At 33.2% G+C, this 144,179-nt stretch overlaps 2 protein-coding genes across 2 annotated transcripts; both read right to left on the bottom strand.

Annotated features, from left to right (window-relative positions):
• Window positions 1-56,283: 56,283 nt before the first annotated feature.
• On the bottom strand, window positions 56,284-84,328 carry LOC137405992 (sodium-coupled monocarboxylate transporter 2-like). The gene is made up of 15 exons (XM_068092488.1): window positions 84,195-84,328; window positions 83,719-83,824; window positions 82,006-82,165; window positions 78,259-78,324; window positions 77,405-77,524; window positions 76,466-76,617; window positions 75,385-75,537; window positions 72,946-73,075; window positions 72,400-72,488; window positions 67,834-68,017; window positions 65,505-65,622; window positions 64,805-64,973; window positions 59,601-59,707; window positions 58,748-58,872; window positions 56,284-56,973 (listed from the first exon to the last, which is right to left on the bottom strand). Exons 1-15 carry the CDS (start codon window positions 84,286-84,288, stop codon window positions 56,884-56,886), a joined length of 1,863 nt encoding a protein of 620 aa, XP_067948589.1. The 5' UTR covers window positions 84,289-84,328; the 3' UTR covers window positions 56,284-56,883.
• A 3,629-nt stretch (window positions 84,329-87,957) lies between these two features.
• Window positions 87,958-143,659, bottom strand: LOC137405936 (sodium-coupled monocarboxylate transporter 1-like). Its single transcript, XM_068092411.1, has 15 exons — window positions 143,525-143,659; window positions 129,319-129,424; window positions 128,270-128,429; window positions 126,174-126,239; window positions 124,243-124,362; window positions 119,026-119,174; window positions 99,812-99,952; window positions 98,330-98,459; window positions 96,341-96,429; window positions 94,104-94,290; window positions 92,232-92,349; window positions 90,765-90,924; window positions 89,697-89,800; window positions 88,646-88,791; window positions 87,958-88,149 (listed from the first exon to the last, which is right to left on the bottom strand). Exons 1-15 carry the CDS (start codon window positions 143,637-143,639, stop codon window positions 88,111-88,113), a joined length of 1,830 nt encoding a protein of 609 aa, XP_067948512.1. The 5' UTR covers window positions 143,640-143,659; the 3' UTR covers window positions 87,958-88,110.
• Window positions 143,660-144,179: the final 520 nt, after the last annotated feature.

The following is a 144,179-nucleotide window of genomic DNA, read 5'->3' as shown; positions in this document are numbered from 1 at the left end:
TCAATTGTTCTTTGTTGTATCCAAAATAACTCTGCTTGAAATGATTCAATTGTTCTGTTTGTTAAGATTTCCACTTTTCCAATCACCCATCCATTACTGTTTTGAATATCAGTTGAAAACCTTTGGTTCTCAGTACATAGCGCTAAAAACACAATTAATTAGCAAACTAAAAGTCTCAACTAATGATTAAAAATAAACAAAACAGAACTATGCAAAAAACAAAATATTAGTGTTAAATAACCATCACTAAAAGTGTGATTAATGCAATGGTTTATGTGAAACACTTCCGCATGAAGTAAATAAATGTTCTAACAAACAATATGTTCTGATATTCATTACTTAGCCATTTGTGAATTGTTAATTACAGTAAATACAATTTTTTGTTTTAGCTTTTTCTTTTATATTAACTAAACTAGTTGATATTAATATTTACTATTTTCCTGCATCTCAGATTACCCAGCATAGTTTTTATCTGAAATTATCATAGGCTGGGTGCCCAATAAAACTAGCACCCACCACATCCTTTTTTCTGTATGTTGATGTTTTGCTAACTATCAAAAATTATTTATTGAATATTCAGCTGAATAGTTTAAATACTTCAAGTTTGTAGAAATCTTGGTTTTTTGTTAAGATTTTTTAATTCAAAGATACGCTTTAAAGGTGTTTGTTGATTACAAATAAACTGATCTCAAGTAGAACTACTTATGACATTTTATGCTTGTTTGAAATAAAGTTTTATTTGGCAAGCAAATGACTAATATTAATTATATGCTTTGTACAATTATTTTATGAAATTTTTGTATTGCACAATAATTTTAATTTGTTTATCTGGTAGCCTTTTATGGCCTCCAAGTGCATAATTTGATAATTTGCAACCTCAAGGACAGCAAATAATATGATAAAAAAATTACAAATGAACTAGCAGACTAAGTAGGGCCTACTTATTGGAAAAAACTAAAAACTAAACTAAAAAAACTATAGTGACTTTACTTGAAAATACAGATTTTTTGAGACATTGCGAACTGTTAAACAATAATGTAATTAGCTGCATAATGCTTCGTTTGAATGAATTCAAATGAAGAAAAAAAATTTACAGTAAAGTTAGTACATAAATGTGCTTGCAACAGTAAAGATGTATTAGTATGCCGTATTAAAGTTTCTCATATAAAGACTAGAAATTCCCTAAAGTGATATTGGAAAAGAAGATTACTGATGGTTGAGAAATGCAATATTAGCAGTCAAATGGCACTGCAGTGCAAACGGATAACTGCCATGGTAGCTGTAATGTACTGGGTGTTATTATGTACAACAAACAGCTACATGTATAATGAAAGAAAAAGACTATATGTTTATATATCTCCCTGCAATAGGAGAACTGCAATATTAGAAGTAAATTGCATTTATACTATTAGAATAACCAAGATTATTAATATAGTAATAATTGAAAATCAATGCACAGGTTTCTTTACATTTCAAAACGTGATAGCTAACAATATCAATAAATTGTGATATTTATATAGATTTTTAGAAAATCTATTTAACAAAAATATTTAGAAAAAATAATGACAGTAAGATATTGCCCAACATCGGTCACTATATACTTTGATCTTGTAAATTTGACTGCTCGTTCTAATAAGGAAATCATAAAATTGAATAATTATTCTTATAATTAAGTCTGACAAAATCAAATAGTTCTTTTTATAATTGAATATTGTAATAATCTCATAAGAATCGTTAAGAAAAATATCATTTTTTTAAATGTAATTTCCATTACTTTCACTGCTTCGGACATCAGTTAGAATACCAATATACTCATAAGTGTTCAAAATGTCAGTTACTTTGAAATCGGCAAAAAAGAAACAAACTTTTCAGTACTCCTACGTTAAGTACAGAAACATTCGTCTATTGGACCATGCTATAGACCGATGAAATGTGCACGTTTTTTCCTGAAATGCGCATGACTTAATGGTTCTATTCTTTGTCGCTCGACGTTTCGTTCGGCGGTCTTAATTTTGATAAATATAAGGCTTGTCAAGTTTTAACAACAATTTTTGGCCAAATTAATCTGTCTATTTATGTATAATCCAATCAGATGGGTAAGTTTTAGGAAATTTTCTACAAATAATAAAGACTTGGAAACATATTCAAATAAGTTTATATGTGTTTTGTATTGTCATTATATTTAAACGACTCCATTGAAAAAATAGTTAAATTTGTTGATGGGATTTTGGTACAAGGGTTTGCGACGGCTGTTGAGGAACAATTTTCGTGAGTTGTGTAAACATATGCATTCATCATAAATCTCCCAAACAATCGCTTTGCTCACGTTTGGTTGTTGGAAAATAAGAAAGACAATATCAATTTATTCTTACATACCGAAAGCCTGATTCAAAGTGAAAATACTGTTACCCATCATTAATTTTCTTAATGGCTGACTTGCAACAAAATTCACATTACAGTTACAGTGTATTTGATATCAAAAGATTCACAATGTCTTACTATGTTGTGTTGTAGGTGAAAAATATGTGGGAATGTGATTACAAGCTCTGAAAAGCTAAAAAAACGAACAGTTAATTGCAGCCACACGAGACCGCTGTAGTTAGGATTCTCTTTCCAAACCAGCTCAATCTCAATTGTGACGTAGTTGTGGGAGATGCTTTCTGTTAACACTTTCATGCAACCTTATTCGTCAAAATATTTTTACAAATATGTTTCACGCATTCAATAAAACCATTTTATCGCCAGTGTAATGTTGTCACTTTTAGCAGTGATAGCTTATAACTTACCATAAAAAATTATTTAATTTTTTAACTTTACCTCGAGGGAGTACATATCATTGTGTGATAATCAAGACAAGTCTGTTGGTCATTTGTGATAATCGAAAAGTGCTGCTAAAATTATTTGCGAAGTATTGGGTCACATGATCAGATTACGACTTGACGATTTGATCAAGCCGAAACAAAACTGTATACTAGCGAGCATCTATATTTGATAAGAGGTCTTCGGTAAAACCGAAGTGTTTGTCATAAACTAGTGCTATGATAAGTTTTATATTGAGCTTTTTACTGGCCTTTCAATTTGCGAGAGAACATCACATGACCAGACAATCACCAAACTGTCATGACTATGTCAGAAAAATAATAAGATTCCTATCTACGGCGGCTTTTCATTTTTGAGCTTTTAAGGGCTTGTAATCACATTTCCACATATTTTACACCTACAAGACAGCAGAGTAAGACATGGTGAATCTTTTGATACCAAATAACTGTAATGTAAATTTTGTTGCAAGTCAACCTTTAAGCTTGAATAGCCCAGAGCCCACCAATGTCTCTTTTATTATTTAGCCCGACTATCCATGTGAACGCAAAATCTGTGACTGAGGAACCATTAATGTGCTTTTTAGTGTTTCAATAATTGCTTCTTGCCGGGTTGGCTTGGTTTGTTTTTATTTGCCCATTTTTAAGTTGCTTTGGCTTGGCTCAAGCTTTACAAACAGGTTCAATGATGTTTTAGCTTGCATTTACATTGAATGAAGGTTTGACCCTGTCTTTCTACATAATCTGTTTTGTTATAGCATGTCTTTGAAATCTGGCATGATCCTAAATTTCAGCTAGAAACTTGTTTTACAGCTTTTTCTGCGCCATTCATTTGACCACCACGGACTGTAATTTTGTGTACACCAGGTTATCTTTTTATATTCTATTTGCTGAATGTTTGTTTGCATGTTTGGATAATTGGATGGAGTGTAGTTGAACTGTCAGCTTTTTTAGATCAATATATTATCTTTTTGCAACGTTTTTCTAACCGTGTAACCGTCTAACAGTGTAATTAATTTCACTGATTTGCTTACTACTTCCGTACGTTACCAACTCTATTCCAGTCTTTTATATCATTTATGAAAGCCAATTCAGTTCCATAGCTGCATTGCTAATGTAACAACCCATTGAATATAAAAGGTTGTATAATTACAAAAGTTGTGAGACACTTAGACACATAAAAAATCAAACTGGTGCTATTGGCTAACCAGAATTTCCATGTCAAGATAACAGACACAATTCAAACAATGTAGAAACAAAAATTTTGCTGGCCGATTCAGGAGGCTCATAAACGATTTGCCTCATTATGATTATTGTTAAAATGGCAAAAACATGTTCATTGCGTCGATTAAGTATTCACAGTCGAACAATATTTTTCTATTGTGTCAATCAAGTATTTCAAGTGGTGATTTTAAAGTTCTATATACACAGTAAAAGTGTCACAAGACGGCAAAACAAACAGATACAAGATTTTATTCATACTTTATTATATGCTTGCTCCAGTAAGAAGTATTTAGTGGAAAATCACATGAGTTCAGATATCTATATTAGTGTTTAAGTTAATGTTCACTTACATGTCACTTACTTGATGTCACTGTGTCACATGTCACACTTAATGTCACTTACTTACTCTTTGTAGTAAAGAAATGAATTGGGTAGCGGATATGAACTTGTCCTTTGGTGATATTTGACAACACTATGTTGCAACCTGTTTGGCCTGCAGTGTATCTGCACTTTATTCTTGTGTGGGTCACTTCATGCAATGTCCAAATTTGCATATAGATATAATTATGCATTCTACTGTAAAAAATTGCTTTTATTACTATCAGAATGGCATTATGTTTATAGCTGAGAGCCTCCATATTCTAAATTCTAAATAATAAAGAAGTGTAAGCTGATACAACTAGAAAAATAATCACACATAAAATGAAAAGAAAACGAAAGATATTTAAAGAGAAAACTAAAAATCTCCGGCCTGTAGTACTGATCAGATTGCCAACTAATTACAAAGAGTTACAAGACTGAGATTCAAAACCGAAACTAGTCTCTTCTTGCTAACATCAACTTTCTTTATGAAAAAAAAAGTTTGGAAAACCATGCAAATTATGTGAGCTGAATTAACTGCTGTACATGTGCAAGTAGTAAAAATTTACTGGTATCTAGCCATGGAAGTCGTTTTCTTGTTTATAATGGAGCATTTCAAGGCGAAATATCAAAGAAGGATAATATGTAGAAAAGTTATTTTTAATTGGAAGATTTATTGATCAAGGGCTTTTTCATATGGCTCAGGCACATGACATTCTTGGGATTCCGTGGCATGACATTCAGATTTATTGTGCATCTGTTGCAGTAGGTACCTTAAAACAAGGGGTTTTGCACATACGACAGGGTGAGGTAAATTCCTACCAATATTGGCTCATGTCAGTCAACAGGATTCAAATATAGGAACAACCAGAAACTTTGATGTAATGGGTAGGCTAGTATGTTTTATAACTTATTACTAAATATCAATAGATAATCAGTAATATTTTTGTGACCATGTCACCTACTGCAAAAGCCTGTACGCAAATCAATTTACCCTGTGATTGGTATAAGTTGTACCACTGTGCAGGTTAAATCGAACATGGTTGTGCAACTTACCCTTTCTGCTGAAATACAATAACATTGTGGATCATTGTATATTTTGTTCAAGGTTTAAAGTTTATTTGATTACTACTACTACTGATTATTAGTACTTCTAAAGCTGATTTTAGTATTGATTGTTGAATTTGATGAAAACAAAGTAAGGATAAGCCTTGGTCCATAGCAGTTTTAGCAAATGTCCATCCTTGAGTCTACACCAAAAGCATAGCCCCCAGACCAGTTAGTGTAGACTCTAAAGGTTAAGAATCATAATCTTACTAACACGATCAATTTATATTGTATTTTGCTCTTTGAAATCTGGCTTCCTGAACTGGTTGGTAATTCCAACTTTTCTTAGACAGTCGATTTTTAACTCATTCCCTAATATGCCTTAAAGCTGCGCTATAAACTAGCACTTTGATTTGTGTTGGATTTTCTACAACTACGAACATTCGAACTCTAAGCATTTGTTTTGTGACTGATGATGCTTCCTCTTCTAGCCCTTCTTCCTCGTCAATATCGTCATTTGAATGATGGGACCTGATAGGATCAGACCCTAAACCATTGTCAAACGTTGATAAAGCCCTAACTTTTATGTGACTCAGACTCTTTGATTTTGGGTTAATTTTCTGTTTTCTGGTCGGTTTTGCTGATTTTGCATCGTCTTTTTTCTAGAATGGCAGTAACTTTAGCCAACTTACTTTTTTTCGTTCTTTATTGGTTTGCTTTCTAACGAATGGCGGTAGTGGCAAGAGGTCACGTGGGGAAACAAATCTAAAAGTATTATGCCCACCGGGAATAGGAAAGCGAGTTGAGTTCTCTTCTAATTAGTGGTCGTTCTAAAACATCAGCATCAGTGAGTTCGCAATCTTGAAATATATCCCGCTTGCATGGATAAATTCTTATCGAATCAATTCCTGATACAATATTTCTAATAGTCATGGAATCTTTTGTATGTCGGTTCAGCAATCGCCGGGATGTTATATATGCTGACACTCTTACCTACATTTAATTTTATGAATGCGTAGATTTAGTAGTAGTACGTTTTCAGTAGATGACAAATGCTTCTGTCCAGCAGCTGCAATGTAGGGGCAGTGTTAGCATATGAATTTTATTTGCTTTAGTAAAATTTATTGACTCAATGTTTATGTGGGATTCATGGTTGTCTAGGATGAAAAATACTGGTCGGTTAGTAGAACATTTAGTGTGTTTTATTAAGTGTGGTAAATATACTCTGTTAAACAAGGCACTTTTCCTCTATCCTATGTCTGACCTTCCGGCAAAACCAGGTGAACCAGTGGGCACTCCAGCAATGAAATAATCGAGATGTTTAGCTATCGGGAATATGAACAATGGTAAAATTGATACTTCTAATGCGCTGATGGATTCTACAAATGTTACAAGCTCGCCACGTTTTTGGTATATAATGGATTCAATTTGCTTGCCCTTGTAGCTGCAGTCACCCCTTTAGGATCTTGTGCAGTTGTTAATTTTGATCATTTATATTATAAATGTCTTTCAGGCCCAAAATTTAATATGAAATTATGGTAAAGTATGCTTAAAAACCAGTTTAAGCAATAGCAAAATAGAAAAAAATTTGCAATCATAGCAATCTATTTTCTATTGGCTTTGTAGTTACTTGTTCATAATCTCAGCTAATTTCGTGAAATACGATTCGACAGCTGGTAAGTTAGAGCTAGTTGCTCGAGTTATGGATGTCATTTCAAGTGACCTGATTGACAATCGGTAGCGGAATCCTTAAAACCAGTCATTACCTGTAAGGAAAGATGACTTGCAATTGTATTATTCTCTTAAATTAACCAGGTATGAAACAAAGATAGTAAATGAATTATAGATATATTACCTTACCATGTGTGTTTGTTACGGATCCAAGACGGTGGGACTAGGAGCCCTATTGGCTGTCATACTCATTTGCTAAATCAAACGTTTTATTCTTGAAAAGGCCATGAAATGAATCAGCTAGTGCAGTTATGTGAATAGCCAACTCCTTCTCCATGGCGACTGTAAAACCATCTTAGCCAGTTTGGTCCCCGAATAGATTCCTCTTGATTCTTCGCTTTTATAGGCTTCATCTTTTCTACCTTTATGTACCGTTAATGTTATACGGTCAACACCATTTGTTTTGGCAGCTTGTCTCTTTGAAGCGCCTATTCTGACATTTTCTAAAGCACAATCTAAGAAGCACTTAGTTTTATAACACTGTGTCTTCTACATGTATTTATGAGACATTAAGAAAAATAAAAAATTCATTGGAAAATGTTACTAAATATAAAAACCTTGATGCGTGGTAAATTGTGTCAAATTTACCTCAATGAAGGCGGTTCAATTTACTCTCCCCAAATTATTTTGCAATGTCAACTATGTTCTGCCAAGAACAATGACTGAAGAGTCAAAATGGAACCCATCTACCAATACTGACATATTAACCATCAATATACCACAATATTACAATCTATAAGCTGATACCATAAATTTTACACAAATATATCATTAATAAACCAATGTTTTGTTTTCGAGTGAAAAATAAGAAATTTCAATCAGCAACTCACCATGTGTCTTTCTTTTCAAAATGTCCTTTAAGAAGTGATGTTTGTTTGTTTATTTCATCAATAAGAAAGGAGAACAAAAATAGAAATAATAAACACAGCACATGGTTGTCAACATAAAAGTGTAAAATTAGTTTCTAAGAGTGGACAATAAATACAACACCACAAAGGAGGTGATGATGAGGCCTATGGTGTAATACATGCTTTGAGTTAAATGTAAGAGTAGATAATTCTAACTATGACAGTTAGGAAGATAATTGAGGTGGTTCAACTTGTACCAATGGCCAACTTACCTCACTCTTCTCTACAATAGAGTTCCTGATAAAAATATAACTTTTAATGTCACCAGCCATGCAGTTAAAGAGTTTAATTATTTGTTTTTCTATTTTTGTTAAGTTTGTTTAAGCAAAATAAATAATTAAAATGATGAAATATCTCAAAATCAAAATCTCAAAATTTTTCCTAGCATCAGTAACTTATCCCTTAACCTATTTCAGTAAACCTATATCATCTAATATTGCCAGCACCTTATACGTTTGTTTGCGTTTACTTCAGGGTTTTATGAATTATTGCTTCAATAAAAAATTTATCGGTTATGGTTACATTTGATGAATTGAACATTTAAAATTAAAACTATACAATCGTTGACGTCAATAATAGTTTTCCCTTGTCAGCTTACAGATTTTCTCGCAAAAAGAACTCAAGTTTTTTGACAATACTGAAGGCTAAACTAGTAAATAGTTTTTTTCATTATCAAAAAAAGCACACAACTTCAATTTAAATTGTTATCATTATGCGTAGATCCTAACTTTACATGCTGGCCAAAATAATAAGTGCCAACTAGAGAATTTGTGGCCATGGAAATGCTCCAATATATTTAAATCTTTACTTTTCTCCTTCAAGCTACAAGGCAAGGAATTAGTATAGTACACCCTAATTGACCAGTGTTACAACTAATGTTCTTCATTCTAGTTGATGTGCATAATATTTAGTGCAGAAAATATGGTAGTAGTTGCGCACTGACTACTATAATTCAAAGCAATATAATGAGGTTACCTTCAATACTGCTACTAGTACTATTGCTATAACTATACTCACTTACTACCAAAGCAAAATGGTATTTCACAATGATACACAATTATGCAAAAAATAAATCTAATCCAGCACGATAGTTAGACGTGTAGGCTTCCAGCTGAGCAATTTTAAAATGCTATGGGTATGAAACTGCATGATCATAGACTGCCTTAGTTTGTCGATACAAAATGATTTCAAATTTATTCAGTTCATATGGAAATAGCAATCGTTGTCGAAAGAAAAGCAGAGTTGATGTGACAAACTTGTTAGATGTTTTGACTGGCAATAAAAGTAATGTGGGAGAGGGTGCAGATAGAGATGAGGAGGATGATTAAGAGCATACAGAAACTATGGCTCAAGTACATTTAGTTTATGTTTCATACTTTTTATTTCATCATATCTTTGATACTGGTGTATATGCACTAAACATTGCATTGAGCAATGCAATGTTTAGTGCAATCATGCTTTCTGGTCTTTTGCTAAACATTCCATTTGATTTCTTGATATCTGACAGCATTGAAAGCAGGGATGAGGATATTCTACCGGTTAAGATAGTACAGCCATCAACAGCAAATTGACAATAAAAAGTTTATAGGCGGAGACAAAAAGGATTCACTCCAAAGGACAACACCTATCTTGGCTGAGACATACGACCTTTCACAGATATGGCATTGGAGTTTCCCTCCAGTATTTTACAGCATTTGTTACAGACAGCATGGTAAATGACTATGTTCATGAAGCAGACCTTTACAACACTCATAAAATCAAAAGATCGGCAGTAAGAAATGTAAAACAAGTTTGGCAGATTATATGGATTTACTTTCGCATGGGCCTTGTGAATTTGAGTGTTATTCACCAATATTAAGAGAGAGGTAAATATTACTCACCAGTATTTACTGCGTTGAGCAAAAAACCGTTTCAAAATCAATGTGTTGATACACTGAAGAAGCCAAACCTTCCCAGAAAAACGTAAAGAGTAAGCCACATCCATAGGGATCGGAGATATGAGATCAAACAGGAGTCAGTAACATTATGCATGACTTTTGAAGTATACCAGGATGGTGATGGTAAGTTGACAGAGTTGGGTCAAGAAGCTGATGTTGTATTCAAGCTAACATCTATTCCACGAGAGAACTGGAAGTACCACATTTTTTTTTGGCAACTTGTTTACCGGACTTACCCTTATCTCTGAGCTGAATAAAACGGTAATGTTTTATACAGGTCCTGTTCAAACCAACAGGGTTTCAGAAAGCAAACTCAAAGGTGGAAATATTAAGGCAGAGGGTCTTATGACAGCTATGTGGAGAAGGTCAACAATGTGACTGTGATCAGATAGAACGACAACAAAACTGTCACCTTCCTTCCTTTATTGAATGGCGTACAGCCCTTTGAACAAGCCAAACGGTGGGACAAGCCATCAAAAGAGCATAGTTTTCACAACAGGTCAGCTATAAAAAAATCATATAACAAAAAGATGGAAAGCATTGATTTGTTATATTCATTTTTTTAAAGTATCGTTTTGCTGTAAAGAACCGATGGTATCTTTACCTGTATTGACATTTTTTGATGGTAGCAGTGATCAATGCTTAGAATATTTATATGCATGATAGTCGCCTTCTCAAGCTACCCAAAAGTGAAGTAATAAATAGAAGAAAACTCCAAGCTGAATTTGCCGACAGTCTCATCAACGTAAATGCTGGTACCAAACAAAAATGACTATCTGTAGCTTGTAATGCTAGTCCGTGCCCTACACCTGCTAGAAAAACTTGAAGAGGCCCAGGCGATGTCATTCGCTATGAAAGTTTTCCTCATTGGCCAATAAAGCTTCCAAAGCGAGTCCAAGGAAAAAATAAGTCTCTGCGTTCGTGATGAACAAATATAATACCAAATGCCGCATGATTGAAACCCCATGCTGGGAAGTTCCGGAGTTCATTATTATTGTAAAAAAGTTCTCAAATTATTTCGAATTCGTTAGAGCACATAATCATTTAAGACCAATACTTATCAAACCAGGAATTTATTGGTTTAGAGTTTTTGGTTTGCTCTTTTACATTGATGAGTAGTTAGACCTTCTATTGTTTACATTACAACTTATTAGAATTAATAAAAAAACTAAATGGAAGATAGATTGTGTTCTGTGTTAGAAAGAACCACTGTTTAAATTTTTAAGTGTTATCAGCATCTAAATAGCTCAAAAATACGTTTTTGCTAGCCACATGATATTGCCACCAAATTGAACCTTTTTTAATAAAAAACATTTATGGTCGCACCGAAAAAGTTTATGTTTGAAAATTGTGTTGTAGTGGATTAGGCCTTGAAATAAAAACAAAGTCTTATCAAAAAATTGAGCTCAATGACTAATAGATCATTAGATGGCTTTGAACAAACTGTAAATCTTGGACAAATACATTGGCAACCTTTCTCAAATTTTGAATCGACTCATGTTAAAAAGGCCAATAAGACAACTTAGACTATTGATTGGAAATTATTGTCTATACCGAACAATTGTACTGAATTTCATTAACATGGCAAAATTAGGAAGGTTTTTTTAGTTTTTAATGTAGTTTTTGATCATACAGTGTAATAATTGAACTAAATATAACAATCTTAAGTGAGCATTTTGTTAGTACTAAATTTCATAAAATCAAAAAAGTGACCATGAAATAGATAATAACATTTCAATATTGTCCACCCCATTTTATTAATTTGGCAATCATTTACTTTTTTAGGAAAGCTTTAAAAAACAAAGCGTGACATGCTGATACCATGGAAAATCACTTTTGCAAGTCAACGCATAACAAACATAGATCAGTGAGGCATGTAACCAAAGATAGATTAAAATCAAATTGTGCAAAGTAAACTGTATGAGATCTCACTGCCGTACTTGATAAACAAAAAGTTAATAGTTGTTTGGCATGTCCAAAGATGTTTGTTGAGATTTAAATTAGAATAGTTTATTGTCTCCTCATATTAAAATCCAAGCAACAAATTATGTAAAGTTGTATTGTTAGGTCATGAAAAGTTGCTACCAAAATAAAGTTATATTTGTTCACAAAATAAATGGTTTGCAAACTTCTTTACAATAACCACTGACAACTCCAGCTAATCTCTCTTAATTTGGAGTTCTTAGTATTTAAGAACTGTTCTAACTTTAGACTATGTTGCTATAATAAGGTGCACTTTTCAATCTAACCAAACGTCAGTCAGCCTTTATCTCTATGTGCACATATGAAAGCCTTTAAAAAAGATTAAGTAAAAACTCTATATCAATTGAAACTAAAGTTAAGACTTCAAAAAGTAACTTGACTATTTTTTGATGAGTAAAATGACTTTATGTGGTGTATTTGAATGTTACAAGTAAAATTTAAACCGCTAAAAACATAAGTCTCATAGCATTTAAGAACAACTAAAATATGCTTAAAAAGCAAAATGTATCTTATCGTTTAAGAATATTTGAAATAAATTGAAGTACAGTGTTTCAATAGACATTAGTGTAACTATAAAACTTGTAAAGTGTTTTTTAATCCTGGAACTATGCAATATTTTATGTACCGTCTAACATCACAAAATTTCTAATCCACAAGCAAAAATCCTTTTAAACAGGCTAATTTCAGGATGAAGCCGTGTATTGTTAAACCACTGATGTAGACGGAGAAATCCTGTCATACCGACGAACACGGTTTGGCTTTTGAAAATCTGGTAGTTTTGGAGCTTCAGCGGGTGAAGTACCTTGAACTGCCACTGTTCTAACTTTGTAATATCGCTTGCATCTAAAACAAATAATGACAATGTATTCCATGTATTCCTTAGAGTAATCCATGCATTCGAAAATTGACGTAGCAAATCTTTTCAACAAGAGACTTTGACCAGAGTTTGCATAGTTTCAAGTGTTCTCATTTTATTCTTTTAGTAAATTTGTTTCAAATGACATGAAGATTTTGTTTACACTTTTACATGGATAAACCAATGATACAATACTTTCACATGGATAAACCAATGATACAATACTTTCACATGGATAAACCAATGATACTACAATACTTTCACATGGATAAACCAATGATACAATACTTTCACATGGATAAACCAATGACTGTAAATGCAAAAAGAACGACAATCATCATGATTTATACAAATTTAGTTTTCTATTATTTTATGCGAGCCATATAATCAATTAAGTTTTTCCTTTTTTTAGTAAATGTTTGCACATAAGGACATAAAACAAAAATGAACTTTGATGACACACATTTAGTTAGTGCTGAGCTTACAAATGTCATTTACTATTAGCTAAAAAAAATTGTTATACCAAATGTGTAGTTTGCAAACCTTGTGTGTATTACATTTTTTATATCACCAGTCTCAAGTTGATTTTGTTTTACGATGCATTGTACGTCATTTAGACCTTAAACATGTTACAGTAATTTTATTTGCTAGTCTTACTGTAAAATACATTCGTACATTCGTAAAAATGTCATTAGGCAAACTTAAAAGTTAGTCTATATTCAATTGATAGTTTTACCATTACATGATTTATAGTTTTACTATAGTTTTACAATAGTTATAGCCGTAACGTGTTACACGTCATGGCTATAATAGATTAACTAGACTGATTAAAAGTACATATATGCAATTCTCAATGTTCTCTAAGAACTAGTTTTATGTAATTTTATCAGAAATCTATATTTTGCAAAGAGTTTAGTCATTTTTTAAGCTTTTCTGCCAACAATCTCAGCAAGGTTCTTGTGTGCAACAAAATAGTTTTTACGTATGCAAGTTTTTTTAATCAGTTCTTCCATTGATACAAACTAAAACATTTTATTCTCTATCAAAATAGTTTTTGTATTAGATTACTTTTAATTATTTATCCTAAATTTCATAAATACACCAATAAATGAAAAAGGTTATTTCTACTGCTATACAAGTTGGTCAATATGTTGTATTTAGCTCTCAGCATCTTATAGGACAAAGTCATTTAGGGCTTTTACTGTGGCGACATGACATTATTCAGAAATTGAAAAATGATTAGTGACTAGAACTAAAGTTTTTGCAAAATCCTAACAAGCAAAGTGTATAATTTTTTATATATTATGTTATTGTATGCTATGTTTGTATTATTACGTTTGTATGTTAGCATTTTATTAACACAAACATGCAATCGTTTTGCAGTTGGGAGTATTTAGCTGTTAACTATTAACCATTAACCCATTTATTGTCACTTACTCAAGCACAACTCTTCATGTAGGTTCAAATCGAATGATAGCCTCACAGTTTCTAATGGAATAAACTGGTTTAAGTTGATACTAAAGAAATCATTGAATCAACCTCATTTAAGTTATGCTGTGAGAGTCTAAAAAAGTTACAGAGCTGTAATTCTTTTAAATAATTATTTAAAAACAATTCTCAAGTTATGTGCAATAGGAATTTTTTTTCAGCTTCAATTATTTTGACGTAACGTTTTTGAAAAGTTGCGAGTGAAATCTGAAAATCTGAACAGTGAATTTAAATTAAGGAGACACTCATTTGCTGCAACCCTGGAGACTTTACATGAACTGTAAGTTTTCAGTTACATAGATTTGAAGGCATGAATAAGTTTGAATCAAAGTAAGGAAGCAGAACTTCAAGATTTTTGTGTAAAATGAAAAAATTGGAATAATGGGTTAGCTAGCCAGTTATTTTCAATAGGTTTATTGAGATTTTACTTATACTGCATCTGAGAACAGCTAGATTTTAGTAAAAAGCTGAATTTCGTGTAAAAAGAATAAAGCTAATTGCCATAACAAACACTGTTTACAGTCCAATTTAAAAAGAAGAAACTATGTAAAATTTTAGGTGTACGCCCTTTGAGGCAAAATAAAATTATATATTTTCAGTTGTGGAAAATCATTTTTAAAATATTTAGAACATGTACTTACAGGAGCTAGATTTTAATACATTTGAGGTTTATGTGTTATAGTACTTTAGAACAGTGCTGAAATGTGTCATAGCATTAATTATGTTTAATTATGATGAAATCATTCCTGTTCATTACTACATTGTTTTTCACCTTTTTTCTATTCGGTGTAAAAACACTCATTAACAACTCATACTAATTAGTACTCACAGGAAGTTAACTGTAAGTAATGTCAGAGCGGTGATGACAATTACCATCAAAATTATTGGTGCCAGGAAATAGAACCACGTTGAACTCGCCAAGGTGTTCTCTGCTGCTAAACATATTTCATGTATAGTTATAAATATACAGACACACATGAATAAATATATGATTGTTGAAAACTAAATACATAATTAAAGCAGTCATTAAAAGGCAACTTGCTTACTTTTTATTATGACAAACAATATAGATCTGTTTTTACAATCTACGTGCAGAAACCGACATAAAATCTATATTTACCACTTTAGTGTAAACAAATCTCAATGTCTATGAATACTGTCATGTCACGGACTGTCAATTTTTCTTTTAGAAAAATTGTCTGCAACCAATACCTTATTTTCAAATTAAGTCTATGATTTCATTATCTCTAGACTTTGTCTCTATACTTTTTATTACTATATTAAACCATCAACTTAGCTTCTAATTCAGCTCAAAAGATAGATGTACAAAAGGCAAATCACTCTTTCGCTAGAATCGTATATGGCTCATTTCAGCCTACACTGCTCTGAGCCGGTATTCCTTTGTATCAAAAACTAATGGAAAAAAGCATAGAATTCTTGCAAAATAAATGATTTAGATTTATACTACCTGATATGTATATATGTATTTATTTTCATTATTTTAATATACAACATTTAAAATATAAGAAATTTGTAGAAAATGAGGATCCATATGCGCAATAGCAGAGCTAATCGTGGCGCCGAACCCAAGTCAGCAGACAAAGCAGCTAAAAGTCAATAGACCTAAGCTATCCAGTAATCCAAGCGGATGTTGTTTCAAAGTCACTTTAAATTTGTTAGCATTGGCAATCAAGCGTAGACTGCCAGGCAACAGGTTCCAAGCCTGTGCCATCTGATAGGAGACCTGTCTATGTCTACACGTAGTAGAAGAAGACAAGAGTGGAAGAGATAGTAATGAATGTCTAGTAGGGTAAGCTGGATGTGATGTAGGACAGTTGTAAAATTTATTATGTGCTAGAATACAAATGCGTAAAGTATAAAGTTGATGAATAGGTAAAATGTTACTAAGTTTAAACAGTGAAGCAGAAGAATATGTGGGAGGTTTATGATAAATGATTCCAAGTAATATTTTCTGTATGGTAAGTATTTTATTTAGGTATGTAACAGGTGCATTACCCCGTGCCTCAATACATATATAAACAGTATATTATTTTACTGTTTATCAAGCTGTTGTATAGTAATATGAGGGTAGTAGTTGGAAGATAGCTAGAAGCTAGGTAAATTAACTCTAAGTTTTTGTGAAGTTGTTGTCTTAAATTAGCTATATGAGCGGTCCAATTTTGTGTTTGATCTATAGTTATACCGAGGGACTTTATGTTGTTTGTCTCAGAAATAGATAAATGATTCATTTTTAAATTTCCAGCTAGCAAAAATTTGTTACAGACCGTAGTGACCAGCTTCTGTGTGCCCGTAGTACTGAGGAGCTAACTGTGTTTTTAGTTAATAATCTGCTTGACCATGCGTTTTATTTCTGCTTTTTAAAAAAACAACATCTTATTCTTGACACCAGTACTTTGCCATTTCTCAATATAGGATAGTGCTATACACAAAAAGCTTTTTCTGGCAATAGCAATTATTTACATTTACTTTACTATTTTCTGTTTTTGTTTAATTTGTTTTGTCTCATGGTCTGATTTGTATGAAATTACATCGATCAGTGCTAGTAATGTTCAAAGTTATCTATTTATCTTTCTTTTCTAAATAAATGTATTTCTGCAGAAAGTCCTTAGTTCAAGCTTAAAGTTTAAGTTAGACTTCCGAAAATGTTGCTTTTGTGTAGAATACAAACAAATTCATATTTAAATTAAGTATTGAATGGTCTGCTACATGTAAGTGTTGCTTACTTTTGCTATAAGATACAATTAAGAACATTTAAGTAAGTTAGTATTGCAAAATATTAAGGTAATTATGGATTTTAGATAAATCAATTGAAAAATATTGGTATACAGTTTATCTACAAATACATTTTTGATTTTTAAAAACACAAAAAAATTGACAAGCTACGGTAAACTAACACCCAACAAATGAAATATTACAGTCTTTTTACATGCAACAAAAAACAATTATTAAATAAAAAATAATTATGCGTTATTCTTTACTCATCAAATCTTTCCCATGCAAGAAGTGACTCTTTGGTATTTTGTGCGATAGTTAAAGCCAAAATATTAAATGTTTTTATTCAAAATTAAAAGTTTTCTTATTTTGGTTTTTTGAAATCAGCTTTACTCAGGCTATTTGGCAAAATCACAAATAATTTCTTATTAATAAGAGTAAAGATACTTATTTAGTAGTACAAAGTGCTCACCTGCGCAATATCTTCCTTCTTTCCAATTTCCGCCATCACAATACCATAGCTCATTTGAAGAACTTGAGGTCACTAAATTATTTCCAGTTTTACAAACTAGCATGTAGGAACTGTTTGATTTGTAATAAACCAACTCAAGTTCCGGCTGGTCAATGCTCACAAGTTTACCTATTAAACCAGCTGGTGCCACACATGAATCGTCTGCAATAGACATAGCTAGATTGTTGCTGAAGTCACTCAGCTTATAATACTAAATGGTACAAGTCGGTGTGCTATGTGAGATTTTAATTGATGGTTAGTGAATTTTCAATTTACTTCCAACAAAGATTATCAAGGTACCAAAGCAAATTAAAATTTATTCTGATTAAAAATGCTTTCGCATTACGCTGATGAATGAATTTAGTCTCCTTTTTAGAAAAAGCTCAATCTGAGAGACAACAATGATAAATGCTGAGAGTGCTTTTTAATAAATGAGAGCTAAGACTTTATCAATGAAAATTATAGTAAAGAAAAGCTGTTTTCAATTAAAGTGAAGCTGAAGTTAAACATTTGACCTTGTCATAGGTATTTTGAGCTTGAAACATTTGAAAAACCTTAATTAAAATCTGAAAATATAAAATAAAGAATATTTATATATATATATATATTAGTATCTACTAGGTATAAAAAAAACTTGACACATGGCTGTATAGCCAGAGTGTAATTCAAATAAAAAAATGTACAAAGCCACCTGCATAGATTAACTGCCATTCAATATGGTAATTCATTATACTCTATGCCTTCAATTTTATCTGCTAATTTTATCAGTTTAAAGTTTTAAAAGGCTTCAGTTTAAACTATATCAATTAAAACTTTTGCTGATCTCTACGAAAAGGCTTCTAAAGAAATCTGTAACAGTTTGTTATTTTATCAATCGTGCGGTATAATAAGAGCACAAAGCAAAATAGCATTCTTTATCACATTGCTTATGTCTTAAGTGTTATTCAACTCAAACACTACATTTGGTTGGTTTGAGCTGGTCAGGATTTGGCTTGAGCTATACTCTAATTATCACAGTATCAGCATTATTCGTAACAACTAACCAATTTCAAGTGGAAGAGCAGCACAAGGGCTTTCTACATCCTTTGATTTAGTCGTTACACAAATCCTGTAAAAGCCTTTAGCTGGCAGCTCAGATGTTTGCCAGCGAGTTTCTGTTGGTTTCAAGTTTCTAATGACTGGACATTTTGCTGGGAACTTAGCCTCACAAATTTTCACTTTTATAATTTCAATATAGCCTCTCTCATCAAGAGACCATACCAAAGTAATCTCTGGAGAAAGGGGAATGCTTGTCATTCTTAAGTTAGCAACAGGAAATGGAGCTGAAATAGTAATCATACAAGAATGCAAGTATGCAAGTATGAACAACCTTAAATTCACCCAAGACTCTGACTAATTGAAAATATTAAGAAGAATACATCAGACTGATCTATCAACAAATAAAAAGATTTATGAATGTGTGAGCTCTGTGCAACATTATCTAATGGATTTGTCACTAAAAACCTTATATGTTCAGAATATCTAGAAACAAGTTTAGTTATAATTAGATTACTTGAAAACAGTATGTACTGTAAATAATATTCACATTCTGAGACAATGTGGTTATCTAAAAGAAGGTTTCATTTTATTACCAAAAAGGAAACTTTGAAGGTTTTTTAATAATAACTAATGTAAACTGCTTCAAACATTTAAAGTTGAAAGAGTTCTGAGTTGTTGGATGTTGTTAAGAGCATTTATTAAGTTCAAAACTGATGAAAAAGTAATAATACTGATTTATCTGATAGCAAAAGCTTGCTTGAAAGTATTTATAACAATTGCGGCTTTATAAATTTAAGCTTAGTAATTCTTTAAGAAATAAAAACTATTTTTATATACATGTAAGTTAAATTCTAGAATATAATTATTGCCTCTTTTAAAAGAGCATATTGAAATTATAATAACTGTTCAGTCGTATGTTATCTGAAATGATAGTCTTTCTGTTTAAATTTGCTCAGATGTAAATTATGCCGAAGCAGAAACTCTAATAATCAATTATTAAGTCACTTAATTTGGTATATATGTAGTTTCATGCAATTGCGCATTTGAGCTTTTAATTATACATACAAAATGTAATGATACTGATTTATACAATAGCAATGATTTGTTTGAAATCATTTATGACCATAACAGCTTCAAAAATTTAAGCTCAGTAATGTCTTAGTAAGCACATTCGTGAGTTCTAAATTTTTTGCTCAAAATTGTACATTGGTTAAATTCTCGCATATATTGCCTCATTAACAGAGCTTATTAGATTTGAAATCATTGTTTAGTTGCATGATTGTGTGTTACCTAAAATTTTAAGGTTTTTGTATTTCATTTTTCCGAGATGTAATTTTTGTCAAATCAAACAACCTAACAATAGATTTTTAGTTCTTTCAATACAGCATACAACTTGTGTGTATTTTCACACACTTATTCATTTGAACTTTAATCCCTGCATAACTTACACATTGTTGCCTTTGTTTCCAGCAGAACGCCATCAGTTATGCCAATTACTTGAGTCTGAAGTGAATAACTAAGACCAGGAATAGGGTGATGATTGGCTAATGGAAAATCATCAGAGGTAATGTTTACATGAATTCTTCTTGAAATAACTCTTGAAGAGTTTTGGGTTGACAAAAGCATCTCAAAATCTTCACCTCAAAAAATACAGCCACTGTTACTTTTTGGAAGGAAATTTGGTTGCATTATAAATTGATGGAGTATATTGTGAACAATTTACAAGTATTCTTTCATTGGGTATAAGATTTTATAACCGAGTATAATTGGTAACATTTCCTAAAGATATTTTATTAAAAGGTAACTTGACCAGATCCTATCAATTTTCAAACTACATTAAGTTAATTGCTTAAGTTTAAATAGGGTAGGGGTATCAATGGTTTTAAAAATTTATGTGTTTACAGGAAGTTTATAAAACAGCTTTTAAATTTAGTATATGTAAAAGCAAACTCAACTACAAGGAATAATAATTTTATTTTAGAAAATTGCAATAAAAATGTAGATGCTAGCCAAACGCGGTGAAACATAAATTGTTGCGCAGAATCTCAAATATGTTAAACAGAAGTATTATTATCATAATCGGCAGTCTTGTGCACAATGAGAGGTTCTCATAAGTAAGGTTTATGTGCATGAAATTAAATTGCAAGATGATAAACGGGTGCTAGTATAGTGGTTAGCACATGAATTTGTAAAATGAATTGTCCAACTCAAATTCCTGAGTGAGGCGAAGCTTTTCACTAATACAGCATGGCCTTGGAAATATGATCCGACCGACCTGCTTCTGTTATAAAATAAAATAAAATGCGGCAGCTGCGGTACTTTAAACTATTTCTGGTTTGGGCAACAAATTAGCATAATCTTAGTATATGTTTACAGCAAACAGTGCAAAATTAATTTTTCTTGTAAAAGCCAATTTGAAGATTTTGTGCAAGTGGCATGAATGGGCCTCAGAAAAATTTTATTACTGTATTATTATTATTTACTAATTTTACTAATTACTTATTATTAATTACTAATTTACTATTTACTATTTACTTTTTTACTGTAAAACTTTTATCACTGTATACAACGAGCATAAAGAGCCTGAATATAATAAATCAGTCCAATTGTAAAACATCAACTGAAATACTACATGTTGATAGTTTTAGGCATATACATTGGATTTTGTAATTTTTTATTGAGTATATTTTGAGACCGAACTGCCACCAAAGTTTTATTTTAGAAATATTCTTTGGTTAACAAAACAAGTCAAATAAGTTTATCATTGTAAATTAATTTTAGCAATAGTTTGTATTTAGGGTTGGATAATTTTTATTTTTTTTTCAACTGGAGTCATTTTATCAAAAGCTTGATAAGTTTGTTTCAAATCAAAAAGCTACTGTTTCTTTTCTCCATGACTTCTATTTCAGTTAGGAAGCACACATTTTTAGACTCAACTTGAATGTCTTCTAAATAATTTTCAAAGTACTCTACACATGTGTCGAAACACTGAATCAACAACACCGGAAAACCATAGCTAAATAGTTACTGAATATCATAACAGTTATATACCAGATTATAAACTAAAGTAATATTTACATGAATAGCTGTGCTAATTCGTATTATCAAGAGCAACGGTGCGAACCTGGTTAATATTCTACTGGTAGTTATGGTATAGCAAATAAAAACCTACTTCGGTAAGAGGTTTTAGCCAATTGTTCTTTTGAACCATCCCTTACACTGATGTAGTAAATCCAAACATAAACACTGTTGAACTCTGCTTTAGCTTTTTCTTCTGTTTGCAAACTTATGATAAAACTAGAATCAGGCAGTTCAGGTGTTTCATAATCTTGACTGAAGGTTAAGTTCTGGTTCAAGAGATTGGAGACAGCTAAAAATGCAACAGTTTGCTCGAGCCATAAATGCCAGACAATAAGCGTTTGCATCGGGTACGATGTAAGTTTTCGGTCAACTTCAAATTGAATTCAGTTTCTATTGCTTTGTTTTTTTCAAACAAAATTTGTAAAAACAGCTAACATTATATTTCTGTTTAGTAAAACTCAGTTTCTTACATACTTTAAACAAGTTTACTCCTCTTTTTCACAACTAACAAAATTAAGTACTTCTTCTTCAGTTGTAAGGCTAATTTAAAACATATGATTGCACTTGTAGCTTCACTTTATCGTGATAGTTAGTTACACAGCACATCTTTTTGAAATAGTGGTAAGTCTGAAGAGATAAGTTCAACATCAGGCTTGTTATTTTAGGAAAGAAATCTATGCAGGAATACAATTAGTTACTATATAATTCATGTCAATTTTTGGTTGTTGTCTTTTCAGTAGAAGCTGAATCTTGAATTTAAATATCAAAGAATAGACTTTCTTTCAGTAACTCACTTTTTTGCCTTCAGTGTGCCATAAAAGAGCTTGGTTATTAAAGTATTAAAACAAGTTGCTCCAAAATATTTACATGTAATCAACTAAATGACATTTAATAGCGGTGGTTACACTTTTTTGTATTACTGCAGGTTAGGCAGTAAAATCGTAAATGAGTATTACCAATTGTTGGATGTGTTAGCTCTTTAGTATTTTGTAAATGTATACTGGTTAAATTTAAGGTTTGGTAGAACTTGCAAGCTTACATCTGCTGTGCCAACAAACTCATATTATGACAATTTTAAGTACACATGTGCAAAAAATGATTTAATGCAGAAAATAAAACCTTGTCCAATGAATAACTAAATTGCAATATTTGTCAACAACGGTTTCACTTTTATTTATTACAAAATTTCAAATTTTACCCTTTCGCAAACATAACGCGTATTAAAAGCATTATAACTTGCTTTAAAAGTTTAGCCCAACCGCCCACAAACCTAACACCTCTCCTATTTTATAACTTACAGGCATTGTGTAATAAGTGTGCACATAGCCATTGGCAGCACTATACCATAGAAAAGTGAGTCGTAACAAATTTTAAAATTGAAAAGGGAAAATTATTTGGTAATTTTTCCTGACACAAGACAATCCATTGTTACATGAGATATTTTAAGAGGGGGGTTTAGGATTAAATAAGATATAAGGTATATCAAAGGTTGGTTGTCTGTGTGTATAAAGTTCAGTTTGTCCAGCTATAGCAATTACATTATTGAGATTAATAATTTGTATCCCATGAGATGTGTTCTTGGAGCATTCCTTTTACCAGGCAAATACCTTCACCATTTAATTATGCTAGATAAATGGAAAAATCAGGTAATATATGTGGGTAGAAATGTGCTACCGTATTCTATTTTAGTGCAACAAAGTTGTATGCTTGCTTTTATAGCTTTTATTAGTAAGCTTACTTAAATTATCATTTCACAATGTGCCAGGCTAATAGCAAATGGCAGGCAACTACATTACCTTTCATTGTTTAAAAGCTGATTTTAGTACCCTTGTAACATAGGAAATTTTGATAATTTTATTATAATTACTTGAAGATGGATCAACCATTGTTGCGAAAGTTGTACAAACTAGTTTGGGCACATTATCCCATCACATATGGTTCTTTGTTATTTTTTCAATAATAACAAATTCCTAAGTAGGGCCTATATACAAAATTAAACACTTTTAAAAATAAAAAAAACTTTTAGAGAGGTTAAACTTTATTAAGTTTTCCAGTTTTATTACAACCTTAACAAATAAGTGATTGGTTAATTTCATAATCTAAATGCTTTTATGGCTTTTGCTTGTCTTACTTACGTATAGTGATGGATAGATTTGAGGTCTCTGATACAAGATCAGCACTCCATATAGTATAGTTGCTCCAGACGGTATAAAGCTTGCATTGAACAACTGTGCCAGTCTTTGTTTCAAATTCACTGGATGTTTTACTATCAACGTAAGTCTACAGACAGTTGAAATAAAAACTACCCCATGCAAATTGAATAGATAAAAAAATAAAACAATTCTAAAGAGGATTAAAATTGCATTAAATTATCAAGAACCAACTGAATACTTACAAAATTTTTAATGGTGTAGTTTAAACTGTCAGCACTGCAATCAACAATTAGGTAGTCATATTCAATCAACGGCAAGTCCCATGAAATGTGCAGAAGTCTTCCGAGTTCGTAGGTTAAGTTAGTGGGAGGTCGTGGACCTAAAAGTAAATGCATCACATATTGAAACTCCTATACATACTATTCCTCATGAAAAAACTTTCATATAAAAAATACAAATTCATGAACTTGTTTTTTTTAAACAACTGCAAAGCTTTATGCTGCTATCAAAAAAGGACTTGCATAAAGTTACAATATTTTTATGAAAACAAAATAAATGTTGTTCAAATCCAATTGACAAAAATAAAAATTGTTACCTAATATAAATGCTACCTTATTATTAATTATATTTGTCACTAGCAGATTCACTATATTGACTAATTGCTATGCTAACAAACTGTAAGTACATGTATAAGTCCACTTTGTTAGAGAAAAGTAAAAAGACTCATGTTACGCATTCAGTACTTGCTTTAATTATCACGGGCCAAAAAAAGTATAATATTAATAGTAGTAGTTGCTTGATAAAACGGCTTGATTTCACCCAGTGATTTGAGTTATTGATTTAATTCAGAATGTTGATAATTTCTGGGTTTTTAGTCACACATCATCAGAAAAAAAAACTTAAAAATAATACATGCATTTTACAAACAAAGTTTAATAGAAGCTGAAGAGAACCTAAAGGAACTATAAATCTTATCGGAATAAAAATAATTGTTTTAAATATCATTACATATATTTCAAATTTTACAAAATAAGTACTGTGCTCATAGAAACAACTACGTTAATCTGCTTTTTTGCATTTGACTATGTAAGTTATCGTTTTAAAATGTTCACAATTTTATAATGAGCTGGTCTTTAAAGTGTGACTCTTATTAGAGACATGAGTTACCAAGTCGTGTCCAAATATTGTTAGTGCATTCCTAAACAGGATGCATCCTAAAAAACTATGGTAAAATTTTGTAAATTTGAATTTAATTCAAATAAAAATTAAATTTCAAATTAGAATTAAAATCCTCAGCACTTACTGAAAATCTTGTTTTAAGAAAAGGCAATGAGTGTAGACCGAGACATAGACAGACTAGCTGACGCTATAGAACCCAAAATTGACCCCCCCAGTTTTAAATGCCCAAGTATAATGGCATCAGGGACCCCAATACTTGATTATCCAGCTTAGAAAATTTACAGTTGCACATAGGTGGGATTAGGAGGCCAAGACACTGCATTTTAGAGGGCATTAAAAGAAAAGGCAAAGCCCTGCCAAAAAGTGGACGCAATGGTAGCAATCTTTGAAGCCATCAAAGCTTAATTTGGGTTATCGCCCTAACAGGTCTAAGCTAAACTGAGCAGTGTAATGAAAGGGAACTAGACCTCCCAGCAAGAACACGCAGCTGGGATCACACCATCCAAGTAGCATACGCGGAGCTGCCCAAACATTTTCAGAGCAGCAGAATCATGGAGTATTTCTCAAACTCACTGAACTACCCTTTACTACAGAACAATCTTCTAACAGTGCTCACGGTAACTATCGTAGTTGCAGTACAGGCCGAAAGAGCACTTCTATAGATCAAACCCAGCACGAAACAGAATCTGGGCATGTCTGACCAAGCAATGATAAAAATGGCAGTAGACTTAACTAAATAAAACACATAACACAATGGTCAAACAAAATACTCAGAGCCAAACAGAGTACTCGAGATCAAACAAAATACCCTGAAGCTATTCTTATTCCCTATAAACTGGCTGGCATATCAAGTCAAACTGTTGTCAAAAAAGCTAAATGAGACTTGAGAAAATAAGCCTACAATCTGCTGTGAGTGTGGAGTGTGCCTAAATTAGAAAAAAAGGGATCCGAAAGCGGAAGAAAGCTGCAGCAGAAGCACTGGCTACTAGGCTACTACTGCAATAAGGCTTATGTAGTAATCAGAAAAAAAAAACAGAATCCAGATTCCCTTTTACCTAAGGCCTCATGAATATTAGTCTTTCTGAGGCAATCATGTCAAATAAAACTCCCACCTCAAACAGCCCCCACAACTACTCAAAGTGCATTCCATCCTTTACACATAAAATAATCATGTGTTTATCACTTGGAAACAAGTGCTATGGCTTCCTATCAGGGAACTCAGAGCACCAATTTGCAGAAGACAGTCTCCTGTTCACTACCTAATTAAACAAACTCGGGCAAGTTCTTTCCCTGCTCAAACGGACTGGCCTCCCCCCCATTGAACACAAGCAACCTCTGAAAGAACACCTGCAATGACACTCCCACTCCATCAGTTACTTCCTGCCGAGCAAAAATGATGGTTGGACAGTGCAATTCCTGTTGTTCACCGGAGGCACAACCAATCTGCTAGAAAAACAGGCGTTTGATCAATTTCCTCAGGTGTTAGTTGACTATTTGGAGGGAAGCAACACCCATGGACTGCTTGCTGACAAAACTAGATTGCGCTTTTATGAGATAATCCGGCTCCCGGTAAGACTCCGCAAAATGAAGATTGAAGAAGTCTTCACAGTCAGCAACATTAGCCCAAAGGCTTTTTTGGGCATACCCATATTTATGGCACACCTACATGTATGCTTGATAAAGTTTGAACAAACCATTGGGAAGATAGATGGGAGGCCGTTGGCCGGTACCAACTGAATGAAGAAACCTTTCCAGAATAAAGAATATGTGATTAGAAACCTGCTGGTGCCATTGAGGACAAAAGTTGCAATTTTTTACACAGAATTTCTGTTAACTCGGAAAAATGGAAGGGTACCCTGATGGTCTGCCTCTAGCCACAAGCCTGAATGAGCTCAGAGCAAAAGGAAAGGAGATGGTTAGGTGCTTCTACCCCAAACTACAGCCTCTTGATCTCTATTCCGGATTTAGAATTAGCACATACATGAGTGCGGAAGTGTCTTCTCTCATTGCCGGCTTTCGTGTTATCAAAAAACCCTGCCAAGCTGATCACTTGAGTAGAGGTTGCCCCACAAATCCTCCAGCATCTCCAGGAGCTGTATGATTTTGCAAAAACGTCATGCCAGCACACAAAGCAAAAGAACAAGCAGGAACACTGGTTACCCTGTTGACTAAATATGGATCGGCGTTTAGCATTGGAGACAGCAATATTGATCTAATATATAGAGCTAATTGAGCAACCAAAAAATGCATGAAGCTCACTTATTGTTTTGGTACAGAACAAAGATAGAAAATGGCAGTTTCTTGTAGATAATGCCAGGATCGACCCAGTAAGGGAAAAAAGAGCTTACTATCTTCCTAGAATAGACCAAAACCTGGATGGTCTAGATGTAAGCTCATGTTTTAGCATCTTCTATTTCATCAATGGATACTTGCAGGTTTGGCAAGACAAAGATGCAAGAGAAAAATCGATATTCATCACTTGCTCAGAATTTTGGAAGGGGAGAGTCATTTTCTTTAGACTGGCATCCGCTTCAACCACCATGCATCAGCTGATCGAAAGAGTGTTACATGGGCTTCATCTAAGACTTTGCTATTATATCTAGATCTATCTACATGTAGGTATCTAGGTATATAGGTAATTTTCAAGCCCCCTGACTTTAAGACTCATGTCTAGCAACTATAGAAACTGTGCAAGCAGCTACATCAAGCCTGGTTCAAACTCAATTGTAAACTGCTTCAGAGTCAGGCGCGGTACCTGGGCGGCATATCGAATAGTGGAGGTGTCGCCAAATTGAAAGTGGTTGAGCGGAAGTCTACTCCGTGTAGAGTCCAGAAACTGTGAGGGTTCTTGGGTACTGCCAGATACCGTTTGCAGTATATCCCAAGGTTTGGCATCATTGTATGGCACCTGCATTTGCTGGTGAAAAAGAAAAAAACCTTGGCAATTCATGAGCAACTAGCAGTCAGAATTTGACACACTTTGCCATAGCCGCCCTACAGCTCTCTTGCTATATTATCTTTGTCTGAAAAGCATGTACAAGTATCTTTCAGACATGGGTGCCAGTGAGTGTTGCATAGGATATAGCATGTCACAACAGCAAAATAACAAAGGACGAGTATTTGCTAATTGCAAAGAAACACTGACCCCCTCGGAGCTCAATTACTGCGAGACACGCCAAAAGCTGTTGACAGTGGTTGAAGTGGGAAAAAATTTTTGTCCTATTTTATATAGACCGGAATTCTGACTTTGCACAAACCAGGGCTTTCTGCGATGACTCTGTTGCAGGAACGACCTCTCTCACCAAAGGGGCGTTGACTAGTTGGGCAAATTCAGATTTTTTGCTGGCAACGCGGATGATTCCAGTCAAATAGTCTGCAAAGACTGTCAGCGGTGTGCTCAAACAGTGGTGTGCTCATCTGGACTTGGACCAAGAGGACCAGTAGGAGACTGGAGTGGTAGGGAGAAACTGTGCTCTGTGGGTGAATGCTTAACCCGAACACGAACCAACGATATATATACATATACATGTATATATATATATATATATATATAAATTGGAAAGTCAAATAGTTTACTTATCTTTCAGCTACTGTCAGTTTACTGCTGGCACATTCTTCAGGTTGAAGCTTACAGCCTGAAGAATGCGCCAGCAGGAAACTGACAGTAGCTGAAAGATAAGTAAACTATTTGACTTTCCAATTTATATATATATATATATATATACATGTATATCTATACTACTTGTACTACTTGGCATTGCCAGGGTATTGAAAAAGTCTGCACTGAAACTTGATTTGCATCTAACACATAACCACAATTGCAAATTCAATTTTCAAACTACATATTATGAGAAAAGTCTTTTTTGTAGATGAAATAATGAAGAAAAAAATAAAAACAATTGTCGAAGTTTTTAAATTTTGTCAAACAGCTGTAACTTTCAAACTTTATATCACAAAGAAATTATTTTGGGCTGGCCAAATAAATTAACAAAAATAAAACAACTATAAAAAGCTTCAGATATAAACGTGAAATAATTAGTGAGTAGTGACTAAATTAGGTTGGGTTAACTACGATTACAATAAAAGATGATTAGGTAATGATAAAATAAGTACAAAGTGAAAAAAAAATAAAAGCCTCAAATGTGTTGAATTAATAATGACAATTTTTGCATAGAAGTGTGTTCATAAGGTCACTGTTTCACCAGAAGCTATCCATCAAAACAGTGAATACAGCAATACTAGTACCTTTCCATAGTGGTACCTCTTGATATGGGTACCTCTCAATACTGGTACAAATGAAACAATAAAAAACCGTGCTGTTTTTGTCGGCCTAAACAGAGAAAGAATCTCGAGGCCCTTTTCATGGAGATAATATAACTGTCTGCATGAGAAGAATTGACTTTGACAAATATTTCCTAACATGGGCATCGTAACGCTTGGGCATAATGCTAAAAGAACTAACATGTACATCTGATATACAGTATATGAAGACTTTTTAAATCATTATGCCTTGTCTGGCTCAGTTGGGAGTGCTCGAATATTAAATTTGTGGTAGCAATTAAATATTCAAGTGAGTTAAAATTAGTCAAAATGTGGAAACTCAGTTTCAAGATTTTATTAGCTATGGCTGAATATGAATATACACATACATACAACCAACTTTGAGAAATGTATGTACATTTTTGTGTTGGTGTGTATGTAGGCGTATATACATAGGTATCTATGCATATATGTATATCTGCACTTGTTTTTAGGTATTGGTAGGAATAGCAATAAAGTGGAGCCAGCCAATACTAAAACTTCGTCAATAAAAGCTTATGCGCTGCCAATACTCCATCAGGCTAACAATTATAAGTTGAGCTAACAAAAGGTGAGAAATAAATAGAAAGTAATGGCAGTAAATGATATTTACCAGTGCTGAAGTCAATTATCTGTGGTTGGAGGCTGAGAACATTCTGTGATGAAGAGTAGATATAGAGGGTTTGACTCATGTTTATGTTTGGATACTCTAATTTATCGTAGTTGCCAATTGGAATACTTTGAGTGTGGTTCTCTCCTGCTTCATTCTGGTAGTAGATCAGGACTTCATCAAACTGATTTGAGTCTGATATGTTGTTTCTCACATCTTTCAGAACCAAATACTTGTTTCGCTCCAGAGTAAATAGAACGCTTGTTAGAGGAGCTGTAAATTTTAGAGAAACTTGTATAACAAGCTGGTATGGTATGAACACAATCAAATAACTTGGTAATGAAAGAACATTCGTTTAACTAACAAAAAGTGAGCAAGCGACATAACATGATTTTAGGTGTGACCGAAAAAATTAGTAAATATAGCAAATGAATTACAAAAAACTTTTTATTTATTGCATTCTTTAGAAGTACCTGATAGTTTAAATAGTTTAAATATAATCAAGAAATCTAGCAACGATACCTAACATAATGTATCTACCATATTGTGTCTGAACCCGCAACGACATCGCCAATTTGCAAATGTGCATACCTAAATTTAGGGCTAAGTTGTTTTTATTAGCATCATCTATTTTGTCCATGATGTTTTGGTTGGAATTTGAAGTAGCAAGCTAAATCGGTGTGTACCTTTTAAAATTAACTGTACAGTTATATTAATACCTATTTCAAACTTTGTTATCCTGTTCTTATGTCGATATTTAAAATGTGTGGTTCATAAATTTTAATATTTCTATGCTGACTGGCTTTAATTTCCAGGTCTTCCCTAAGGCTATCGCTAAATACTGTGTAAATAAAATAGTTTTATATTTGTTTGGTGGTGTTATTTCGAGGAATAACTGTCTTGAGATTATATTTTCATTTACTCAGGTAAAGGTACTTTGCGCCATTTATCACTATATGCTTACAACAGTACCATTACACACCAGTATTGCTCATCAAAACTTTAAATACTGCTGCAGTTTGAATACTTGCAAACTTTGAAGCAGCTGCTACGGTGAATTTGTTTAAACACTTTTATAGACCAATTGTTACATGTGACCTTTGCTATACAATCTTAATTTGTTTCAGTGTTGCTATCGTGATGTCAAAATTTTGTGTAAAACCTTATAATAGTCCATAGTGAATATCTAATGCAAACAATTCCTAGAAACAAATCAACAAAATTTTGTATACATATTAAGACTTACATGTAGTAATAAAATAGTATATTAACCTTAGAAACTATAATCCCACGACCAAACGAGTGGAGCGAATTTCGAGAGTTTTTATGATAAATGCATGTGCACACAACTTACGGAAATTATTCATCAACAACGTCGCAATCCCTTGTTTCAAACTCTCATCAACAAATTTAACCATCGTTTTGTTTTGTAGAGTTGCTAAAGTATAATAACGATACAAAACACATATAAAAGTATTTAAATATCTTACCACGTCTTTGTAAATTGTCGACAGTCTTTTAAAACTTACCCATCTGATCGGACTATACACAATTAGACAGATTAATTTGGTCAAAAATCGTCACAAAACGCTTGAAAAGCTTAGTTTAATAAATGTTAAGACCGGCAAACGAAATGCCGATCTACAAAGAATAGAACCATTAAGTCATGCGCATTTCACGAAAAATTAACGTGCACATTTTACCAGTCTACAGCATTGTCAAATTGCCAAAGGTTTCTGTAACTAACGTAGAAGTACAGCAATCGTTTCTTTTTTGCCTATTTCAAAGTAGCTGACATTTTGAAAACATTTGAGTACTTTGGTATTCTAACTGATGTCCAAAGCAGTGAAAGTAAAGGAAATGACGATGATATTTTTTTTTAACGATTCTTATGAGATTATTACAATATTTAATTATAAGTTTGGATGACTATTGGCGTGTAATAGTCACACTAACAACATTGATGATGGGCAGTATGTTACTGTTATTATTTTTTGTAAATAGTTTTGTTAAATAAATTTTCTAAAAATCTATATACATATAAATATCACAACTTTTTGATATTGTTAGCTTTGACGTTTGGAAATGTAAACAAAATTGTGCATTGGTTTTTTATTATTACTATATTAATAATGTTGGTTATTCTAATAATATCAATGCATTTTACTTCTAATATTGGTAAACATTGCATTTCTCCTATTGCAGGTGGAAAATATAAACATAAAATATTTTCCTTTCATTATTGCTATTTGTTGTATATAATAACACCCACACCCAGTACATTACAGCTACCATTGCAGTTATCCTATTGCGCTGCAGTGCCATTTGACTGCTAATTTTGCATTTCTCAACCATCAGTACCCTTTCTTTTTTCCAATATCACTTTGGTCGTGGTCTTTATGACAGCAGAATTTGTTTTAATCATTTTGTTAATAATTTTAATGAATTTTGTTTAATAAACCCCTACTTGAAGCTAAGGTTTGGTGCAGATTTTCTTACTGAGTTTCAATTGGTTCATCGCTAAAAAATCCTATCACTTATTTGTTTCCGGTTTCGTTTTGACAATGGCTAGCAACAAAAACCGTAAAATCGAGATTGAGTACGATTAAGAATTGCATATCTTATACTCGTTGTTAAAAAGAAATCTTCGACTTGCTTATTGGCATTTTTATCTGGCATTCTGGCATTCCTATCAGCACACTGACTGCCAAATTTGAATTTTAAAAGAAATAATGGTTGATAACCTACGAGGAAAAATATTTCATTATATTCACCACTCTATCATTAGCATGATCTTTTTAACCCAATAGAAACAGCATTACTCAATCAATATATACATGATTTTTGTTCGGTTTTTTTAATTTAATCATCACAAACAAACATACTATCTATCTATCTATCTATCCATCCATCTATCTATCTATAGTCGTTACTTTCTAATTGGCTCACATTTAAACACATACCCAGTTGGTTTATTTTTCTCACAAGTTATTTGAGCTGAACAAAACACTTTTTTTATCACTTTTTTAATGTTGTACTCTTTTGAATCGTAGCCATCCTTGTCAATGAGTGTCGGTACTCTTAGCGGTTTGCTCAGCAATCAGAATTTTTCAATCTTTTATTAAATAAATCAAAATACTCCTGTTATGCAAAAATATATTTAGCAAAACACTAGAAAACAAAGTTCGGAAACACTCGCACAAAAACCTTTTCTTCCTGTTCTAAGGGCAAAAACAATAAAAGTTCAAATGCAATAAATAGCTTGTTAATATCTTTACAATAGCATCATATTGAGCAAACCTTAATCATTGTAATATGGCTCAACATAAACTAGAAAATTATAGTTAGTATCATTTAATTCTTTATTCGCATTATATTCATCTATTACCTACCAACAAGTGAGTCGTTACAGGTTCTTTGTAATAATGTTTCAATGAAAAAATTTTATTATAACAAAATGAGTAAATAAAGATATTTTAGAACAGGTAAAAATAGACGTACAATTTTTGATCTAACGCAATATACGAAAGTTCATTTGATTGGTTAATGTTGTTACCTAAAAGTAGCAAACATAAACAGAGTCATGTAAATGCTAGTAATCTAGCTGTCAGGGTCATAGAGTTATCTCCCCCTAGAGTGATAACTGTGCATTCAACAACACGAGCGTTTCCGGTGCCAACAAGGAGCATTTAGGCCACGCTCCTTTTTTGTGCTAGTCAATCGTAGTGATCGACAGAACAATAACGTCAGCCATGAGCATAATCATGAATTTCCAGTTAAGAGAGTAATTATTGCTCATATTAAAGAAATGATGATTATAGTTTATTACTCTAATATATGCTTATTATTTAAAGCAATTCAATACCTACATGCATTGAAAAGGCACTGAATAGATGGTGTTAAGTAAGTGAGTTAATGCAATCAGTTACTCCAATGATATACAGCCCCCAAACATGAGGGGCTGTATATCATTGGTTATTCATAGATAAGATAGATAGTCATACTGGGGTTGTATTACATTGGTGTGATGGGAAGCTAATCGACTGCCATCAACTGAAAGTATTGACATTGTATGGTGATAGAGTGATTCATTGTCACCTCATTTCACAAACAGCCCTTGCATGTAATCTTAGATTTCAATACATATCAATCAAATACATAGACTAGCTTGAAGCAAAGATGTCCACTAGTTAGTGGACATCTTTGCTTGATGTAAGCAAGCAAAAAGTTTGAAAGTTAGAGTGGCAAATGTTGTTATATGTTAGATAAAAATAAATTATACTTAATTACACTAAATTATAATTATTTAAAAATAAAATAGACTTTTTATTACTTTATTTATTAAATAAAGTAATAAAAATTAGCTATGATTACAATAATTTTTTATTGTAATCATAGCTAAACAGATTATAATTAGCATTACTTGCTAATTAATTTACATTTAAACACATTTGCAGTTTCATTTTTCTTCCTAATTCATTTCCACAAAAAACTTCTTTCATGATATTAAATTTAAAAGTGGTAGTTGTTTGAATAAGCTTGAAAACATTTACAGTTGTTTTTATTTTCTCTCTTCTCTTCATTTATTTCAATTACACAAAACATTTTTCATAATATGTTGTTTGAAAGTTAAAGTGGCAAATGTTGTTATATATTAAATAAAAATAAATTATACTTAATTCTACTAACTATAATTATATAAAAATAGAATATACTTTTTTATTACCTTATTTATTAAATAATTTTTCATTGTAATCATAGCTAAACAGATTATATTTAGCCATTACTTGCTAATTATTTTACATTTAAACACATTTAGTTTTATTTTTTTTCCTAATTTATTTCAACAAAACACTTCTTTCATGATATGAAATTTAAAAGTTGTAGTTGTTTGAAAAAGCTTGCAAACCTTTAGAGTTGTTTTCTTTTTCCTCTTAATTCTTTTAAATTGCTTAAAAATATTTTCTTATGATATGAAGTTTAAAAGTTAGAATAGTAAATGTTATATAAAATTAAATTTTCTGTCCAAATACTTGTTTATTACTTGGGCAACACCGGGTAGTACAGCTCATAGTTGATGGCAGTTGATTATCTTCCCATCACACCAATGTAATACAACCCCAATATGACTATGTATGTTATCTATGAGTAACTGCTTGCATTACCTTCACTTTCACTCACTATCTATTCAGTGCCTTGGCAAGTCATGCAGGTATCAGGGATTACGTGTATGTCACAATTTCCATTTCCATAATTCATTTCCATATTATTTCCATTTCCATATTACTTCCATTTCCATAATTCATTTCCATATTAATTCCATTTCCATAACTCATTTCCATATTATTTCCATTTCCATATTATTTCCATTTCCATAATTCATTTCCATATTAATTCCATTTCCATAATTCATTTCCATATTATTTCCATTTCCATAGCATTTCCATAATTCATTTCCATATTATTTCCATTTTCATACCATTTCCATACTTGTAAAATAAAATTTCCATATCCATTTCCCTAAAATTATGGAAATACTTATGTTTATGGAAATGAAAAAGCAAACATTTCCATAATATGTTTAGCGATCCCTGGTAGGTATTGAATTGCTTTAAATAATAAGCATATATTAGAGTAATAAACTATAATCATCATTTCTTTAATATGAGCATTAATTACTATCTCAACTGGAATTCATGCTCCTTGTTTAACCCTTCTCATGGCTGATGTTATTGATATAGTCAATCACTACGACTGACTAGCACAAAAAAGAGGCGTGGCCTAAACGCTCCTTGTTGGCACCGGAAACGCTCGTGTAGTTATCACTCTAGGGGGAGATAACTCTATGGTCAGGGTTTTAGACACACCCTATGCAATTCCATAGTACTGGCCGCAGGGTACAAACAGTTTAATTTTAAATCAGTATCTGTGCTATATTCTGAATAAAAGTAAGTTTTCTCAGCAAATACTTGTTATCCCCTTTCTTTAATTCCACTCAGTCATCTGCTTTTTAATGCCTGAGGTGTTTAGTGCTGGCTACGAGAATGTTTTGTTTACCCCATACATTCAAGTAGCATATACATCAACAGTTTTTGTTTGTCGTTACGATGTCAAGTTGTAGCCATAAAATATAATTACCACAATTTAAAGGTTTCAGCCATAAAAACCACGCAAGCTGATGTTTTTAGAATGAATCCCATGAAAGTTTTTTTTATCAATAAATCTCTGAACTATTAGCCTTGGTTAGAATTTGAACAATCGGTTGTCTTGACTACCTAAATTCTGATAACATAAATAACAAAATTGTAGCGTTGTTGATTCCTAATTTTTACAAGGCTACATTCTCTTCGGTAAGTTACATTAGTAGAAATTGAGCCGCTAATCAAGATTATAAGTTTTGTAAAAAGTTATTTTTGAATTTTTGAATTTTAAATTTCTATTTTTATCAAGCGCATATTCTACTATATGATCCTCAACACATAATAAAATGAGTTAACGAAATAAGATGGGTACTCAAAAAGGATTTTATAGGTTTTCCTGTATTTATAAAAGGCTTGCTTTAGAGGATACTCACGATGGACATAATGGTTGTCTGAATCAATCCAAAAGTCTTTTGCGCCATTCTGGGAACATTTGAAATCAATGAAAGTGCCAAAAAGGTATTGAAAACCGCCAAGTAAAGTCTGGGATTTCAAAGCAAGTTCATAATTGAATATAAACGAGGCAGGTATTGGAGTCACCTCGACAGCAGAATAATCTGTCAAGTTACAAACAGAGAAACTTTAGAAACAGAGAGAATAACCATGATTTGGATTATTACTAGTTAAAAGCTGAAAATTAATAAATAACACAACTTTCTGAATTTTGATATGGAACAGAGTATGTTTATCTGATTAAAATAACTTAAACTTTCAAACTGTGTTATTTTCCTGTGACAAAAAAACGTTTTTTTTCCTCATTTTATAACTATTCAGTAGAACTGCACGTGCTATAAATTTTATTAAATCAATATGGATTTAGAAAATACTGTCGTGACACTCTGCCAGACACCAACACCAAGCAGTTTGACGTGAACATCAAGAAGTACTGGAATGTATTATGAGCCAAACAACTGTGCAATAGCTAGCTCTGCTAACAGAATCAAGCTGGCTTGGCTACAGGACTGTCTTAGTTGTAAACAGAGTGAGTATGCTCAGTTACTTAGGCTAAACTGACCTAATTGGCTCTATTTGAATTTACCTGTAAGAGATTTAAATGCGTTATATTGCAACGGAAGATGGCAGGAAGCGATAGGCTGGAGCCGGAACCTACCATAAAATGAAGTATATATAAAAAAGCCTGTATAGATCATTGTAGCAAAACAGAGCAGATTATCTGCATGGTTGTAAATTTTTGCACACACATTTGATTTTAGGTATTTATGACTACTTGGGCTGAAATATATAATGTACTAAATATTACACTGTCATACAGCCCACGACCAGAGTGGTAATGGAAAAAAGAAAGGGTACTGTTGGTTGTTGAAAAAGTAGTTCTCAGCAGGAATTGACAGAGTATAGTGTAAATGAGACTTGTTTGAAATAGAAATATAATTGTTCTAGAAATAGCTTAAAAAGCTTGACTTAATACAATAATAAATCACACAAAAGATCACACATAATCTACTACTATATCAAACCTGTTTTACAACGATAAAAAATATTAATTTAAGCTATAGGCCTAATCTACTGTAATGTATGTAATTCAACAACAATAAGGAAATATGTTTATTATTACTCTGAAATACAAAATTAGAAGTAAAATGGCAAGCTACTGTGTACTATACACAGTTTGAAAGTTGGTTGCGTTGATTGTAGAATGGTTTTGATAGCGATCTTTAACAGAAAGCAAGTATGAGCATTCACGTGTCTGAAAGTTTTCTGCAAACTGCAACAAAATAAAAAATGTTCTCATCATAAAGGGGCGTTGTAGTTCGGCCCTAGCTTGTACATAAGTTGTAAAGAATTTTGGCTAACTTTTTAAATAATGAAACCTTCAGTGATTGGACAAAAAGCATAGGCTGATAAACTGTGTACCACAATTTCGTACCTGTAATTCGGTCTACACCTCAAACAGTCTACGTTTATTACAGAAACCTTTGAATAAATTCGATTGCAAGTAAACAATGCCATAGACTGGTGAAATACACACGGTTTTCTGGTGAAATGCACACTGATAAATAGTTCTACTATCTGTCGCACGGCTTTATTGGTGTATTGTAGGCCGGTCTTAACTTTTATTAAACCAAGCTTTTCAAGCGTTTTGTGGCGATTGTGGTCCAAATTAATCTGTCTATTTGTGCATAATCCGATCAGATGGGTAAGTTTTAAGATAATGCCAACTGTTTACAAAGACTTGGTAACGTATTTAAATAGGCTTAAATGTGTTTTGTATCATTATTATACTTTAACGACTCTACAAAACGATGGTTAAATTTGTTGATGAGATTTCAAAACAAGGGTTCGTCTCATTGTTGATGAATAATTTTCGTAAGTTGTGTGCACATGCATTTATCATAAAAACTCTCAATCTTCGCTTTGCCGTGGGATTATTTAACGACTAAAGAGCAAGTTTATACGAATTTTTTGACTGTCTGGTAGAGACTAAAAGGACGGCAGTTTCTTTTAGACTTGTAGAAGTGAGAAGAACGAGGATTTCGGCTCTACAAAAGCAAATCTGAAATCAGTACCATCCCTGACCCTTGGTGGGCTGTGTGCTTGAAATAGCAGTGAGGTATCTTGGCAACTGACAAGTATTTGTTCATGTGAGTTGTGAGAAAAGCCCAAGGCTTTCCCAAAGCTTGCAAAGCCATGTAGCGTGAGCAGCATTGCCTCGAGGCTGGGCAAGCATTTTCTTGTTAAACCATGATTGGCGGATGCTCAAATTGCGCAGACTGAGTTATGGGCTGGTTGGCTAAATTCTTTGAACAGCTTGGAATGGTACCTCAGGCTCCAAGTTCGGTTGATCAGTTCTAGGCATCTTAATATTTTGGATTAAAAAATCTAGAATTTATATCGATCGATTTCGACAAATAGCCAGAGCAAATGTGTGGACAGAGGAGGCCAGCCTGCTGCAACTCCAGGAGGCCCTGAAAGAAAAGGTCCATGAATGTAGACAAATCAATCTAGTAGGAGTCATATTTTAATCAACTCGAGCGCTATTCAGTTTTTTGCTCAAACCAGCTTGCAACAAGCTGAGCATCATGAAACTGGCCCTATCAATCTGTTTTGAAGAGGACACCTGCATAATAGAGAAACTATTTCAGTAGGCTTATAGAGACTAGTAGGGCCTTTACAGGTTTGACATAATAACAGCCAGATAACAGTTCTGTAGCTAAATAAACCATGCCGGCCAGCAAATACCTTTTCTGCCTATGCCTAAAGTTATTTTGGCAGAGGATGTGCTTACTTTGATGTACATATTTCTGCAGATCAAATCCGGTGGCCAATAAACTACCGATATTTGGGTTTTGAAACAGGCTCCTGACAAGTGGGCCGCTGTGATTTAAGATCATCTAATTAGATAGCTGGCCCGACTCATACATTAGTTGACACAGCAGGTGCAGCAGCTGCATTAAGAAAATTGTGGGCATCAACCAAACAAGGTACAAAAGTTGGAGCCCTTTGCAGTATTGGGGCCGTTGGGCTGACAGACATGCACACTGGCATTGCCAAAAGAAGCCGCTACACCTAGAAAACGACCAAGAGCAATTGCAGTAGTGTTGACTACTAGCCGCACTAGAGACACAACCCAATATTCTACTGACAAAAAGAAACCAGTCAGCACTGAGTAAGAGGCCTGTCATAATGACCTGCCTGACCAGGCCCTAACCACAAGGCTTGGGAAGGAAGGACTTTGGCCTTGAAGCACTGGAGCTAAAATGGATAACCGGGGTAGAGGAGGTCTACTTTTGCTATGTGGCAGTAGATAGACCTCGGACATAACTTAACTGAACCCCTACAAGGTCGTGTTAAATCTGGAGCGTGGACTACCAGACGACGGACTAGGCATGTCTTTGTATGCGAGACAAGCTGCACCAGGCTGCCACGCCATGAGCATGCTCATGAATTCGTTAAAGAGAAATCGTTCGATGCAATGTTAGAAACCTGCTTTTACAGCCAAACTGACATGTCTTCTGCCGCTTACCTCAACTAATTTAACACTTTGAGAGCAAGAGCCAAAAGTGTGGACACTCATACCATTTCCTAAGAAAAGAAGAAAAAAGGAAAGCAGGTATACCGTCGAAAGCTTTCCTTGAAAGCAGTAGGACCGACTTGCAGTATGCATGCTGTTTGGATTCCGAAGGCACCCAAAAATTCTGCCTTGTCAGTCTCAGGAGTGTCTCATGTGGAATAACCTACTCAGCTCAGCAAAGTTAATACTGAGCCAGTACAGGGCAGACACTAAGATGGGCCCCAAATCAGCAGCTACTTCCTGGATAGAAGTTGAAAAGGCAGCCAGTAAAACTCTCGCTTGACAACAGGTGTAGTACAACTTGCTGACAAAACCAGTGTTTGACATGCTTCTATAGGCCATGAGGTATTCATTAGAAGAAGATGACAGCCAATGACAAAATGCCAATGAAACCAGGCAGTCGTTCTACTGGGCCATACAACTACCAGTATGGCTAGAGATGCAAAGGCCGAGCAGGTTTTTTTGTTTAGCCAGGTCAGCAGAGACCCTAACTTGAGAATGACATTTTGGCCTCCCAGTGTGCCATGGGGTTACAGCAGCTGGAGGCCTCTTTGAACGACCATCTAATGACATTTTTGGACAGATACAGTTCATTCCTGCTAAGTAGTCCTGCTAAGGCCAGGTGGCGAATGACATGTCGATGCTAGCCAGGGCTGAGACGGTCTTTTCGTGCAGAGTGACGACGAGGTGTTACTGCCCGCTGGTAGTGATCAGTGACAGTTCAGATGAGCCACTACTGGTTATGACCTTGAACTAGCTTTGACTGAAAGAATGGCCGTAGAGTGGCTCCTCAACTACACAAATCTATTATCTCAACTCCAAAACATTGGTACAGTTAACATGTTCACAGGGTTAAGGAAGCACTAGGTAACTATCTAACCCGAGTTTGGAGCAGCGCCCTGAAAACAAATTGGCTGGAAGCAATGGTGCCAAATTACATCTATGTGGCAACCCAGCGTAACTGCACACAGTCAAGACTGACTGAGTAATCGGAACAATTTCTAATGCTCCACCAAACCACGCTCAGCACAGGAAATGGAAATATAGGCTAGACTTCCAAGTTGGAATGTTTGATGCAACACAAAAAAGGAACCCATTCTATCCATGAGCACCCTGACTGCAACTTATTTTAGTTATTTAGTGAGTGTGCAAAAAGTAGCTACTGACCCTTACAAATACAAGCAGTTCATCTTTGGACTATCCGCAGGGAACACCAAAAACTACAAGGCTTCCTGGAAACAGTTGGCAATATGAGCAGCACATTCACAATTTTTGCTACCATAGCCCAGCAGCTAAATCAACTCACGAACAAAGAGTAAAAAGAACATGGCCAAGGAAGAACAGGCAGCCTTTGACAAGCTGAATGAGCAACTCTGTTTGGATTCTGTGCTTGATACCCAAATCCAAGCCGCTTGTATATCTTTAATATGAATACCGGCAGCTGCGGAGTGGTTGGGGCATTCTCCCAAGTACGTAAAATGAGCTGAGAATATTTTTTTCATTTAGACACTAACCTCTGCTGAGAAAAGCTACTGAACAATTCAGAGGGAACTGATTGCCGTGGTAAAAGCCGTAAAACATATCTGTCTATACTTTTTTTTGGCAAATGGCTCCTACAATGTCTAGATCCCACGTTTTTGCAGTGTCTTTTTTCACCCAAGAAACCCATCAATGAAATGGCCAATTGATTGAAAATCCTGGCCGAAGTTCAGTTTACACTAGAACACAGAGCCGGTTTCTTTCAAAAAAATGCTGATAAAGTTAGTTGACAGACCTATGATAACTGTCGGCAATGCGAGCTCATTGAGCTAAAAAATAAACGACCAACTGGCAAAATCCTTGCTCTAGAGATTGCGCCATGGGAATAATTTGAGAAAATCTGGTTCACCAGCTCTGGGCTCACCAAGACCCCGCGTGAGACTCAGTTATATGAGCCCATTTGCTGCGAAAGCAGCCCAGAGAGCCAGTCGGGACTGGCTGATGCCTCATTTGGATTCTGCAGCATAGAAGAGACAGTGAGCAGTAGTAGAGACAGTAAAACAGAGATCTATGCAGTAGACAGAGAAAAGGTTGAGACAGTAAGAAGCATGAGGCTCAGATGCAAACCACTAGCTAGAAACCTGTGGCCAACATGCACCATGCTGTTGAAAGAGCTGAGCAGTTGACTCAAGATTATTTGAAGCTTCGAGGCCAAGAACTCTGCCAATTGCATATAATTAGTCTGTTCTTTTGGCTACACTCCAGCAGGTTGCTGGAAACCCCGAAATTTTTTTATTGGTTAGCCTCAATAGTGTTCGGTATGCCCGCCAGCCATCGAAACAACGATCATCTGGCAGACTCACCCCTTTGCTTCTTCTGAGGCCGGTAAAATTATCAGCCAGCTGCAACTGATTTGGTGCTGGTAAGGGATGACAGGCCAGAGGCTGCGTACTAAAAAAAAGAGGCCACGGACCCAGTGTGACCAATGTCAGAGATTTCTGAAAAGAATTATTGGATCCTGGTACTCTCAAACCAAATGATGAGGCGCCAGGATGGCCTACCCTTCCTGGAAACAACGACTCTAGTGATGGCAAGTGAATTAGATGAACCGTTGTTTGGGTACATAGGTTTATTAGAGCAAACCAACAACGGCCAGGCAGCGCAGTTCAAGATTAAACTGATGACCGAGCTGTGTCTACTTTGGCAGGTGGAAAAGACTCACAGTACACCTTATTACTCCCAAGCCAACAGTTTTGTTTAGTGCAACAATACACACCTTAGCGTCTCTCCCCTAGCACTGCTACTGACCTAGAGTCAAGAGGAGTTGGACAGACTTTCCCTCACTAAAAAAACAGCAAGCTCACAACTGTTTGGACAAGAGTTGTGGCTTCTTGACCATGAGAACATGGTGGAGATGTTGTAAAAGCTAGAAGTGCTCACTACTTTCAAAAAGGAGCAGGTAGCAAACTAACAGAAATACCAAGAACAGCATCAATTGTAGACCCTGGAAGTCCGGTGCAGGGAAGAAAACGAAGAAACAACCCTAAGCTACATGGTGCGTAGAACCTATTTAATTTATAAAGATCTAGTGCAGCCATTCTTGCCTGATAGAGCAACAGCTAGTTTTCAGCGTCAGGTGAGACCGACTTAAGCATTTCTAGGCTTGCCCAGAAAGGTTCAGGCTAGTACAAGTCAGCTAACAACTCCAAAGAGAGTTCAACATAAAGGAGCAAGAGCCAATTATCAGGAGAAACAGATCAAATTGGAGTTGGACAAAATTGGAGCTGGAAGGCAGAGGCTTACACTTGCGAAGAACAGCGACCAAAACTCTGAAGGAGGCAGGAGCAGAGAGGCAGCAGGAGCAGCAAGAACATAAGATTCCAGGATAGTTAGCTCAACTGGTGAGTCCTTTGCTGGTGTGAGTTTTGGTGTTACTCATTAAAACCACATAAAAGCTTGAAACACTTTGTCACTTGACCCATTAAGGAAATGAATGCGCATGTTGGCCCTGACACCCAATGACGAGTATGAAAAACGTTTTAGCCAGGTTTCCTCCATGATCAACTGTGTTTTTCATGACACAGGAGCCTATGTTGAGTCACTCCTGGTCGATGGTTTTCCTCCATCGATCGATCAGGAATAAACAAAAACGCAAGAAGTCTGAAGTACAAGGATGGCAACTCAGCTCTATGACAGGCAGTCTACTCCACTGATTAGTAATGTTTCTAATGGAGGAGTATGTAGTAGCAGCCAGCCAGGTCCTAGCACTGAATGGTTTGCCTAAAAGTTAAAGCTGTGATAGCATGTATTATAGGCCAAACAATTGTCCAATAGCCAGTTCAACTAACAGAATCAAGTTGTAACGGCAACAGGAGTGTCCCCTTTGTTATAGAAAATTTAGCAAGCTCAGCCATTTAAGTTATTGTTGATTTGGTTTAACTGACACTATTATGATTTAGATGCAAAAGTTAAGTCGCATGCAGGAGTTACATCACAAAAAATGATGACGGGAGGTGAAAAACAGAAGGCTGAGCCTGCCATGAAAGAAAGCATATAAAAAACCTGTATATAGCATTCTAGCAGAGTAGTGCTGGCATTCTATATGACTAGCTGCATTACCCGTGTTCGGGAACAGATTTACGTAAAGCAATAGTTTCATTGAGAGTCGTCCTACATACTGTAAAACGACTCCAAATATGCAATCTACTGAAATTTTTGTGCTGATCAGACTGCATACACATATGCAGTCGCACATGTTCATGATGTTGGAGAGAACAATGAAAATATGCAATGTGTTTACAGCTAGTTTACAATGCATCAGTCTCAAATCACTCAAATCGGAGTTGTCCTAATTTTGTACCTAGAACTGATAATGAAATTGACATTGCTAGGCAAACTGAAGTTCTTCACACTGGCAGTATTGAGAAGTTTTACATATTTTAAGAAATTCTAGAAAATATTCTGCTATTGCACTGCTAAGCTATCGCCAGCATTTATTGAATTGAGACTTCTACATGCTTAAAACACTAATCATTAATCACCAGTTCTTTGTCTATAGCTTGTGTTAAGACATGGTATATACAAACTGTGCAGCAGTAATGTGGTTGTGTTGATAAAATTTATTATCAATAAAATCTACTATATCAACTACATATATGGCCTCCCGCCTTGCCTACATAAGGCATTAAATCTGGAGCATTTACCCATACACGGCCATACACATTAGCCCATACACGGCGCCTGGCAGCAGCTGCTGTAGTTAGTGCATCTTGCTGTTGTCGGCGTTTCATCTGCTCTGAAAATTCAGCTCGCAGAGCAACTGTTGTAGTTAGTGCATCATACTCTTGTCACAGCTGCATCTGCTCAGAGGTTTCTGCACGGCTGGCTGCTGTAATGGCTGCTCCGAGCCGTTTGAGTCGCTGTTGGGTCAGCTCAGCAGTCTCTGCACCTCTAGCAGCTGCAGCATCAATTCTGGTCTGCTCTCGATGTACCTGTGTTTGTTCAGTGGTTTCTGCTCTTTTAGCAGCTGCTATTCTGTTTTGTTGTGGGTGTAGCTGTGTTTGCTTTTCAGTTTCTGCACCTTTAGCAGCTGCAGTAGCAGTTCCGTTTTTTTGTGGGTCTAGGTGTGTTTACTCTGCAGTTTCTGCTCGTCTAGCTGCTGCTTTGCGAATTCGGTCTCTTTCTCTGCCGGCATGAATCTGCTCTTGCGTTTGGGCAGTAGGCTTTTTAGGAAGCATTGTACTGCATCAAGCGTTTCAAAAAGTGAATGAAATGGTGTGCTATTTTGTAATACACGCTGCTTGCTTTCTTCTCATCGTCGCCTATCGCAATGCTCGGAGTGCTTGTGCAAGTTCTGTAGTAGCTGTAGTTCTGTAATAGTCGTAGCTGGAAAAAGTAAAATTAACTCAGCTTCAGAAGGAGATAAAAATGTTTACTATCACAAACAGCAACAAATCTAATGTTTTCAACCATTTCACTGAAGTACAGTAGATTCATTTATGTGTTTTCTATGGTCGACCGCTGTAGACATATTTTTGCAACTTTCCCAGAAATTGCTAGTAACTGAATTTTATTATCTGTTGATATCATAACTAATGATCTTTAAGACCTTTATGGTAGTGACAGTGTTGTCCAAAGATTACTCTCTAAAATTAGCCTAAAATTTAATCTTAAATCTTTGTTTGAGAATTTCCAACTTAAAAAAAACTAAAATTGGTGTGTACATGTAAGTTTTGAAAACGCCACCGAGTTAGAAAACAAATAATTACTTATGTTGATGACATTATAGCCAACTCAAATTTCTGTGATGGCACAGATAATTAAAATAGCAGCACTGACTCTGATGGTGGTGAAAGTAATGGTTTTGTAAAATTAAGGAACATTGTAGAGGATCGTTTTAGCTTTGTAGCTTCACATCGCTTTATCAATGCACAAAGTATGGATACAATAAAATTTTTTGCATAGTGGTATTTATTAACATGTTGGCAAAAGCTACGATATAACCAAAACAACCGTTCTAGATGGAGTTTCAAATTGAAAAAAAATATCATGAAGCAATATCGGCAAAATGGCTGGCAGTAGGCTGATAGCTAAATTTGAACATGGGCGCAATTGCAAAGGTTATGTATTGGAAGTGTGGCAATTCATAGACAATACCACATTGAATAAGAAGCACTTACCTTTTTGATGTGCAAATTTAGTAGGTGAGGACAGCGTTTTTTCCGGTGACCGCAAACAACAAACATTTAAGTGACGTTTTCGGTACAGGCAGTAAATATTAATTGCATGTAAATTACTACTCGTTAATTTATTTTATTTAATGAGTAGCACATTTGTATAGCTGTATGGGCACCTTTGTATAGGCCGCAGAACTCAGGATGGTGCTTTTTAATACGACAGCTACTTTGATGTTTAAAACGGAACAGTGCTGTTGGGCACTTTAAAGGGGCAGGCTAACCGAATATGATGTGATTTTTGTGTAAAAGCGATGAATAGGTTATGCATAGAGGCGTGTACTAACCGGAGATTCCCGTTAATGCCCCCTAGATACCTAGTACCGGCTCATATTCCGAAAAGTACGGTACTCTATAAGAGGGACACTCAATCAAACAGACAACGATTGCCGTTTATATAGTAGATTGTCAATTGTTGCCAACACATTTGATTTTATGTATTAATAAATATTTGGGCTAAAATCTATATTCTCTACTGACTAAATATTTAGTGTGTTTGATCGCAGTGCTTGACTGTCTTTCGGAGAATAAAGAAATAGACGATTTCTTTTACACTACGTTTCAATCTACATGTATATATATATATATATATATATATATATAATCTACATGTATATATGTACTGTATATAAATCTACAAGTTTGTGTTTCGTTATGTTCTTTGGTGTTTGGCTATAGCTTTTAAAATTCTAAAATTACATTTTGCTCCCATTTTGCTGGATTTAAACTGATAAAAATTGCAACTGCATGTTTCGAACTTAGTATTTGCCACCAAACATCTTTTTACAATTTTATTGCTTATGCCTCACACTGTATACTATATTCTTGATTGCCCACTCTATGTGACATATTATTTGAATTTCTACGAACTCTGTTTTATATTCTCGCTGTTTTAGGGTCAACATGATTCCTGCCAAACGATATCAGCAAACACTTCTCTCGAAAATAAAATTTAACAATTGTACCTTAGTCCAGGGTGATTTGTTACGGTAAATAGTATGTGAAATTGGTAAAACCAGTTTCGCAAGAAAATAAGTGATAAAATTCTAATAAAAATTTACTTAAATGCATACTAAAACTTCTTTCAAGTACGTTTTTAGTAAATTAAACTCATAAATTACTAAATTCATCCAAGTTAGATTTACCGTTAGTGTTACATGTCTGTCTTGAAGGTAAAAACTCTGCAGGTAGTACATTGTAATGTTACATTTTTTACAGATCACAACCACAAAATGCACTAAAGTTACTGTAGCTAAATATAGTTACTATGGTATAAAATTTGTTCTGTTACTATTGTTTAATGATGACAACTTTGATGATTTTTACCGGGCAGTGATGGCATCAGATTGTTACTATTGGTTTCTATACAACATTATGCATGCATACAATATTTTTGCCTCACTGATGCTGACACTGAAACAAACTTAAATCATATAACTATATAACAGATAATTTTTCATCATAGTCATAGTAAAGCAGACTATCTTTAACCATTACTTGCTAAATATTTGACATTCACAATTAAACACATTTACAGTTATTCTTTTTCTCCTAAATTATTTTAAATAAACACTTATTTCACGATATAAAATAGTAACTTTCTTTTTTCCCCTAATTTGTTTGCGTTGCACAAAAAAAATTTTTTCCATAGTATAAAGTTTAAAAGTTAAATGATAATTGTTTTCTTTGTTGAATAAAAAAAATTTTGATCAAAGACTTTTTTATTACCCGGACAATGCGTAGCATTCACTTAGTAACTTTAGGTTTTACCATTTTTAGTCTTTACTCTCTTAAAGGTATCTCCACTTCTTCTTCTTTTTGCCCAAAATAATTGTGCATGAAATGTCTCAATGGGTGTGTTTATCAAAACATTCACTTCTCCAATCAACCATCCATCACCGTTTCGAGTATCAATTGTAATGTTTTGGTTCTCAGTGCATAACGCTGCAAAAATTATTTTTAATCATCAAAGTTTAATTTTAAACTATTAAATACAAACTAAAGGAAACAAGACTATGCAAGGAACTAAATATTACGGTGAAAAAACCAACAATTATAATAGTGTGGTTATTGCAATGATTTATGTGATACATCGTTGCTTGATGTAACCAGATTTTCAAACAAAGAATATGCTCCAATATTCTTTTTGTCCTTTGTGAATCATTACTCGCAGTAAATGACATTGTTTGTTGTAACTTTTTCATTTTATGTGAGCTTAATGGGTAAATATTAAAATTTAATGTTTTACTGCAGTTCAGACTACCCAACAAAGTTTTTACCTGAAATTACTATAGACTGGGTGCCTAATAGAACTAGCTCCAACAGCATTCTTCTGCTCACCACTTACAACTTTCATAAAATATTCAGCTGAATAGTTTAAATTTTTTCAAATTTGTAAGAATTTATGATTTTTTTTTAATCAATACTCTATTGGTTTAAAAATACAATTATAGTAAAATTAATTGGTTTCCTACATTTCAGGTTATTAGTTATAAACAAAAAAAAATGTAAGTTAAACTCAAATAGGCAATTCATGGCAATTTACTTTTGTTTAAAACAAAGTTTTAGTTAAACAAAAAAACTCTAATATTAATTATGTGCTATGTACATTTATTTTATCCACAAATTTTTTTAATATCCATTAACTTCCATTTATCCACTTGTTACCCTTTTAATTAATAATTTTAGTATGTAGCAGATTATGGCCTCAAAATTCATAATTTGATAATTTGCAACCTCACAAATTTGCAATCTCACCAAGAGTAACACATTCGTGAAGTACCATTATTTACCTCACAAGTAGTTCAGTAAATAATTAAAATTTAAAGTACCTATATAAAAAAGTTCTTCTTAGAAAAACTATTTTACTTTACATTGTAGTTGAGAAAAACAGGTTTTTAACTAGGGTCGCTCATATTTTAATCAGTTATTATCTTGCAAGATATATCTAACATGAATGTATTTATTGTCGATTACTTTTTTACTACTTGCTTACTACTGATTTTCAGATAGTATTTTGTGCCATTCATGAAATACCATTTAAGCCCATATTCGCGTTGCCAATGTAACAACCAATTGAATAGAGAAATGGACAGGATTACAAAGGTTACGAGACACACAGACAGTAAAAAAACCAAACAGGTGATGTTGGCAAACCAGAATTCTGCGTCAGGATCAAAAATTCAATTCTAAAAACTTGGAAACTAAAATATCTTTGACTTCTTCAGAAAACATCATAAACATTATGCCTGGTTGTGATTACTGCTCGACTGGCAAAATGATTTTCCTTGTATCCATTTGATATTCACAAAGTAACCACATATCTCTAATTTGGTATTCACGATGTAACCACATATCTGTAATTAGGTATTCACAATGTAACCATATATCTCTAATTTGGTATTCACGATGTAACCATATATATCTAATTAGGTATTCACGATGTAACTACATATCTCTAATTAGGTATTCACAATGTAACCATATATCTCTAATTTGGTATTCACGATGTAACCATATATATCTAATTAGGTATTCACGATGTAACCATATATCTCTAATTAGGTATTCACAATGTAACCACATATCTCTAATTAGGTATTCACGATGTAACCACATATCTCTAATTAGGTATTCATGATGTAACCATATATCTCTAATTTGGTATTCATGATGTAACCATATATCTCTAATTTGGTATTCATGATGTAACCATATATCTCTAATTAGGTATTCACAATATGGTAAAAAAATTCTAACTTAGCTAAAAGTTAGTAATTGGCTGTTTACACTTGGCTGTTTACTCCCATGATCTTTTAGCATGTCTTATTGCGACGCTAAATCAGCATAATTTACATTATATTGCAAAAAGAAACTATTGGTTCACTCTACTCGCCGCAATAACTAAACACCCCGAGTGCAAAAGCAATAGATTAGATATACATTTTGGATAAATAAATATAAAAACATGTATTCAATGTGTGTGCGTTACAAAGAATAGCACACAAGAGACTTCCAGTGATCTCTGACTTTCTTGGGACATCTGACCTCTCTATATATGCTTCTTCTCTTGCTTGGCTTCTCTCTCTCTTTACGATAGGTTAATTCTGTCTATGTGATTTGGTTCCAGTATATAAGCTATAATTTGACCGGTTTAGCAAAGCCGAGTATAGCCAATATAGCAAAGCAGTTTTCTTTTTACTAAAATGCTAGGAAGGCCCTTGCCGTGCCGAGTTGGCCCTGTTAACTAACTAATTACAATGCATGCCACTAACTAGTGACCTTTCATCTGAAAAGCTCGGCACCAGTGTCTCGCTGGCTACTTCTACAACACTAAAAACCTCCCCCTCCGTGTTTCAAAAAAATGAAAGTGTAAGTCTAACCATATATATTCTAATTAAAATCTAATATTGATACTTAGCAACTATGCTTGTCTAGGTGTAATAATCTTTAAAAATATATGATGCACAGCATTCTAGTCTTAAAATGTTTTTTTCCCTATTTACTCGACTGAATAAGTTTACATACATGTAGATAGAGGCCTTATGAGATATTTATGTATATATAACCGGCAAATTGTGCAAAGAAATATTGCATGATGAACTCAAAGTCTAGGCTGATTGATAGCAGTTCCTTTTTAATCTGTTTTGTTTGTTCTAAAATGAAAGTTCATAACTGTTAAATTAATTATTTTAGTGCAAAATTTCGAAAGCTATTCTAAAGGTTTTCCTTCTCAAATAGCAATTTCATATTTAAAGAATGCGCAAGAGATGTTTCGAAAAATTCCGGAAACGGTTTCATTGTAACGCTGTCACAAGACTAGTTGTAGTCATTTTTTTAAAGATCAGTGGCATTGTGGAAAACAAATTGTTGGAAAATATTTCTAGCAAAGTTGTGAAAAATATGTTGCTAAAACGCTTAGTAAGTGATCTCACACAAAATTCTCACAATATTGGAAGACCACTACGTAATATTTCACAAGCATTACTTCTATGATGTTGTCTCAAAGATACCAGCTAGCATCCCATGAATGCTACGCGCAACAATATATGGGATGCAAATGTGTAGACATTTTTAAACATTCTGATAACAATTCGCAGAATGTTCCTCTAACATTGCAATTGATCACTTTCTCACAACATTTCTTCTTTGAGATATAAAGAATCTTCAAGGTACATTGGTAAATATATGGTTTATTTGTCTTGACATAAATCAGTTAAAATTAATGCAGCTCGTACTATTTTGCCTGGCGTGTCTCCATATTTGTTATAAAAGTCTATGAAAATTTCAATTTGCTTCATTTCAAATAAATTTTTATTATCAAGGGTGACAGTTTAAAAAAACAAACTTCGCATTCCTGTAACATTCCAGCTAAAAGTTTACACAAATAAACTTTGCTCACATTATCACAACTTTGAGTCTCAGCAGTTTTCCAGAAATGCTACTTTGGAATGTTGAAGTGTAAACATCCATATAACTTGACTTTTCATGTAACTAGAACATTTTTGCGCAACATAATATTTACTTTTAACTTAATGTCCCAGTATTGTTATAAAAAAGTTTTTCAAGGTTTGACAATAGTCAATGTTATAAAGATGTTTTCATTCAAACATTCTAAAATAACATTTTTGAAACATTGCAGTAACATTCAAAAGTAAAATAGATGTCACACCATAATGTTCCAACTACAATGCATGCCAATGTTATATAGATGTCTACACTTTAAAGTTCCAAAGCAACACTCCTGGAAAATTTCTGCCACATTGATACAACGGTAAAAATGTTGTTACACCATAATGTTTTATTCACATTGCCAGCTAACTTTAAATGGCTGCTTCCACCCAAACTTTTCAAATTAACATTCCTGAAACATTGCCGGGTCATTCAATAACAGTGTTATCTGACAAGGTTGTGATAACGTTGGCATAGTTCATTCACATAACATTCCACAAAAGGTTACTATAATATTTATGCGCACTATTCTACAAAATACTCCTTTAATATTGTTGAAACATAATACAACAATGATCATCAGTTCATGTTTGTAAAAATGTTTGCTTGAAACTTTATCTTACGTGTAGCATTCCAGAACATCCAAGGAATGTCACTTTTAGTTGGGCTGTCATCAATTATGCGTTGCGGCAATTACTTACAAACAGGTTAGCACGATGACTCTTTTCATCAAATGGTTTGTTTCAGTGTTATATATTTACCATTTAAAACATGCGAGTGTCAACTTCCAACTCTTTATATGTTGTTTTCATTCACATATAAACTAAGTTTTTTGAGGTGACTATTCTTTGAAAAAGTTTGCGTGTACCACCAGTCGGAATATCAAACTTCTCATTATATGACTTTTTGTGGAATGTTCTGATGATAACAGTCATCAGATAATTTGCACCATTGTTTTAGAAACTGAAATAAGCTAATCATAAAAAACTATATTAGATTTGTTTTCTCAGCCTGCTTATCACTTCGACCAAATGAACTGCTGTATGCAGTTTCAATAATCTCTTGATTCGGTCCACAATAATTATTGTTGTCCTTTAAGGTTTTTTCTTTGCCGAGTGTGGTAGTTGTAGATGAAGAACTGAAGAACGATGCAGAAGTAAAAATGAGTACACCATCTCTTTCTATAGCTACTCTGGCATTCTTAGGTAAACCTTCAAATACCTAAGACTTACCTAAAACTGCTATACACATTTCCTTCTATGAGTGATGAGCGGCTACCTAAAAATCTATCCTCACAAAAGTTTCTTACCCAACTGACTGGAGCAGGGTGCTGCAAAATTGCCTGTTCAAAAGTAGCAGATAGCCTCGCAATCAAGCCAGCCAGGACTTGCTGGATATCGGTCATGAGGATATATCCTGCCCAGAATAGAGTACTGAGCAAAAAAACTGTTTAACCCAAACCTCAGCTTACTTGGCTAGAAAACTGATCTACTTTATCCAGGAACCAGCCAGCATCACCAAGGAGACTGAGATTAACCAAGAGCCATGTATTTCTGCCCCGGTAGCTAAAGCCATTCTCATTAAATGGTTAGAGTTCAGAGCTTCGGTCATATTGGTTGATGCTAACCCGCAAAAGATCAAATCTAGAACACGGACAACAGAAAAAGAGTCAGATAGCTGTTTCAGGATGCCAGTAACTGAAAGGAAGCAAACCAAGTTGTGCCCCACTACCTGCTATCTGCTACCCAAGATTATCTTGACGTTGCCAAAAGAAAACGAGTGCAGCAGAGAGTTTGTTGTCTCAAATAAGGAGTCTAGCACCCCAAGATCTGGGCTCTGCTGTTTTCCCTATCAGGTTTCTGATTTAAAAATGGTGCTCCCAATAGAAGAAAATGTGGTGGAAGCTGAGTGGCCTGTGAGCTGAGACCTTTTACAAGCTAACTCTTAGTCTGAACAAGCTGATTCTTGGCCCTCTTTTGAACCACCTCTTGACTTCACCCTTCTACCAGTGACAGTTGGCTCTTGCAAGCTGACTTTTGACTGGTAAAAGGGCAAACTTGTGCTAGTAAACAAGGTAACCTGTAAGAGCTAAGAGCAAGGCTCTTTGCTATATATATTGGTGACTGTGATATACTTTTTTATGCAAAAACACCTATATGTATCTTGAACACTAGTTTGATGTTGATCGACACGCGGTGAGGTGCATCATGAAAAAAAAATTCCAATTCCTTCACAGTGTACATATGTATTTATAACTTTGGTTTCTAAACAAGTAATAAGAAAGTATCACTACACTTTTTTTTAAAACAGCTTATTTGAAATGTTTATTAGTACAAAAGCAGTGTATTTCGGTGTGTCACACTATATACATCCATATGTCAAAAGGCAGGGTTAGTAGCGTGAATCGTGGTTGCTTCATACAGGACTCTAACAAATGATGCTCAGTTTGGTAAACTGGCACTCTAACACTATCCTAAGTTACCACCTTAAATTTGAGAATAATTATGCCAAAACTTATCACATGTCACTGTGCTTTACAAGAAAATAGTAGTAGCAACCAAGGCACTAAAGGTGGAGGGGGCTTTATGAACCACCTAGTGTTTATAGGAAAATTATTGAATTAGAGTTTTGTTCTTTCTTTATGAACAGGATATGATGCGATGATTAAGCCATATCTTGCAACCATCTAATAAATTACTATGGTGATACTGGAATACTATTGTATATTATTTAGTTTTTTTTGTTTCTTATTGGAAAGTTTTTGTATGGGCTTATTTATGCATTTCTCTACACTGTTGTCTAGCGTGTAATAATTATATTTTGCAACTACTGGTTTTATTTCATTACTTTTATTTAATTGAATTGAATTTACCATTAATTATTTTTTAATAAATAAATTAATTTAAAAACCACTTGTAAACTGTAATTAACCTGTTTATGAGATTTTGTTGTTTTGATTGTTTTTGGCTTATCAGACTCAATCTCTGTAAAAAAAACTTACCTTTTTTTTCCTTAACCTGGGAATTATTCATCTTACCTGGCCAGTCAGTTAGAAATTTTATTGCTTGAAATGGTTACAAATAGGCTCACCTAATTGACCTCCAACTGGGCTTGGGTTTTGGAATCTACTAAACCTCCCCTGGGTTTAATAGATCTAGAACCATTTTGAACCAACTGTACAGTTGGTTCAAAATAGTTTTGTTGAGCGGTTGCTGTGAATGTACATCGATTCTCGGTTGCTATTTTTCAAATCGGTAATTACATTTTATATCCATCACAGTCTTATTAACAGGCTTGCTCATAGGGAGATACTTATTCTATTGTGTTCTAAGGCAGCTGAAGCGTATTGCGCTGTGTCTAGACAAGGTCAAAAAGTAAGTCTAATATCAAAAGCTTCAGTGCACTTGCGTCAAACTAAAAGGAGGAAGTAAGGGCCAAATTTGACCGGCGGTGTAACCGTTATTGCACCCACCCCCTCCTCCAAACCTCCCCTCTCCCTTTTGGTTGATTTAAGGTTGGCTGTCGAGCCAGTCTTACTATCAATGGGAGGCCAAGCCTCATTCAGGAGCTATATGCAATGCCACCGAAGTGACAAAAGTTAGAGTACTTAGAAATCTCTAAACTGATTATGTAGGTAGAGGAACTCGGCCAATGCCTTTAGAAACATGCGCATAAAAATAGCTTTAAATATTGTGTAGAAAAATTTACATCAGTGTTCACTTCTTTGAAATAAATTCAGCTTTCTTTGGCAAAAACAACCATATTAGTCTACCGGCGGGGCCTTGAATGATTTAATTTTCAAGTTATTGAAGATTTTTCTGAAGCCAAATCTTCTGTCGTGTCTGATAATAATTAATAATAAAAAAATTTAATATCAAGTTACTTATTTGATCAGTTTAGAATGTATTTGTTAGTTGTTTAGTAGATTCAATTAGGTTCATTTGGTTTCATGCATTCCTTTTTAATTAACACTCGAATGACCTGACAGTCAGATAATGACTAGATTAATTATTTGGCCTTTTATGAATTAGATTTTGACATAACTGTTTTGTGCTTTGGCACCGCTAATCTACTAAACTTTGTTTGTCTATACATATGTGTATATGTGTGACTTTTGCTTCAACAGTTTAACCGTTTGTTTTTATATCTATATTTGCGTTGTACTCTTTCGGTAGTGATCAAGTTTGTCAAACATATAGTTTTATTACCAAGCATTCAGATCTGTGACACTGGAATAAACGAGCAGTTAGGTAGCGTCTGACAAGTAGAAGTAGTTTAGATGGTGCTACCGTCAACTTGGAAGAAATTACAGTATAAAAACGAACAATTAGCTGGAATTATTGTTCTTTTAAATTAATAGTTCCCTTCAAAATGTTCAACTCAAAAACTTGCAATTTAGATACACATAATAAAGACTTGGAACTTATCAGCAATGTAATCTTTAAATTTTAAAAATCATTTTCAAAGTTTCAAACTTTTTTTAAGATAACATACGCTATTCTGTTTTTACTAATTTACTCTTTTTTCATTAAAATTGACTGTTTTACTTTTAAAACTTATGATTTGTTTAGCATTGTTACAATTCTTTCCAAGATAGTTTTTGGCTGACTGAGTTTTATTGTGGTGTTCTTTCAATGTGCTTCCAGAATTGAAATGATTATATATTTTAAGCTTAGTTAATATAGCATTAAAACTCGTACTAGTTTTAAATTTATAAAGATTTGATATAACCTTTTGCTAGCTGAATAAAATAGCTTTAATGGTGCATATTAAGAACAAAGATTTTAAATAGATTTTGGTTTGTTTGGTTTGAGAAGGGAATCAGCAAGATAAGATAACAAAATATTAGTTGAATGCCAAAAAAGTTAATACATCTTATAAAGTAATAAAAAGCTGACAAACTCTGAAACACAGCTTTGTAAAAGTTCTTTCAAGATGTTGATTAATGCATCTACGATATTATTAGGTGTAAATTTCAGCAAAACCAAGGTATTTGCAGTGTGCAGACATTTTGAAGCATTTCTATGGAAATTTTATTCAGTGTCATCAGCTTCAAACTTGGATTCTTTTTCTTCTGTCAGATCTCTAGCTGATCTCAGCACCACTCCTTGAGAGCTTTTCTCCTAAAGTACAGTATGTAAAATGTATGCATGTATTTGTGTATGATGAAGAAAAGTTTTGATTGGCTCTAGTTGGAGGCTACAAAAGTTCATAGAAATAAACAGCTTATTAATATAATATTTAGTGCTGCATTGCTCAGTGCTGCATCAACCAAAAACAAGACCAAAAATTATCAATCAAAATCAACGACTTCATAAAATTCAGATTTTTCTCATGAAACTCTTTTTGATGTACAGTGAGTGCTTCCTCAGGATATGATTATCATGATATATGACTTTGTCACCTTATAAAGTGGAACATGTTTTTCTCACCTCACTATACGAGTTTTATTTCACCATACGAATTCAACGAAATTTTTGACGTAGTTCAAGTTTGGCAGCCGGTGTGCTTATTACATATGTCAAAATAACAAAGACACTGAAATGCTGTTTACTGAAAATATTTTCATAACTCTTAGTTCGGCAAATATCATGTGTGAAACGATAATAGCTAGGTTGGAGTGATGATTCCTTCAAGCAGGAGGTCAGCGGTCAGACAACTTCTCTTAAACTGCTAACAAAAATCCACTTCATTATGAAAGCAGCATATTTGGGCTTGCTTGCCAGATTAGGTTGATAAATGCTTTAATTAAAGCGGCTAAAATTATATTGAAACAAAGCCTGAAACTAATATTTGGTAAAATTTTAGTGATAAAAAGTTTAAATTCAAAATAACTGTAAAAAATACATATTAACCCTTAGCTTTAAGTGTGTGTCTATTATGTCAAACTTATTTAAAGTGAGTTTGAAGTTTATGTTATACGTACATATGTCCAAGGTGAGAACTCTCTATGGTATGTACTGCACATAGCCACATTCCATTTTAATGCAGGTCATAACAAATAAATGCACTAAACACAATATAATTACTTTAGGTAACTATAGTTACTAAGGTTACCATACTATTTTATTACTACTTTTTAATATGTACAGTAGTTATATAAAATTTTGATGATTTCTACTAGGCGATCCATGCATGTTATAATTACTATGGTTTCTATACCCTTTCATATAATGTTGTACCATGTTATATTAACCCTGGAATGGATTAAAGTTGTATCTTGACGGTGCCTAGTACTTTAATTGCAAAAGTTTAAAAACCAGAATATACCTAAAATATTTTTTCCTATTATCCACTGATTTAAAAAAAACTACATAGTTCATTTAGCAAATTAAAACTTGCTCATGGTACATTTCCATAGAATATCAATTGCTAAAATGAATTATTATTCATTAAACGAGTCTTCAACTAAAGTCTTTGGTTACTGGTTGCTAGAGACTAAGTTAGTTCAATCCCGGATATTTTATGTACCTGCCATGGTACCTGCTACGGACCTTTCTAGTCAAGTTAGCAAAATCTCCTTTGCATAAAACTATACAAGTGTGTCAGCACAAAATTTATATTTTAAGTTGTTAGCTGGAACACTGTTAGTTATTAGTTGAAACATTTATATAATTTTATTTTTGTGTTCTAAACAGGTTCGTAAACATTTTTGGTTCAAAACAAGTGACTAAGCTCTGCATATGCTTTTTTACTGTGCTAATTTTTATTTTACCTATTTTCCTCTGAACTAGATTTTAGATTATTCTGTTACCTATACGATTAGAAAATGCTCAAGGATCAACCAGTATATCGGTTTATTATAGAAAGTGGTGATTTTTTCACAAGTGCTAATAAAGCACCAGAATTACACAAATTTAGACTCAAGTTAGAATGTATATGATGAAATTGTATTACCATTCGTATTTCTATTGTGTCAAAATCGGAAGTTTCATCCAAGTACTTTTTGGAGAGGCCACAACAAATTCGACGGATTGGTGGAGATATGAGCATTGGGTCAGCTCCTTCTATTCCACATCCACCTGCAATATATTTTAGATTTGTTTTAACATGACAAAAAAATTGTGGTACTACTCGCTTACAAATTGGACCTTCAGTTCTGCAAACTAAGCAAATAGCCAGAACATAATTTAAAAGCCACAAAATTGCTAAAAAAAATTGTGAGAACAGTTAGCAGTCTTTTAAATGCAATCGACCTAATTGAAAGTAGTCAGACATTTTACTATATTTGGTTCAGACGCAGAGGTCTAATCATTAGACACAAACTTATTGTTTATCTCAAATGCCTCAAACTCAATCTCAATAACTCAAACAGAATACTGTACATTTAAGGCATTCAAAAATATTTAACAAACTACGTGTTTCAAGAAGTTCCCTAAATTACCCGAATCTTTGATCAGGAAGATATGCTTTTGTACAGTATCAGTTATTAGGTCTAGTCTTACAGACCAAAAAGCTTGTTGGTTTCAATGAAGCTTGCAAAACAAGCCAAAAAATCAAATGTGAAGTAAAAGTGGGTTCAAAAGTTGACTTGCTCAGCAAGTTATAAACATCTACACTTGCATGTCATATATATTGTATTGATGCTAAAAATAGTTCAATGTTCAACTTCATGCAATCGCGCTGCCTATAAAATAAGCACAATTTAATTATGTTAATTAGTGCGCTGTGAGTAAACGGTTCATTGAGGTTGAAGTTTCAATAACTACCAAGAGAAGAGAAAATCAAGATATTTGGTAAGTATACTCACCGGTAAGCAAACTAACAGGTAGACCAAACATAGTGCACACAACACAAGCTAGGGGCATTAGATAATGGTAAGATATGCTGTACATGTAGTTGTTTGTGCTGTTCCATCTGTAAAACATAAAAGATAATTATAACCTAAAGCTCCACATTTGCAAGTAATACCATCAGGATGTAAAACAATTCAGATATTTTGTACACACAGATTTTTAAAATAAATATTGTCATGTAGTTTAACTGAATTAAGAAGCAGTTGCTTAACTAACCAGTTACTAGTGGAAAATCTAGTTTTACACCTTGAAATGTTTTATTCAGCAACTAGATAATGCTGATGCACATGTGCTAGGCATATTTCACATAAGTTTACATAATGCACTGTCTTTGTTATCTTGTATGTTTTGTTATATTAACACTTACCTTTATTGGCTTATTATGTATCAGCTATTGGCTTATCATATTGCATAGCAGTGCTTGTGAAGAGTTGTTTACCAAACAATTAAAACCAGCTAAACTAGAGTTTTTATTTAAACATTTTTTGATCAATTGGTTTTTATGATCACAAAACTATTCAGCCCTATTGTAATAGTGTTGACTTTATTTTACTTATAATACTTCTTTATAAGCAGTAACTGAGAAGACTTTAGCTACTGATTAAAAAAGTCTTAGCTCTTCCAAAACTTGATACTAAATGGTTAATTAAAATAACTATGTACCATTATTACCATCAGACGCTGCCTTTGCTGTCTACAAGCAACTGCACTATTGACAGACTTTAGAAAGAATCATATTGATTAGTTGAGTAGTCAGAGTAAGTAAACATTTTGAAAATAAACAGTTAGTTTACATTCATTTATCAAATTTACTGAAACCTGTGAGTATTATATATCAACCTTATTTAAAATCGCTTATGAAGTTTTGGTTCACAGCAGGTTTACAAGTATAAATGGCAACTCAACTATAAAATGTTTTTAATAGTAATAGATCCAGTTTCGCTGAAACTATTAAGGTAAGCAAAAAATGACTTGTCAGTCTGGTAATGAGCATTAACCACCTGTGCAGCAGAGTAAGGCAATAAAACATTAAACTGTGACAGCCACTCAAGACAGCACTTCCATACACGTTCATAATTTAAAATAAACAAACAGACAGATAGACTGAAGATGTTTGCTGATTCAACTGGCAGACGTCGACTAAAGTAGGCACAATTGTCCACAACGTCATACAAATGTTCAATGAAATATGGCAAATGTAAGTTCTCACTGCCAATGGAAAATGGAACACAGTTAATGGCAAGAAGGTGAGAGTTTAGGCATATACAGAGTGTGAGTAGTAAATACTTCTCACTAGTTTAAACAAAAGACTATAATTGTTCCTGTGAGTTCTCAAGTATATGGTCATGATCCTACACTGCCATACAACAACGCATAATGACAAAACTGTCGCTGCTGTAAAAATTGGTGAGAGTATGGAAATTAGGCTATAAGTTAGGATCACATCAAAATGATTCTGAATGATAATGATAATTATAAGTAGCTTGTTGTTCATTAGTGGAAAGCAGAGAATCATGCTTCAAAAACAAGTATGCAACATTTAGCATAGTTGTTGGCTTGTAAGGTGACAAAGGCAGGATATTGATAATAAATGATCAGCTACAATTTCTTAATAGAACATATCATAGCAAATTTAATCAATATAGCCAACGATAGTTTATTAAAAATAATCAAGCTGAGATCAAAGATAATTTTTAGCAAAAACCAAACACATAGAGATATGCTGCAATTACTCAGACTCAGATACAACAGTATGACTACACAAGTTACCAGAGTTACAATAAAACTATTATTTATTAAAAAGGCATATTTATTAGTCTTTGTTGATGTTTACATGCAACAATTTCAAGGAGTAAAATTTTGAAAAAAGTTACATTGCAAGGTTATTAGGCCTTAGGTTAGCACTTACGATTATAATCAAAATACTGTCAAAAGTTTGTGCTGGATGGCATAAGACTCGTGTCTTCAACCATTAAATATATTATTAATATTTGAAAATTTTGTTGGTCAACCAAATAGGCTGGTCACTTGGCTAATGAGCAAAATAAAACTGTGTATTATTTTGCAATAGGCCCTTTAAGAGTATTTATGGAGCAGAGTCTATCGGTTCAACTGTCATCTGACACATCTAGTTTGTTTAAGATTATACCATTAAATTCATTGTTAATTAACTGAAACATTTACTATTTAAACATTTATTTATGTCCATCAATGATATATTGAATTGCGAAGTGCATTCATTGAACGAACAAATAAATATCATCACAATCTGTCAATAAAATATTTGATATGATAACTTAGGAAACAACAAAATATTATAATATGTTATTTTATTAAAAATATCTAGACTTTACAACTGCCCCAAAGAAACACAGGCATAGTGCTGTAAAAATCTATACACAATGATTGAGATCATTCATGTTAAGTCTGTGAATTTGAAATGTATGTCAGCCATAGTAACAGGGGTTAGTGATGGACCCAGTAAAAAAGTTGATGAGACCGGTAAGTGCACTAGGTACATAGCCAGCATGTACCATAATATGTAGTTGATAGCATTTCACAGCAATAGAATGATTATGGTGTGGAAGTAGATTCTGGTGTTAATTATAAGTGTGATGAAGTGTGACAAAGAGTGACGAAGAGTGACGAAGAGGGACGAAGAGTGACGAAGAGTGACGAAGAGTGACGAAGAGTGACGAAGAGTGACGAAGAGTGACGAAGAGTGACGAAGAGTGACGAAGAGTGACGAAGAGTGACGAAGATTGACGAAGAGTGACGAAGAGTGACGAAGAGTGACGAAGAGTGACGAAGAGTGACGAAGAGTGACGAAGAGTGACGAAGAGTGACGAAGAGTGACGAAGAGTGACGAAGAGTGACGAAGAGTGACGAAGAGTGACGAAGAGTGACGAAGAGTGACGAAGAGTGACGAAGAGTGACGAAGAGTGACGAAGAGTGACGAAGAGTGACGAAGAGTGACGAAGAGTGACGAAGAGTGACGAAGAGTGACGAAGAGTGACGAAGAGTGACGAAGAGTGACGAAGAGTGACGAAGAGTGACGAAGAGTGACGAAGAGTGACGAAGAGTGACGAAGAGTGACGAAGAGTGACGAAGAGTGACGAAGAGTGACGAAGAGTGACGAAGAGTGACGAAGAGTGACGAAGAGTGACGAAGAGTTATAATTGTGAATCAAATGTGCTGTCGAAAATGTTTTCATGAGTTTGCATGACTGATATGGAGAATATTTGGTGTATTAGTGTTTTCTGATGCCTACATGTAGCAATATTTATTTCTTGTGTTTGTTGTAGTTTTTATTTTACGCATTAAGGTGGTAACATTTATACTAAAAGTGTTGAAAGCATTGCACTGTTTTGTAATGCATATGTTTTTTGTGTGTGGCCAGTGCTTATATCACCCTTTAACTAGTTTACTCTAATATAATACTGATCAAATCCACGTTTGATAAACTAGCTGGTTAGCCTTTCAAAAAGCAAGTAGCAATTTTTACAAACTTATAAAGGCCTAGTTTTTGTTGTTTTGGATGTTGTTTCTAATTAAAAAAAATTAATTGTATAAGCTTGTAAGTAGATTACTACAATGTAAGCTTTTTTATTTGCAAGCTGTCTTGAAGTTTAAAAGTTTTCACTGAACAACAAATGCTTTTTTACATATTTTCAATTTTTGAGTGCATTTTTCCATTGAGAAACTCTCATGCTTAAAAAGTATTTGAAGCGGATTAGCAGAATTTGTTTTGAAATTTTTTTACTCTTTGCATCTATGGCATTTTTCTTGATTATCAATTCATCAAAAAAGCTAGGTAGAATTTATCAGCAGCAATCAGCAGCAGCAATGGCTTAACAGGTAAAAAAACTAACAAAGCATAGAAACTGATGATTCATTTTGCATCACAAAACAAATGCTACAAAATTTCAACAATATTAAAAAATGAGTTATGTCTTTTTAAATTGAAGTGGCAGTTAAACAGGTTTGCAACTAAAATTAATTTTTCTTTAAAAGGCTGCACAGTAAAGTTCTATGTTATGTCTGTTTGCAGAATAATTTGAAACCTTCAAAATTTGAAAATTTTGATGAAGAAAAATTGATGTTAAAAAATTAAAGTTCAATAAAATTGAAAAAATCATATTAACCTAAATTAAATTTAATGACGAAACATTTTAATCAGCTAGTTTGCACTGTGCATATTATGAATAGCGACTTGATCATGAAATGTTAATGTATCTAAACTTACTGAGTTGTATTTGCACACGTATAATGTTTAGCAACATCTTAGACCATTTTTATAACAAATTGTTCAACTGTTACCTCTCTGCATTCTTGTCTTCTTAACTCATGATGCTTTTTAAATCAGCTATTTATTGTCAAAATTAGAACTGTAGTTTTACGAATTTGAGTGTTTTTTTGTATTTGTACCTGTATTGTTGAAAAATCACAATATGATTTTTAAAAATAGCATTTTGTTCAGCCCATTGTTACAACAATTGACGTTTTAGCTTATTTTGTTTTAGCCTGGCACATTTTATAGAAGGCCTACTTCACTAATAAGCCCGCTGCACTCCTGTTACTATTATTACTCATAAAGATTGCTGGGTTCCTCGTATTATAACATGTGGTGTAAGCTACCTAGCAACATTGCTCATAGAAACTTCTGGTTTTGTCATAATTTACATCAAGTTGTGTGACAGAATGCTTTGAGTATATACTGGCAGGTTATCATTCTTTAATTGAACTAAATGGAAGGTATGATTTTTAATGAAATTGCATGTATCTTACCAATAAAATAGAAATCTAACCATACATAGGTTAATAGACACCTTAATGTTGCAATTGATGCGCTCACCAATTCAATTTTTTTATATTTGTTGACTTCTATTTGATTTATGTTTGCTGATTAGTTTATATTGTCAGCCTAATGCTGACAACAAAATCATTAGTAATGCAGTCTATTTGAAAAGCAGAAACAGGGCTGTTCATTACGGTTTTTGTTGTTGAATAGGTTGAAATTCGGGACTTTAAACTTAAATGAGTGTAAATTGTTGCACCTTGCAAAAATACAAGTAATTAGATTACCTAGCTTGAATGTAATAACAAGAGTTGGTAATATTAAAATGTTTGAATAGGTTTAAAAGAATTGAAAGCTTACCCAAGATTGCTATTAATATGTGGTTCTATGGTGGTGGTGTTATAAATTATTTCTGTATTGTTGTATAGAAATGATGAGTTCCTCCAATTGCATCCCTCAGTAGATGTTGGATATTTATATTCATGTTGTTTGTTAAATTGAGCTCCAAATCCAAACCATGCAGTTATAACTGAAACAATAAACAGGTCAAGAAATGTTGAAAATAAAATTCAAAGTTAACACAAGTCACTCAAACAGTCTTAGTTTTAGCCATTTTAATCTACAATATCAGCTCGTACTCTGTGTTAACTTCTGTAACTCATGATGTTTGCATAAGAAATCATGAGAAATCATAAAAAAGAATCGTTAGTAATTTTACCATTGTAAACTTCTGTTTTATACTCTGCTATATATTGATATATTTAAAGGAAATAAAAAGCAGTATTGGTAACTTTGCTTTAAACAGAATAAAAAGTTTGGGTGTAATTTGATCTGAAGTCGTGAGAACTAACCAGCCGTAGTTCCATTACTCATAATAGAAGCACAGCTAACTCATTACTGTAATTCAATTGTTGTAAAGTCAATCATTAACAAAACTGTTAGTTTGGTTAGTTAACAAAACAATGTAGCTCGTCTCTTACATCATTCAGTCAGTTTATAACACAATCTTCTATTTGACATACTTTTAAAAAAAAAAAGACTCTTTCAGGATGTTACTTACTCAAGCTCATTAGCAACCCACAGATTGCACCTTTTCCATTCGCCTGGGGAAAGAACATTCCTAGGGAAAAAACTCCGAGAATTGGTCCTCCACAAACACTCAATATGGTGAACGCAATCTGCAAAGGTTCATGTTGACAGTTATCGTAGTTTCAGTTGTATGATTCACAGTGGCAATGACTTTCAATAGTATAAAACAGCTAAATAATTGAGCTTTTCTAATGAGGGTTTTTGATGAATGAGAACTTGTGGCACAGGGGAATTTTAGTGGGCAACTGTTTTAAATTAATTTGTTACTTATGTGCAAGTAACAACTATTTGTGATATTATTAGTAACATATTAGACTTTGGACGCAAAACTAAAATTCCTTACAACATTTAAAATTATTAAAAAAATGTTGGACATGTACTTATTGACAACATAAGTTTACAAAATATATTTCATAATTTCTAGAGAATAGGCTATACAAACAAATAATGTTTGGTAGTAAGTAAAAATTAACTTTATAAAGCTGTTTAAATGATTCAATATGATAAAAAAAACTTTTAAATTTCAACTAAAGTTTCACAAAGTAATTAATTTTGCATAAATTTTTGCAAAATCTGAAAATAATATTTCATCTTGAAGAATGTTGTTGGTCATTTTGGCTAAATTTTGTCTTTTCTTTAATAGTTTCACTGTTTATGATATAACATGTTTTGATTTCGTGGAGTAGCGTAAAATATCAAAAAAAGTAAATTACTTTGAAATTTGTAAAAATTGATGTTAGTTAATTGAAAGAAAAATATTTTGCACCAAATTTTTAAGCTTGTGTCATTTAACTTTGCATTCTTAGTCATAAACTGTTTTAATATTTGATTTATTTACAAATCAAATATTAAAACTATATTAGAACTATTAACTATATTAAAAATATCGACAATGCAACTTAATCTCTTGCTGCTATTTGTTTCTTGGACTATCAATGACGTCTAGGTCTTTGCCGCCATGACTGATGTGGCACCAATATTAGATCTCAAGTATTTATGGCACGCGGTGGCCATGGCTCAAGGTTAATTGTTGTTTTTTTTGTTGGTAATAAAATTCATCGCTACAATGATTATTATTCAATTTTATGACTTTTCCTACCAGACTTTCATCCTCATCAGTTACAAATTCATTGACTAAACTAATACCATCATCTTACTCATTTGTCTTAGCTTTTCCAGTTTTCCAAAATAACTTGTTATCTCTATTTGCTTTGCCATGCTGCTCAGTCGGCGTATTAGTTATGAGTTTAGCAGAAATTGCCCAATGAGCCCAACTACACACAAAGGTTACCTGCATTTCTGATGTGACGATTTTATTGTAGATATCAGTGAACAAAGCTATTTAATTTCGCGTTTTCGCTCGTTCGTTATGGTAGTTTAGTTTCGCTCATGAAATCTTCGCGAGAGGATGACTCCGCGAAAATGTTAGATGACGCGAATATATAGGTGTCCCAGGGTAAGTACTAACTCATTGCATTTTGTTTGTTATTGATTAACATTTAAATTTAAAACTTGAACATTTACACCGCGATGTGACTAAAAACACTTATTTATATTGGTTAATGACAGATAACATACTATATTACAAATCTTTGATCAAGTAACATTTCTTTAAATTAACAATGAAAGTCTTTGTAAAAGTTTGCTTTGCGCTGGTTTCAAACCCATGACATTCTCTTGAAAAGATCAACACTCCATCATATGCCACAATTTCATTATAAGTTTACACAATCATCTTGAGTATAATAAGATGTTCCGTAACGTTAACAAATTCTTTCGTAAAAAAAACAATTATGAGTGCAGACTCACTATGGTTTATTTAATATGCAAAGCCAGGCCCATGTCAACCAATGACAGACTCAATTGGCAATCTTTGAATTTCCGATTACAGTATAGACGCCATGTGATCATCCAATTAGAAACTTAAGGAACTATCTTTGCATGCTTCAAGGTCAATTTTCCTCAATTAACATTTTATGAACTTTCTTATTTCCTGAAAGAAATTGCAATAAAAAACAAAAAAAAACCTAAACTTTGCCAGGCTCAATTTTGATAACATATAATGCCTGAGTACAACCACTTTAAATAGATACTAGTCTCCTCTATTAACAATTTGTGTTTGATCTACAAAAAGAAAATTTGGGAGCCGGTTGAGTAGATTATTTAAAATCAGATCTCTGATGTAGGTAAGCCAATGTCAACTTTAAGTATGATGGTGAAACAGATTGACTGGTTCTAGCAAATTTAGGTTGTGAAATTTAGCTCTACTTGAGAAATTATTTAGCATTAAAAGCGCATACCTGAAGTACACCATCCACTTCTGCCACCATGATGGTAAGAAGTACTGCCACCAGACCCGATGACACTGCTATCACTTTAGATATGACAGTGGCATGGTCGTCTCTTAGGGGTTGTTTTCTGAATGGCTGGATAAGGTCGACTAAAACTACCGCTGATAGGGAGTTCAGACCAGTGCTGATTGTGCTGAAAATCAATAGTGGGATATTTTAACAGCGGCTAATATTAATGATATAATCAATATTGTTATGGCATTCAATATTTGATTGTTCTGCTAACATGTTTAATGTTAAGTTTTGATTATTTTGTAGTTTAATATTTTTGATACTGTTATGAATTACAAGCTTGTTCACAGCAGGTAGAATATGTATGTGGGAATTTGAGCAGAGTCTTTGTCTATAGCTAAAGTGGTAACTTTATCTCTTGTTTACTTAACCAGTCTTTTGGTAGACCTAATTCAGCCTTGCCAGAGTTTTGCCTACAAGCAAGTGGCTAGATTCTGCCCACAAAACTCGTTACCAGAGGAGCTACGCCAGCCATGGTCTAGCACTAAGTGCTATAGCAAATGGGCCTCTCCAGCTACGGTTTGCCAACTATTGAGTAGGGTATGCTTGCCTACGGCTCAATAAAACTAGCGTTGAAGATGAGGGGGACAATCCATCCACTGCTCATCGGGTTATTCCTACTACAAGAGTACTTTTCCTAACCTAATCTTATAATAATTTAGAGTCTACACCATGTGCATAGAGCAGTGCAAAGCCAATTCAATATAACCTACTAAGTAAGGAGAGAATTGGAAATTGCATGGCGTTCATGCATATTCTGATTCTATTTTACCAGAGCAGCTCATTATAATTATATACATGTACATTTTATTTTACTCTCATTGGCTGGCCTAAATCATCAAATGATAGCCAATGAGAAAACAAGAAAACAGATGCAGTATTGACTAATCAGAATCTAGTATTTCTATAAACAACCAATTAGGAGAATGCTCAAAACAAGATACAGCTAATACTTAAACAGGAAATATACGTGGCGCTTTTGGTTTGTAACGAGTACACAATGCGGCTGGCTACCCATGAGTTACTAGTATATAGAGTTGAGAAGTAAAGAAGAAATAAAATACAACATAAAATGTGAGAATAGTACTACTGAAAATAATAATAAAATATATATATATACAAAGTACCAAACGGTAGACTCTCCCCTTTTAAAGGAGTTTACAGATTATTCTGAGAGTTCTCTCTTACAAGTATGTACTCTTTGGTAAAATAGGCGATATGATTATTATGTTTATTTTTCGATACCCGTAGAAGTGTCTGGCTAGTACTAAGAGGTTGCTAAGAAGCAATTAATTGTATTTCAGTGAATGGAATTTTATTCATGGACATCTCTAGCGTTTTATTGGTTAACATTTGTTCAATCACATAGTCTTGTAGCCTAGGGTGCATCCTAGGGGATTGTTTTGGCCGTGAATTCTCCGCCCTTTCTGTAGTCCTAGCTTCTTCAACAGTGTCACTAGAAATAGGGTTTCACTATTGCATTTATCAAGATGTTTAGGAAGTTGTCTTTCCTGAGGAGGCAACTCTTTTACTTTTTCTGTTTTTTATAACCAGTTCTAGAGGGCTGCGCCATTGGTTGTAATATGTTTCGGGTTATACACCAATTACTTGAGCTACTTATATGTCTTTTCAGCTTTGTTTCATGTTCTCTAATAAGTTTGTCACAATTCCTGCCATAAATATGGTTGTTATATGCATTTTCAATTTTCTACGGTCCTACAAATTTACTTTGCAGCTTCTGTGTAGTACCTTTCTTGTACCTTTTTTACTTTACCCAGACCCTTTCACCGCCAGACAAAAACAAAGAGATACCGAGGCAGGCAGTTTCGGTCTTGGGTTGACTTGACCCGGGCAGAAATACAGTCAGTCAGCTGTTGGCCAGGAAACACAACCAGGCCAACCACCGAGGCACCAAGTTAAGATATTGACCTGCTACCAAGTCGGCGTTTCCAGAAAATAGGTATAGCTTTCCGGCACAACGATACATACTTGGCCTTTCAAACAAAGAATAGCAGAGCACAGAGAAGGCTCAATTCATGTAGTTTTTGTTAGGTGTACATACACTGTAACTATTTATATATTCACACTTAAAAATGTACATAGTGCATTATATATTCTAAGTGAATTGGTTTGTTGCAGAGCAGTAAGGAGTCGCAACTGTTTTTTTACATCGGTAGCAAAGAGGAATCTCTAAAATCCTTGGCTCTAGAAGAACCGGCAGAGTTCTGGTTAAACTGCTAAAAACTCCCCTTGTGGTGAAAAAAGAGCTCTAGGAAGCATGAGCATTTTGAAGCAAAATACCCTAAACATTAGAGAGCGTCTATCAACCGTAATAATGGCAGCTCAACTTTGTAGCTCCAAGTGGTCTCTTGTGAGAGAGAATGTGGGAGTTGCCACCAGCCATGAAAAAAGCGTGGACCAAGATATCTGCTGAATAGATTGTTGGTGATACCCTGAGTCTCAGCCTCACCTCGCCAGTTTAATTAAGTCATCTCAAATCACTAGCTCAAGTCCAAGTAGGATGGCCTTTTTAAGAGAGCCCAGAAAAATAAAACCTAAGAAAAAAAGATCTGCATTTGGGGACAGTTACCTAAGGCTCCAAAGTCAAGACATACTGGTTCTTGTGGTTGCTCGGCACAACTGTTGACTGACCCAGACAACCAGAAAGCTAGACGCGTATGGGAAGCAGACTTGTCTTAATATGCCGCCAGACCAGTTTTTATAATTCCAGCAGAGTAATACCAAGACAAAAAAGGTGGTGAGCTCCAAAGTTAACCGTGGATTGGTTAATCATAGTCTGGACTGTTAACAAGCAACTTCAGTTTTCAACCTTTTCAATATTATTTTACGGAGCACATCACAGCCATTTGAACCTGTCACTATGGAGTCTCAGAGAAATGAGTTTAATACTTTTATCTAAACAATACTCAACTAACTAAGTCCCTTGAGTGTAAGTGAAGAAAAGGAGCTAAAATGCTAACTAGCCTTGAGTGAGGAGTCAGCGACTAAGTTCTAGAGCTCGTCAAACCAGAATCGGACAAGGCAGTTACATCTAGCATCAAGATTAAGCAAGTAGATGTGGAATGTCGTGATCGGAGTGCATTCATGAGCAGCACACTTCTCAAGGCAAGGGTGTTCAACGGCAAATGCCGAAGCCGTAAGATAAAAGACAAAAAAAGCAGTCCACTTATCGGGAAGCCAGAAGCCACACCATCCCCAAGAGACACTTTCTGATCAACTCGGCAGCTCAGAGAGAATACAGATACCCTTAAACCAGTCACCTCAATTAGCCTGCTACCAATTTTGAGTTATTTTCAAGACCAAATCGCCCAGCTTTAAGGGTGCTGGTCGGTTGTTGCATGACTGGAAAAAACGGAAGGTCATTTGCTAGAGTAAAACTGGCGCTAAGGTGAACGGGCTAAGGTTACAGCTAAGCTGGTCTGGACTAAAAGGCTCAACCCAAAAAATATACAAGTGGCAGAGCAAACGATCTGCCTGCAGGAGTAAGAGGCTGACAACACCAGTTCTAGGTCCCGTGGATTGTTCTTTTCAGATGCGTGTTAGAGAGGCTATGACTTCTTATGGCAAGAGAAAGAGAAAGAGAGAGAAAGAGAGAAAGAAAAGAAGAAAAGAAGAGAGAAAGAGAGAGAAAAAGAGAAAGAGAGAAAAAGAGAAAGAGAGAAAGAGAGAAAGAGAGAAAGAGAGAAAAAGAGAGAGAGAAAGAGAGAGAAAGAGAAAGAGACAAAAAAGAGAGTGAGAGTGAGAGTGAGAGTGAGAGTGAGAGTGAGAGTGAGAGTGAGAGTGAGAGTGAGAGTGAGAGTGAGAGTGAGAGAGAGTGAAAGAGAGAGCAGGCAATAGCAGGGCTTAGAATCAAAGAGGGCCATCACAACCAATCAGCTGTACCAACGACAAAAAGATGGTTCAGCCTCTCAAAGCTACTAAAAACTCAAAAAACCTTACTGGCCTGAGACAAGGAGACACCAAGTTCGACTCTTGAACCAGTCAGAATTAAAGCTGTCCAGTAAACCACTGAGCCGGCAAGATAAAAAACCAACCTGTTACTACACAAGCAGACAAATACTGATCTATCATTAGGTTGGTATTATCAAAAAAAATGTGAAGTCTGCCAATAGACACAATATATAAAATGCTCATCAAGCAAAGGTTGGCACTTCACAAAAAGCTTTGTTTTATGCACTTGTTTTTCATGCATACATACAATGTAATCATTTTTACACTGTATATATTCTTATATATACTCCGAACAGTTTGATTTTTTTGTAGAACAGTAAAAGGTCACAGCAAACAATTTACAATATTTATGCTAGTAATAAAAAAATTACATAAGAACCTTTTGTTTTGAACTGCTATACAACTTAGTTTAAGTAATGAAGATTATCCAACTACCTCCACTATTACTAACCAAAAACTTTAACCTATTCTCTTATTCTTAAAAGTTGAGCTAAAACTTTATAGCAATATGTTAGAATGTGTTTTACCTACCTGAGAGAGCCAGACAAAACAGCTGCCACTATCAGACCAGCAAATCCAGGTATATGGCCAAGAACCTCCATAACAAACAAAGGATACAGCTAAAACCAATTAATAATAATGGTAATGGGTACTTATTATCAGCAATCAAACAAAAATTAATACCCAACACACAAACTTCAATTAAGTTGCAACATTGGTAACATCTAAAAGCTTTAATAAAAATTTGGTAAAGGGTCTATAGTTTATTGTTAAGGATGTTTTCCATTCAACTTCTAGCTGCATTATAGCTTTAAATACATCTGAATGTCTCAATTTTGTTTTCAAAGATCTGTTTTAAAGTGGACGATAAGCAGCTGTACAAATGCACATCTAGCAGGGGCTGAGTATACCAAACCGCTAAAAAGAGATCCCACAAAAAGCTATTGATTAATTGAACTGTGCATTAAAATGTAAAAATTCAATAATTTCAAAGCTTGTAAAATATACATGCAATGATTAGTTTAACATTTACACATTGTGCTATTATACAACTCGCATTCCTGTAATTCTTTGTACCTGATCAACTGCAGTTATGGCACCAGAGGTCAAAGGGTCGCAGTCTCGGAAGTATGAGTAGATGATGATGCCAGCAATACTAGCTAAGCTGATGTTTGTCATAAGTAGAGGTAGGTTTATCCATAAAGCTCTAAAACAACATTTTCCTTCAGTACGCAGCCTGTTAAATATCTCATTCTTCAGACAACAATATAAATTTTTTTGTTTTTTGGTGAAAAGTTTTCCTTCATGCTTTTTTGCCTTTGTTTCATCTTCTCCATCCTATGCTAAACTTCTTTAAAAAAGATTTATATTCTATATTATGAGGACAATCTTATAATGTTCCTAGTTGCCTTATTTTCATATAATGATAGTAACAAATTAAAACTAAACTGATTTGAAGATATCTTGAGGAAGCTGTTACAAATCTTCATGCATATAATAATTTTATAATTTTAATTTAATTGCTTTGATAAACAAAGTACATGTAATGCCAAAGTGTGCTATAACTACTTAGAAAAAAATAAAAAGACACTCAATAACATATAAGTTGCATCTTCAGTTAAGAATGCCAATTAAGGTGTTGAATGTGTTGCGGCATCACTTGGAAATTACTGCTTTATTCACAAGCCAAAAGTGCCTAATGTCAAACTTTTATAAATTAAAACATTTCACTTCCTAAAATAACTTAAATCATGTATTGTAGCAAGTTTCAGTTTTAATTTAATGTTATAAAGGTAACTTGTTCTTCCAGCAAGTTTCAACTTAACAGTTATTTATTGCTACAAACTTACAGCCACTTTTAACTGCTCAAACATACCATTAAGATTACTACTACCATTAAGATCATACTACGCATTGATAAAACTTGATTGTTTGTATTGTGGTAGCATGGTAACTTAACTGATTAAAGTGGTGTATATGCCTGTTGATTATGTAACATGTTTAATTTTACTTTTAGAATGAATTTCAAAAAACTTTTATTTTTGGCAAACTAAAAATGTTTTAAAAGTTGGTCGAGTTGCAGTTTGACCGTGTTCAATTTTGATCACTTGTTTGCAGCTACCAAGTAGAGCAGATTGAGTGCAGTTTTAAATTATTTTATAAAAGAAGCTAGCATTATTTAACAACTCATAAGTATGGAAAACAATTTTGTTCAAGAATAATATCAATGTGTGGCATGCATGGTTCAATGCAATCATGTCAGTCTCGAATAGTTTGCGCCAAAAATCTTTGAGAGCTAACAAAAGGTTATCAGCTAGGCTGCAGACAGCATTGGTTATTTTTACTGTATATAACCGAAACTTATCTCAGACTCATCAGAATTACTACAAGTAGCAGACAATCTTTTGTCAGTTCTGGGTTTTTAAAAGTTTGGCTAGTTAAATATTTTATTTTGTTTGAACTATAGAAACCTTTTGATGATTAAAAAGAACCTTCATTTTTAGATTTTCATTGAATTATGTAAAAATATTGCTAAACATTTGTGTGAGTTAGTTGTGATGATTGATTTAACAATGCTATAGAAGACAAAGGAACATTGCTTAAGAATTATACAGTCAGTTGACCATGGCATGCATGAACTGTAAAATGGCATGACAACAATAATTGGCAAACCCCATAGGGGAGAAAATAAAGCCCAGCAAAATAAATTTTGCTGTTACCGTGGTAACAGCAAAATCAAAACAAATACAAAAATGGGTTATGCATTTGACTTTTTGTTGCTGAGAAAAAAGCTTGTAAAAACTTATAAGCATGAAATATCTCATTTTTGAAAAAAAAACTAAAAGTAAAGTTTATACATTACAAATTTGTTGCCGATGAACATGATAAACAGGTGTTTAGTCAAGCAAAGGAATTTACAGATATCCGGCATCAGCTTTATGCTCAGCAAAGCAAACAAACACAGTTTCACAAATTGTAAAATTAATATAAGTAGTAAATTCACAAAAGCTTTCTATTGCATTGGTTCGCTTTATATTTGCATCTGTAACAATATTGTGGTCAACAAAGCATTGTTACTAACTAGTGGCTTGTTACTTTAGTTTCATTAAGCTGAACTAAATCCATATCATAGTAACTTTATTATATTATATCTGCTGAATAATCTTGTTGAAGTTCTAAAAGCTATGACTTTAATCTTTCTTTCGAATTCTCAGCATTCTGTGTTAGATATTTTCAAAATAAAAACATACACCAAAAACTTACTCTGTGTTTTAAAGACGCATTTTATATGCAACTAGAATATGTAAAAAGTTTTTCTTCAAAGCCGCTGTTCATATTAGCTTTAATAAGCCATGCAAATGCAACTTGCGCAATAAAACAGTTCTAGCAAATTACTTGCCTTCAACTTACATAAGAGTAATTGTTTTTGTTAATTTTATTTTTTTAGTTGACAAAATCAATGACATTCATAGTTGTACATTATAACCTTAGTTTAACACTGCATAATTTGCTTACATTTTTGCCTTTTTCAGTGATGGTAATGTGAGAGAGCGTTGTACTTGCGCTTGGCTGGCTCCATAGGTTCCCATCCAGAACACGCCCTGACCAACTACTAGTGACCAAAAGTTCTGTCGTATGAGAGGGTTAGGGTCAAATGTCAGCTTTGGTCTACATCGCAAGAAGTTCTTTTGAAAACAATTATAGATGAACAAATACCATTTTTTCAGTCATCGTACATTGTTAATTTGTTAGCTAATTATATCGGCTTTGTTATATGGTGCAGCGACCTGAAAATTTCATCAAGCTCAAATCAAAATACTACATGCTGTGCTAATGAGACACCTGAAGTACATCATAAACATCACAATGCAAGAAAAGATCACACAAATGTCGAAATCCTAAAACAGGCCAGTCTATCATTGATGGCTGACATCCTGGTTGAAAAAGGTCTAAGATTGTTTTGCCATGTACACTGAATGTAACTAGACTAGTTTCCACGTCGAGTGTTATACCAAAGCTGGTAGGTGGTAAGCAAAATTATAGGAAGTTAGCTATAAAATTTATCTAAGAAGCTAAACTTAGCTATAAAATTTATCTAAGAAGCTAAACCTAGCTATAAAATTTATCTAAGAAGAGTGTGAAATATATGCAGAATAATGTAAGCCAATGGTAAATGACTGCTTGTAATCGATCTGAGTTGATATCTGCAATCAGGAGTAATCCACCACATTGACAGTTTTAGTCACCTGACAGTGAAAATTAAAAAATTATATTGACAGTTCAATATGCAAAAGATACTTTAATTCATAATAAAAATATGAGCGCTGATGTCATTAATATCCGTAGTATGTTTGTTATTATCTTTCTAAAGGTAAAGTGGTCATTGGCTTGCCAATTATAACAGAAGATATATGAATATGTGAAGCATTAGCTTTATCTCTAATTGTTTGAGTATGTCAAGTAAGAATTTGCAAAAGCAACTTTTTGTTCACCATCATCATCAGACATTTTTAGTGTAGCATTTTATTTGTAATAGAATAGTCAATGCAAAACAAGCGTGGACAAGATTATTTTGTTAAAGTATGCATGAACTTACACAAGCAGATTGAGGCGGCCACTTTCTTCTGCATCTCTCCAAACCTTATCCCACCCAACGGTCAGGAATCCTTTTGTTACAACTGCAATCACTCCCGCTAACATGATAACAGCTTGAACTGTATCTGTCCACATGACAGCTTTCATACCTCCCTGTTCAATAAACCATTCCTTTTAGCAACATACTCACAAGTGCCATATTATTTTGTATTATCAAACGCACAATGGTGAGACAATGGTTCAATTTTAGATGGGCATGTGGGAACCGAGTTTATTTGATATTATCCATCATAGCAAGCATGTGAACCAACAAAAAACAAAAACTGGTTTTTGCCAAGATCTATTTGAATATTTGCAACTGCCGCCATCAATGAGTTTTTCAAATAATAATTGGTTATTAATTGATGTAGTTTGCAACAACATGTATTTTAGACTTCACAAAATTTTACATCATTGTTTAAATGCATGCTGTCTTTAGTGAATTGAATTGATGTATATTCATGCATAAATCCATTAAGTTTTACGGTATTAAATTTTGCTGCAACATGTATACATACATACCGACAAGGCTGTCAGAAAAAGCTATACTAAAGAAGAACATACATATGTATACGTATAGTATGCATATAGTACATGTACTATATGTATACAAATAGTATGTTTTCTATACATATGTTTAGAAAACATACATTAAAAGTTATTCTTATCACAGATTCTGTTCAAGATGTCAACAAAGAAAAATTATTACTTAACAAGCAAAATAAAAGCATTTTAAAAATGGTGACTGCCGCAAAAAGTTTTGAAAAGTTTCATTTACTTGATATTTGACCATTTAAAGTTGTCTGCTTTTGTTAATGTTAGCACTCACAACTATAGTTTTTTAAAGCTTTTGATACCAGAAAGCACCATCAAAGCATATGTTATAGTAAATTAAACTTACTATAGCAGTGTAGAAGATGCAGACAGTAGCAACACTGATTGTAGAGATCCAAACATTAATTCCAGTTACAGCGCTCAGAGCCAGGCTCGGGGCATACAATACGACAGACATATATAAAGTCTACAAAAATGTGTTTAGGTCATTGATAACAAGCCTAAATATCGATAACTTAGCCATTACTCACCATCAACACTGAGGCTTAAAATCTTCTGAACTTAGATTTCAAAAACTAAATGTTTTAAAGGTATCAGCTAAACAGATAGTCAAACATATTTGCAGAAGTAAATGGTTGGGTTTTAGCTTTTATGCCCTACATACATATCATAAGAATAACTCATTAAAATTTTAGCAAAAGCCTTACCATTGAGATTAATTGGGGTAGCCATTATGGATCATCATGCATATTATAAGTTTGTAACTTTGCTATTATTGCTATAAAAAATAAGTTAATACTAAAGTATGTTATAGCCAATGTATTGGAGAATGACAAGATACTCAACAACACATGAAGTTGCACATCCACTTGGAGCTTCAAGTTAAAAGCTTTGCTTAAGGTGTTGAATGAGTTGCATCATTATTTGGAAAGTAATTTTTTCATCTTACCAATTCTAAAGTACTCTAATGTCAAATCTTTTTCAGGTATCAAAACCTTTGCTGTGTAAATAAGTATAGATGTTTTCAAAAACTCAAAAGTAATCTGTAAAATGGGTTTTAAACTAGAGATACGTGCAGAACTGTTACTGTTAGAATTTCTAAAACAGAACTTCTTTAATAAGAGTGAAACATAGTAAATCATATCTGATGAAGCATTAATAAAGTTGACCAGAGCATTGTATGCTAGTTATTCTACTTACCATCTGAATAAGGTAGCTGCAGACGCATATAATCCTAGTGATTCTGTTGAATCTCATCTCTAAATACTATAAATAAAATGATTCAGCTGTTACATATAATATTTGTTTTTCTCGCTTCATAGTATACCGATTGCTGTGAACATCTCAAACAACCGTTATCAGGAGGTTTACATAAGTATTAGCACTATAACACTCTGGACTCCTTCGCATTCTTTTCTGTCTGAAAGAACTAGTTTATTATATGCTAAACTTAATAAAGGCTAGGGTTCAGTTTCTTTATTACATGTAACTGACTATGTACACTGCTTGTTTTGGTTTATTAAGTTTCGCACAGAAAATCAGTCAGTACCAACATAAACAACATTTTTGCCATTCTGGTACAATTTTATTTTTAGACCTCTTTAGATTTATAAAGAGCGTGTTTATATTTGCAGCATTGTTACAAAGTGGTGATGCATGGTCTATAGTATAACACACTTCACGTGACTCAAGTTGGCTGCAAAATTATAGTGCCGTCTAGTAAATTTGTGTTGATGAATACCGAATTCTCAATAAAAGATTCATTAATAAGAAAATTCTGATGAACGAAATTCATCTCTTTGCACACATATCTACATATACATATTATACATACTAAATGTTTGAGCTAATTCTATTATACAGACAAACACTAATTGTTGAAAAGCATGCAGGTCTTTTTTCTCCATTCCTTTCTATCCTTAAAAATGAATGTCTCCTGCTAATAACTTTTGCTGATTATCACAACATGAGTGATGGCCTTTTTGTTTCCTAACTAAATTACCTCACAAGTTTGAAACTTTGCTGCGCCAATTTAAATTGTACTGAAAGCAATTATTAGTTGCACTCGCAGTTGTTCTATGTGAGTAGGTGGCTATGTGGCTATGTGAGTATAACAAGAGCCCTAACTACGATTTCTTTTGTTGGGCAATGCTACTTGTACAGTGACTTGTTATAGAAATGACTCCTTCATAATTGATGCCAAGTATACAGTGTTTTTGTTACAGTTTTTAAGTATTTTCGTTTCAAAGTAAGGGCCCAAGTTCAGCACAATTTAGATCAACAAAGATGGTCACCCAAAGGTATCAGCTTTTATTTGAAGTTGTTGAACAGTCGCGTCTGATCTGATTCTAATTTACTGATTTGAAAGACTAACAAAAAAGGAGACCGAGTTGTGTTTAACTGTGTATTGACCCAACTCAATTTTGTGAACATCTGCAGTGATTAAATTTTTGACTTCATTACATAGATTATACTTATTTTTGGAGCACTCAAAATATCATTAAATTTCATTGTTTAATTGCTATATTTGATGATAGGTTTTAAAATATGAGCACTTCACTACACAGTTATCAGCAGTTAATAATTTGGCACTTTTTGAGATGTACCAATAGCCTATAAATAGTCTTAAACTGAGACCCAGCTAACGACAGATACTATATTATCAATAGAAAATAGGTAAAGCTGGCACAAACCAAACTTTTTTTAATATACAATGTTTTGTTGTGATTCGAAGAGAGCAATAAAGTATTTTAAATAATTGCAGAGTTTTTAACCTTGCTTAGCAATCAAGATGACCTTTGCAATAAACTATAATTAAATTACCACTGAAGTTTTTTGTCAATTTTTATATATCATAATATACAACAACATTTTAAGGAATAGAAACTGGGCAACTCAAAACATGAATATTTTCTGATTGAAGAAATATGCAATTCTTCAAAAGGTTTTCTGGTCAGGTCATAATATACTATACGAAGTTAGTTTCCCCTCAAGTGATGTCTGTTTGAGAAAGAATAATAAACAAACTCAATGGCCTGAGCAAACAACATCTGTTTATTTGCAACAATTGATTAAAATATTTTATAAGCAATGAGCTGTGGACTTGAGATCATAGTTCAAAACCTTATGATTGGAAAGGAAGAATTTTTTTGAGTCTTGTCTTATCTAATAGAGATGTGTTGTGAACTACAACTATATGACTGCTAAGACTTGGTTTGAAGTATGATCTACTTTCATTAACAGAAGTAATATGCTTAGGACAGGGATCATAGCATCTCCTACCTCACATTAAATTTAGATTAAGAAAGGGAAAATATTTTCAACCAGTTAGATTTTAGTGTCGGACATATGTTGATGCTTCTCCCTTTCATGTGATGGTTACACACGGTACACTAGAGCAAGAATAACTATAAATGTTGATGCTATCTTGATTACAGCATTTGGGTCATTTACATGAGACGGAGAGAATTCTCCCCTTTGCTTATCTGAACATGAACAGAACTCTAGTAGAAAGATCCAATGATCTGTAAAACCTACGAAACATTGAGAATTCCTACTGAACATTAGGACTTCAATACTGATGAACTTATGTAAACAATATTCAATTTTATAATATTATTCCATCAAGCAATTATTGTTTTAGTAACATAACATAATGCTATGCTAATAACTTTAACATGAGAAGTTCATAGAAAGATGATTTTTGTTAAGTGTTCATTTACATGTATGACACATAAATAGCTATGAAGACGCAATATAGAAATTGCTCATATCTTTCAACACAAGCAGCAGTTTCCATAAATAAAACTAAAATTTTAACGTCGAAAAAAAATGATTTAAGGTGTATTCACCTCTATAAAATCTGTTTTCTGTTGTAAATCTCTCTGCCGAACTTGATCAATTTAAAAAAGTTTAAATTTTTTTTTTGATAATTTTCTAGTGTTTGAGAATGAATAATTTACATCAGTGCTTTAAAACAGTGCAACTATAATTTATATCAGTCAAAAATCAACAATATATTATACATTTTCTAGCGTTATACATAGCGTGATATCTTGTCTTTTTCTATATAAAAGTAAGTTTTGTGACATATACATATGTTTACAAATGCGTAAAAATGCTTAAAAATATGTTGCAACAACAATTTTAAACTTAAATAATAATGTCGATGGCGACAGTATCTTTTGCAGGCTAATTAGTCTTTGCTAGATGCTGAAACAATCATTAAAAAAGCAAAACTAGTTGAAGACCACCATCATTTATACTAACTTCCGTATACTCCTCACCTCATAGCATCCATAACACAGACATATCCCTATTCTTGATGAGATATTATAATTGATTGCACATTTATGATTGCCTTTTTGTTTACTTGAAATTTACTTTTTTTCCGTAAATTTTAGTTAGAAATGGCCAATGTCATAAATTTTTCCTCAGTTTCTCTACCACATACAAAACTTGATTCACATGTTTACAAAGATATTATATTAAATGTGATATTTTATATCAAATGTAAATTTGAAAGTTGTGTCAACTGACGCTTCATTATTTTTGCGGAAAAGTGTGAGTTTTTTAGCCGAATAAGAAGAAATTAGTTATATTATTATCATTGAAAACTGTTAAAAGTTACAGCTAATTAAAAGTGCCAAGCGGAATAAACATATGTCATCAGTTATAGAATAGTATTGAAAAATATTGCTTATTTTGTCTAAAATAATGTTCATTTTCATAGGACCAGTAACCAGTTTCATGTGACCAATTAAAAGTTAAAACTTTCATTGGTACTATTATATATTATTCATTATATTCATTGGTATTATATAATACATTTTAGTACTTTGTGGTATGTTGAAGTTTACCAACCATCACCAAGTTTACTTCTACTGCAATTTGTAAGAGAGATGGTTAAAATGAGGAAGGCCTAAAGTATATTTACCCTCCACTCACCTCATATATACTGGTCAACTTTAGATTGTAAAAAACAGGTATGTAAAGATGGCCTGCAAAGAACATTGCTGGAATGAATCCGAGAGCGGCGTAGATAAACATCAGGCCATAGGTATAGGTATCTGACGGAATTCCTAATGTTGAAATAGCTGACATAAAACTAAAATGAAAAAATACTAGAAATAAATCATGTCAGTTAAAATAGCTTATGTGTATGAGCAGCTTCTTGCATGCATTCCTAAGAATATAACAGTGGAAACTAAAAAAAAATTGTTTCAGATAAAGCACAGAGGTTATGTATATGTCTTTGCTAGCATTCCTATATTACTGTCTTTATTTTCCAAAATCTAATCTCCACTTGCGTTTAAATTTTGTTAAACTAACATTTTACTTGTATTTAATTTTATATTAAAGGAGACAATTTAGCTGAAACGGTTTGCAGAAAGAAGTAAACTTAAAGAAAAGGCTTATATATTATTGATGCCTTTCTGAAGCCTGTTTTGTCAGGAGTAAATGTTACTTCATCATTGTTAGTCAGCTGCTGCCTGCTCAACGTATTCTAGAGAGACAGATGTGTTATTTGACTTCCACTAAAGGTGCTTAAGGAAGCCAATAAAATATATGAGTGATTTCAACGCTATCAAATAGCAATTTAAAAATTATGGTTGACCGCACACTGTCAAGCTCTTAGACTATCACTTTTTTCACTAATCAGTTGGCCAATACAGGTCTAACAGTTTCAGATATGTGTACTCTTTACAGCCTATCTGCTTTAGTTGTTTTATTTTGATTCTCATTCATAATTAATGGTTGCATTTGAAGTTCGGTTGCATAAGTCGTTCAAAAGAGATGAAATTGTTTTAGCACGCTGTTTCAACTTAATGCACCATAACATGTTTCCGGTAATTTTGGCTTCAGACACCGGGTAGGCACTGCAGTGATGTATAAAACTAGGGTAGCTTTCTAAAGATTTGTAGTATTGTAGCTTTTTACCGTCAGATTCTGCATGAGGGTAGCTGCCAGCCCATTTGATGCTGAATAGGATGAGTAGTACTATTGTTTTTTTCACTGAACTTAGAAGTCTTATCAGACATTACCAGATCTTATGTAATAATGAAATTTTCAGCTACATCAACTCTTTAAATAAAAATATATTCTCAAAAATGCTACAAGATTGTCATATAATATATTAACATAAATTTAATAAAGGATCAAGCATTTAATATAAGAAGTTATTAAAAAAGATATATATATATGCATATTCTATTAAATTATCATTATTGTTTAAGCCTGCATAATAGATCTATTGTAAGTAAAGCATCTAAAATAGATAATACAGCAAGGGAGACAAGTCCAAATATTAAAAGATGACCATTACAGCTTTCTTTAGTATAGTTATGGCTAAAGCACTAAAACATCAGTTAAAAGTAGAGTAGATTGTTTGGACAAGCTGAATAGCTACAGCTCAATCAAAAACAGTGTCATGATGATCTAGCTCAGGTCACATTATAAGAGGCTAAACTTACATTATACATGGCTAAACTGGTTTATTTGGTTGTTTGCAAAATTGCAAAAGGAACTTTTAATGCAAATAGGAAAAAAAAGTCCTATGTTGAAAAAGCAAAAACGATGAAACTAATTTTATATGTCAAGTACTACTTATATGAATAAAATACAGCACCTTAGGAATGGAGTAAATACTATTTTACTAACCTTGCAAACAGACTCATGGACACTGGCCATACTGACATATTCCCATCAGCTAAAAGAAACTCTTTTGTTGTTTTTTGTTTGTTTCCTGAGCAAGCAAAATAAACTCCTACAACAAACAAGAATTTTATTATATTTTTTGCATTCTTTAAATTAGAACTCATTACGGTGTGAAACAAACAGATAAACCCTGGTGCATAACTTTCTGGGAAGTAGAACAGTCAGTAATGTTTTACATCCCAATTGAGATATTAAAGAAAATTGGTTGCTTTTAATAGCATATTGTTAAAAAACTATCTCCTCATTTTAAGGAGATATTTTTTGCTCATATTTTTATGCATTTCATATTGTTCACATATTGACTCTACATTCAATATATAGCATACTTTTAATTTTTGTTGTGCATTATTGTAAAAATGGAAAGCAACTAAGTACAATTCACTAAAACATAAATTTAAGAAAACTAATTCAGAACTTACCAATCGCAGCTGATGTTATTAGTGCAGCAGAGAATACAATGTAATCAACAACACCAAATGTGTTCGCAATGTTAGTGATTTGGTTTTCAGCCATGCTCTACCAGTCTTTGTAACCTATTCTTCAGAGCAGCCAGTGTCGTGTGTTCGTCATTTGATAAATCATCATGTTTATAATGCTGCTTGAACTGCTGGTTTTCCTGTCCAATCAAAATTCATTTTTTGTCATAAATATTTACTGACCAGGCACCAAAGCATTCCAGTTGGGTTGTTTGCTGCGGCTAGAAGCAAATTGATCTGGAGCTATTTGAAGAGAAAAAACAATTATTGCAGCTTATAGAAATTCCATTTTTGAGGCATAGCAAATATTTTGTAAACAGGAAGACAGTTCTGATGAATTACTTTAAATTTTGTGATGTTTCATCTTATTAAATTATAATTAATTAAAAATTAATTAATTAGAATTGAATTAGAAAAAAATTATAAGGAAAACAATGTAATAGGTGACTTCATCATTAAAAATACGATTTGATAAGTATTGCCTTTATTATAGATGAGATTAATACAATATCAATATTTGTAATTATACAGTTGGTGTTATGTTAAGTACTGACTGAGGTGTTTTAACCAAATTTTACTATAATGAGAGCCGCATCTGTTCATCTGTGTAGCTTGTGTAAAATTTGTGTAAAAAGATTGCTTTGGACAGGATTTTAATTTTCACATTTAGCCTGGTAGACCACTACTCTACCAACTGCATCAGTTGACAGCCAGTTGCCATAGGTCAAAATAACTGTGCATTCAGTTATTAGATCTGATGATCTCTCATGGTGCACCATACTGCTAGGGTACTGAGTTGTGTATGAAATTTAGTATGAATAGTTGGCTGCATAGCAAACATACCGCTTTTATGTGAGTTCAATATAGTGTATATTAACAAAAACTAAGTAGTTTCGCATCAGAAAATAGGCTGCATTCTAAACGCTCTTTTGTGTTATACTGTGTACAGCACCGAAAAAGAAAGATAGAAAGTGTAAATATGTTTAAAATTAATCCTAAATTTTTGGAAGTTGTTGGTACTTGTAACTTATTGATTTTACTGTTTAAAGAGTTTCCTCCACATGGTTGGAAGTTATCATTGCAAGCTGCAGGTCTACTTGTGTTCAGTGAAACTCACTGTTCTAACCTAACATTTGTCTGTAGTACTTGCAGTTGTATTCAATTGGTTGCTAGATCACTCAAATGAAGACCTCTTCAAGAGTTGTCAGTCCTTCTTTGGGCTAATCTGGACTTTTTAAAGTGTTATATAGATTTTATATATATACATGTATGTATATATATACTAGCTGTACAACCCGACATTGTCCAAATAATAAAAACACTTTAGAAAAAAAATTGATTTATATATAACATATAACAACATTTGCCATTCTAACTTTCAAACTACATATGAAAAAAGTGTTTTGCGTAATTGAAACAAATTGAGAGAAAATAAAAACAGCTGGAAAGGTCTTCAAGCTTTGTCAAACAGCTTTTAAACTTCATATTATGAAGAAAGTGTTTCGCGGTCAAATAGATTTTTAAAAAAGGCTATTAAAGGGTCTAAATGTAAACGTGAAACAATTAGCAAGTAATAGCTAAATTAAATCTGTTTTGCTACAATTACAATCAAAGATAATTTGTTATTGATACAATTAATACAAACTGAGAACGCAAAATAAAATTTTGAATATGTTGAATTAATAATAACAATTCTTGCATAAAAGTGTGTGTATAAAAAAGTTTCTGTTCCACTAGAAACTATCCATCAAAACTTTGAATATGACAATACTGGTACCTTTCGGTACAAATGTGAAAATGAGATATCGGACTCTCTTTGTCTGATCGGATGGTTAGAGAATATAAAAGCCAGTCCTACTCGAGATAGTACCCGTGTAATAATAGGTCCTCGTGAAAAGTATTGACCTTCACTGCAAATTAGCAATTGAACCTTACGAAAAGCCGGAAATTGAAGTTCACGAAAACTCAAAAAGCATCGTTTTTCATAGAGCTAATGAAATTTAATCGGCAAGTTTCAATTTTGAGAGAATCTATTGTTGACATCGTTTTGCCAAAAACAAATTGGCCCTAATACAGCGAGAACAAAAGTTTCATAGAGTTAAAAGAGTTTATAGAGTTTAAATTATTACATCATTCAGGTTTGAAAACAGAAAAAGGTATATATGTTATGTAGTAAGAGCAAGTAACTGTAAATTTTGTAATTCCGTGGTCTTGTGGTTAAAACGCTGGATTATCATACTGGATTCGCAATCTTCGTTAGTTCATGTCCAGCAAAATGCAAAATTTCAACTCCAAAATTTTAAGAGCTATAACTAGACATACAAGCGACAAACTGTGAAAAATACTTATATATAAATATATAGCATATTTACCATGTACATGCAGAAGTGAATAAATAGATTTGCATCGCTGAACACTGTTTTGTGTTATCCTCTATTAATCATATAAAAATAGAGATAGTAAAAGCAAATATATTTAAAATGTTTCCAAAATCCTCATAAGTTGTTGGAACTTGCAACGCATTACTTCTACCTTTTGAAGAGTTGTTTGCACTTGCTAAAAAGTTATATCTACTCGTGTTCAGTAGGATTGACCTTACTAACCCAACACATGTCAGTAGTGTTTAGAGCGATATTTAATTGGTTGTTAGATCACTATGACGATTTAAGACTTCTTCAAGAGTTATCAGTTCTCACCTTTTTCTATTTTGCACTTTTTAAAGTGTTCCCGGACTTCTTCATAAATAGTCTGCAGGTGATTTAGGTTTTTGTCCTTGCTTAGCATTAAACTGTTTAATAAATGGAAAGCCTTGTTCAAGACTTTTATCCAGTCCTGACATAGCCCTCTGTAGTTTTAAAGAGATTGATGCTTTTGTCAAAATGTTTTTGCACTCACTCCAGTGTTGTCTACACTTTTTAAATGATTATTTGGTTTTTTCACAAAAATCTCCCAAAGAGTTGTCTGCTACTGTTAAGTTTTTAGCCATATTTACGTAAGAATGATTAGCTTTTGTTTATTCACTTGTTCATTCACCAGGTTGGGGCGGCATGCATTAGAAGCCACATCTTATTTGAGACTTGAAAAGAAACCATTAATCACTTTTACTTAGAAAGAAGATTTAGAATGGAGTCTAGCTAAAGAGCCCACCTCTGCTAGCTCGCATAGTATACCGTCATAACAATTTAAAACAAACACAAATCCAAATATTCAAAAGACAGCTTGTTTTATGTTACAATGAGCTGCATTGTAAAAAGGGCAGCTTTAAGTAATAACTATTAAATTTACTAAAGTCCAAGTTTGGAAAGCTGCGATCAGAAAAGCTATGAAGCTATGTCACTATCCTCTTAATGAGCTTGTTTAGTGAGCAAGTAGGTAAAGTCTTAGCCTTGACTCGGAAGGTTCTAGCAAAAAAATAATTATGCTGGCATCTTTATGCTAAACTACAGTAATTATGACATTAAAGACAATAACCTACATTTATAGTAGTTTAATTATATGTATATCATCGAGCTTTAAGCTGAGGCTGTGTTGCTTAACCACTTTCTTTCAAACTAAACTGAGGGATGTAGCGCACCTCCACCCCGTTTGACTATTTGTTTATGAAATAACTATCAACGCATAAGGACAATAAGGCGTGATAGATTACAATTGTTTCTTTGATATTTGTACATAATGAGAACATTTATTATGTTATAATATATTACAGTACCTGTAAATAGAATATATATTTTATTTATGAATAAAAACTTAATGCTAAAAGTTCATAGTTATAATTCATGAAATGATTCATGGATTGTCCTTCAATTCCAAAACATGTGATAAGCTCAGATTGTCATAAACATTGTAACTAAGTCTCTTCTTACAACGAGTCTTCCACAGCTTCTTCCTTCTTCAAATCCTGGTAAAAATAAAAAAGTAAGAGCTTGCTAAACTTTGGATAATGTTTTCATTTTCGTGTTCATTACCTAAAACCTGGTTCACTTTCATCTTGCAAACAAAACAAATCTACTTTTGGTAAAATAAAGGAAGCAATGTAGTGCTTCTCCAGACTTTTGTTGTGAATATCTTATTTACTATTTACGGATAAACCAATTTAGAGTTTTTAGCAATAAGAACTGTGCAAATTCATGTTGCTGTGGTTAATATTTTTTAGCAGTATTTATTTTTTATAGTAAATTACTCCAAATATAAGAATTTGTTTGCACAAACTTTTGAACGTGTTCTTTTCTAAATTTAGCTTCTACAAATATCCTTGTTTCTTATTCACTGTAAATAGCTGCGAATTTAGTGCATATATGTACCTAAAGAAAAGTTTTGCAATTTGTTAAAAGATAGAAAAGACAACTCTGAAATGACAATCATCAGTTGTTTAAAAAGCATATATAATTTCTTACGTAGGAAGTACTCTCTTCTAAGTATTTTCCATGGTGATCAACTCCGCAATAGAAATATTTCTTGTATCGCTTAGGCAGACAGCAGCAAATTCCGTCAGCAACAGGAGAAATGAGTCTAGAATCTAAAGATGCAATATCGTTCCCTCCTGTAATTGAAACAGCAAATATTTGATATTAATTACACTCGGCAAAAGCTTCACAAGTAAACAAGTTAGTTATAGAATTTAATGTGTGGCTCACTGATATTTAACAGCGTATGGCTTTATTTGTGTGTGAATAGTCTGAAAACAAGCATTTTGAGCTTTTTTGCAGAAGTTTTTTGATCATTTATTTAAAGAAAGATAATTCTTAGACTGACCAGCAAGATAATTCTTAGACTGACCAGCAAGATAATTCTTAGACTTTGACCAGCAAGATAATTTTTAGACTTTGGCCAGCTAGCCTTGTTGAAACTATGACTATCTCAGCTTGGAACAAAAACCAAAAACAGCAAAATACAATCCGGGACCTCAGAAGGCTTTTATTTTAATTTTGTTATTCATCAGAAAATATACTGAAACTCTGCAACGGTTTGACCACTTACAAATAGGTAGGCCATGACGGGGTTGCAATTTGACATCTTTATTTCTGGCTCTATTTTGTGTCCACATTCGATACTAGTAATTTTATATTTGAAAGTTTTATGAAAGTTTCTCTTAAAAGAGCAACGTTCAGTTACAACAATTTCATTTATCCAAATCTATTCAAAACCAAAAATGTTTAGTCGGCTTGCCTCAAATCGACAGCATTAATAGCGGTAGCACTAACAACCTTCTGATACAACTTACCAACTTAACAACCTTCTGATACAACTTACCAACTTAACAACCTTCTGATACAACTTACCAACTTAACAACCTTCTGATACAACTTATCAACCTTCTGATACAACTTACCAACTTAACAACCTTCTGATACAACTTACCAACTTAACAACCTTCTGATACAACTTACCAACTTAACAACCTTCTGATACAACTTACCAACTTAACAACCTTCTGATACAACTTACCCGTGATGAAACTCGCAATGAGCCCAAATATAAGGCAAACCAGAACTCCGATGAGAGTGAACCATAGGTAGGAAATGCTGTACAGGGCCTGTATGCCTGTACGACTACAATGAAGGCAAGTTCATCAGTATAGTTTGTATACTCGTTATCTTTGGAACTAACTTGTAAAATAATGAGATTGTTCAAAGTTTCTTTGCTGTTACTGCTTTGTCATAGGTCACAGGTCACAGGTCATAGGTCTTACTGTTCAGTATTGAATGAATTAAAAAATAACTCAAACTTCAATTAAAAACTCCAAGTTACTTACTCAAGCAGCCAAAGATTTACAAACTCAAACTAATTTGCAATCTAGTTATTAAGGGGTTTGCTTGTTGGTAAAAAGAGATGGCTCAGTGATACCTTAGTGATGAATAAAGCTACACAGGGCTATCTTTCTTTGAAGCAGTATTAGTTAAGTGCAAGATTAAGAACAGTTGTATTATTTTAGCAAAAAAAAATAAAAACACCTAAAATTCATTAAAACCATTACCAGTTTGTCAAAATTTATATTAAAATGAACATGACGACAAACTTGAGTGAATATATGCATTGTGAATGTTATGATGTCTTCACTAGCTATCTGCAATAACACTGTTACAAATTCAATAACTTATATTGATCAACAGTTTTATCTAACTTAGTTCAGCTACATGTTTAGTTTTCAACGAAAAGTGCAAGCCAACATTTCTCCTTTTTTCAGATTTTACTAACCTTTCTTTACAAGATTTACAAAAAAACTGCTGCATTCTTTTTGTAAAAACTACAGTTAATCCCTTTATTTAGTCTGTGAAGAATTTCAAAAAACTTTTATCACAAGTTTCAATCATGCCACTTCTTTTTTCAAAAGGAGGAAATGCATGTAATTATTTATATTGCAAAATCTGATTAGATAGGCTTACTACCTACTTCATGCTATTTTAAGTACCTGACCAAGTAGGTATCTCAAGTATCTCAAGTAACTGTCCTTCAAAAGCCTCCTTTGTTTGCATATGCAAGTTTTAATACAAATGCTAGAGTGTGCAGGCGTACCTTTCGGCAATGAGCTCTTCTACAGTTTTGTTTGTGCTTGCTGTTGTAAGGGATGAATTGCTCCTTAAGACGTCTGCGGGGCAGCCTTCTATCGAAGTAGGATATTTATAGGTGTAGGGAGGATTGAAAGAAGCTCCAAAGCCTATCCATGCCGTAATGGCTACAAAATTAAAATAGTTGATATTGATTAATTGATGCTTCACGGAAAGAGCAGCAAAATGATATGCTAAAAATACGAATTTGCCTTTTAAAATTAGTTTGGAAACTTGAGATTTCTAGTTTGCTATTTTAAACACTGGAGAAGCAGCTCAGTAATCGTCGCATATTTTGAAGTTGTGATTATTTTAACTACTGATAGATTTTATCTAAAAGTAAAAATATTTTTCTACCATGTGATCTTTTTTACAGTTTTAGTGATATAAATACCTGGATGTATCAATTTTATAGTTAAGAAATGTCATCTCCGTTAAATCACTCAGAATTAAATAACTTCTCTAAAAATGACACTAATAGTCACACTGCCTGTCTATGATATTGACTGTTGTGTTCAAGTTGCAGTCTCATAAGGTTTCATTGAAACACATTTTATTTGGTCATGGTTGTCGGCAAAAAGCTACAAGGGTAACTTTAGATCAACTGCTATAACAAATGTTTCCAATGGTTTAAACACATGTTGAGATGAACTTATTGCATTGTTTTTCTCTAAATGTTGCATGAACATATAAGCACTCAACACTGACGCGTTTTAACTACGCGCAATTTGTTTCTATGATAATTTTTAAACATCTCAGCGGATCACCTAAAACAACAAACTAAATATAAATAGTAAAAAAATATCTATTCATTTTGATAAAACTTACTAGAATTGCTTAAATTTTATTATTACGAGAATTTAAACGTGAAAACCCTTGTTAAGTAAGTTTTAATCATTTTATACTTTTAAATTGCTAGTCAGACAGCAATACTAGATTACAAACATAGGCTGCAAGAATAAAAAGGCTGAGTTAAACTTCTAACATAACATAACTTATTAACAAAAACAACAAAAATTTTGTTTTTGAGACAAACTCTTTCGGCTTTCAGCTATGTCTTGCCCCTGACCAACTTCATAAATATATTTTATGTTGGTTTTCTGCAAGTTCAAGGAAACTCTTCATAAAAAGCTGAAATGAGCATTTACTGAACCAAAGTGAAATTGGCAAGTCTCAGCTTGTACTAAATCGGTCCAGTAACACAATGAATTTTATTTGCTTTAAGTTGCTATCCAGAAAATACAATAGGAAATAACCTTGCAATTTTTTTCATTCAAAAGAAAAGCAGCTCTTTTTTAAAAAAGTGTTAAAAAACCTTGTTTCTGGAAGATAAATGCAAAACACTTACCTGTGTTATTTTTATATCGGCTAAATACAAAAATATAAAGTATTTTGTACATAGTATGTTTCCTTCCTGCGAATTTACTTTACTCACCTAATGAGCTGATAACACCAACTACTGCTCCTTTACCATTAGCACATGGAAAGATAATTCCGAGAGTGAACAAGCCTAGTACAGGACCGCTACAAGTGCTTACAAGGACTGTTGCTGTCTGCAAAATATAAAGAATTCCTTCAAGCTCAGTGTGTTTGCTGCAGATGTCTTATGAAATATTCAATATAATTGGTCAAATATGGAAAAAACATTGTTCATTAACTATTCAGGTGTAGTTTACTTAAAAGACAAATCAAATACCAATGCATAATATCAAGAGAGACAATTATCAAAATTTTAATTTGTGCCCATAGATAAAAATAATACAGCGATGGTAAATAGTCAGTTGCTTGTCATTTTTTATTTGTTTATGAGTTAAAAAAGAGTGTAAACTATCTTTCAGCCAGCGATAACTTAAATTTTTAAAGAAGAAGATGGAATTTCCTGCAAAATGTAATTTTATACATAATAATTCAGTTTTATACAATTTGTAAGCCTAAGTTTATACTGAATTGTTGGTAACGAAAAGATTTCGTTGAGTAACAATCTTCAATGACAACTGGCCCAGACATTACTAACATGCTTAGACAACAGTTTGTAGTGGTAGTTAGGTTCACTATTAAGCAAATGTGACCACTGTAAGCAACGCAACGAGGAGTTTATTTGTATTAATATATAACTGCCAAAAAAGTCTAACAAAGTTTTTTTAATAATTGGAGTGCGAAAAGAAACATAGAATAAAAATGGAGCGACAGAATCTAATACAAAGCATTTTACAAGGGGAGTAACTGTCAAACAGAAGCTGTATAATCATAAACAGTACTCTGTAGTTGCTACTAATTGAAATAAACAAACACTGTGATAGTAAATTTACAATATAATTCTAATGGTTCTAATAGTCAGATTTATAGAGGTGGCACGACTAATAAAGTTATTACCCTTATGCTCATTTTACTTGGAGTTATGTGAATGAGGTTTTGCATGCCGCTGGTGCACCGACCAAAGATGGAAAGAGACCGATACTTAGGGCATTACCAAATTTGGAGATCAAGTTCCACGGCTACAGCGCTTTAAAGTGAATTTAACTTTGGTCAGTTGGTGCTCGAAGCTAGTGATAAGAGTGTGATGCTGTTGGTGGGATCTCATTGGTGGGATTACATTTCTCTTTTTTGTACTTTCATAGTTAAGATTTTGAGCAACTGATTGGGTGAAAATTCAAACAGTCGGAATGGTGGTGTGTATCTCTACCTTGACATAAAAAAATACACAAAGAGGTATATAATAATTGATATAAAAGTTGATGCAGAATTTTTATAAAATGTACCAGTGACTCTAAATAATAATTTTTTTGTTTTTCTAATGTTTTTTTATTTCAGTAGTTATAAAAACCACAGTCTCTAGCAACACTGAATTAGCTATGACGCGACACAACAACTGCTTATGTTCAGGTCATCACGTTGCTCAGATCGACATGATTCTTCTAACCCATGTATTTTTGTCTTCCAAAACTGATCAGACGGTTCACGTAGTCAATTACAGCATACCATGTTGTTTCATTAAAGTGTTGTGCAACTTCCTACACAGTATCACAATGTGTCTTTGGTTAATAAGCACTTGCTAAAGAACTAAGGCAATGTGAATCTATGCCCGTGCCGCCATAATAGCCCACAGTTAACACAGTTACTGTATCTCTGTTAAAATGCCAAAAGTGATTAGACAAAAACAATTTCATATTCTCCCTTAACTTCTTTTGACTTTCAACACTTCATGAATGGAAAGCTTCCGCTTTATAATATTTTGCTCAAATTGAAACGAGTATAACTGTTCAAAGTTGGGCAGAGTATCCAGATTGATCCAAGAGTTTTGACTTACCTGGATAATTGCTCCTCCTATCACCGAAATAAGAAAAGTAAAGGCAATGACGATAAGTCCAAGAACAACAGCAGTGACCCTGGTAAACATGCTGGCAAATTTCTCACTCAATGGGGTTTTTCTCAGTGGATTAATAATGTCAATAAGAATCACTGCAGACAGCGAGTTTAATCCAGAACTGACTGTGCTGCAACAAGTATACTAAAATAAATTGTCTGCGCATGGGAAACCTTAACACGAGCACCACAAACAGTTAACTAACTGACTACGAGTGTCCTTTATGTTTTGTTGCTCTAGTAATCTGGCAGTCAGTGCGCCATGAGCGATTGTCAGGTGTAATAGATATCCGCACAATTATTCTAAATGCTACAAGGTTTTGGCACATTTGCTGAAGTGTCGATCTACCATGCAGGAAGTCATGAGTAAAATTCAAAAATATGAAATATTTTCTTCAGTTGCAAATGTTACTTTGAACAGATTAGTGCCCTAGAAATTAGTGCCCTGGAGATTACTACTCTAAAGAATAGTGCCCTGGTGATTAGTGCCCTGGAGATTATTTCCCGGAAGATTAGTGTCCTGGAGATTAAAGCTCTAGAGATTAGAGCCCTGGAGATTACTACCCTGAAAAGTAGGGCCCTGGGGATGAGTGCCCTAGAGATTAGTGTCCTGGAGATTAGTGCCTTGGAAATTAGTACCCTGGAGATTAGTGCCCTAAAAATTAGTGCCCTGGAAATTAGTGCCCTGGAGATTACTGCCCTGGAGATTAGCGCCCTGGAGATTAGTACCCTAGAGATTAATGCCCTGGAGATTACTACCTTGAAGATTAGTGCCCTAGAGATTAGTGCCCTAGAGATTAGTGCCCTGGAGATTACTACTCTAGAGATTAGTGCCCTGGTGATTAGTGCCCTGGAGATTATTTCCCGGGAGATTAGTGTCCTGGAGATTAAAGCTCTAGAGATTAGAGCCCTGGATATTACTACCCTGGAAAGTAGGGCCCTGGGGATTAGTGCCCTAGAGATTAGTGTCCTGGAGATTAGTGCCTTGGAAATTAGTACCCTAGAGATTAGTGCCCTAAAGACTAGTGCCCTGGAAATTAGTGCCTTGGAGATTAGCGCCCTGGAGATTAGTACCCTAGAGATTAATGCCCTGGAGATTACTACCTTGAAGATTAGTGCCCTAGAGATTAGTGGCCTAGAGATTAGCGCCTTGGAGATTAGTGCCCTGGAGACTAGTGTCCTGGAGATTAGTGCTCTGAAGATTAGTGCCCTGAAGATTAATGCCCTGGAGATAGTGCCCTGGAGATTAGTGCCCTGAAGATTAGTGCCCTAAAGATTAGTGGCCTGGAGATAGTGCCCTGGAGATTAGCGCCTTGGAGATTAGTGCCCTGGAGACTAGTGTCCTGGAGATTAGTGCTCTGAAGATTAGTGCCCTGAAGATTAATGCCCTGGAGATAGTGCCCTGGAGATTAGTGCCCTGAAGATTAGTGCCCTAAAGATTAGTGGCCTAAAGAATAGTGCCCTGGAGATTAGGCACTATAGATTAGTGCCCTAAAGATTAGTCCTCTAGAGATTAGTGCCCGGAGATTAGCGCCCTAGAGATTTGTGCCCTAGAAATTATTGCCCCGGAGATTAGTGTCTTTTAGATTAGTACCCTGAAGATTAGTGCTCTGGAAATTAGTGCCCTGAATATTAGTGTCCTGGAGATAGTGCCCTGGAGATAGTGCCTTGGAGATTAGTGCCTTGAGAATTATTGCCCTAAAGGTTCAGTAAGCCATGAAAGATTTTCATGTGTGTCAATAAAGCACAGAGAATCCCCACACAAATATTGTAACGTTTTGGGCTGTTGATTCTAGAATTACTAGCCTTTAGTCGTATCTCTGGACAATTGCATGGATGGGTGGACATGGTTCTTATTGTGGTAAATGTTTAGTTGCGTTGTGTTACTTTATATTTTCATTTTAAACACTATCAACTTCAAGACAAATATGGGAAAAATATTTCCCGCTTCGTCAGTCATAATAAGCTTAGAGTAAAGTGTTTTCAATGTCATTTACATGTCAAGACATCTGATAAGTTTGATGAGTTTAGATGAAAAATAATAAGAAACATGAGGCTATATGCGCAGCAGTGTATTAAAATGCCCAATTGTTTAAGAGTAGACTATGAAAAACCGGATTTCTTTCAGGGATGTGCAAAAAGCTATAGATACGGAATGTTGTTTATGTCATGTTCACTAACCTGAGTGAGCCGCTTGCAATAGCAGCTACGATTAGTCCAGGCAGACCTGGAAGATGTCCCAGTGCTTCCATTACAAACAGAGGGTGCAACTGCAGGTGATAAAACATCCTATTATTAAGATGTACATGTATATAAACTGCCTAATTAGTCTGATTAGACAACAAAGCATCAGAGATAATACAACTGCGTACCATAAAACCTCTATTTGAATGACACTTTTATTTGGGCCCCACCTCTATTTGATCATGAATTTGACATTTATTGCTTGTTACAAACCCATAATAGCAAATGATCATTTAAAAAGTGTCTCCTGAATAGTAATAGTAATGTATGTATATTTTTATTGACATTGCTGATCTTTGACAAAATTTTGTTTTTACCACTTCCCAAAAACAAAATAAACAGATCAAAGTTTTACCAACAAAAACAATCAAAACGCAAGCTATTTAAGCAAATAATGCAAATATTTGTTTCAATAATGTTAATTTTTGTTTCTGCACGTATTATTATTATAGATTATGTCACCAGTTCATAAATATGTGTTTGTAGAATTTGATCAATTATTATTATACAACTTATAAAGTAGCAGATTCATATCATATTATTTAATAGAGGCATTGCCATTATCTAAACTCGGCTACTGATGGTTCGACGCTCATACTACTTGTATTGAACATAGAAAGCCCGTTTTGGGCGCAATCTTTAGTCAATATATTAACAATTGCGATGAGTTTTTATGCAACATTTTAAATGTTGTTATAAAATTTTAAAAATTTAAGTTAAAATAATGAAAGAAAAATTGAAAGCTCTAACAAATTGCAACAGGAGCTATAAGACCATCGTAGGTTAATTGCAAGCAATATATACCGACTGAAAGAGATTTTTATCGGTTTTCCCATGCTTATTTATTAGAGAGTTATGACAAGTTGGAGATAAGTTATAGCAGAATGCTTATATTTAAAAGTCTTAACGTTGTGTTGCCCAAAGAAGAATGCAAAATCAAGATGACATTCGGTTTGCTTTTCAAAGGGTTTAATTTATTTTCCCAAAATTTTAATGAGCTATTTGAAAACACAATGTCAACCTACATGTATATTTAAACATCATATATAATAGAAATTACAGTGGAAGGGTTGAAAAATAAAGTGCATGACATTTAAATAGAGCTTTTAAGGTATATATTGTCAGGCTGCTAAGTAACTGTGTCACCGTAGAATTGTTAAGACATGTTTGCAACAACATAAAAGTTTGCTAAAAACCAATTGGCTTGCGACAGTTTTTTCTCAAACCAAAGAAAAAACTGTAAGTTTTTAAAAAAGTCTTTGGTGTTTTATTGATGATACATGCGGTAACGGAAACCTTCTTCAAATCAATATAGCATGCAAACATAATGTGGAAGAATAGCAACTAAAATTATATGTTATGCTATGTAGTTCAGAACACCTAAAAGCACTCCTTGCTCTCTCATCTCAAAAATCTATTATATAATGTAACAGTTATGCTATTGGCTGCAGTAATGCACAGAAAACAAAATTTTAAAATTTGGGTTTGTTTCTCCTAACATACAAACTTCTGTCGTTTCTACATTATGCTAAACTAGCTGCTCATTGCACTACTGCAATATAGTAATAAAATTCATATTTTTGGTTTTACTGTTGTCATGTAGTGACACGCTCAAAAATTATTTACATTTTTATTAAAATACTTCATAGCTATAAAGTTTGGAAACAATTAGGTTTAGTGAAACACCACAAAAGTACTGCAAAGAACTACATAATGTAATATATAGCAAATACAAGTGCAGAAATACACTCAATTGAACTAGTATTCATGCAATCTACAAACATAATAATTATGCAGGACTGTCATTTTGCATCAACATGAGGCAGTACTTTAGTTAAATGTTCAAAACTTTTAAAAATTGTTACAGTGTAAGGACTAAATCAACTAGTACAACAAAAAGAAAACTTTTTCCCCTCTCCTACATACCTGGTCAACAGCTGTTATCCTGCCAGACGTCAGCGGGTCACAATCTTTGAAGTACGAATATATGACTAGCCCTCCTACGCTGCTCATAATTGTCACTATTATCAGAAGAGGCAGGTTCAACCACAGAGTCCTGCATCATATTTAGTCAAACAAACTAAAATTTGCTCAAATTTAAAAAGCTTTAAACAATGAATGATTCAATAAAATTATTTTTTGTACAACCTTGCGTAAAATACAACCTTCTATTAGATTATACTAAATAAGCAAAGCTTAAAGGTTTTATCTGGAAACATTATTAATATTTATGATGTAATCTAGTTTGCTCGCCAATCGTATGCACTGTGAGAGATCGTCATGAGTAATCAGTATCTTCATATGAAGTGATAAAGTGACTGATAGGGGTGGAGGTAGAGTGCTTTCTTTGAATCTCATGTCTCGAGTTTTATTCCTGTGAGAAGTAATCTTTTTTCTCAACGTTTTTCCTTTAGGATAACATTACTTTGGACAGATTACTTTAATTACAAATGAAATAGATACAGCTATTATTATATAGTAAAGATTATTGTTAGTGTTTGTTGTCATGGCAACTGAAGTAACTTGTAAACAGATAATAGCTGAGAAATATTTTTTAATCTGATTAGTAGAGCATGCAATTAACCTCAGCATGCGGCCAAACAGCAATGCGTGTAATGCAGAAAAGAAAACCAACTTCTATAGCGCCAGTAAACTTTTTAAAAATATTTAGATGCTACCATAGATATTTACTTAGAAAGTAATTGTTGCTAAACGTGCATGTTAACCTTTTACTTGATTTTGAAAAAATTAAAAAATTTCTAAAAAATAGCACTGCACAGACGCATTAATCCTCCAGTTTTTTTCAAAGGCTAATGAACCAGGGAGAAAGTGACCAAGCTAAAAATGTGCCAGTCTAGTAGCTTAAGATGAGCTTGAGGCAAACCATCTCTGAGTGTAGTTTGTTACTTTATTTTAGCCTTTGCATTTTCACTCGTGTAGCTTATTTTAGTTTTGATTAAAATGAAAACACAAGCTAAAATAGAAAATAATATAATTTATTTTAGTAATTATCAAAGTGAGTCTAATTGGATAATATAGTTCTCCCTTAAACCAATCCTATGTCATTTTCCTTTTAGATGGTTAACTGCTTTGCTAAGCTTGCTGTCTGATCAGAATGTGTTTAATAGCTCATTACAAAAGTTAAAAATTTGTTTCACAAAATTTGTGATTTTGTTGTTGCATGTCTTATGGCTTCAAGCAACTAAAAAAATGAGAAGCAGTTGCATTAGTTTTAAAAATTTAATGCTACTTTTTTTTGCATTGAGTTCGATCAAGGCTATCTATATCAAATTTTTTGAATAGAATATTGTACTTGATGGCTTTTTTCAGCTTTTAGGTTTGACAAGCAACGCTAAGATGATTGAAGCATGGAAGTAGTAGTTGTAAAAGGTTAATAAAGTCTCATACATTTGAGCTTTGCGGAGAGTAGGAATGGTGAGGGCTCGTTGAAACTGCGTCTGATTGGTTGAGTAGATCGCCGTCCAGTAAAATGCAAATCCTATCGCCAAACTCCAAACTGTGTTTCTCTCTAGGGGATTTGGGTCTACACTGCAACATTGGGAAACATTTGAAGTTTATCTATATTATTTAATCAACATATTAACCAAGCTACCATAAATTGAATGTGTGTTTAAGTCTTTGTTCTTCAATCCATAACAGTGAATCAGCGTGTTAAAACCTGATGCTTCAACATAATCGCATTCTATGAGTTAGAAGTGCTAACGTACTAAATAAAAAAGCTGATCATAGCTGCACTCTGTGGAATAAATATTTGATAAACACTCATCAGCACATTGCGTAAGAAATAAAAAGTTCACATACTTATAAAAAAACTTTTTTTAGCAGGTATAGACTATGATTTTCTATGTACCCATGAATCAATATTGTTTAAAATTAAAAGATTTTTCTAAATTTTTAAAATGTACCATGCATTTGATATACTGTCTGATTATTCATAGTCAATCGTTGTATTTTTTTAGATTGAAAATAGTTTATGGCTAATGATGCAGGTTAACTCTGAAGTATATTCAAGTTCAATTATTTGATATAATGAATTGCACTTTTTGCTGAATAATTATGTTGCATTTTACTGATTTTTATAAAATATTAACAAAATAACAGGCTGATGGCATTCCATCGTAGTGATGCTATACAACTTTAAAATACAACCCCAAGTCCTTATCTAGGTACTTAAAACAAATGGAAACATATACCACTTTGGCGATGTAAAATGATTTCAAAATATTAAATTATCTCATATACAGTGATAAAATTCAGGATAAAATTATAATCTGTTCCAGGGTTGGCATAGCATGGTAAAAAAATTGTATGAAAGGGTATAAAAACCATAATAATTACATAATGCAATCATCGCCTGGTAAAAATCATCAATTTTTTGTATAATTACTGTACATATCAACAATTAGTAACAAAATAGTATGTTAACTTTAGTAGCTATACAGCAGTTACCTACAGCAGTTTTGGTATGTTTAGTTCATTTGTTACGATTTGGTTACGATCCACATTAAAATGTAACATTGCAATGCGCTACGTGCAGTACATACTGTAGAGAGCTTTTACCTTCATGACAGACGTACGTATAACATACACTTGGAAGTCATTTTAAATAAGTTTAGCTTACTAAACGCTCGCACGCACACACACACACACACACACACACGCACACGCACACACACGCGCACGCACACGCACACACACCCACACACACACACACATCTACCCACACCCACACACACATCTACCCACACCCACTCATCTACCCCCACACACAAACACACATCTACCCCCCCCCCACACACACACGCACACACGAACACACAGTCTTGTAAACGCATGCAATTGGGGACGCGATATTTTTACCATCACTTTGAGGACAATTTTCATCTATCATTAAGAGCTTTAAAAAATAACATATTAAAACATTTTTTGTTGGGTTTACAAATGCACTGATTTTTGGAGCTGTCATCTTATCCGTTTTTCAGTTATAGCTCATGAGAATTTAACACTAACTTTGGGGACATCACATCACACACATGTATGAATTTTTTATCTAATAAACGGGGACTTTTGCATAGAGAAGATAACTCTGGCTTATTTTTGTTTTTTTCAACCATTTTGGAGTTGTCGGTATGTGAAACTTTTTCCACACTTTCATAAATGTGCTTGTAAAAGTTATCCATCACTTAATTTTTCCCCAAATATCAACTTAGAAGTTTAATAGTTCTTTATTAAACCTATTTAAAGTACTAATTCTACACATGTATGGTGCGCAAAGGTTGAATCGACCTTAGACTTTTATGTTTAGTAATAAATTCAGTGTGATCAATTGCTTCACAGAATTTACGGTGATCTGTTCAAGTTAAGGTTTTGAATTTCAAACAGCCAGGCCTGGGTTGCAGGCTGATGTCTATTTAGATTTAAGACTTTTCAACATTTAACGCGAGTATGTTCAAGGTAAACATTTTAACATAGTTTTCATAGAACTCTTAAGCCCTGAATAGGCAACAAATTTAATTACTATAATCGATAAAGTATTTTGCTACATCTCATTTTATCACTACCAAGAGCAGCCATCAGAAAATTTACATTGCGCGATCATGAGTTAACTTTTTTAAACAAAAGTAAAAATAACAAGGCCAGCAAATGTGAGTAATTTTTTTAAAACCAGGAAGCCAAATAAATTTGGATATAGTTAATTTTAGTCGTACTTTTCTGTTTGGTTGCACACTATGATTACCACTTTTAATTTAAATTTTTGCGCAATGCCTTTGTTTGTTAGCCATGCATGAAAAGCCAAGCATAGGCGGAGACATATTAGAATCAAGCTTTGGAAATGAAGCATCGGTATCTCCAATATGCCTAATGTAAGCCCAAAAACAATTACCTTATAAAAATATCATTATGTTTAACCCTTTCTTGCATGAATATAGTTGCCATTGAACTAGAGGAGAATAAGCAAGCAAAAGCTGCACATTTACACACAAAATACACAAAACATTTATTATTTTACTTCCACCCCATCTTATACATATGTAAAAATTAATGTCCTCATATGGGGACGCCATGCATTTATGAAACAATGCGCTTTGTCCTCATATGAGGACAAACAACAGTTGGTTGGTTGCATTATAGGCTGTAATCAGACAAAGTCACTTGGTATGATATGCTCCAAAGCATTCTGGGCAGAGAGCTTTTTTGCAAATTCTGCACAAGTATCTTGTTTTGCTGTGGCAGGTTGGAGCAACACATCGGCTTGCATATTTCATAGCTGACTTTTCTGGCCAGTGTCCAGCATCAAGGTTGTATCTAAAGTGATTCAACCAGTGATGTGAAAATTGTGAGCTTTTAAGGTGTAGGATTATAGCAATATGTACATGTTGACTAAATAAACATTTTTACAAGTAAAAATTTTAAAATAAATGAGTAAACTATTACTTTTACTAAAATTATTAGTAAACTCAAGACTATTCAGTAATTGAAAATTTCATAATGATCCCTTTGCTTACCTGATCTCATCTGGTACCCTTGTTCTGATGTTTGTTAGACAAGGAGGGTGTACATATGAGCTTGATGGCCTCCCTTTTCTTTGATTTGACATTGTCCAGCCTTGTGTAATTAGCGCTTGTGCCACAGAGCTGCGGAACTCAAGCAAGTCAACGCTGTCTCCATGTTCCCAGCGATGGATCAGCCATCCATTCACAATTGTGACATTTACAAAGTGAAAAAACAGACGTAAATACCAACGCTTGTGCTTCAGGCTGTGCCTGTAACATGAAATCAGAAAATCTGTTAAATCTACTCCTCCCATATGTTTGTTATAGACTTCAATAGCACGAGGCCTGATAACATCTACATGCTTCTTTGCTTTTTTGTCCCATCGTTGTACTACGCTGGTTGGTTGCATGCCAACAAATGTGCTTGCAGTGTAGACAAAATTGTTATCATTCCACTTCACAATGGTGATGTTGTCTTTGTTGGTAGCATAGGTAGCACTTCCTCTTGTTCTCATACCTTTATCACAAATCAAAACCTCATCTGCGCCGCATAGCCGGTTTTTGCGGAGAGTACCAACAGCATATATCTTCTTCTTCTTTAGCTCACTCAACAGCTCCAGCGTTGTAAACAAGTTGTCAAAGTAAACCTTATGGTTCTTGCCAGCCAAACGGTCTGATAACCGCATCACAACATCTGGGCTCAGTCCTAGGACTTTTTCAGGTCTATTACCGCTTGCTCCTTGATACAATTCAAAGTCATAAACGTAGCCTGACACACCTGATCTCACCCATATTTTGTAACCCCATTTCTTTGGTTTACTCTTGATATATTGCTTTAGACTACTCTGGCCAGTGAAAGGAACCATCTGCTCATCAATACTATGACATTCTTCAGCATCTACACTTGTAAGAAACCTTTTCCGAAGAGCTTCCATCACAGGGCGCAGCTTCCATACTTTATCAGTAGAGTTTGCATCATGCTTTTCATTATCTACAAAGTGAAGGTGACGGCGTATGGCTTCAAATCTATTGACACTCATTGCATCAGCAATCAATCCACATCGAGTTCCTTGGTTGCTGGACCAATACATCCGTAATCTTGGATATCTTATGTAGGTGATCACAATGTTTATCCCCAAAAAAACCATAAGTTCCCCTCTTGTAAGATTGAATGCAGAGTTGATGTTTACCTGCGAGGCGTACAGATTCGTGTTATACACAATGTCATCTAGCAAGTCATTGTCAAAAAAATGCTTGAATATATTGACTGGTGTTTCAGTATTTGCAAGGTTTACTTGACGTTTACCAGTAAAGACAGGTTCGTTATGCGCATAGTCGTTGTCATTGTTGATTGTCCAACTAGTTGATGCTTTGATAATGGTTGATGGTATTGCTTCGTTTCGACCAAATGTTGAAGGTGTAGAGTTAGCAACTGGTGGTGTCTTACACATTTGCTCCTGTGAAGCTGCAGCTGAAGTAGATGCTGAAGAACCAGAAATCGACCCAACGGCCACTTTTCTTCTCTTCTGTGGCAAAGGAGTTGTTGCGACGGCTGAAGTAGAAGGTTGAGAAGGCGGAGAACAGACAGAACTCAAACTGCTGTTGCCATAGAATTTTTCACTGCTCAAACTAAAAGTGTTTGTGGAGTATTCCCAGTCAGAGTCATCGCTAACCTGTTCCTCTGGAGCATTCACATTGTAGTCTGCGTCAAAATCACTGCAGTCACCTGATGATGAAATGTAGCCATCTTCAGAGTCTGAGCATAAAATAGCCTGCAGTGCCTCAGAGGCTGCTTTTCTGGAGCGCTGACTACTCATAATTGAGAGATGCAGAAACTTCAGCAAGACTAAAACAATGTAGACAGTGTTATTATCAAAAAAATTTCTAGTGAAGACTTTATGCATAGTGAAATTTTCATTCAGTTATTGCATGATGTCCTCAAATGAGGACAATTCATTAAAGCCACTTTGAAAGTTTTACAAGCTTGTGAACAACATTGTTATGTTTCAATCATTTACCTGAAAGACTGATCAAGCTCAGAAAAAAAAGACACTTTTCTAATAAGAAGAGGAACTGAAGAAATAGCAAAAGAATCACTGATAATTAGCAAACTCACCTTGTGCACAGCTGCCTGACTTCAGATTTCCCTCCAGACCTTGACCTACTTCTTATGACCTCAATAACAGTACAACAGGAGAGAACAATTTGTAGAATATTGATTGAATGATACAAGGAAAAACAACTTCTAATTTTTAAGTTTAAAAATTGGATGTAGTATTTTGTCCTCATATGAGGACGTCATGCAAGAAAGGGTTAATAAAACGTGTTATCCGTACCAAAAATTTGCCTTCTATTACATTTTCTTAAAAATATATTGAGTTGCCCATCTTTGCAAAAACCATACATTTAATTGTAATCTATTCAAATGTTTAAAAAACAAGATTGACTCAATTTTTAGTGCAGATATGACCAAAAGTATGCAAAATATTTTAACCATTAGCTTGGGAATGTTAAATAAATACCATCACTGCACACACTGATTTGAGCTATCTCGGTACTATTGAAATAAACTTTGTTCCATTTGAAGGCGTGTACGTCCTCCAAATTATGTATGATACTACAATCGATGTTTTTTGAAGTAATTGGCCAGTTATTGTAACTGCAAACCGTCAAAAATAGTCTCAAATATGTTGTCATACAATTTTTCTGATGTATGATGTAAACATAAAAGAAAAATGTGTTTCTATTAGTATACAAGTATATTCGTTATTTAGGTACAATTGGCAAATTATTACAAGTGCACACGATATCATAAATTCGCTCAATGCTAGTCTAATAGGGAGTCTGTACTTTTCACCATCAACTATTTAGAGGGCAATATGAGCACAAGGGAATGTTTGGTATCTTAATCAGCAAGTTTGTAACCATTAGTTTAACAAATTAGTAGAAATATTATCGTGAAAAGATATCCCCATATTGGTTGTAGAAAAATTATCGCAGGTGTGTATGATATTTTTACCATTGATTTGGGGACACTGACTGATTATTTTATTTGATATTACAGTCATCATCATTCCTAATACCATTGCTGCAAGATGTTCCAAATTTAATGCCAAAATATTAACCCTAATGAATATACTTCTTAAGCAGTTTCCTGAGCACATTGACCAATTATAACAAAAGAGCACAGTCATTCAACACCATTGCAACAATATGTCGCCAATTTGATGGTAAAATTATTCTCACAGGTGTGTATGATATTTTTACCATTGATTTGGGGACATTGACTGATTATCTTATTTGAGATAACAGTCATGATTATTCCTAATACCATTGCTGCAAGATGTTCCAAATTTAATGCCAAAATATCAACCTCGATGGATATGCTTCTTAAGCAGTTTTCTGAGCACATTGAACAATTATAACAAAAGAACACAGTCAGTCATAGAATATGTCAACACCATTGCAACAATATGTCGCCAATTTGATGGTAAAATTATTCTCACAGATGTGCATGATATTTTAACCATTGATTTGGGACATTGACTGATTATCTTATTTGATATCACAGTCATGAATATTCCTAATACCATTGCTGCTAGATGTTCTAAATTTAATGCCAAAATACAAACCCCAATAAATATGCTTCTTAAGCAGTTTCCTGAGCACATTGACCAATTATAACAAAAGAACACAGTCAGTCATAGAATATGTCAACACCATTGCAACAATATGTCCCCAATTTGATGGTAAAATTATTCTCACAGGTGTGTATGACATTTTAACCATTGATTTGGGGACATTGACTGATTATTTTATTTGATATCACAGTCATCATCATTCCTAATACCATTGCTGCTTGATGTTCCAAATTTAATGCCAAAATATCAATCCCAATAAATATGCTTATTCAGCAGTTTCCTGAGCACATTGACCAATTAAAACAAAATAACTCAGTCAGTCATAGAATATGTAAACACCATTGCAACAATATGTCTCCAATTTGATGGTAAAATTATTCTCACAGGTGTGTATGATATTTTAACCATTGATTTGGGGACATAGAACAATTATTATGTGTGAACTCACAGTCATGAACAATCTAAAAACCGTTGCTGTAAGATGGCCGTTATTTGACAGCCAAATATCTCAGACATGTCTACGCTATTTTAAATATTTGTATGGTCGCATTAACCAATTATGATAAAATAATGTGCAGTTTTAAGCCATGTAAATTCATCATGCCAAGATGTTTCAATTTGATCACAGAACTATTATCACATGTGCATGTGACTTTACAAATTTTTGTAAGTTCACTTACAGTCACTAACCATTTCAAAGCATCTGGGCTGTGGGAAAATCTTTCTAATTTAATGGCACAAATATCACAACAAGTTTTAGTTATATTTGAACCATTAGCTTGAAAAAATTGATCTATAATTGTAAGTGCACACTTATTCACCAACCATCTTAAAGCGAATGTGTGAGAAGATTTCACCAATTTTGTGGTAAAACTATTATTGCAACTGTGAATGATATTGCTTCCATTAGTTTGAAACATTGACCAATTATTACCAATCTACACGCAGTGACCAAGCATCTCATAGCTATTGTGACAAGATGTCCCCAAATAGATGCTAAAATACCATCACCAGTGTTTATAACTATGTAACTATTCTGGGAAGTTGGCCAATATGCAAATCCACCCACAGTCATACAACAGCTCAAAGTATCTGTAATAAAATGTCCCTAATGCTCGCTTCATTATCTCCACAAAGCTTGTATGATTTTTTAGCCATTTGCTCGGGGATATTGAGCAATTATTACAAAAGCAGTTTGAGTGATATAGCATCTCAACGCCATTGTGCTATGTTGTTGCTAATTTGAGGCTTCAAATATAACCACGAGTTTGCATGATCTTTTAACCATTGGTTTGAAATAATGGTCAAAAATTACTGGTGCATACATAGTATTAATTCATATCAAGGATGTTATAAAAAGTTTCCTTCAGTTTGTTGTTACATTTGATGACAAAGAATAAAATATCTCTAATTTGGAAAGATGAATACCCCACCAAATACTTATTATATTACAACCATTAGTTTGGAACATTACACAATGATTATAAGAGCAGAATTAGTCGCCACCAATCTCAAAACATTTGTAATAAGATGTTCCCAAATTGATGGTAAAAATATCAGTGCATGAAAATTTGCTTGTATGGCCATTGGTTTGAAAACATAAAGCAAATATCATAACTGTACATACAGTCATAAAATTTCTCAATGCTATTTCAATAACTACGAATATTATCAAAACCGTTAATTAAAATAAAACCATTACTTTTAGAATATTAATGAATTAATTAAGTATACTTTCATCCATAAAAAATTCATTGAACATTGAGAAATCGGAGGTGTGTCTGTTGTTTCAACAATTAATTTTGCAAACATTAGTTTAACAAAATAATAGAAAAAGCATTGCGATAATATATCCTCATTTCGGTTTTGGAATTATTATCATGGGTGTGTATGACATTTAACCTATTAGTTTGGGATTTTTACCAATTCTTGTACAAAAATTATTAGGTGTAATAAAATATATTTATTTTCTTTCAAATATTTGCATGATAGAAACTATTGAACCTATAATTGGCACACATACACAAAACAACAACACTAATGCAATACAAATATAATATAATTTGTGTACAGCTAAAAGACAATATTGCAACTAAAGGTGATTTGCTGTCCGCTAAGTAGGTATTTGCCAGATTATCTTCAGAATCTGTGAAACAGAACACAACCTTTCAAACACATTTCACTTGCTATGCCTGTTTGGCTTTTAATTCATATTGAAGTTTTTTAAAATAAAAATAGACAGTAACTATCAAATTCTTTAAGTATTTAATAAAATTTTAAGTATAACATTTCAACGTGAAACCTTCGGCAATATTTTACTAAGTCAGTATTGTTTATGATAATAATCATCTATGTGAACAACATCCAATAATATGAAATATTTTGAAAAGGTGATTTGTCTTTACCGTTAACTGTTGTTCACTTTACTTTTTCGATTCAAAACGCATGGCATAACTCTTTGGCAACTGTGCAGTAAGTTGATGGATTGTGAAAGCTGTTTAGATTGGCAAATATGTACGCATGTCTTTAAAAAAATGGGCATAGTGGAAACCATGTGATATAAAATAAAAGTGAGCATGACTATCTGATGTTGCAAATAAAGTTTAAAATCTTGTGCCTAGGTAGATTTTCGACAAATTATTTGCAGTGTCTGTGAGATTTACAAATTACCATTTCATTAACAACATGTCTCACTCACTGAATCTGCTTGGTTTTTAGCTAACCATAAAGCCGCGCACAGAATAGAATATTATAGAACTGCGTAGACAGAAAATGATAAGTTCATTTAATATTTGTAAAGTGTATATGCTATTGAGCACAATCTCTATAAGAGTTTAGGATCTTATTTGTCTTTGATTTAGTGTACAAGCAGAAAACGTTATAATCTTGTCATTGCGCATGAGCAGTGCTGAATTTTACTGATTGCAGTATTGAATAAGTCTCTTTGTTCCCTAAGTTTAATTGATCCTTCTTCAATATTACATAATCATAAGCAGAGCAAGACATGTTCAATGTATGACAGGCAAAGTTTCAACAGTGATAAACATGTTGGCTCAGAAAACTCTCAAACAGAGCAGAAAGTTTATCAATGCTGTGAGACTTTTTCAAAGCAATTATTAATAAAAAGGGGTGGCTATATACATAAATGAGCTACGCAAAGTAAAGTGAGATGAGTTTTCCAATCTTTAAAACTATAGGTAAGCTTTCCAACAAAGGTAGTCAATGGCCAGCTATAGAATAATTCTAAAAAAAATGTTTAGTTCAAATTAGCAATCACAATAGAACAATAAGTAGGTTATTGCACTATTGCTATTGATATCTAAAATTATTTTGTTACAATGCAATTTCTAAAAAGACTTGTGTAGTTTTTCAAACAAAGTTACAAATTGACAAAACAGGAATTTTGGCTCGTGACCTTCCTTGAGTAAAAGACCAAAAGTAATTACTTTGTCAGCAGTAATAAAAAACAGTTGACAAGGATCTTCAGGCAATTTTGCAAGTGTGCTGTTGCGAATTTTCAACAAGGGATCTACCAGTTGGTAATTATTGGTGCTCAACAGAAGTTTTTGCTTAACTTCGTGTCTAAATTATCAGAAATATTTTTGCAAATTGGTATCATTCCTGCAGACTTTTTATTATTGTGAATTTTATAAGCATTTATCAGCCTCTCTTGCTTCATATAAAATTAGCATTGTAATTAAAACCGTTAAATATTTTTAAGTGTAGTATGTTATGGAGAGCATATCTTAAAAGAAAAAAATTCTTCTCTGGATGAGAGACTGTGTAAAAGTCGCAAACCATGTGATCTTATTATTGCCTGCAAGTAAACGTATTGCATAATTTCCTTTGTTCTATTAATAGATCTTGTTGCTGTTTGATGTTGCATCATGATTACCTGGACCCTTGCTGCTTAATGTTTAGCAGAAAATGAGTGGAAAGTAATAATATTTACTTGGTTCAGGAGATTCTCTACCAACACTGAAAGTATACCAAAACGACGGATATTAAACAAAGATTATTACAAAAACAACGGCACTAGAAAACAACTTTGCAATAATCACTCACTATTAGAGTTCTTGCTGTGCAAGCCGGTACATCAACCGAACTATCTAATGTGATACAAAATAAAAAAACTTTGTGAGTGTGATATTCCAACAATCAACTTTGAGAATCATGCATTTTGGGTTTAAAAAATTTTTCCAATTGCAATTTAAACTAAAAACTAAAGCAAATCAGTAAATACATGACTTCAAACCTTCCATAGTTGGGGGTGATATAATTCTATTGTCTATCATAATTTTCTTCTGGTATAAGTTGCTCATGGTTAAATTGCATATATATTGTCAAAATACTAAATTTCTCTTGAGAAATTGAAAAAGGTTTCATAAGAAATACCCTTCATATTTGTTTTAAAATATAACTGTTCAACTCTTTGTAAATTCGATAGTCCAATTAAAGAATTAATTTGTGTTCCATATTACGTTTCGTTTTTCATAATGTTATCAAATAAATCATTTGACAATATTGCCCTATGTCAGTATAGCGTATGATAATAGTAGTTTATGGGAACAACATCAATTTAGATGAAATATTTTAAAAATATGATTTGTCTTGATTGTTAGCTTTTGTTCATTTTATTTTTTCTATTTAAGATGCATGTGATAACTCTTTGGAAACTATGCAGTGATTTGATGCACGCGAAAGCTGTTTAGATGGGCAAATATGAACGCATTTCCTTAAAAAATGGGCTTAGTGAAAATCATGTGATCTGAAATGAACGTGAGCATGACTATCATTAATCCAAAACAAATGTAATATTTCCTGTTTGAGGCTAGCTAGGTGATGTTGCAAATAAAGTTTAAAACCTGGCACCTGGGTAGATTCTTAAAAACTATTTGCAGTGTCTGGGGATTTTGAAGCCGCCATAGCATTTACAACATGTCTCACTTGCTGAGTCTGCTTGCATTTTAGCTAACCATAAAGCTTTGCGCAGAATAGAATACTGTAGAGAAAAGTAGACAGAAAATACTAAATTCAACAAATATTTGTAAATTGTATATGCTAGCAAGAGCAAACTTTATGAGAGTAAACATTTGATTTGTCTTTGATTGGTGTATAAAGCATCAAATGTTATAATCTTGTTATTGTATATGACCAGCCGTACTGAATAAGTTTCTTTGTTCTCCAGATTTAACTCCTGCTTCTTCGATATTACATAATCATAAGCAAGACACTACAGGCTCAAGGTATGACAGGCAAAGATTGAGAAGCGATAACATGTTGGGTCAGACAAATCGCAAACAGCATCAAAATTTCACTAATGCCGTGAGACTTTTTCAAAGTTATTATGGAAAAAAGAGCAACTATCAGTAACACAAAGTACAATTAGATGGGTTTTCCAAACATTGAAACTGTAGATAAAATTTACAGCCAAAGTTGTCAATGACCAATTATAAAATAATTCTCATAAAACTGATTAGTTCAAATTAGCAATCACAATAACAATAGAACAATAAGTAAGTTATTGCACTATTGATATCTAAAATTAGTTTGCTACAATGCAATCTATAAAAAATTCTTGCAAATGTCAATTAGGATGTTTCCATGTGAAATATTTGACAACATTGATCTACATCTGTATAGTTTATGATAACAGTGATATTTGTGTGCAACATCAATTCAGATGTAATATTTTGAAAATATAATCCGGCTTGATTATTACAGACGGTTCACTTTATTTTTTCCATTTAAAACATATAACATTACTCTTTGGTGCCTGAGCAGTAATTTGATGCATTTTGAAAGCTATTTATATTGGCAAATAAGTACGCATTTTCTTAAAAAGATTGGCATAGTAAAAACAATGTGATTTAAAATGAACGTGAACATGAATATCATTAATACAAAACAAATACAATTTGTTCTGTTTGAGCCTAACAGGGTGATATTGCAAATGAAGTTCAAAATCTCGTGCTTAGGTAAATTATTGAAAAATTATTTGCAGTGTCTGTGAAATTTACAAGCTACTATTTTATTAAAAACATGTCTCACTCACTGCACCTGCTTGGTTTTTAATTAACAATAAAGTCTTGTGCCAATAGAATACTATATAATGGAGTAAATGGAAAATAATAAACTCATTGAATATTTGTAATTTGTATATGCTATTGAGCACAAATTTTATGGAAGTAAACATCTTATTTGTCTTTGACTTGGTGCGTAAAGCATCCAATGTTATAATCTTGTTATTACAGATGACCAGCAGTACTGAATAAGTTTCTTTGTTCTCTATATTTAACTTGTGGTTCTGCAATGTTACATAATCATAAGCAAGACGCTACAGGCTAAATGTATGACAGGCAAAGGTTGAGAAGCGATAATACATTGGCTCAAACAAATCTCAGATAGCACGAAAATTTTACCAATGCTGTGAGAGTTTTTTAAAGTAACTATTAAAAAAAACAAGCAACTATGACCAACAAAAAGTAAAATGAGTCGGTTTTCCAAACATTAAAACTGTAGGTAAGCTTTCCAACAGAAGTAGTCAATGGCCAGCTATAGAATAATTCTCATAAAACTGTTTACTTCAAATTAGGAATCCCAATAACAATAGCACCATAATTAAATTATTGCCCTATCGCTATTGATATCTAAAATTAGTGTGTTACAATGCAATCTATAAAAAATAATTGCAAAGTTTTTTGAACAAAATTAAAAATAGCAAAAAAACAAACGTTTACCTGTGAACTTTTTTAATTAAAACAGCGCAAGTAATAACTTTGTCAAGAATAATTAAAAAAACAATTAACAAGAAATTGCTAGCAGTTTTGCCAGTGTGATTTTGAAAATCTTTGACCAGGGATCTACTATTTGGTATTTTTTGGTGATCAACAAAAGTTTTGGTTTCATTTTGTGTTTTAATTATAAAAAATGTTTTTTATTTTATATTGGTCTAACTTCTTTAGATTTTTTATTGTTGTGAATTTTTACAAATAGGTAGCAGCCTCTCTTGCTTTATATAAAACAAGCAGATTGCCCGATTTTGCACGGGTAAGAAAAATGACGGTTTCAAATGAAAGTGTTTTTTTTTATTTCTGCGTACTACATTTATTTCTGTGTACTGCTTATATATTTGTGTAATTTATACTGTGCCTGTTTCAGTCCTGCTACAGCTCTCTACTGATTGCAATATTCTTGCTTATCATATCAATCAAGCTTATGCGAGAGTCATGTAAGTTATGCATTGTTATGTTAAAACAAAGCATACTTGTTATAAATGAACATACAATGAAAGACAAAAAGACACTGATATTTATATATAGATTTTCAGTATGCATTGCTTATTTGCTGAGACGTTAGCAAAGCGCATTTGGCTTTGTATCGTATAACAAACAAAGTTTCATGCATTCATTGAACCGTATTAGGCTCTTACATATATACACTACTGAAATCCAGCTAAAATTATATATGATGAATACTACAATAAAATTAAAAAAATTTTAATCTGTTGCATTCCCATGAATGAAGTAGTAATAAACATTAAAAAAATCATTCATGTAGACGATTATTTGCGTTCAGTATTTCACACCCATTTAACACCCCAAAAAATCTTTTTATTGTTTGCGAGTATGCAAAAACACTTTGCTTTTTTGTATACTTAATTTTTTGCCAATTTCATGTGCTCGGTGGACAATTTCATGTGCAATCTCATGTGCACACTTTCATAATTATGCTATTAAAAGTTATGCATGACTTCATTTCTACTTCAAACTCAGTTCAACAGTTCTATAGTTGTCTATGAAATATTTGTTGAGTAATAAATATACATATTATGACACTTTTTAATTTACTTTTAGGAACTATTAATTCTACACATGTATGATGTACAAAGGATAACTCAGCGTTAGGCCATTAGCGATTGGCATAAACAGACAACAAATTTAATTACATTACTGAATTAATTTTGTTGCGGTATTTTGTTTTATACTGCTAGCAATGCCATTCATCAACATATTTACATTGCGTCAGCATGAGTTAACTATTATAAACAAAAGTAAAAAGAACAAGTGAGGTGATGACAAGCACTTTTTCAAAAATCCAAAAGCCAAAAAGAATTAAATATATTCATTAAATGTTGACAACACATTGATAACCGCAACTGATTAAACTTGAAACTTGTATAATTCCATTGTTTTCAAGCCATACATGAAAAGCAAGCATAGGGACATAGGAGTTAAATTACAATCAAGCTTTAGATAAAAAAATTGGTATTGTCAACATACTCAATATAAACTTGATGAAATATTTATATTTTCTAAAACAACTATAAGTATTTTCAATGAGGAGCGATAAATGTATGGCAGAATTTTCCATCTAGCTATTTCATTCTCTAAAGATATACTACCTTGTCAATCTTTGTAATTGACTCTGATCTTTTAGTAGTAACGAAAGTTTTTTAGTGGAGCTGATGAAAGAATACTACATAGTAAAAAAGTTCAATGATGGACAATTGGTCTGAGAAAGAAAAAACAGAAGATTTGATTGAATTCTAACAATATACAGATCTCAGATTACAAGTTTGCAGAGACACTTGAAATTGGTTTAATAATGTTTGTTTTAAATGTTTTGAACCAAACTTATCAGACATTCAAGTTAACTTTTAAAATATATTTTAAATCAGAATTTTGACCATTATTGTTCATAGATATAGGAAGAATGTAAACGAGTTAGAGAAAGCATTGGAGGTTACATGTTTTATTTTAAAATTTTATTCAGTCTAAAAATATCAATGATGTAGTAAAGTTCTTGCAAAGACATACAATGGATCAAGATTTGAAGTCAATAAAGTACATGTACAGAGATCTTATGCTTAAGACTATGTGAAATTAACCTGAGATTTTATGCAGCTATAACTTATGTAAGAAATGTATGTAATGAATTCAAACAAATCTTTTGAATAATAAAGCGCAATTTTTTTAATTGCGTATAAACTACAACCATACTAAAAATAAAAGCTAGTAAGTAAAGAAGGATGCATATGTGAGAATATTTGAAAAAGTACAAGAGCTCTCAAGGATTATTAAAGGCCTGAACTATTGAAGGAAGCAAACGAGACACACTTTCAAATGTCTGCTGAGCGTGTATAACTGCTGACCAAATACATTATATTGTAAAAAAAACTTTGCGAATGCTAAACTACAAAATACATTTGTAATGCAGAAGAGCAAATATAGCCTTTAGCTAAACATAAGTTTAAAAATAGTGTAAACGCTCAATTTGCTTCCGAAGCTACACTTTAAATAAAAACTCACAAATATTGGGAGTTTTCATCTCTTGTAATTTCATTCTTGTAGAAACTCGCAAATATTGTGAGTTTTTACAAGATAGAAATTAGCTCCCCAATAAGATATAATGTCCCCAATTGTTAGGTGAAAAGTTTCTATGAGAAGAAAACTCCGAAAATATTTGCCTACTAATAAATGGAAACAGGTCAAATGTGTGTGAGAATTTAGCAAACTTTATGGGGACTTACATATTTTTTACACACCCACACTCACAGATGTTCTCGTACAAATGCAGGCAATTGGGGACAGTGCTCAGATTTTGTCGGGAGTTGGATTAAACTGTATATTTTTTAGTTTTTTATAAGAAAAAAGGGTTTAAAAGATTGGGGACGTCCCCAATTTCCGAACGTCCCCAATTTGTCTGTTAAATTCTGGTGTGAGTCCCCAATTGCATGCATTTACAAGTTTGCACGCACACACACCCACACACGCGCGCAGTTGAAGCTGGGGTTGAGTATGTATTTTTCAATTTTCAATTGTTTTACTGATATCCAGCTTGTTATCACTAAAACTTTATTAGCTATCAGTTTTCAGCTTCATTTTCACTATAATTTTTGGCTGATCTCATTAAAATATTTTTCAGGCTTATTTGTCAAAAAAGCTCTAGTGATGCTGCTCTCAAACATGCTTTGTTTAATATGTAGTGAAGTGAAGTTTTGTGAACCGATTAAAAGAAGTTGTCTGACCAATTACCTTGGGTTTTTCGCAACTCTAACTTGGCAGCTGGTTTTAAGAAAAAATATTACCGTTGTCACACAAAAAAAATGCTGAATTGGGAGAAATCGATCATCACCTTTATTTATGCGTTGTGAAAATGGTTTTGGCAAACAGTATTTCAGTGCATGTTATTTCAACGTACATAATTAGCACTCTAACTGCCAAACTTGAACTCAGGCAATATATTTTCTGAATCGATACGGTAAAATAAGATTTGTATGGCGAGTTAGAAAAATCCTCATATTCCACTTTGAAAGGTGAAAAAATTGAATAACAAGGTAATCGTATCATGAGCTTGCACGTACTTAAAGATACACCATAGTTTTTATGAAAGTGCTAGTCGCAGGCTTTTCAGGATATCGCTGGTAAAATCTGATTTTATGCCAAGTGTTGCTAGTAACTGCAAGCAGTCAGCGCAAAATTGGTGTTTTACATGAAGTTAGCTGAAGGCTGCAGAAAAACGCTATCAAATTTTGAAGAACTGATAAACAGCATTGGGGTAAATTAGCAATAACAAAAACAACTTTGGCCTGATTAATATATATACGTGTGTATATATATATATATATATATATATATATATATATATATATATATATATATATATATTAAAGTTGGTCTGCGTGTACTTGTGTAGTTCGGTAAGTCCAGTTAAAGCTATTAAAATCTTGAAATTGAAACCTCACATTATGCTGGATTTGAACTCACAAATGTTGTAACCCAAACTTTCTAAATCACACACTTAACCAATGAGTTGTAAAGCCTTTTTGTCGATTGCCCATTTTAAATGATGTATTAATCGAAACTCTATTAACTCTCTGATAAATATGCTTTTGCGTTTTCGCCATATCAGGGCTAATTTGTTTTTTGCAAAACGATATCAGCTATAATTTCTCTCAAAATTAAAATTTGGCAATTGTATCTCAGTTCACTGTCATTCCTTATGGTAAAAACTTGTTTTTAAACAAATAAGTGATAGAATTTCAGTCAAAAGACTACTAAAATGCATAAAAACCTTTTTTCAAGTATGTTTTAGCAAGCTAAATTCGTATAAGTTAGATTCAGCATTTATGTTGCACGTATGTCTTGAAGGAAGGAACTCTGCACGTAGTACATTGTAATGTTAAATTTCTTGCAGATCATACCCACAAAATGCGCTTAAGTTATTGTAGGTAACTATTGATAGTTACTGAGGTTAACATACTATTTTGTTCCTATTTTTAATTAAGATAATTTTTACCAAGTGTTTGCATTAGATAAATACTATGGGTTTGTATACCACTTGATACAATATTTTTGCCTCATGATGCCAACAATGGAACTAAAATCATGTAATTGTATATCAAGTAATTTTTCATGGTATGATATTTCACATTTACATTTAAACACCTTAACATTTTCATTTTTTCACCTCTTTTATTTCAACAGAAAACTTCTGTCACAATATAAAATTTAAAAGTTTTAGTTGGTTGTAAAAAGTTGAAAACCTTTGCAGTCGGTTTCTTTTTTCTCCAACTTCATTTGAACTGCACAAAAAAACACTTTTCCCATGATATGAAGTTTAAAAGTTAAAATAGTAAATGCTTTACATGTTAAAAAAAGTCTGGCCAAAGAATTTTTTATTACCCGGCCAACGCTGGGCATTCATTTGTATGATTATATTTGCATTCCTTTCAAAATTGCATTGAGCTTTGTATGTAGCTGTTTATCTCACAAGTAGTTGTACAATTGTTGTTTTATGTTTTAACAGTTCATCATAGGTGCCACAAGCCTATTCATTTAGCTAATAGCAGTCTAGAATAGGTCTACTGACTAGGAAAGCAATGAAGAGGATAGTCTATCATTTCCTAGTTTTACGGCACAAAATAAGTCTAGTACAATTATATTTTAATGCACAACATTTTTATACTAGATTATTGAACTTATTACATCAGGTCGCACAGGTCAAAAGGTCAGGTTGTTATTTTTTAACACTCTTTAATGTTTTAATTGCTTCCAATAGTTTTTGATTTACTTTATTTTTATTTTTTTGTGATTTATCAAGTTGCTTGTCAGTTGAAGACAAATTTCTATTGTTACAAGTTGTTTCAGAATGCATTAAAGTCAATAAAGAAAAACTAGGAAATTTTACCTGCGCTCATTTGTAATCGGTCTAGCTCTATTATAGTATAATACAATATAAAAATATATAGTATAATAATAAAAAGGCTTTGCAGTTTGTTTAATACTATGCAATCAACACCTTTCTTTCACGAGATGGTTACCGGGGTTACCATCTCGTGGTTACCTTAGACTGATAAAATTTATTTTCATCAATATTTGATTTTGTATATAAAACTGTGTGGTCAAAAATCCCCAACTTTCTCTCATTTACCTTATACATTACTGCGGTCCAAAACACTCACCTTATATCTAGCCGACCACTTTCTGAAGCATCTTTCCATACCTGGTCCCAGCCACTGATGATGAACCCTTGAATAAGCACGGCAAAGATTCCAGCAAACATGATACCAGATTGTAAGGTGTCGGTCCATAAAACAGCTTTCATTCCTCCCTAAACAAAGTCAGTATACTATAAACAAAAACAAAACACAATTTGATGTCGAAATAAGATCTACTGGTTTGTTCTTGCCAGCAAGCTACTGAAAGAAAAAGCAATTTTTTGCTATTATATATCTTTCAGAGGTTTCAGACTATGGCAAGCTAACATACTTGAAACATTTTTTTATATCACAGAAATCAAATTATTTAGGTTAAAGTATAATTAGACAAAAGAAAACTAACATGAATGATACCAAGCATTATTTATTAACATTCTCTAAAATATATTCCAGTTTTTTCAATTTCTTGCATCCGTGCATTGAACTTTAATTAAATAGATGAGGTTTTAATCCAATAAGTCTCCAATTCTGATCAAAAAGCAAATAGTTTCAATTTTCATGTGTTTTCTATTCATCAGATGCTAATTTTACCACTTCGGAATCAACCTGATTAGAGAGCAATTAGTATGAATTGTTTAACATCAAGTGCTCAATCACTGTGTTTCTATGACATGCATCATTCACAAATTTGAGCCAATCCGTAAGTTAACAGCGTCACGAAAATGCCATATATCCGCAAGCTGAAAGAGTTCTGCAGTTTGCAAAACTTTATGTAATCTATCATATTGGTGAATTATGAAAACAGCACTTGCAAACAATGAAAATTAAAATACCATGCCACCTATTCAATTTTAATCATTTTCAATACTTTCGTCGTCCTTTCTTGATTGAGTTTTATGTGTTTGCATTGCTAACTGCATTGCTAGTTATTAACTTATAGCATACAATTCCTTACCTGTTTTTCAACAAGACACCAGAGTAATTCCGTCTATAGAAACACTTAATTTGCATGGTAACACAACTCGCAAACAACTTCAAACCCACAAGATGTTCTTCATGCTTGTCATGGAAACATGGTGTATGTAAACAAGTTACACTACTCTATAATAAATGGTATTGGTTGCATAATAGTTGCTGAGCGCTTTGTCTAGTTGGACCTCGCATAATTGTGTGCTTTTCTGTTTCCACTGTTTGTAGTTCAAATGGCTACTATATCGTTTCTTATGCTTTTTTATTAAATATATGTCATATACTGCAATATTGCTTTTTTGCCGGCTACAGCTAAGTCAGTTCAGTTTTAGTGATACAATATGCAAGTTGAGATATCAACTTCATCAAATGTGAAACTACTAGTGCTTCTTAAATATAAAGTTGAAAGTGTTTAAAGGGTTTGACAAACGAAGACCGTATAAAAGTTCTGGGATTGCGCTTAAATAGAATATAAAATAAAATGAAGTTTTTCAAGGTAAATGGAGCTAAAAATTAAACTTACACCCGTATAAAAAAGATATTTTTCAAAAAGAAACGAATAGTGTGGTGTTACTATGCTAATAATATATATAATCATAATAATACAATACATGCTAATAGTGCTGTCTTGCAAATTTTTTGATATTCCGCTCAGGGGTCGCTAAACATATTATGGAAATGTTTACTTTTTCATATCCATTTCCGTAAACATAAATATTTCCATAATTTTATGGAAATGGATATGGAAATTTTATTTTAAAAATATGGAAATGTTATGGAAATGGAAATAATATAGAAATGAATTATGGAAATATTATGGAAATGGAAATAATATGGAAATAAATTATGGAAATGTTATGGAAATGGAAATAATATCGAAATAAATTATGGAAATGTTATGGAAATGGAAAAAACTATGGAAATGAATTATGGAAATGTTATGGAAATGGAAATAATATGGAAATAAATTATAGAAATGTTATGGAAATGGAAAAAAATATGGAAATGAATTATGGAAATGGAAATAGTATAGAAATGAATTATGGAAATATTATGGAAATAGAAATAATATGAAAATAAATTATGGAAAGGGTATGAAAATGGAAATAATATAGAAATTATGGAAATGAATTATGGAAGTTTTATGAAAATTTTATGGAAATGGAAATAATATAGAAATGAATTATGGAAATTGTAACATATACGTAATCCAAGATATAAACAGAGGGGAGTTATATTGTATAGACTAGGCTACATAAATAGACAATGGTAATACACAAACAGCTAACATCAGTGGTATTACAGAAACTATTAAAGGGGTCTGGAAGAAACTAACTCAAATTGTCTCTTGCTCGGCTACATGTATTATGGACAATGGTAACACACAAACCCAGCTAGCATCCGTGGTATTACAGAAACTATTAAAGGAGTCTGGAAGAAATTAACTCAAATTATCTCAGGACTTGGCTGCATGTACAGACAATGGTAACACACAAACCCAGCTAACATCAGTGGTATTACAAAAACTATTAAGGGAGTCTGAAAGAAACTATCTCAAATCGTCTCTGGCTTAGTTATAGGCAATGGTAGCATACAGCTTTGATGTTGCCTGGACCCTAAATAAAGCATATTAGCAAGCAAATATCATATTCATATTATGTATAAATTAATCACATGTTCGGAAAGAGTTGACAATTGCACACACATGCTCATTTGACACACAAGCGCGCGCACATACGCGCACACATACGTACACAGCCTAGCAGCTGCCATTGTTTTTACTGATCATTACTTTAGGTTTATCAAATCCAGGCTTTGACATGGTTTTCAATAATTATGAGTGCGCCACCCTGTCTACTGATGTGGTCATACTGACAGAGCGTGTTTTCAATTAAAATGTCAGTATTGGCCAGGGCTTCTATAAAAGAATCTCTGTTTTTTCACAATAAGTATTTACATGGTTTAGTATCACTGTTCTACCCAATTTAAGGCAATATAATATACATACACAGCCAAATTCTGCACAATTGACTTGTTTTTATGAAAATAGTTTAGTTGTGAAATTCTAGGCAAGTAACGGATTACTTCAAGGGGGCCACAACTATAATAACTCACACACATCCCAGTCCCAGTAAATAAATTAAAAGCACCCATAATCTTAGCTACTACAAAAGCTGTGTCTGGCTGTGTGTCCAAAGCCATCCTTACGAGTTAGGAAAGAGATTCCTTCTAACAGGATTCAAACTTGCGATATTCATTTCGGTAAACCACTGTTTGCTGGTAGATCAAACACTCACGGCATCTCGCTCACGGTATGGTTATTAAACCTGACGATCTCACACTGTACACATGACTGCTAGGGTGTTAGTCCTTAGGCTAGAGTGTTAGTCCTTAGGCTAGGGTGTTTGTTCTTAGGCTTTGGCAATCATGTGTGATACCCAGGATACATTATCATGGACTCATGCAAACACAACAAATAACTGTTTTGAGTTAATATTACTTCAAAGGAGCCAAAAGCCACAAAGTGAAAATCCTGACTCATGACAGAACTGAGTGAAGACAATCAATGGAAACATAGTGTTGTCACTAGTCATGACAGAAAGCAACTTCCTGTGGCGAGCCAGATCATTCGCTGACTCAGCGCTCCAACCAGGCAGCAACCAAAACGCACATAAGCCGCTGCTCAACGCTGACAGTCAAGCGAGCGATGGAGAGGTAATTGCTGAGCAGAACCAGGACTGTCATATCTCAATGCTCCAACCAGTAACAATAGCCTCAGTAGAGCTCATAAATATAAAGGAATGTTGACAAGGCCAGCAAGTAGATTAGTGAGGAGAGACTAGAACAAAGAAGGTCAGGCATTATGCATGCCTGGCTAAGCTATTGCTGCAGGGATCGCTAAACATATTATGAAAATGTTTACTTTTCCATATCCATTTCCATAAACATAAATATTTCCATAATTATATGGAAATGGATATGGAAATTTTATTTTAGAAATATGGAAATGTTATGGAAATGGAAAAAATATGGAAATGAATTATGGAAATCTAATGGAAATGGAAATAATATGGAAATAAATTATGGAAATGTTATGGAAATGTTATGGAAATGGAAATAATATGGAAACGAATTATGGAAATATTATGGAAATGGAAATAATATGGAAATAAATTATGGAAATATTATGGAAATGGAAATGATATGGAAATAAATTATGGAAATGTTATGGAAATGGAAAAAACTATGGAAATGAATTATGGAAATGTTATGGAAATAAATTATGGAAATGTTATGGAAATGGAAATAATATGGAAACGAATTATGGAAATGTTATGGAAATGGAAATAATATGGAAATAAATTATGGCAATGTTATGGAAATGGAAATAATATGGAAATAAATTATGGCAATGTTATGGAAATGGAAATAATATGGAAATGAATTATGGAAATGTTATGGAAATGGAAATTGTGACAAACACGTAATCCCTGAATTTCCGCTACTATTTACTATGCTATTGACTCCGCTACTACGCTATTAACTCGGTTTGGTAATTGATATTGACAATAACGATTAAATAAAATATTGAATAATTGGTCAGTATGAATAGGGAAATTAACTACATCTCAGATAGATTTTTCGAGTTATTTTGTTTCAACTTTTTCATGCTATTTGAATTTGTTGAGTTGATGCTTTCAAAGCCAAAAATATGTCATGTAATAGCCATAATGATACCGGTCCTGCACATATAAATTTAGCACTAATATAAAGAATCAACCACACATATACAAAAGTTAGAAAAACATCAGGAGCTGTGATTGTTAGAGTGCAAAGAGACATTGGTTTTCACATATTTTGCATGCAACAGAGACAGTTGGTTAATAGAAAGAAATATCTCTTTATTTAATTGTTTATTTTTATTTTTATAGTTTTTTAACTTGTGTCTCGAAAATGGTTATTTACTTTTAAAGAGACTTGGTGAAGCCAGCGAGGCCAGTGAATTCAGCAAAACCAGCAAGGCCAGCAAGAGTATCGTGAACGGTAAAACCAGTTAGGCCAGTGTAGTCACTAATGCCAATGATTGAAGTCCTATTGTACAAGTAATACTAGCCATTGAGAAAGACCGTTACACAAATTTTTTGTTCTTTTTTAAAATGATGAAAGCAGATTTAAAATCCAACTAATAAAATTTGCTCATGAGAACTATTTTGGCTACATGTTTCAATCATTAGCATGTTTCAATCAAAACATGTTCCTTCATTAACTTACCAAGGACGTGTAGAAGATGCAAACAACAGAGATAGCTATAACAGACAGCCATGTGTTCAGCCCGGTAACAGCACTGATGGCAAGACTTGGTCCATACACTACGACAGCCATGTACATCATCTAAAGAAAGATTAGGCAGTTTTCGAGCATGTTCCATGGTATGGATAAGTGTCATCTGCTCTGACGGCGGACTGTAACTTACTCATCTAGTCAAACAAAAACATGATGCTCAACCTTTAGAGTAAAACATAGCAATTTTAATTCTTTTCATTAAGCTGAACATTAAACCGATTGCCAAATCAAAAAGCTGTCAACCAAAATTGTTTCTATAAGCCCACTATTGGCGCATATGAAAGGTCAGGCAGTTGCAAATTTTAACTCTACACTCACATTTATCACATGCTTTGGAAAAAAATAGTCTAGGAAGATTATCAGTTGAAGAGAATTTTGTATTTAATAATATCTTGTGTTAATCTGAATGTGATTTAAAGTTTCATTGTTGTTGATATATAACACAGTATAAACTTACTTTCTAAAACAAGTGAAACAGTGAGCCTCTAAAACAACATGTTTTGCTAGTAAGTTTGTTTAGACTTTGAGCCAGCTTTTTTCTGCAATAATTTGATTAACTTAGCGTGTTCGCTTCTGACCAGTAGGATGGATCAAAACAAATCTGTCTTGTCATTTCTATTATCGCTAGTACCCAAGTAGACCAAAGCACCATGATAGGTTGTCGGTGAAATAACTTTATGTACAATTATTCTGTAAATATTCAAGTCACTTTATTACTGCAGCTGTTGAAGGATTGGAACAGAATAAGCAGGTAGTTGGAATCCTGAATGATGTAACCTTATTTGTCAATTTAAACCTTCAATTTTTCTAAACATTATTTAATATGTAGAAGCTGTAGATGGCAATATTTTGAACAAACAATTTAAATCTGATTAAACCGATATCCAAAGCAAGTCTATGAAGTTTGCTCTAAAGGCATTACTTGGCTGTGTTTGATTCTTTGCGCTAAGCAATATAATATTGAGGTTACATAAAAAGCTTGAGCAAGTTTTCTGCTAGCATCCATCAATGTTTGATGCTTGAATGGCTACTTGTGGGTAAAGAATTAAAGATCTCTTTTTCTTCCAAAGATCAGTCTGAATGAAATGAAATATAAGTTTAATAAGGATATCAATAAAATGTAAGTTGATGGTAATTTTTAGTTCTATATGTGATGATTACATAAAGTATCTGTTTTTATGTAGTTGGTTTTTACCCCAATATAATTTCCCTGGTGATTTACTTATTTTTAATAGTGGTGTCTGTAATTTGTCTGTTTTAAGCTGCACTTAGAACTTGAGAAAAAAAGCTGTTTAGGTAGATTTGAAGTCAAAACTTTTTGAATAAGTTGACCGACACTTTATCACCTGATTGTAAATTTTTTGTGCCACACATTCACTGAATTAAGTCCAACTGTGGGTCATATGTAACTTTTGACATCACAATAGCACACAGTATGTCTAACAGCTATTATGGTGAGAATGAAAAGGTGCATTTTACAGAAGCAGTGATAGTACCCATTTTAGATTATAGAGACATGTGATAGTCATGTGGATTCTACTGGTTAATATGGCGGTGGTAAGCAAACATCTCACTAAATAGTTTCTACAAGTTTTTCCTGTAAAGTTAATAGTTTTGTAGTTTTGAATGATAGATTGGAGCGTATACGTACCTCTTCACAAGGAATTGTATTTACTCATAAGATTAAGTTATCAATTTTTACAAATAAAAATACTTGTCAGTACAAGGCTAAGCATTGACAAAATTTCTATCAGTGTCTAAAAGATACTCTTATTAATTATATAATTCTTAAATTAATTTAAATACAGTAGTTATGCTACAGATAGTACAGATTTCCAGGCGATATCTTTCAAACTTACTGTCTGGAGAATGAAGCAAGCGGCAGCTATTATACGTGAGGCTCTGTTGAATCTCAATTCCAGATACTGAAAAAGGTATGATAGCAGATAATAAAAGTGAGATTAATTTTGGCAAAAAAGTATCACTTATATACGTGTAAGTACATTTTGGTACTAGTATCACTAATACTACGTAGTGTTTCTAATAAAAATAAAGTCTGCACTGTGTTACTAACACAAGTACAGTAGCTACTAGTATTACAAACACAAGTACAATAGGTAATAGTATTACTAATACAAGTAGGTACTAATATCACTGATACAAGTAGGTACTAATATTACCAATACAAGTAGGTACTAATATTACTAGTAGAAGTAGGTACTAATATTACTAATACAAATAGGTACTAATATTACTAGTAGAAGTAGGTACTAATATTACTAATACAAATAGGTACTAATATTACTAATACAAGTAGGTACTAATATCACTGATACAAGTAGGTACTAATATCACTGATACAAGTAGGTACTAATATTACCAATACAAGTAGGTACTAATATTACTAGTAGAAGTAGGTACTAATATCACTAATACAAGTAGGTATTAGTATTACTAATACAAGTAGGTACTAATATTACTAACACAAGTACTGTAGGTAATAATATCACTAATACAAGTAGGTATTAGTATTACTAATACAAGTAGGTACTAATACCACTGACACAAGTAGGTACTAATATTACTAATACAAGTAGGTACTATAATATCACTAATACAAGTAGTTACTAATATTACTAATACATGTAGGCACTAATATCACCAATACAAGTAGATGCTAGTATTAGTAATACAACAAGATACTAATTTTTCTAGTTTTAGTAGTTATGGGTCTTCGTAATGCAAGTTGATAATGCAATTACAAATAACTTTTGCATCCGTCTTGATGTGCACAAAAATCAAAACAGATGCAGATATATTGGTAAAGTTTTGAGAGACTATTCAGCTGCCTTTGTAAATATATGTGTCATGGTCACAGAAACCATGGTTAAGTTGAAATTATGAGATTCAGATTTATCTAAACTAGCAGAAGGAGAAAATTCTCACAGTTTTTTTTGCAAAAAAACTTTTGATTCTAGCTTAATTACAGCAGATTTTATGGTCAAAAACTGAATGCACGTTTACCATTGGTGCGAAAACATAGTTTCGAGAAAACTGGCGTTAAAGTTTGAGAAACGAAAACCAATACACAATTTTGTTTACATTTCAAAATTTCATAGCAACCAATATTAAGAAAATGTGATATTTATTTATATTTCTGTATTTATATCAAAAAAGTATGCTGAATTTACAAATCTAAACAGATTTTAGCTGATTGTCATAAAAATAACTGTATACCTATTAGAAAATGTATTACTTAATTTTGCAGATTTTTAAAACAGCTTGGCAGTATCGCGATATTGGGCACAGCCAAACCATCAACAAAATCTTTAGAAAAATAACAACAGAAACATATTGCACACCATCGGTCACTACATGCTTCGATCTTGTAAATTCGAATAATAATTCTCATAATTAAATCTGATAATATTCTTATAAAATCGAATAATTATTCTTACAATTAAATATGTAATAATCTCGAAGAATCGTTAGGAAAATAGCATCGTAATTCTCTTTACCTTCACTGCTTTTGACATCAGTTGGAATACCAAAGTACTCATATAAGTTACCAAAATGTCAAAGTTATTTTTAAAATCGGCAAAAAAGAAACGATTATATTTATTGGACACCATTTTTCAGTACTTCCTGTTTAGCAGAGCAACGGTTTTAAGGGGCTTTTCCAAGTGTTAAAGACTTCTATTTGCTAAACTGATTTCAGATTTAGAAAGATCACTCTTTGATTGGTCCATATCCATGTGTTACAAAAATCGTTACCAATATTATAAATTCAGTTAGTGTAACTTTAAAGTCGGATAACTCAACTTCGTGATTTGCGACTTAACTATGGTTTCTGTGACCGCGACCCATATTACAATTTTTTCTATGAATGCCATTGGTAGTAATAAAACAGTGACAAGCAAACATAGTTAGTCACATAACGAGTGATGTCGCTGACCTCATAGAGAGACGTGATTTCCAAGTTGTAAAACACTGGAAGAAACACATAGGTCGATATGAGTATAGCTGGTATGTAGGAGAGAGTCACCCATATGTACATTATGCCATATGTGTACGTCTCAGCAGGCTGCCCAATGATTGTTATTGCTGATATGAAACTAAAAATATAACATAGAATTTATGGTTCAGTTCACTAAGTGTTATAACAAGAGTATAACATGAATGGGTTTAGATTCATGGATCGATGAATCCAAGCCCATCAATTCTAGGGTTTAGATTCTAGAATCCTAGAATCTAAACCCTAGAATTTTTATCTGATATTCAGTTGAAAAGGATTTGTGCCCAAAATACTTGCACAATCGATTGAAATTTGTTAGTACGGTATAGCCTTGAGTGGTTTACTTGTGTATACAAAAAGGTTCGGTTTCAAATTGTTAAGCTAGTAAATATGCTTGATTTGAAGTAAATTTATCTCAAAGTCCCAAAAACTATAAAAAGATTAACTTAGAAATTTACTAGTAAGTGACTACTAGCATTTCTCTTTTTGATTTTTTTCATGTTCATATTTTTTACATTTAAAACAATTTTATGTTCCGCAGGTGCACAAGTAAAATGTAAAAATTAACGAACAGACAATAAACTGTCGGTGTGTAGTAGTAGGCCAGAGTTGACAACTTCCATAAAATCTAGGCAATGCAAGCTTTAAAACATTAGCTTTAGTAACAGAGAACTTGCCTTTGTATTACTAGTCAAAGTTTTATTAAAAAAAACACATTTACAGGGATAGTAACTAGAAAAGTTGTTAGTTGCTTACACATTAATAAAAAAATATCTGGAAACAAATTTTTAATGGCAAAAGTATTATGGTAGGTAATAGTCAGAATTAAAACGGTTGTTTGTTTTATGGACACTTTGGCAAGTGATGGAAGTTTTGAAGTTGTCGCTTCTTTTTTGACATTTTTGTGCTGAAAGAAAAAAGATTTGACGCAGTCTAGGAATATGATTAGCGACAATGAAGTGTTATAGGAACAAACACTAATCGCTGACCTTGCAAATATGCTAAGAGTGACTGGCCCTATCGACATAGACCTATCAGCCAGTAGAAACTCCTGAGTTGTCCTCTGCTTTTTTCCGGTGCATCCAAAGTAGACTCCTAAAATTAACAATGATAGCCTTAGATTATCCAGTTTATCATTAAACTACGCTCAATAGTATGTAGCTATTTAACGCTTTTTAAAGCATCTAGGTATTCTCGGAGAAAGATTTATTTAAAAGTGAATCTATTGAGCAATTTCTACTTTGAATGGTTATCCTTTTTTAATTAAGATATCTCTATATTCAACAAAAATAAAAATAAAGATGTGTGCACACGACTTAGTAATCTGTTATTAGCTTGTGCTGCCAATTAGTTTTGTAAATCAGTACACTGATCAATCTACACCGCTGATTGATGCTACGCATGCAAATGCATCTGTCATTCTTATTGGTTATTGACACAAACTATCTTGTTATGCATGAAATAGTGTAACAGCACTTTATTTGCTATGATTGGTTGTTGAAATGAAACAGCCATTTGAAATTTGAGATTTGACTTGTTTTTTAACATGTTGATTCAGTCAAACATAGGTTTTCTTGCAGTTTATTGGCTGACCAAGAATTTAAAGAGTTTTATCTGACCGTCCGCTGCGGCGTACTTTGATTATACTAAACATTAAGAAATAATTATGTTTATTACTAGAATTAAAATTTGATATTTTTAAGTACGTATATTCAGTAACAAAAAATAATTGTTTTCAACTCAATATATTTGGCGCACAGAAAATATAATATACTGCATTTGGTTTCTGAAAAAACAGTTTTAATTTTTTATTAAAATGTGTGTGTTTTTTATGTTTTAGTATGATGTGAATAAAAGCTGTTGGCTTTTATTTTGTTTTTATTTGTTTATTATTCTGCCAATCATTATTGGTCTGAAGTTTCTTGTAGCAGACAAATATTGCTTTTGCAAAATTAAAACCGATGATTGTAAAAAAAAATTTGTTGTAAAAACAATATTTTTTAAATTAGTTATAAAACCTTTTGCGTGTTTACACTTTCATTGTGTGTATAACTTTAAATTGTTTAAATGGAACTTTTTAGCTTATTAGTTTCTTTCAAGAGCTATACTTGGTTTGTAAATTTTTGCTTGGAACCTAAAACAAAATATCTAAAGCTTATTCTCAAAAATTTATTTTTAAGATTTTGTACATTCAACAATTCAAAGATCAACACTGAACCATACCATATTCAATGTGGACAAATTAAAAATATTCTATGCATAGTGTAGGCCTACATCCTATGTGCAACATCTCTGCTGTTTAGGCACTGCCAGCTTGTAGTTCCCTGTACGTATATATTTATGTAATTGTAGCACTATCAATTAAGGCTGGAAATGCCTACCACAGTTATTTTGGAAGTACTGGTTTAAGTGCACATAGTTATAAAAGCCATTGTCTAAAAATTGAATGCTTGCAAAAATCTAACAACACGGCTATTGATGTAACAGGTACTAACACGGTTATTGATGTAACAGGTACTAACTTGTTGCTTGATTCACCAAAGGTAACAATAGTAAGTTAGCAGTTATTTCAAATTATCATTCTTAAATCAGTTAATTTTTAGTTCCAAAATAGCTTTAGGGTATATTTTAGTATTTTATAGATTTTAAGTGCATATGTGCATATTGAGCCAGTCCTGCAGAGCTTTTTTGCCACTACTAAAACAAACTTTTAGAACGTTGCCATTCTTTTTGCTAAATTTTATTAGAACAATGCACCATTTGTCGGAAAGTGTAACTGAAAGATTCAGTGAAAGTTTTTGTAGAAAAATGAACGTTTTTGACATAAATCTTCAATGGTTTATTTCATTCAAATTTATAAACTTGACTGTTTATAACTTCTTGGCTGACCACTCAAATAACCATAAAGAATAATATAACAAGTAAATACATTGAAGTATTTGTGACAGATAAAAGGGTTACTTAATCAAAAACACAAATATAAGAACCACTAATAAGATCTTAATTGTGGAATTGCAAATTACAATGTAACTTGTATGCATGTACACGTCGATAAATTATAAAACAAAATAATCAAATAATGGCGAATCTATTAGCTCCTCACAAAACCAATTTGTCAAAATCTATGCTATTTTAACATAGAATTAATTGTGATCGTTTGGGCTAAATATTTACTGAGCCAACAGTGATGTGTAAAAGATGATAAAGCGTTGTGCACAACAAATAGCCAGCCCTGACAGTTTTCCAGCACACCTACACCAATATATTTTGGTTGGGTATTGTACTATTGTATTGCAATAAAGTTCTACTGTAGGCAAGATTTCATCAGTTGGTAAGTTTGTTTTTGTCAGCAGTTCAGCATTTTGCTGATTACACCTTGCAGAAGACAAACTTTCATTGCCTGAATGTGCCTGTTAAACTTATAGCTAGTACGCAGAACCTATGAACATCATTATAACATACATGTAAATTATTTAAGGGTGGACATGCACTAGCAGACCTCTGGTCATTTACTATTTAAAAAAACAATACTTCCATCAACTAGCATTTTATTGTAGATGCGTCCCTTGAATAACATGACCACAAAAGATTTGGTGGTAGTTAACTTTAGCTTTTGATTTTTGAAACTAATAATGTTGCAATTTTTATTATTTTGTGTTCAAGAATCTAAATTTTTTTCAAAAATCAGTAGTAAGTGGAAGATGCAAAAGTGGCTTTATAGTCTATTTAGTGGAGAGATACACTACTTGACTTTTTTGGAACAATAAAATCACTATAAAATTTAATGTAATGTAAATGTAATGTAAGTTATGCAAAAATGTAATTACAAAATGTCATTATAAGTTTATAACAAATCACTATAACAAAATAGCGTCAACTTTGCAATGCTAACGGAGTTGTGTGCTCAGTCGTGAAAGGGTTACTTAAGTAGAATAAGTAGAATAATAGAGCCTATGGCATTCACTAAATTTAGATACTAAAAATTTAGTAGCCCCCTCTTCACTTTGTTTCCTGGTGACTCACTTTGCTTACATACCATTTCTTCTTGCTTAAAATGAAAATTCCCTTCCTCAATAATCTTCTTTGTAAAACGCTTTCGCAAAACAAACTCAATTCCTGCTTATATATTTTAGACGCATCCTAACTAACACTAGTACAAACAAAACCAAATAATGTTTTAGCTAATAATAAAATAAGCTGACAGTACCCATAGAATTAAAACACAAATACGTTTGCTGCACAACAAACAAATAGTTACAATATTGAAACTAATTTTAATCATGTACGAGATAATTCATTAGGGTTGGGCTGCCCTGCATGTCCTAATTAAATCCTAACATGACATAAACAGCAATGTAAATTATGTTTTCTAATCAGCTAACACATGTATTTTCTCGGCTAGTTTCATGTTTGAATTATTTGAGGTTAACCCTGTGGTGACAATGTTGTAAACAAAGAGCAAACTGATTATGACTTCTGATTTTTTTCAAGTAAATGGTATATAGTAGGCCTAGGGGTTAGTCATAGGCTTTCAGATTGCAATTGGTACTTGCCAATGGCAGCAGACTTAGTATAGCTTCCCTTCAATTGTGGTACATGAAGTACTTCACACCACGTAGGTCAGTGTTCATTGACAAGAATGAGTTTATACACTTTGATATCTCTGTGAAAGAAGTGTCTCAAGACCTTTCCACGTACTAGCTAGAGATGTGATTATATCAAGCTCCAATTGAGCTTATCAAACAGTATAGATATTTTCCTATCATTTAAAATTGAATTTGCAAAAGATTTTAGTATACTATAAATTCCCCTGTCATACAGCCCACCACCAAAGTTGTATTGGAAAAAAGAAAGGGTACTGATGGTTGAGAAATACAATATTAGCAGTCAATTGGCACTGCAGTGCAATAGGGTAACTGCAATGGTAGCTGCAATAGTAGCTGTAATGTACTGGGTGTGGGTGTTGTTATGTACAACAAACAGCAATAATGAAAGGAAAATATTATATGTTTATATCTCTCCCCCTGCAATAGGAGAAATGCAATATTAGAAGTAAAATACACTGATATTATTGTAATAACCAATATTATTAATATAGTAATACAGTAATAACAGAAAACCAATGTACAATTTTGTTTACATTTCGAAACGTCATAGCTAACAAGATCCAGAAGTTGTGATATTTATACAGATTTTTAGAAAATCTATTTAACAAAACGATTTAGAAAAAATAATAACAGTAGCATATTGCCCATCATCGATGTTTTTTGTGAGACTATAACACTTCAATAGTCATCCAAACTTATAATTAAATATTTTAATAATCTCATAAGAATCGTTAGAAAAAAATATCATCGTCGTTTCCTTTACTTTCACTTCTTTGGACATCAGTTAGAATACAAATGTACTCAAAAGTTTCCAAAATTTCAGTTACTTTGAAATAGGCAAAAAAAACGATTATATTTCAGTACTTCTACGTTAATTACAGAAACCTTCAGCAATTCGACAATGCTATAGACTGGTGAAATGTGCACGTTATTTTTTTGTAAAATACGCACGACTTAATGGTTCTATTCTCTGGCGCTCGCCGGTTTGTTTGCCGGTCTTAATTTTGATAAAAGCAAGGCTTGGCAAATTTTAATAACGATTTTCGGCCAAATTAATCTGTCTATTTTTGTATACTAGAAATTCCACTGTCGTACAGCTCACGACCAAAGTGATATTGGAAAAAAAGAAAGGTTACTGGTGGTTGAAAAATGCAATATTAGCAATCAAATGGAACTGCAGTGCAATAGGATAACTGCAATGATAGCTGTAATGTACTGAGTGCGGGTGTTATTATATACAACAAATAGCAATAATAAAAGGAAAAGATTATTATATGTTTATATCTCTCCCCCTGCAATAGGAGAAATGCAATATTGGCCAATATTAGAAGTAAAATGCACTGATATTATTAGAATAATCAATATTATTAATATAGTAATAATATAAAACCAATGCACAATTTTGTTTACATTTAAAAACGTCATAGTTAGCGATATCAAGAAGTTGTGATATTTATATAGATTTTTAGAAGCTTTTTACTACGTAGTCATTGTTCTGTAGTCATCCAAACTTATAATTAAATATTGTAATAATCTCATAAGAATCGTTAGAAAAAATATCGTCATTTCCTTTACTTACACTGCGTTGGACATCAGTTAGAATACCAAAGTACTCAAGTGTCTAAAATGTCAGTTTGAAATCAGCAAAAATGAAACGATTTCAGTACTCCTACGTTAATTACAGAAACCGTCAGCAATGCCATAGAGTGGTGAAATGTGCACGTTATTTTTTCGCAAAATGCACACGACTTAATCGTTCTATTCTCTGTCGCCCGGCGTTTCAATTTCCGGTCTTAACTTTTATTAAACCAAGCTTTTCAAGCGTTTTGTGACGATTTTCGTCTTAATAAATCTGTCTATTTGTGTATAATCCGATCAGAAGGGTAAGTTTTAAGAGAATTTCGATAATTTACAAATACTTGGTAACATATTTAAAGAGGCTTATATGTGTTTTGTATCGTTATTATACTTTAACTAATCTACAAAACGATGGTTAAATTTGTTGATGAAATTTTGAGACAAGGGTTCGTCTCATTGTTAATGAATTATTTTTGTAAGTTGTGTGCACATGCATTTATCATAAAAACTCTCATACTTCGCTTCCGCACGTTTGTTCGTGGGAATACAATCAGATGGGTAAGTTTTAAGATACTGTCGACAATTTACAAAGACTTGGTAACATATTTAAGTATTTTTTATGTGGTTTGTATATTTGATATACTTAAAGAATAGAGAAAGCATAATATTATTATGATTTATTAGTTATCTTGAGGTGTTGACTGATGTTCTGAAAAAAGAATCAAGGAGATTGACCCCCTAGAAGCTGAGATATAGACAGCCAAACACAGGTCTACCTAATAAAGAATCAGAGGAAAACCCTTCGAAAATCCCGAAAACTATGACGTATAAAATCGACTTAATGGTCATGTGCCGGAGTTGCGCACCCTTACCGCCGTTACTTATAATGATTGTTTTGGCTACGAGATGTGAAACGCTTCTCGCGATAGTAAATAATTTACATACTAGCTCTGGTTTCTCAGGAAAATCATCCAAATATTGTGTGGTAAAGGCATTTGCCCACAACCCCTCGTCATGATTTTTTAAAGCAGAAGAGCAGATTTTGACTATTGTGCTTCAAATTTTAACTCGATCTCCACGGATATGCTCCGAAGATCATCTGTTCAACGAACGGCGCGTGTATAGTCTATATGCGATATCCGCGATTGCAGTTTTTTTAGAATACGAAATAGGAATGGGACTTTTTGTTCTTTCATCATTTTTCTACTGTGTATCTACTGCAGCATTCAGTTGATTTTCATGATTATCGTCACTATTAACAGACTGGAAGTTCACTACAGCCATAATCTTAAAAAGACTAACTTGACCGTGCTGCTCCTGCTATAAGAAAAGAAAACGATAACTTTTGCTTTGATTTTTCTATTGATCTATTATCTTATCTATGATTATTTTTTATGATTTATATAATATTCATAATGCCAATTATACAAAATAATAATATAACTGCGTATAGAATAAATGATGTAACTAATATAATTTGTAGAAAATTCCAAATGATAACCGAGATTGATTTAATTGATTCTATTTATTAGCTATAGTTAAAAAATCTGAACAACGCTAAAGATGAGTCTGAATAGGGAAGCTAAGTAGGAGAACAACAAAACTGAGCTGAACTAGCAAGATAGCGAAATGTTGCGAAATAATAGATGCGTGTAATTATTTTATGCTAAAACTAATCTACACGTCAGAGGGACTGGTTCGGAATTCTAGGAGCGATGATTGTTAGGCCCAATTTGATTGTTCTATACTTCCAGGGATTAAACCAATTAAAACGCCGTGATTGTTATAGGAGAGCGCATTAGTTGGCTTAATTGACCAATGACACACAAGTCGATTTCATACGTCATATATTGATGATTACCAAAACACTTTTGTTTTTTGGTAGACCTGTGTTTGGCTGGCTATATCTCAGCTTCTGGTTGGTCAATCTCCTTGATTCTTTTTTTAGAACATCAGTCAACACCTCAAGATGAATAATAAAGCATAATAATATTATGCTTTCTCTATTCTTTAAACGACTCTATACAAAAATTGTTAAGTTTGTTGATGAGATTTCGGTACAAGGGTTTGCGACGTTGTTGATGAATAATTTTCGTGAGTTGTGTGCACATGCATTTATCATAAAACTTTCAAACATTCTCTCCGCTCGTTTGGTCGTGGAATGAGTTCTTTTTATTTTTCTATCAATTGAAATTGTTTTGGATGTTTGAGGTGATCTGGCTGCCAGAGTTGTGGAAGATTAAACTTGAAAAAGTTTGATTACAGTTCAAAGGTTCAAAAGAAAAATGATGTTACTAGTTGCTATCGTTGCTACAGCCTATATTGACTATTTAGTTCAAGTTTGACTGTCGGTCTTTTTGCAACTATAGGCGTCATAATCGTATGTTCGCTTAATCTGAGCACTTTAATCATGATCAAGTTTTGCCGATTTTAATCTTGAAATGTTCAATCAGCCAGATCACCTCAAAAATTCTGATACTTTCTGGTAAAATCTGCGAAAGTTTCATGCAAAGTTCATCTTTATTATTTCGTTATTTTTTTAAGATGTCAATAATAAGCAGTACAAACAGGAAACCCGACTACTGGCTTCATCTTTAGACAGTCTGAACATGTTGTTTATTTCTGAACATTTTGACTGCTATAAAATTTGGTTGACTTTACATGCGGTCAGATGATCTAAAGCAGCAAGCAATATTTCAAATGCTAAAAAATATCTATCATCTTCTTTCAGCTTTTCCCATTTGAGGACCACCACCATAAATAGAATATCCTGATACATAGCATTTTATAGTCTAACAATCATTTGTTCATGAGATTTGATAACAGGTGCAATGGTTGCTGAATGCCCTTCCTAACACCACCAATGATCCTTTTGTGATTTGAACCCCTGACCTACTGATTATATGCTGGCGGACTAACCAATGAACCACAGCTGCTTCCCTGATAAAAAATATCTATGATTTCTTATAAAATAAATTAGAATATGATGTGGTCACACTTTTAAATGTTTGTAGGCTACTATAACGTTTGTAGGATACTATAACCTAACAGTTTTATGACAAACCTGGTTAAAAATGCTTATTTTGACTTTTTTGTAAATCATTGTTAAGGTGATAACAGTGCTGGTCAAATATCACTAAGGCACACTTGTCAAGGATAGCTTTAATAATGAACTTTCACAACATTATAGTAAGTTGTATTAGAAAGTATTGGTATTTATCTATCATTTGCAACAGCTTTTGATGTTTGAGTGATCTGACTGCTAGGAGAATCTAAGATTAAAATCAACCAAACCTGAATGTGGTTAAAACACTCAATCAAAAGTGCAATTGTGATCCCCATAGTTGCAAAGAGACTGACAAAGTAAAGATGCATAAAGCTGCAACCTGAACACAATAGCCGATATCAACAATATAGCAATGATAGCGACTAGAAACATCATTTTGCACATAATTATGTTTCTTTTGAGCACTTTAACACCAATCAAGTTTTGTCGATTTTAATCTTGAAGCATCCTAGCTGACAGATTACCTCAAACATGAAAGACAACTGCAAATGATAAAAAAGTTCTCATACTTTCGGGTGAAATCTACTAAAATTTTGTGCCTGTTCATCTTTAAGATTGTTGTTATGTTTTAGTCTAAATTAATGCTTTGGTGGAGCCTACTGACTATACCATCTACTTTAGATCTACCGTACATTGCACCCTTTACTTTAGATCTACCCATGTACTTTACCATCTAATATAGATCTACCCACGTATTTTACCACATAGTATAAATCTACTCATGTATGTACTATCTACTTTAGATCTATCCATGTACTAGCTACTTTTGATCTATCCATGTAATGTACCATCTATACTTTAGATCTACCATGCATTGTACCATCTACTTTAGATCTACCCATGCAATGTGCCATCTAATTTAGATCTACCCATGTATTGCGCCAGCTACTTTAGATTTACTCATGTAATGTAACATTTACTTTAGATCTACTCATGTACTATACCATCTACTTTAGATCTACCCATGTACTATAACATCTATATCTACTTTAAGCTACTCATGTACTATATCATCTACTTTAAATTTACCTAGGTACTGTACCATCTATTTTAGATGTTTCCCCAAAGTTGGTCAGTTCTACCTATTTTGAGTGTGCATAGGAAATTTAACAGCATCATTCTTGATGTTTATTCTTACACACAGCACTGAAGCTGCGTGGCAAACATGTTTCACTGTTGTTATAACTAAAGTGGGACTATTCTCAGGCAAATTAGTTACAAAAACATAAGCTTTTTCCTCTTGCTTTGTCAGTGCACTTCATGTGTGATTGATTAGGAAAGTATAGACATCTAAAGGCAGACCAGTTGTTTTGATAAGAATTAGGGAATTAATTTAAAATGCTTATAGAATAGAGGTGTCACCCATCAATCAAAAGCTGAAGTTTTCACTCCAACTAGCGTAGCTTGGCAACTGGTCTAATACTATTTATGTTGTAATGATGTTTATGTTGCCTGATACATTGTTGATGTTGAACATGACTAAAGCTGGATTGTCACGGCATTCTGACCTCATTTTTAAGTGAGGACAAATTATGTTTCTGATAGAGTTAATAAATAAAAATACCAAAACTTTGCCGGCAAGTATCAGCAATTATTGTACCAACACACTTTTTGAAGACATCCAAAAACCAAATTTGCTTAAAAACTGTTGCTCATAATAAGTATTTATTCAAAAATTTGCCAAGAAGTAGTCATACTATTATCAGGCAATCAATTTAGTGATAGAAGTTACAGATGACAACATATTTTTTATAGCTAACCAAACTAAAAAGTAAACGAAAAATAAAATAACACAATATCTTAACGCATTGCGCAATGCGTGTTATGAATCTAGTTACAATTTTAGCCTATATCAAAGCTTAACATAAGGTGTTGTGAGACTGGTTAACAAAGTTTAGCCATATGAGATAGAGTGAATCATCTGGCAGATAATTTAATAATATTAGCTTTTTGTATAATCACTTAATGTTTGCCATAGATAACAGCTAACTAAGCACTAAATATATTTTTCATTTAAACATTAGAATAGGAGGCTTTACATAAAATGTCCAAAGTTGACAGCTGGGTAAAGTGTGGTTTGCTCTCCCTGTATCGGTACACCTATACACTGTTGGTACATATGTGTACATGTGGCTGGAGGCTTCAGTACATGTGTATACACATGCTATACAGGGGAATACATTTTGGTACATGTGAATACACATGTTTTGTACACGCATGTATACGCAATAGGTGTATACAGTGGCGAGCCACTGTATACACATATTGTGTGTAGCATAAGGCTGAGCAATAGACTCAGGTGTGGGAAATGGGTCCAAAGTGTCAGGACAGTGTACCAGATTTATATAGGTTCAGGGTGAACAATAACTGCTTTTGCTTAGGTGACATGTGTCTGACACCTGTCGAACACCTGAATACACATGTCTGTACAGGGAGAGCAAACCACTGTTTACCAACAGCTGAGTAAGTAAATGAGCCCTTCAGCACTTCTGTAATGAATTCTAACAAAATAAAATTGGTATCAAGCTAATAAATTATTATTTAGAATAGCAATAAAAAATGGTCGAACTGTATATAGTTGTTTTGACCTTTACATAAAACTTTTCTTGCAATAGAAAGTCGGCAGACAAATCTGGTAGTTTTTATAATCACAGCTCAAAAAATTAGTTTTGGTTCTTTAATTTTCCCATGGATAACATCAAGCTGTTGCTATTTTATAGGTACACCTTTGCTCGATACAACCGTAACTGTAAAGTAAATGTTTGTCTTTCAGACTTGGAACTGTGAGACTTAAATATAAACGTGACTTTTGTCTCTCAAAAATATTTACAGTAACTTTGTTATTCAAATTAGTGTTTACACGCCTGGCACTGAGAGAGAATCTGATAGCATCCTGTATAATTGTTTGAAAATGTTTGTCATGCCCGTTTCGCTTTTCAGTTCAAGACTAAAATTAGCATCATCGGTTAATTTTGTAACATTTAAGGCTATTAAATTGGTGTTCTTCTACTCAAAAATAATAATTTGTGCCATTAAAAAAACAAATTTAGTATCAATTGTGTATCTCAATAAGGCTGAATTTTTTTGATAGATGAAACATTAATAAAATCTAACAGCCATAGCCTTGTTATTGGAGTTTTTAGCATTTGTGGCATAACATCATCAATGTAATTGGTTATACATGCATAACGACCGAGGCATTCAAGGCGCCATTTCATTCCGATAAAAAAATTTCATATTAATTTTATTGCGGTTGCAATCTGTTTTTCTATAAGTGATCAATTTTTAAATTAATTTTGCTATTTATTCCAAATGCATGGTTAGAGTACATACTGAGAGCTAAAACTTGATTGAATATCAGCGCAACTAGCCACAATCTTTAATGTGTAGATTTAGCACGGCTGCTTTGAGTAAAGAAGCATGAACACTTATTTTTGAAGTGGTTTTGCTCTCTCATTGCTCATGGCTCGATACCACACTAGCTAAGCTGTTGCAGGCTAAGATTGCCAGGCTATGTGTTTACTACCCATTACAGTTTTAAACTCTCATTCTCTCCTTACTTCAAACAGATCAATCCCCTTCACCTCGTTTAAAACTCTCCCTTTTTCCTTATTTTCACACACTCCTACTTTCTTTGGCTCAAACTCAGCTCCTCCTACCATCAACTCCCCTCCTTTCTTTGCTCTAAACTAACTCCCCTTTTTTGCTCTAAACTTGCCTTCTATCTACTTCAAGCCAAATTCCTTTGCCTTACGTCAAACTCTTTTATATTTCTTGTTTCAAATTCATTATTTTTTCTTTACAGTACCTCAATCTGACCTCGTTTTGGTTACTTTAAACCTACTCCCAGTTGTTGCTTTTGAAACTTACACCCTTTTCTTGCTTAGACATATTTTCTTTTTTCTCCTCAATTTACTTAATCTAGTGACTCTAAAATCACAATACGTCACAATCATTCTTCTGGCTATATTACATGAACACCATCTCTTTAGCTTAGCAATAAGCATCTTCAACCTACGGTTATTCTCTAAACTAGCAAATACCCCTCCTTTCAAGCAATTTATACTCTCTGAACTTTATTCTGATGAGTATATTCTGATGAATCAATGGGCAAAAACAGCTTTCTAACCAAAAAGCATGGATAATAGTACGATCTCCTGTCAGTGTACACAGCAGAGGCAAAATCATAAGAGGTTTGCTCATAACATCCTTAATGGTCACACTCAATTAGCCAAGCACCCAGGATCTATGTGTGCAATATTATTTATATACATACATTAAATAATTGTCACCCATACATAAAAGTTGGTCTAATACCTTAAAAAGAAGGCAATGGTGAATGAGTTGCTCAATGTCAATACTAGCTTCAGTTTTGCATTGTATGCTCAACAAAGCACATGCGCAGTTTCAAACATGATTATTCACTTTTTTTAACTCTGTACCATTTATATTATAATGTTTAAGCAGAATTAATAGATGCTCCAGTAATCAATCTTATTTATAATTCAATTTTGAAAAGAACTTTTACTTTAAATTATGCTGTATTATTTCAGAGTAATTGGTTTATTATTCTAAATTGAGCTACAATACTGGGCTTTAAAATTAAAAACTGTATTCTAAAATCAATTTGAAAAGCGAATCAATCATAAAAAATGTGTCAAACATAAATATTAAACAATATTGTTAAAAGCAAATATCGTATTGCTTACTGATCATTTCCACTGCAGCTTAAAACACTGCTGACAAAGTCACTCTGAGTTTATTCGATGTTTTCATTGAAACAGATGGGAAACAATTTGTTATAGTTGCTCAGCGTCTAGTTTTGATAAAATTTCTATTAAAATTCCCTCTTTTTAGGTCTCAATGAAATGATTTATCGCACATATGCTGCTAATGAGAATTCTAATCAAAGCTAAGAGATGACAATAAGTTTTTATAAAAAATTTTCTTTAAAACAATTCTTTGACATTTTAAGAAGCAGAAGAAGGTTCAATAGTTAACGGCCGCATCAATTTTAAACTCCGTAGTCAGGATTTTTTCTCCAATGACTCTATATAACACCAAAAGGTTTCTATCGTCTACAAACTAAATTCCCACAGCACTTGGAAATATCGTGCTGTTCAAGTGGCATGTGGTAGCAGACCTTAGGCATATTGTTCAGCTTATGTAAAGTAAGGCAAAGTTCTAGTCACGTGTAAAATCATTCATAATCAACATTATAAATTGTAGTAAGGAATTGATTGTGTTATCAAATATCAAGTACCCTGGCAGCCAGGTGCACTGTGAGAGATTGTGAGACGCAATTACTAGCTAAACAATTACTAGCTAAACAATTGTTCCATAAAGTATCAAGGCAGTTGATTGGCAGGTGATAGAGCGGTGGTCTATGAAACTGGAAGAACCAGAGATTGAATCCCGCAAAAACAAGCAATCTTTTTCCCAACATCTATGTGTGGCTTCAAGCGGACGGGTAGACACGGTACTTATCACAGTAAAGATTATAAAATTTGTCAAAAAAAACAACCTGTAAAACAACTATTGATCAGTGATGCTGAGGCGGAATGTAGGTCTGAAAAAGAGTTATAAATTTCCATTTGCAATGCTCAGAATTATGTCTGGTGCCAAGATATAAGAGCAATCGGGTTGGTTGATACTAGCTGACCTGCTCAGGCTAGCAGACACATTTTACCAGGAATATCTGACATAGTTCTATTATAATGAGTAAAGGCTAAAGTTGCTGAATAAAGTTGCTTCTCCCCTTCCAAGTGGCTTTAAAACAAAAAGAACTTTATAAATCCACAGCCGTTTCTAGTTTTACTAAGCTCATTGTGGGCATGAAGTAGTGATGTGCACCAATGTAAGAAACCAAAATATATAAAAGCAAATTTTACAAAATGTTTTTGTAAAAAAAGTTCCGTAGTAGATATGCAGGTAGTATCTTACCTATGGCTGCAGAAAGTGCGAGAGAAAGGAAAAACACTACATAATCTGCTATAGCAAATCTCTTGACAATGTCATCCGTTGAAGTGCTGTTAGCTGCCTCCATGCTGCTGTACATAGTCTCACTAAATTCGCTAGTATGCCTCAATTCTGTGAGGCTTTTCTGAGGTTATGCTTGACTAACTTTGCATATGCTCTCTGGCTTTGTCTCAGCGGGTCAATCACTTACAAACATGCAGCATGATAAGCAGTGATAAACTAATGATGAGTGGATTGGCCATAATACTACCAAGATCAGATGTTTTATCAGTCGCATATCATCTGTCAAAGGAATGCGTGCTTAAGTAAGATAAGATTTCATTGAAGGCAGCTTTTGTCAAGATGTACTCAGATGGCCTCATATCAGTAGCAGAATTGATAACGCTTGTCAATAATAGCTCTACACTAAAAGCACATCAATTATATCAGTACTGTTTCAGCTTATTCGGGTTCTTCAATATCTTGGCCTTCAAATGAGCCATTGTTTGACATGGTGAGACAGACATTGGTTGGTGTTTATAGGAGTTCCCCATAGATCTATTGCAAAAATGTCAAAGGCATAGGCTCGCAAATTATGACGTAACAATTTTCATATTCGGTGTTGCGTGCTCTTACCGCT

Source organism: Watersipora subatra, chromosome 10 (assembly GCF_963576615.1).
Source record: "Watersipora subatra chromosome 10, tzWatSuba1.1, whole genome shotgun sequence".
Taxonomy (NCBI): Eukaryota; Metazoa; Bryozoa; class Gymnolaemata; order Cheilostomatida; family Watersiporidae; genus Watersipora; species Watersipora subatra.
The sequence above is the reverse complement of the archived record's forward strand: the minus strand, read 5'-3'. Positions and strand labels throughout refer to the sequence as shown.

Excerpts from the sequence above, each read along its gene's own strand:
- LOC137405992 (XM_068092488.1), bottom strand. The coding sequence starts at position 84,288 with ATGGCTGAAAACCAAATCACTAACATTGCGAACACATTTGGTGTTGTT. Across the intron at positions 82,166-83,718 it reads TCCATGAGTCTGTTTGCAAG|TTTTATGTCAGCTATTTCAA; the intron begins GTTAGTAAAATA and ends TTTTCATTTTAG. Across the intron at positions 77,525-78,258 it reads GCAGCTACCTTATTCAGATG|ACTTTATATATGTCTGTCGT; the intron begins GTAAGTAGAATA and ends ACATTTTTGTAG.
- LOC137405936 (XM_068092411.1), bottom strand. The coding sequence starts at position 143,639 with ATGTACAGCAGCATGGAGGCAGCTAACAGCACTTCAACGGATGACATT. Across the intron at positions 94,291-96,340 it reads ATTGCAAGCGGCTCACTCAG|CACAGTCAGTTCTGGATTAA; the intron begins GTTAGTGAACAT and ends TACTTGTTGCAG. Across the intron at positions 92,350-94,103 it reads TAGGAGGAGCAATTATCCAG|ACAGCAACAGTCCTTGTAAG; the intron begins GTAAGTCAAAAC and ends TATATTTTGCAG.